Here is a 144179-nt window from a genome sequence, read left to right as displayed (position 1 = left end):
GACTGTATAATTAAATCTACAGGTAAAGGTGTCCTGTTCATTAAACAGCATTAATATTCAATACTGCAATATAGATAATGGGCTGACCAACTTCATTCATAAATTTCTTTCTTTTATCATAATTCATCTTTAACTATACTAATAATTTTCTGAGGTAATATCTAGTCATCTATAATTAATGTTTACATACTTTTTCTGTCACTTATGTCTTGTGTTTTTTCACGTCTAAAGATGTTACTATTACTACCACTGTAACTGTTACTATTTACTAAGTGCCTGCAATGTGTTAGGAGCTTTACATGTTTATATTACTAACTACTTTTAGCAATCTAGTGAAATAGGCATTATTATTGTTATCATCATTTTAGAGGAAGGAATTAAGATTTGTAAATATTAATTATTTTTCCCCTTATTACCTTAAGGAGAATTTGGCAAAGCAGCAATTCAAATAAAGATATGTGTGGTGCCCAAGATCATTCCTATATTTCACTTGCTCAATTCCTTTTTAACAATTCTGAATTTTATTAAGGAGTGTCCTAAGTTTACATTGTTGTCATAATCCTCAAGCCTCCCTTTCCCTCCTCAGTGATCAACAATCAAAAGGACAAATAACTAAGATAACGATGTTCTAGTCAATTTTAAGGAAAAGCTAAACGTTGAAGAGTTAAGGTTTTTGGAATTCTTTCTTCATTCCTTTAGTTTTATCTTTTGCAGTAAGTTTTCTTCATCTAAGTATCATTCTGTCACTTAAGGTATCCCTTATTGTCCAGCAGAAATTATAATTTTCATTGAGCATCTCAAGTTCACACAGATCGAAGTTTTTCAACTGATGGAACTTTAGCTGTAGGGACCATCTCTAGCTTTTAAATGAGAAATTCAAATTCCTCTGAATCTTATCTGAACCTATTCACTATGAAAAAGGGCATCTTATCTTCTAAAAAGCTGAAGAAATAAATAGTAAAGTCATGGCCCCCATCTTCTACTTTTATCCTATTTTAGAAAAGCCATAGCTCAATCAGGGAATAAGGAACATCCATATGCAACAAAACCATTAGCGCGCTATAGTATATGGATGATGATGGCCAAACGTAAAAGAGAAAATCCATTTCTTCAAACATTCTAGGGTTTTTGTTTTCTGAACAGAATTAGTGACTTTTTCAGTTGATCATTTAATTAGCATTTACTAACAGTCTCTGTGTTGTTAAATAACATATGATGCAGTTTTTAGAACTGTATCCTCATAATCATAATCTCTATAATTTCATGCATGATTAGTCATTTAAATAAGTGGTAGTGGCACTCAAACTTCCCTCAAACTGAAATCACAAGATTTTTTGTTGTGAAAACATATGTCTCCTCAGGACAGCTAAAGGAATAATTCTGACTACATTAATGTACACCATCATACATGATGCAGGGTCAAAGTTTACATAAAAAAGAGTAATCATGGTCAATAATTGTTCTGGAGAAGATGCAAGTTGATAGGTAATGTCAAATAAATGCGGTCTATATGCTCTTAGAAACAGATACTTTGGTATGTGGTTGGAACCCATTCCCAAGAAATTGCAAATGTTTTAGAGCCATAGAAATGCCCAAGGTTGAACTTATATTTAACAGTGAATCTCCAAAAGAAAAGGGTGGATAGCAAGGGCGATAATTTCTTTTCTCAGCTGAGTTCTGTGTGTTTGAATGGCTAAATTAAAACTGCAGTAAAGTGGCATAGCCTGTATATTCTGTAGCGCAAACACTGCTTTATAAACAGATGGTACCCACAAAATATGAAAAAAATAACCTGATCTGCTAATTATAAAAACTTCAACTGCTTAAGCTTCTAATCTCTTCATAATTCTAAAATTAATATAAATATCTCATCAAATATAAAGATTATTTTTATAGTTACATAAAGGTAGTGTTGACTGTTACCAGCTGTCTTATTTAGAACGCTATAAAATCGCTAATAGTCTTATGCATATCATATTTGTTCAATAGTTATTCTATTAACAGAAAGTTCTGACATTTTAAAAGGGCAAAATCAAAATTGCAATTTTGTTTGCATTTCCTTCTACCACTTTTTATTGACTGGCTTTATTTCTGTTTAATGTTAATAACAGATGTGACTTTCACTTCTCCCATCATAGTGGGAATTTCCTTTCATGTGTCAGGTTGTTGCCAGGTTTTCATCACTATTATCTCCCTCAGTATTCCCCGCAGATGGGTACTACCTACTCTATTCACTGAAAAGCATTCAATCTGATTGTTTTAACGTAGAAAACATTTTTTAACATTTTAATTTTAAAGTGAATTATGTTTTCAGATTTGCACTATGCCTGCTGGGTGAGTTAAGGTGTGTCAGGAAATTTTTGTGTCTGTCAGGATCCAGTGCTGTAAAATAGTCAGTGGTATTGATTTGTTCACTGGAAAATGTGGTACATCTGTGTAAAATATTACTCAATTGATTTGTTATGTGAAAAGGTGCATCTCTCCATGAAAAACTCTTCCTTAGAGAAATGGAAGCGGCCATGGTTGTGAGATATTTTCCTAGTACTGTCTTAAACACAACTTTAAGTGCATTCTCTTGTTCCCATTACATTCTGTGAATGTTTCTTAAATATTGTGATTATTAAAATATTTATTGTTTTGTTTAATAAGAAGAAAATAAGAAAATAAATTAAAACAAGATAGGTTTCAATTTTCAAGACAGTCATAAGAGAGAAGATGATAAAATGTGATGCAGATAGGAAATGATTATGAAAAGTATAAATTGTTTTGTTTATTGGATTGATTCTAGGGCAATGTACAGTCTGCTTCATTAAAACTCATTTAAGGTGATTGATAGAATTATATAGTGTTATGAAGATATAGTTAAAATGGTTTAGCTATTAAGGGTAGAATCATGTATTGAAGCCAGGATTAGAGTTGTATACTTGTCATAAACTGGATATGAGCTTCTTAGGAGACAAAACCAAGAAGGGAGTATAATAGGCATTAGAGTAAATATTAAAAGAGGTAAAATAGTGATATAACACAAATATAAAATGAACATGTATTAGGGAATTTTTTTCAACTTATTGCAAGAGGATATTAGTAAGATATTAAAATTAGCTCAAAGAGCTAAAGGTCATTTGAGAAGTATATATATATATATACACACACACACACACACACACATATAAAAATATAAATTGATATGATTTTATATAATTTAATATTGTAAGTCTCTTGTGTTAGAGATGAAACTGTTTGATATCCTATAGATATTAAACTTTTGATATTATCTGTGCTACCAGGCAGAAGTAATTTAATTTCTACTGAACAAAAATTAGCAAATTTTGCACAATATGCAATCTTTAATTTTGAACAAAGATTAGAAGTAATACATTTCCCTGGAAAAATCTCTTAGTGGCTTCAATACTACTTAGGATTGAAAGAATATACAGCTTATGATTGGACTTATTTTTCAGCTTTGTTAATTTTTTGTAATATAAGTTATAATAACTAATATTTATTGAATCCTAACTATGTGTCTGGCACTTGGTTAATTTATTTACAGATGTGGATTTACTTACTGTTAGTTTGTTATTTACAAGTGTTAATTTACTTACTCTTTAAAATTACCTTAATTGGCCGGGCGCGGTGACTCACGCCTGTAATCCCAGCACTTTGGGAGGCCGAGACGGGCGGATCACGAGGTCAGGAGATCGAGACCATCCTGACTAACACGGTGAAACCCCGTCTCTACTAAAAATACAAAACAACAAAAAAAATTAGCCGGGCGCGGTGGCGGGCGCCTGTAGTCCCAGCTACACGGGAGGCTGAGGCAGGAGTATGGCGTGAACCCGGGAGGCGGAGCTTGCAGTGAGTGGAGATCGCGCCACTGCACTCCAGCCTGGGCGACAGAGCAAGACTCCGTCTCAAAAAAAAAAAAAAAAAAAAAAAAATGACCTTACTTATCTTATTATAATTATTCACCTTCAGATTATTTTCTGATGAAGGTGAGGCAGTGAAAGGTTCAATAACTTCTAAAATTACAGAGTAGTAAGTGTTAAAGCAGGGATTCAGGTGCAGACAGTGTGTGTTTAGATTCAGGCCCCTTAATCCCTATGATTTACTGCAACTGCACAAAAAAGAATAGTGTTGTTGTTGTTTTGTTTTGTTTTTTGTTTCTTTGTTTTAACCTATTGTGTAGAGGGAAAAGGACACAGTGGATGATAGTTAATAATCAATTTTCACATCTTTCCATGTGGAATTATATGTAACTGATTTGCATAAGCAATACTTGGTGTAAAATACATGCATACCACCCAAGTATAGTTCAATAAAATCAATCTTTAGGGTATGAAAACAATGTTGATTAAGCATACAGTTCTCCAAAATATTAGTTCAGAACTTGTAAACCCACATGACCCTTAGAGGCCAGGCAGGCAGATTAGATAATGGGTCTTATGGGCTAAGAGGATAGGAGAAAACTGTAGAAAACTGGAGGGCCATTCTCAGCTTAATCTTGGCATTGTCTTGTAGAAATGTGATTGTCAGGTAGCCAGATTTTGTTTCCCAGAGAAGTCTTAATTTTAATGTGAAATCTTCCTCTTTTATGCACACACACATACATACATATACACATGGGAATAAAGAGAATTCATAAGAAAACTTAGGTTTATGAATAGGTTTCATATTTTTTACACAAACTTCTACAAATGTTTTATCTTACAAATATGCCTTTGATAAGAATTTGGTATCAAAAAAGATGGGCTATGTGCTCCAGTAAAACTTAGAGAGTAAATATTATGTTGCAGATCATTCTTGATCTGCTGGTAAAGTTGATAGATTCTTAAGTAAATGAAGGTGTTAAAACATAACTCAGATTAAAACAAAACAAAACAAACAAAAGAAAACAGGCAGTCAAAGGAGCACTTTACAAGGTATTACCAAGATCTTCCTCCAAATAAAGATCAAGAATTACATCAAAAATGAACAAATAAATAATACTTTTAAAACTTCTCACAGCATTTGGTTGAATTAATGATATTCTAATAATTGCAGAGAGCTTATTATTGGTATCTCAACATGCATAAAATGCATTGCATATATAAAATGCCTAATGTTTAGGAACTCAACTTTTAATATAAACAAATTTCAGCATGCATTACCAGAAAATAAGAACAAAAACAACAAAACGGCAAACTCACCTGCCACATTGTATTGTTTAATATAAACCACATTGAAAACTTATACCAAGAAAAGTTAGTTGTAGTTAAGTCTTTTCTTTTGGAGAATATACATTTACATATGTCATCCAAATATACCAATATTCTTTAAAATCGTTTATTTATAAAATGGCGGTAACAATACACATTTCATTGTATTTGTGAGAATTAAATGACATTTGATATGTAAAGTAAGAAAAGCAAGGGCAAGTTAGTAGGTGCTAAATTAAGGTATAGTATTTTCCTGCTCTACTGCTAACCACTCACTAGACCCCAACAAACATGCCTCATCAGATGTATCAGAAGAAACATTTATTTTACAGTGATTTGTTTTGTTTGTTCTTTTAATTTCTTATCTACTCTCTACCCTGCTAGCTTACTTTGATGTCTGACTTCTTTGAATTTGATTATTTGTGTGCTTTGATTTCTAGTACCTATAGACTCCTTTAATCCTCACTGCTCTTATTTCATCTTGAATCCAATTTCTCAATACAACCTTCATAATTATCAGGTAATAATAATGTTTCAATAAGTTAACAAGAAATAATTTTTTAAATACATAAACGTGTTAATGTACTGAGCACATTGCTAACTGAAACTTGAGAGAAGGTTGAAACACATATGTAGCACTCATTGCCTTCAAGAATCACAACGTTAGGATATGAAACTGGGAATATTCTAGGGGAGACTATAAACTTGACCACTTTGAAGGTAGCTGTATTTAAAAACAAAGATATGTACATAGATGAACAAAACTCAAACAAGTAAATAGCAATAATGGTTGCATATGGTGAGATACTAAATATTAATAGCATAGCACATGTTATGATGTGACAGGAATGCAAGAGAAGAAAGACTAAACCAGAGTAGAGCAAGAGAAAGGGATTTGCAGATGAACGTTTGACTTCAGACATAAAAGTAAATTTTTGACTATGAAGAAAAGGTGAAATGCACCAAGTGATAAAAGACACTGAACACCAAACCAAGGTTAAGAATAAATATGGTAAATGCACTAAAACTGGGTGATAATTTTGACTGATGAATAACATTCTTTTATTCATTGAGGTGGTTAACAAATATTTACTGCATGTGCACCATGTGAGACTTTTTTCTAAGGTCTAGATGCACATTAGGTAAAAGAAATAAACTTCCATTTTATTATAAATGAAAAGTAAGAAAAGGCAACTAGTGAGAAATATTTTTGGATATACAACACTAAGGCTTTAAGTAAGCCTGTTTTTTTTTTTTTTTCAAGCCCCTCTGCACATGCTGTTTGTTCCGTCTGTTTAGAATGCTAGCCTTCTTATCTTTACTGCCTACCTTGCTAGTTTATTGCTACTCATTTTTAGTACCTCCCTATGATAAGCCTTCTGTGGCATCCCAAATTCAGTTGGATTCTCCTGCCTTTTCAACACTATTTGATTGTTCTTTCTTAAGACATTTCACATTTGTAATTTTACGTAGTTAATGTGAATATTTTTATATTTTTCTCTTACTGAACTGTGGGTTTTGTGAGGATGAAGACAATGTCTGCTTTGCTTCCTGATGCCTACTAATGTGAGATACCATTGCATTAATCTCTATGCATTTTAAAAGCTCAGACGTTTTATAATGGGTAAAAAGTAGTTATCATGAGCTCTTTAAAAACACTCAACTATTCTAGGCCCAGAAAATTATATTTTAGGCTGAAAGTAATTGTAATTATGTTAGTAAAACCATTCCTGATAATTTATCAGAATTTATGATTAATGAGAAATAAGCAGAGAAGTAAATATCTCAATTTTCAAACAGAGGAGATGAGTAAAGCTCAAAACGACATAGCCCACCAAAGCATTTTTGACTGGTTTCTTAGCACATGACACAGACTTGGAATGTTGAGAATGCCGGCAGTCAGCATGAATTTACTAGAAGCTTGTCATGTCAAACAAGTGTCATTTCCTTTTTTTGTTTTATTAACTGTATTATTAGATTCCTAGATCAAATGATTGCTGAAGACATAGGCTATTGCAGTTGTCAAAAATCTCTCCTTGTACCTTATGAATAAGGGAAATAAATGCTTCTAGGTGATAGAAGAAGTGAATGGTTAGATAATCTTAAGAATATGTATGACTGGATTCCAAACTAAATGAAATGTAAGAAGTTCTTTAATAAAACGGATATAACTCCTATAATTCTAGCCACAAGAGAGCCCTTTGATCCTTGCAGGTCCTGAAACTAACATAGAAAGCCATCTAGAAACCATGCAGTGGTGTTGCTCCAGGAATGGGTGGGGGCAGGGGGGGGTCACACCATGTCCCACACACTTCAAGCGCTAAGCAGATACAACAAGGTACCATTTTGAGAGTCCAGTCCTCACCAGACTGCATCCAGTCCTGGGGCCAAGCCCAGCCCTGGAGCCCCACTGATATCCCACATATACACAGCCTGGTGGAACTGCTGGCTACTGCAAACAGGCCCAAGGTGTGAGCTATTGGCAATGACCTTGCTACCCCCAGGAGCAGAGCCACAGTGCACTGCTGTTGCCCCTCACCCCTACTCTAGTATTCTACTGAGGTCCTAGAGATCACCTTGTTCCTACCTACTACAGCCAACATCCCCACACACCACTAAAGGGCTGGAGAACTGGCCTGCTTGGTCCAGCTCCATACTTCATCCTACTGCCCAAACATGTCATCCAAGGACTTGGGGAGCCCCTGCCTTATCCACCACCATTGGCACCAGAGCCCTCCTTCTGGAGGCATGAAGATAGGTCCACTTAATCTGCCACTATCATCACAGCTGGAACTCACCCACCCATTCCATGAGTGGGCATGGGGATTGACCCATGCAGCTGATTGAAGCCACTGTCAAGACCAGTGCAGACCACTTGGGAAGCCAGAGGATTGTTTTGCCCCTGCTACTTCCATCATCCACGTCATGCTCAAGCCCAGGGACCCGAGTGCCCACCCACCTGGATGGCCTAGTGCTGCCATTGTTGGCACCCAAGAAAGCCACCTGGAGGCCCAAGAATTTGTCTTCCTGAACATGCTAACAATGGTGCCAGCATATGCCACTTTGGGGCTCAAGGACAAAAATGCTTGTCCTGCTGTTACCACCACTGGGGCCCAAGGACTGGCTTATTAGACATCCATGTCCCCATCAAAACTGTACTGTAGCATCCACGAACAAACACAACCTAAGCCACTGAGGAAATCACAGACACTAATGACACTGTTTACGACTGAAGAAATCATATAAAGTCTACACTACTACATACATCTAGAATCAAAGCTAAAGTGGCCTACCCAAACAACATCATAAGTACACCTTCAGGAGAAAGTCCACTGAATGAAAGCAAATTCAAAAAACTGGAAGAAATGACTGTTACATCAGATGGACACATATCATTAAGTACATAATAAACATGAAAAACCAAGAAAATATGACACCTTCAAAGGAAGACAATAATTCTCCAATAATAGATTCCAATGAAAAAGAAATTTATAAATCCCAGATAAAAAAAATTCAAAATAGGCATATTAAATAAACTCAGAAAGCTCTGAAAAGCTATACAAAGCAACCAGAAAAAACAATCTGGGATATGAATGAGTAATTTACCAAAGAGATAGATACCATTAAAAAAGAACCAAACAAAAATTCTGACACTGAATAATTCATTGAATAAATAAAAAATACATTCAAATGTTGAAACAATAGACTAGATCAAACAGAAGAAGGAATTTCCAAAGTTGAAGGCAGGTCATATGAAATAATCCAGTCAGACAAAAAAAAAAAAAAAAAAAAAAAAAAAAAAAAAAAAAAAAAAAATTAAACGAACTAAGCTTTTGTGACATATGGGACACCATAATGTAATCATGTATTCAAATATTGGGGGGCCCGGTGTGCTGGCTCATGCCTGTAATCCCAGCACTTTGGGAGACCAAGGCAGGCAGATCACATGAGGTCAGGAGTTCAAGACCAGCCTGGCCAACGTGGTGAAATTCCTTTTCTACACAAAAATACAAAAACTAGTTTGGGAGTGCTCGTGCACACCTGTTATCCCAGATACTCAGGAGGTTGAGGCAGGAGAATCACTTGAACCCAGGAGGTGAAGGTTTGCCATGAACCGAGATCACACCACTGTACTCCAGCCTGGGTGACAGAATGAGACTCCATTACAAAAAAAAGAAAAAGAAAAGCACCCAAGAAGGTCATAAGAAAATGAAAGTGATAAAAAACCTATTTAACAAAAAAGTAGCTGAAAACTTTTCAAGTCTTGCAAAAGATTGAGACTTCCACAGAAAAGAAGCTCAGTGATCCCTAAACAGATACAATGCAAAAATATCTTCTTCATGGCACATTATAGTTAAGCTCTCAAAATCAAAGACAAAGATTTCTGAAAATAACAAGAAAAAAGTGTCTAATCAGTTATAAGGCCACCCCCATCAGACTAACACCAGATTTCTCGGCAGAAACTTTAGAGGTCAGGAGAAAATTGAATGATGCATTTAAAGTGCTAGGGAAAAAAAAATTGTTAATCAGAGATGCTGTACCCAGAAATATTATGCTCATAAAGGAAGATAAATTAAGTCTCCCACAGACAAGCAAAAGCTGAGGGAATTCATCATGCCTAGACTAGCCCCCCCCCCCCCCCAGAAAATTCTTAAGGACATTCTACATTTATAAGTGTAAAAAACAATATCTACCATTATAAAAAGACACAAAAGTATAATATGCACTGGTAAAGCAAACACACAAATGAGAAACAAAGTGTTCAAATGTTCTCTCTGCTAAAAATTACCAAATCACAATGATAAACAATAAGAAAGATAGGAACAAAGGATATACAAAAAAATCAGTAATCAATTAATAAAATGGCAGGCGTAAGCCTCACATATCAATAATAATCTTGAATGTAAACAAATTAAATTTTCCACTTAAAAGATACAGTCCAGCTGGGGGATTTTTTTAAAGTCCCAAATATATGCTGCCTACAAGAAAATCATCTCCCCTAAAAAGATACATGTGGACCGAAAATAATAATACCTAAGAATAAATTTAACTAATGACGTAAAATACCTCTACCAAAAATAATAATAATAATACAAAACTCTGATGAAAGAAACTGAAGAGAAAACAAACAAATGGAAAAACATTCCATGTTTATGACTCAGATGATTTAACATAGTTACAATGACCATACTACCCAAAGCAATCTATACATTCAGTGCAATCTATAGATTTAGTACAATCTCTATCAAAATATCAATGTCATTTTTCACAAAAATAGAAAAAATAATCTTGAAATGCATATAAAATCCAAAAAGAGCCCACATAGCCAAAGCAGTCCTAGGCATAAAGAACAAATCTGAAGCCATCACACTAACTGACCTCAAAATATATTACAAGGTTATATTAACCCAAATGGCATGGTATTTCTATAAAAACAGACACAGGGACCAATAGAACAGAATAGAAAACTCAGACATAAATCCATGTATTTACACCAACTTCTTTTTGACAAAAGTGCCAAGAACATGTATCAGGGAAAGAATAACCTCGTCAATAAATGGTGCAGGGGAAATTGGATATTCATATGCAGAAGAATGAAACAGGATGCCTATCACTAAGCAAATAAAATACCTATTTCAAGATGGACTAAAGGCTTAAATAAAATACCTGTAACTATAAAAATGTTAGAAAATAATGTAGGGGAACACTTCAGTATATTTGCATAAGCTAACACATCAAAAGCATAGACAGTAAAGACAAAAATATAAAAATGTGACTATATTAAACTTAAAAGCTTTTGTGCAACAAATAAAATAACCAACAGAGTGAAGAGATGACCTGCAGAATGGCAGAAAATATTTTCAAACTATCTGACATGGGACTAATATCCAGAATATATAAGGAGCTTAAACAATTCAACAGTAAAAAACCAAAAAAAAAAAAAACATGAAAAATTGGCAAAGGACATGAATAGGTATTTTCCAAAAGAAGACATACAAATGGCCAAGTATATTAAACAAAAATTTCAACATCACTAATCATCATGAAAATGCAAATCAAAACCACAATGACAGATTATCTTACTCTAGTTAGAATGGCTATTACTAAATTGACCAAAAAAAAAAAAAAAAAAAAAAAATGCTGGTAAAAATGCAGAGAAAGGGGAACTCTTATACACTGTTGGTGAGAATGTGAATTATGCAGCCACTATGGAAAACAGTATAGAGATTTCTCAAAAAAGCTAAAAAAAAAATAGAACTACCATATGATCCAGCAATCCTGCTACTGGGTATTTATCCAGAGGATAAAAAGGCATTATATAAAAAATATACCTGCCTTTCTATGTCTATTGTGGCGCTATTCACAATAGCAAAGATATGAAGTCAACTTAAGTGTCCATCAATAGACAAATTAATGAAGATAATGTGGCATATATAAACAATGGAATGCAATTTGGCCATAAAATAGAATGAAATCATGTCACTTACAGCAGCATGGTTGCTGGAGGTCATTAAGGGAAAGTAGACCAGCACAAAGAGACAAATATTCCACATTCTCATTCATCATATGTGTGAGCCAAAAAGTTGGCATAATGATAGATACTAGAGGCTGGGAAGGGTTTGTGGGTTGAGATGGGCAGGATGAAGTGAGGTTGATTAATGTATACAAACGTGCAGTTAGGTAGAAGAAATAAGACCTAATGTTGAATAGCAGAGTGACTATAATTAGCAACAATGTATTTGATATTTAAAAATAGTTAGGAGAGGGGACTTGAAGTGTTCCCAACTGTATTAGTCCATTTTCATGTTGCTGATAAAGACATACCCAAGACTGAGCAATTTACAAGAGAAGTTTAATTGATTTGCAGTTCCACATGGTTGGAGAGGTCTCATAATCATGGTGGAAGTCAAAGGGGAGCAAGTCACTTCTTACATGGATGGCAGCAGGCAAAGAGAGAGAGCTTGTATAGTGAAACTCCCATTTTTGAAACCATCAGATCTCATGAGACTTACTCACTATCATGAGAACATCTGAGAACATCATGAGAAAGACTCACCCCCATGATTCAATTATGTCCCACCAGGTTCCTCTCACAACACCTGAGAATTATGGGGGCTACAAGATGAGATTTGGGTGGGGACAGAGAGTCAAACCAGATTATTCCACACCTGGCCCCTCCCAAATCTCATTTCTTCACATTTCAAAGCCAATCAATCAAGCCTTCCCAGCAGTCCCCCAAAGTCTCAACTCATTTCAGCATTAACTCAAAAGTCTACAGTCCAAAGTCTCATCTGAGAAAAGGCAAGTCCCTTCTGCCTATGAGCCTGTAAAATCAAAAGCAGATTAGTTACTTCTTAAATACACTGAGGGTACAGGCATTGGGTAAATACAGATGCTCCAAATGGGAAAATTTGGCCAAAACAAAGGGGCTACGGGACCCATGCAAGTCCAAAATCCAGCGGGGTAGTCAAATCTTAAAGCTCCAAGATGATCTCCTTTGATTCCATGTCTCACATCCAGGTCACACTGTTGCAAGAGGTGGGCTCCCATGGCCTTGGGTAGCACCTCCCCTGTGGCTTTGCAGGGTATAGCCCCCCTTTCTGGCTGCTTTCATGGGCTGGTGCTGAGTGTCTGCAGCTTTACCAGGTGCATGGTGCAGGTTGTCAGTGGATCTATCATTCTGGAGTCTGGAGGATGATTGCCCTCTTCTCACAGCTTCACTAGGCAGTGCCACAGTAGAGAGTCTGTGTAGGGGCTCACATTTCACATTTTCCTTCGGCACTGCCCTAGCAGAGATTCTCCATGAGTGCTCCTCCCCTGAAGCAAACTTTTTCCTGGGTATTCAGGCATTTCCATACATCCTCTGAAATCTAGACAGAGATTCCCAAACCTCAATTCTTGATTTCTGTGCACCCACAGGCTCAACACCATGTGGAAGCTGCCAAGGCTTGGGACTTGCACCGTCTAAAGCAACATCCTGAGCTGTACCTGCACCCATTTTAGTCATGGCTGTAGTGGCCAGGACTCTGGCACCAAGTCCCTGGAGTGCACACAGTACGGGGACCATGGGCCTGGCCTACTAAACCATTTGTTCCTCCTAGACCTCCAAGCCTGTAATAGGAGGGGATGCCATGAAGACTTTTGACATGACCTGGAGACGTTTTACCAATATCTTAGGGATTAACATTCATCTTCCTGTTACCTCTGCAAATTTCTGCAGCAGGCTTGAATTTCTTCTCAGAAAATGGAATTTTCTTTTCTATCACATTGTCAGGCTGCAAATTTTCCAAACTTTTATTTTCTGCTTGCCTTATAAAACTGAATACCTTTAATAGTAACCAAGTTATTTCTCAAATCCTTTGCTGCTTAGAAATTTCTTCTGTCAGATACCCTAAATCATCTCTCTAAAGTTCCACAACTCTCTAGGGCAGGGGCTAAATGCCACCAGTCTCCTTGCTAAAACATAGCAAGAGTCACTTTTGCTCCAGTTCCCATGTTTCTCATTTCCATCTGAGACCACCTCAACCTGGACCTTATTGTCCATATCGATATCAGGCTTTTGGGCAAAGGCATTCAACAAGTCTCTAGGAAGTTCCAAACATTTCCACATTTTTTCTATCTTCTTCTGAGCCCTCCCAGTTCCAAAATTGCTACCACATTTTTGGGTATCTTTTCAGCAATGCCCCACTCTACTGGTACCAATTTACTGTATTGGTCTATTTTCATGCTGCTGATAAAGACTTACCCAAGACTAGGCAATTTACAAAAGAAACAGGTTTAATGGACTTATAGTTCCACATGGCTGAGGAGGCCTCACAATCATGGTGGAAGGCAAGGAGGAGCAACTCACATCTTACGTGGATGGCAGCAGGCAAAGAGACAGCATGTGCAGGCAAACTCCTTTTTTAAAAATCATTGGAGCACGTGAGACTTATTCACTATCCCAAGAACAGCATGGGAAAGACCCACCCTCATGATTCAGTTGTCTCCCACTGGGTCCCTCCCACAACATGTGAGAATTATGAGAAGATGAAATTTGGATGGGGACACAAAGCCAAACCATATCACGAACACATAGAAATGAGAAATACTCAAGATGAGATATACCACAAATACCTAGTCTTGATCATTACATATCCTATGCATGTAATAAAATATCACATGTACCCCATAAACATGTACAAATATTATGTATGTGTGTATACATAATCTCTCTCTCTCTCTTTTGCTCCTGCTTTTACCATGTGAAGTACCTGCTCCTGCTTTGCCTTCCATCATAAACAAAAGCTCCCTGAGGCTACCCCAGAAGTGTAAGGATGATGGTATCATGCTTATATTCCCTGCACAACGTAAGCCAATTAATCTGCTTTTCTTACAAATTGCACAGTCTCAGGTAATGAGATTTAAGCAATGTAAAAATGGCCTAATACAATGAGATTAATATTTAAATCAGTAGACTTTGAGTAAAGCAGATTACCCTCCATAATGTGAATAAGCCTCATTCTGTCAGTTGAAAATGTGTATAGAAAAAGGCTGATCTCTCTCAAAAAAAGAGGAAATTCTTCCAGCAGATTGCCTTAAGACCTGAACTTTTGCATCAACACTTCCCTAGTTCAGCCCTTCCCTATGCCTTCAGTGTGCCGGACTACCCTACAGAATTTGAATTTGCCAGTCCTGCAATTGTATGAACCAATTCCTTAAAATAAGTCTCTCTGTATATAGATATAAATATGGATATAATTTTTATATATTTGTGTATATGTATGTGCATATATATGTACAGTCACATATTGCTTAACAATAGGGATATCTTTTGATAAATGTGTCATTAGGTGATTTTTGTCACTGTGTGAACATAATAGAGTATACTTACACAAACCTAGATGGTCTAGCATACTACACACATAGGCTATATTTTATAGCCTACTGGTCCTAGACTACAAACACGTACAATATGTTATTGCACTGAACAGTGTACGCAATTGTAAGACAATGTTAATATTTGTGTATCTAAACATATATAATATATATAAACATGGAAAAGTACAGTAAAAGTTAAAAAAATGGTACATCTCTATAGGACACTTACCATGAATGGAACTTGTAGGACTGGAAGTTGCTTTGGGTGAGTCAGTGAGTGGTGAGTGAACGTGAAGGCCTAGGAGATTACTGTATAGTACTGTATACTTTATAAACACTATAATCTTAGGCTATACTAAGTAAGTTCGAAATATTTTTTCTGTAATAATAAATTTTTTGGAGCTTTTTGTAACAGTTTAGCTTAGAAACTTAATTTTTTAACTTTTTGATTTTGTAGTAACACAAATTAAAATATAAACATACAGCTGTATAAAAATGGTTTTCTTTATATGCTTATTTTTGTAAGCTTTTTCCTATTTTATTTATTTATTTTTGCTTTTTAAACTTTTTTCTTAAAAAACTAAGATGCAAACACACACATTAGTCTAGGCCTACAAAAGGTCAGGATCATCAGTATTTCTTTCTCTTCCACATCTTGTCCTACTGGAAGGTCTTCAAGGGCAATGACACATATGGAGCTGTCAACTCCTATGAGAACAATGCCTTCTGGAATACCTCCTAAAGGACCTGCCTAAGGCTGTCTTACAGTTCATTTATTTTTGTGAGTAGAAGAAGTGCACTCTAAAATAATGACAAAAAGTATAATATAATAAATAAACCAGTAACAAGATGTTTATGATTATTATTTTATATTATGTACTGTCTATTACTGTATGTGACTGTATGTGCTATACTTTTATACAACCGGCAGGACAGTAGTTTACACATTACTCACATGTTTGTGGTGATGCAGGTCTAAACAAACCTACTGCCCTGCCAGTTATAGAAAGGTTATTGGTCAATTGATTTTCAGCAAGAGTCCTTTCAACAGTGCTGAATAAACTGGATAGCCATAAAAAAAAAAAAAAAAAAAAAAAAAAGCCTTTGATCCTTATATCAGATAAAAAGTTGACTTGAAGTGGTCGGGAGGTCTAAATGTATGGCTGAAGTTTTAAAATTTCTAGAAAATGGAGGGGGAGAAAAGCCATCACAATGTGGAATAGGCAAACATATCTTAGGACACAAAATGCACAAATCACAGGAGAAAAATCTTATATTTTATCAAAATTTAAAACTTCTGTTTTTGAGAGAACCATAAATTCACAAACTAGGAGAAAATAATGGGGAGAAACAAACACATTCACATGATATAAAATTCTGTAAAAAATATGGAACACTTGCAATTTAGTAGTAAAAAGAAAAACTACCCAATTAACATTTTGAGAAAAAAAAAGAAAAAGAATACAACTTTACCAAGGAAGAAACACAATACAGTTGGCCAAAAATTATGTGAAAAGATACTCAACATCATTTACCATTAGGAAAATGAGAATTACAAATTAGTGTTGTGTCTTATAAAGTTAGAAATGCAATTATTTAATGACCCCAAAAACTGTATACCTAGGTATTTTCGTCAGAAAAATAAATGAAACAAATGTTCATTGAAGTTGTATGCATCAGAGTCCAAACCTGGAAACACCTCAAATGTCTGTCTACTCATGAATGGCTAAGTAAATTTTGGTATCGATAGATAGATAGATAGATAGATAGATAGATAGATAGATAGATAGATAGATAGACAGATAGAAAGAAAGATAGGTAGATAGATAGATCAAGGAGTACTATCACTATAGAAAGAAATTTCACTGATTTATACAATAGCTGATATAAACAATTTACAATCTGTATAAAGTAGAATGATATACACAAAAACATAAATGAATATTTAAAACACTATGTTGAGGAATAGAAACAAACACAGAAATTTCGTAATTGGAGATTCCATTTTATGTAACCACAAAGCACCAAAGTATCATGATGAGAAGCAGATCAGTGGTTATTTGTGGCTCACAATAAGGGGGCAATTGACTGAAAAGGTATATACAATAATTTCTTGGAATAATGAACATTTTATCTTGATTTATGCTGGTGATTCTAAAGGTTTATGCTTTTAAAGAAGACATCAACATGTAAATTTCATATAGGTGTTTTTATATGTATACTTAAAGTTATCTCTCAAAAAGGGTTTTCTAAAACAAAAACAGACATATGTATAACAACCTCAACTAGAACTTTGAAGAAATACATTTAGAGTATGATTTTCTGCTTTACCATTAAGTTTGGGTAAGTTAATTATTGTCTAAACTTCAGTTTCTTCATATGCAAGGCAGAGAAAATGATGGACCCTGACTCTTAGAACTAATGGGAGGAATAAATGAAACTGCATGTAAAGTGCATAGCACAATGACTGATATTCAATATATAATAGCTTATACTATGGAAGGAATGAGACTTATCCCTAAGCTAACTTCCAACAAATTTATAGTAAGTTTAACATATCAAATTCATGGTTGGATAAAATTTGACTGTACTCTAGAGTTTTATTTGTGTGCATTTTGAGACATTTAATATTATTCAAGGGAAGTATCTGAGACGTTTTAGTGAGCCCCTCTCAGCAGATCCATAGAACTGCAAATTACTTTTGTGCACAAATAGGAACATGGCTGTGATGAGATGGGAAAAGTTTTCCCAATTGTAGCAAGGTAAGCCACAGAGGTTAATAACTTTGTCTGCTAGGAAGCTATAGTTCTAGGCTAGAGGAAAACTCTAGTAAGTGTAATGAAATAGATTGACCAGAAAACTTAAGGCACCGATATAAATGGATGGGCTGTTGTGAATTCAAAATCCAGAAATAGGCGGATACATTCTTACTGACTCTGATAAGAGTAAACCAATGACACAAGCTCTAATGTGCGTAATAATGTGTGTAATACACCAACAGAGAAACCTGTGGAATAAAGTGTAGTGAATATTATCCATTTTGCTGCTTTTCTGAATGTTGAATTTTGTTTTCACATATTTAAAAACATTTCTATTAACTATGCAAAAGAATGAACTAGCTAAATGATTGTGGGATGACACTCAGGGTTCATGTTTAAGTTGGATGGAATGGTCTCTTAATTATGTACATTTGTCATTTGTTTCAAATATTCCCTGGAATTTGTGATTAAGAAGCAGTCAGTCTTCTTCATACTTTAATGCCACTTTGGGTTATTGATTATTTAATCTACTTTTGTTTTTATTTAAAGTAAAAATCATAAAAAAGATATATTTCTGAATAAAAATAGAAAAATCTGATTTAATTTTGACATGCAAAAATTTGGTAGCTACTTAAGTTTTCAAAGAAAAACCAGAAGGAGGTTTTTTTCTCCAATGTAAGGGCGATAGGATAATTCTGAGACATTTTTACTTTTTGTATTGTCAATCAAATTGTAAATGTTGGGACAGATAATTCTGGAGCTCCCTTATGTGGAATGGTTGAATTCTATCTATTCAATGATTAAAAGGTTTAGTATTCTCCATGTTTCAGCTAATGTGCATACTAACATTTCCTTAAATTACAGGCTTATAGAGAGATGAGAATGTATTGTGAGACGGATTATTTTTTTAACTCGATACATGAGAGTTTAATCAATGAAAATCTGTTGCTGGTATAAAATTAGTATTGCAATTATGTCTCACTCTAATGAAACATACACAGGGAAGAAACTTTCTAGCTAATTTATCCATTTGCTTGCTTGAAACAACTTTTACATGTGTTATTTGTTTCCTCATATAATACTCTTTTTAATTATAGTAATAAAATTGTACCTATATGTAAGATGAAGATAAAACATTTTTATTTGTTTTCTAATTCTAAAACAATTTTAATAATAGAATATTAATTACAAAAATAGAATATGCTTTTCAACGTCAGAGTTATGTGCATGAAAATGTGTTAGCGAGATGTAAAAAGTAGTCAGAAAATAAAAGGAAAACTGCTTTAACAAAAGTGAGTGTCATTGATCAAGGAAATTGGGACAAGTAAAGACATGCTGAAATGAATCTGTCTGATATCCAAGAATAATTAGGCTCTAGTTTATGATTTTCATTAGATTTAAAATAGAATTTTGGTTCATTTTTTTCTATTTCTTGGGACTCTGACATCACTTGTATGATTCATTATCCAATTCATTTGTCTAATTCATTCTGCAAACTATAAAGACCAATGTCTCTTGGATTAAATGCATAATTTAGTGCCCTGCCTCCCCCAAAAAATTATTCTGTAGTTTTTTTATTATCTCAGAATTTATATGATGTTGTTTTTTCTTAGCTTTAAATAAAATATTGGGAGTATATGAGTATTCCTTTATATGAACCTGAAATTTTAAGAGATTTACATGTTAAAAAGTTTGAAGAATACTGAGATACTGCTTAGTTTCAAGATAGTAGTAACTTATTCATTCACCAAATAGCCATAAATGTGTAATAGGTACTGTGTTAGGTACCAAGAATACTATTTTGAGAACCAAAGACTCACTTATGTGGCAGATCTTATTAGGAGTGGCTTTCAGGAAAAAAAATAAATAAATAAGTGTGTTAAGGGAAACCAACATAAGATTTTTATCTCTGAAAAATTTCTGTATCATAAATATGAATAATAATTTTACAGAGGTTTGTTTTGATTTGGATCAAATAGTTGATAGAAATGCTAAAATACTCTGATTATGAATAAAAATAATCCACTAAAAAATCTAAATAACATTATACTAATTTCACAGTAAGTGATACTAAAATTGTATAAACATTTGCAGTTATAAAAAAATGTGCACAGACATTTGTTTTTATTCCACAATAGTTGCAATTATTATAGCTTCCTTTCTAATTCCTAATAATTAGAAAAATATCATTACAACTGAAAATACATGAGACATTGGGCTTTAGACTCTTTTAAGAAGAAGGTGATGCTTCTTATAGATCACTATATTGTTTTCCTCCTTCTTACATTGATTCTTTTCTTCTGAGAAATCTTGGATGCTTTCATCACAGCTCTTAGTCTTGCAAGGCTTTTCAGACATATAAAATAAGAGAACACACTTGGGGGAAAAAAGGAATTTCTCAAAACTCCCTAATGTTTCACATATTAGGTTACAGTGTATGTATATGTGCTCTTTAACTTCCTTTTCTGGAAAACAAGGTATGAAGTAAGCAGGATGATTTTACTCTAAATTTATGTTACAAGAATCTAATCATCATGGTAAATTCTTAATGACTAATAGCTCTCTAACCTGTCTTATGTCAATATAGCCACAGGATCAGGTTAAGTTCATTGAAAACTTCATGGTTTTAGCATTTAATATTAAAGTTGGCAGTGAAATATGAATATTTCTAATGCCATTTTTTATCGAAGAAAACACATCATAAGAAGTCTCCTTTCTTATATTGCTAATTTATTCCACATCACCAGAACATACTCATTTTTAATGTTTCTCAAAGTTTTTCTATTGAGAGAAGAAACACTGTTTAAAATTAATATAAAGATCTTTCCTAGTGAACCAGTGTGCTCAAAGGAAATCACTAGAGATTAGCTAGATGATTTTGACTCATGACAAAGGGTGATCTTGACAGGAATATGATGATCTACTCTCCCAAAACTTCTTTAATAAGAAAAACGTGTGCTTGATCTCTGGGGAGAAAATGGAGCGTTCGAACAGGAGATATAAATTCAAGCAACTCTGCTAACCCTTATCCTCCTTGGGACCGACTAAGACATCTTGACCACCATAATTTTTGAAGCACCCTAGCAGCTGATACACATATATTGAAACTGGCAAAAGCTCTAAATATAAAATTGCATCCTAGAGTGATTCTAACAATAGATTTTATTGTAAATTTTTGTTCCTTGAAATCTGTAGAATTCATGTCCTTGCATTTTTTTTGTTACTCAAACTTAGAGAGTCTGATCCATGCAGATAAAGGATTTTAGGGGACGGAATATCTGTTGAGGGAGATCAGCATCACTCAATAAGCTAAGAATCAGAAGTAGTGACTACCAATCCCATGGTAATTTTATTTATACTAAAGTCCACTGCAGGAAAGAGCATATATGTTTCTTACCAATTTTTAGAAAACATGTTAGCATATTATAGAGTTTTCCACAATGCTGATTGATTGTTCCATGAAATGTAAAATATCCTATCATTTTATAATTTATTATGCTAGAAATTTTCAATAATGACCTTTCAATTAATGAAAAGTTTTATATCTTTACAAGTCCACATGTCCTTTCTGTTTAAAAAAATTCTAAAGACATGCCATTGTGTATTATATCTTTTGTAATACTGTGGCTGTTTATTTAAATGTCATTGTTCAGATAGATTCCTTTGTTAGTCTTCTATTTTTGTTTGAATACTGAATCACATTACAGCATGTCTGTATAAGTAAATAGTAGTGCAGTAGGTTGAATGTAAGTCAGTTTGTAGATTGACTACAAAGATGCTGTTGCCTTAAATCAGAAGAATTTTAAAAGTGACAATTATTTTCTGACTTCTTTTGGATTCATTAAAGCTTCTGTGAATCCAGTCAAATGTTTCTTACTCAAAAGGACAATCAGTACTTAACATAAGATGACAAAAGGTGACTCGGTGAAGTAATTGCTTTGGGAAAACTCTGAAGTAGTTTTTCATCCTTTCACTTAGGTCTAGTCCAGCTATAACCCACTTTTTCCTAGCAATCAATACCCATTGTTCAAAATATTCAAACTAACATTTTTTGGACAGGAGTCAGATGATTGTGTACTCTTTATTTTTTCTTCAAAATATTTGTTAGATTACAACTTTGAAAAAAAATAGTTAAGATTACTATTCATAAAATAAAGTATAAACTTTGGTTATCTACTTGTTTATCAAATCGATGCATAGAGAATTTTTTAAAATAATCGAAATTACTTTAAAAAATTTCTGGCAATTATTATAGAAAGAAGACTGCACTCTTGGTTTCTCATTAGATTTTTGGAAAATTTATTGTAAATCTCAAGAGACTGCATGTAATAAATGCAGTAATTATTCCAATTACTGTTTGTCTCTACCAGAGCAATAAAACAGCAGTCAGAAGTACAATAATTGGGATTGTTAATTATGGAACTAGTCTCACAAGTAAAATTTCATAATATACAAAATATATAATATTAAGTGATTAAAAGATAGAAAGTCTTAAAGGACTTCACTGGTATTGTATACCAAACATCCACAAGCAATTCCCTCCCCAGAAGATACATGTATAACACATATATTTTATATATCTATGTATGCCTACATATGCATATTTAGCCCTCTATGTAATGTACTGGCCAATTAGTAGTATAGAAAACTTAGTTTGAGAAAAAAATATGTATATCTTAGTCTATAAAGTTAAAAATATCTAAATAAGAATACTGTTCATTACTATTTTCATGTAACATTGATGCTGTTGACCCTTGATAATGAGAATACGTTCTGAACTTGTTTTTTAATGCAAGTGATTAATCCCTTCACGAAAGATCCATGTTCTCTGGCTGGAGTAGGGCATCCTCGGACCAGAAATAACTATCGTTTTCAACAACTGAATTTACCAAATAACAGAAACAAGACATGTAAAATTTGGGCAGTTACTAGATTTTTTACTTTAAAGTTAAAGCTTTGCTAGCACTGTTGAAGGGAGATGGGGGACTACTTATTGCAATTAAGATTTACATTTAGGTGTCTTAGCCAACAATAATTTTATTAGTTCCTAGTGCTGAGAGTTCCTGCCTTTTTCTGTACCATGCTGTGGTGTTTCCAGTAATGCCAGTTGTCATTAAATTTTCAAAACCAAAGATATTTAACTATGAGAATGTAAACTTTCGTATATCTCTATGAGAATTAGGTAGAGAAATTAAGAATAAAGCAATCAAATATGTGACAACAAGTAGTCATAGGAGAAAATCACTTATCTACAAGATATATACCATAGTATCAGTTATAGTCTCACCACCCAAGACATTAAAATCTATTTGGGGAAGAAAGTGAAACACACAAGAAAAACACAAGAAAAATATGTTAGAACTCTAGAGATGTTACAAGTAAAAGTGGAAAGTAACTAACAAAGTAATATTTTTAAATAAGCTACTCATTTAGTCATTTCTTCATCCATCACTGGCTCTGACATTCATCATTAATCCATTCATTATTTCATTAAATATTTACTGAGTTCTGGAATTGTGCCAGAAGAGTGTGGATATCTAGGATACCTAGGCTGACAAAACACAATCCCTTACCATGAGAAGTACACAGTCAAAAAAGCGAGATAGACAAGTAAAAGCATAAATTTACAGTAGAGATTGAACAATGCAACTATAGAAGCATATACAAAGTAGATACACAGTGTAGAAAAAAGAGCTATTCAATATACTGGATGAGTCAGGAAAGAGTTTGTATGGTTATATATTGACAGAACAAATATGTACATGACAGAAGTTGTAGGTTGAATATTAACAATTTACTAGGACTCATTGATATTAGAAAGAATTCTTAAAATTAAATCTATTCAAACTCAAAGAGAATTCTCATGGTAAAAGAAATTTTTTTTGTTTTAAAAATATGTACAAATATTAATGAAAGTGACTGTGGTAAGTAAAAAAAAAAGTTGTAGATGAAGTACTTTGATCGTTTAGTGTATTAGTTATTTATAACTGTGTGGCACACTATCCCAATCTTTAGTGACTTAAAAGAATAATAAATATATTATTCCTCATAATTCTACGGATTGGTTGTTCAGGCATTTCTTCTGCTTGTGTCATCTAGGATTGCTCATGGAGCTGCAATTAACTGAAGTCTTCACTGGGTTGGATGCTCTGACATGGCCTCACATGTTAGCAGTTGGTGTTGGCTGTGAGCTGAGTTGTCCTAGGTCATATCCACATGACCTCCTATCCTCCAGTCTGTATTTTTTCACAGTGTTCCAAAGGAACAAGAGTGTAATCTGTAACACCTCTTGGTCTTAGAATCTGAAATTTGAACAATGTTAATTCTGTCATACTCTATGTGACAAATCACAAAAACAGCTTCAATTCAGGGGAGGGGGGTATAGATAAATAAGCCATGTGATTTCACAAGGATTCTGGCCAACATCATATAGAGATATTCTCCAATAACTCAGAATTTAAAAGTTGAGGATGACTCAGTGGGTCTAGTAGAATTAAGGAACCAAAATGTACCCAGAAGGTGGTTGCCAGAATGAATGAACTGAAAGATGACAAAAAAAGTCAAAGATATAGTTTGATAAAAGATGAGGAGTCACATACCCAAAAGAGTTGGAGAGAGTTCAGAAGTAAGGTGTTGGGGCTTGAAATTGAGTTAGATGAAATAGAAAATCCCCATTCTTTGTCCCACCAGCTCTCTGGTGACAGTAGTTTTGGACTAATAATGAGTATGCTATGAAATTCCCCAGAGGTATTTAAATTGGTGTTGGAAGTCTGTTTCTCCTTATAGTCACCATACTGCATTATAATTAAAAGCATAAGGTAATCTCTTCTTTATCAGCAAATAGTTCAAGTAGCATATCTAGTCTAAAATTTATGTTAGAAACATATAGACACTCAAAGAAAAACATTTGAGTAATCTTTTCAGAAGCTATTTAGGACAACAAAACATTAGTAAACCAAGTACAACAACATATAAAAATTTATACACTATTAATTCATGGGATGTATCCTAAGAATGTAAAGTGCTTACACACACACACACACACACACACACACGTGTGTATATATATATAGATGTTTTGTGTGTATATATGGATGTTTATATCAAAATAATCATCTCAATACGTAGAAAAAGAATTTGATGAAAACCAGCACCCATTTATAATAAAAACTCTCAGTATATTTAACCTAGTAAAGGCCACATACTAAACACCCTATAGCTAACATCATAATTAATAATAAAATTAAGCTTTCCTTCTAAGATCTGAACAGTTTCAAGGATGTTCACTGTCATCACATCATTTAACATTGTTTCAGACATTCTGGGGAATAAAACCGAAGAAGAAATAAAAGGTATGTAGACTAGAAAAAATAAGTAAAACTGTCTTTATGCATCATGATATGATCCTGTATACAAAAAATCCCTAAGAAATTATCTTCAAATGTATTAGAAAAAATAATCAACTTAAGCAAGATTATATGATACAAGATTGATATGTCTAAAATGAATTGCATTTTAATATATAAGCAATGAATAACCCAAAAATAAAATCAAAAAGAAAATTTTATTCACATTGCTATGAAAAACAATGAAATACTTAAGCTTGGGACAGTGCCTCACACTAATAGCCCCAGAGGTTTGGGAGGCCAAGGTGGAAGGATGACTTGAGGCCAGGAGTTCAAAACCAGCCTGAGCAACACAGAAAGGTCCCATCACTGCAAAAAGAGTCGAAAAACAAAGAGGAGGAGGAGGAAGAGGAAGAAGAGGAGGAGGAGGAGGAGGGGGGAAGAGGAGTGGGAAGAGGTAGAAGAAGAGAAAAACAATGAAAAATAATAATTAAAAAAAGGTAAAAAGTAGCTGGGTGTGGTGGCGTGTGCCTGCATTCTTAGCTAGTCAGGAGGTTGTGAGGTTGTGGTGGGAAGATTGTTTGAGCCCAGAACTTCAAGGTTATAGTGAGCTATGATTGCTCCACTGCACTCCAGCCTGGGCAACAGAGGAAGACTTTGTCTCTGAAGAAAATATAAATAAAATAAAATACCTTATTCAGAAATAAATTTAACAAAAGAAGTCCAAGGATAGTATACTGAAATTTATAAAACATTGTTGAAAGACATTAAAAGTGACCCAAATAAGTGGAAATATATTCTCTGTTCATGAATTGGAAAACTTAATATTGCTAAGATGATAATTCTCCCCAGAGTAATTAATAGATTTAATATAAATCTTAACAAAGTTCCAGCAGATTTTTTTTTTTTTTTTGGCAGAAATTGATGTTGATTCTAAATTGTAGAAAATCTAAAAGACCTAAAATCGCCAAAACAATTTTGAAAAAGATCAAAGCTAAAGAACTTTCATTTTCCAATTTCAAAACTTATTAAAAGTTGTATTTATCAAATCTGTGTGGTATTGGCATAAGAATACACAGGTAGATTAATAGACTAAAACTAAGAGTTCAGAAATAAATTCTAACATTTGTGGTCAATTGTTTTTCAAAAAAGGTACCAAAGTAATTCACACAAAAAAAATTAACTTAGACCCTTGTCTCATACCACACACAAAAAATAGACTATACATAGACCATAAAGCTACATCTAAGAACGAAAAAGATAAATTTTGTTAGTAGACAGCAGGAAAAAATCTTGGAGACCTTGAATTAGGCAAAGATTTGAATAGGCAGCTCACCAAAGAGAATACACACACACTGATGCACACACACACACAAACATACGTACACATACATACATATATTTAATGCACGTGTGTATATGTATATGTATGTATCTGTGTGTGTATTTATGTGTAAGAATGTAAGATGTTTAACATCATTAGTCATTAGGGAAGTGTAAATTAAAATCACAATAAGAAATTACTTAAATCCACCATTTTAGCTATAATAAAGACAGATAATAGCAAGTGTTCAGGATCAGAGAAACAGGAAGACTTCTATAATGCTGATGGACAGGTAAAATTGTACCGCCACTTTGCAAAGCAGTTGGCAGTTTCTTAAAAGTTAAACATAAATATACTATAAAACCTGTTCTATTCTGCTCTTAGGTATTTAAAACACATTTTTAGTGGAATCTAGAAGAACAGTTAAGATTAAAATATGTGAAAATGTGAGGAAAGTATATCCAGTGGGGAGATGTATGTGAAAAGGTAGATAAATTTAGATGAAATGTTATTATGGCTGTACCATATGAATGCAAAAGTGAAAGAAAGAGACATAAAGGTGGATAGTAAGGTGGATGTCCACCCAAAATACGCATAAATTATTCATAGAAGTATTATTCAAATAGACAAAATTAGAAACAACCTAAATGCTTATCAACAGATGAAGAAATAGATGAAGTGGTATATATCCATATAACAGAATACTAGTCAGCATTAAAAATGAGCAAGCTACTGATAAATGTTACAATATCAGTGAAACTCAAAAATATTATGGTAAGTGAACTAAGTCCATCATAAGAGACCACATATTGTATAATTTCATTCGTAATTCAATAAATTTACTGAAAATGTATTTAGTTGTATAAATTAAATTATAATATGTAAAATATATCTCAAAGTTGAAAAGAAATCAGCAGAAGTCATTTCACTAAACACCCAACTCTAGGTTGGAACACAAAGCAAACTAAGGCTGACAAATAGTGAAAAGTTTACTAGACTGCGTGTCAGAAAGTAAGATTCCAGGTTCCAGCTTCTTGCCAATAAAAATGTTGTGTTTGCAAGTTCCTTAACATTTCTAATCCTCAGAAGCTTCATCAGTTACAAGAGGAAGTTGGAATAGGTGATTCCTAAAATCTCTAATTAGCTGTAAAATTCCATCAGTCTACTCATTTCTTAAAAATTATAGGAGACATTCATAAAATCATAGAACAGAGTGTTAGAATCTGAAGTAATATTACCATACCTTTGCCAATTTTCTTTATCACTCTTGCAATTTTGGAAATACTTAAAAGAGTAATTTTTACTTAATTGGGCCAATTACATTTCATTGAGTATCCCCGCTATATAAACTCGGATGCTATGGAGACAGGAAAAAAATGCATAATTCCACTTCAAAAGTACTTCAATTCTTAAAATATGTAGAAATCATAAATGGATTCTATAACTCACAGACAAATGTAAAAAGCACTGACTCATAAGAAATGCAAATAAAACTCTAGAGGATTTCAGTGCCAGGAGAGATTGCGCATGATAGTAAGACAATAAAAGCCTACATTTTATGGGAAAAAAATGTATTTTTAGTGGAATCTAGAAGAATAGGTAAGATTAAAATATGTGAAAATGTAAGGAAAGTATATCCAGTGGGGAAAGATAGCGAGATTTTGAGAAAATATTATTATGGCTGTACCCTATGAATGAAAAAGTGAAGTAAAGGACCAAAAAGGTGGATAGTGAGTTTGAGCCAGATTGTGGAGGATGTTGAATGTCAGGTGGCCTCTCATTCATTGTTGATGAAGAATTGCCACCAACTTTTGAGCAGCAGCATAAGTGTATCAGAGGTTTGCTTTAAGAAAATTAATCCAGCCAGCCTGGTGACTCATGCCTGTAATCCCAGCTCTTTGGGAGGTTGAGGCAGTGGATCACCTGAGGTCAGGAGTTCGAGACCAGCCTGGCCAACATAGTGAATCCCTGTCTCTCCTAAAATTAGCTGGGCTTGGTGGCAGGTGCCTATAATCCCAGCTATTTGGGAGGCTGAGGGAGAAGACTCGCTTGAGCCTGGGAGGCGGAGGTTGCAGTGAGCTGAAATCATGCCATTACACTCCAGCCTGGGTGACAGAGTGACAGAGAGAGATTCTGTCTCAAAAAAAAAAAAAAAAAAAAAAATTAAATTTAAAAAGGGGAAATTGGAAGTTGTGAGACTGGTTGGAATGTAAGATAATAAAGTGATTATTGTGATTATGATTAATTATAGTGAGAGCAAAGAGTTTGAAATGCATATAATTAATACAGAGGTAGAAATAATAGGCCAATATATGACCAAAATAGAACGGGTAATAATGGACAATGTTCTAAATTCTTAACATGCCATCTCATTAAATTCTCCAAATCATATAATTAGACAAAAAAAATATTGCTTCCCATTTTATAGATTAGAAAACAGCACAAAAGATAATTCAAGTTTCTAAGTATCCATGGTTGAGTTGGATTCAACTCTAGCAGGTGGAGCACATTCCACTCGGATAGAGTCCTCTTCAAGGTTCTGACTTAAGTCGTGGTAGCTGAAAATATTGTGATTTCAATGGATACACATTATGAGAGAAGATAATTTGGGAAGCAATAAAAAGTTGAGTTATGATAATGTGTTTTGTTTTCCTTTGCTATGTGTATGTATATGTCTGTGTGTGTGTGTGTATCTGTTTTGAAAGTCTAGAGTTCATAAATAATATTGGAAAAACCAAAACAATAGAGAATGTATGAATTTTTAAATGAAAATCCCTATTGAAATTCTTGCATTATAATCTCACTAAGTCACTTAGTTCGTGATTATGATCTTCTTTACAACAGAACTTTATGATAAGCAATTATATCCTCCTATAAAGGAGCAATATATGTTCTGTTACTTTCAAATTGCCTATACTGTAACATTAAAATCATAAAAAAAAGTAGAAGGTTTTTAAATTTATTTTTTAATAAAGATAAAATAGGTAAAGAATTATGTTTATAAACTGTGTGTATCTGTAAATATAATACATAACTAAAAAATATACATATTAGTAAAAATCTTAACTTTAGTCCTTGCATTGAGATTATGATTATATTAAATATTTTTCCTTTCTGTTTGGAGCTTTCTTGGATTTTCTAAGGGTTTGACATGCATTACTTTGGTCACTTTTTTTTGGTAAAGAGAATTAAAATAAGAACTGTAATTATTACACCAAGTTCACGTTCTGAATAAGTTCTGAACTGTTTCCTGAGTTATTTTTTTTAAACGAGTGTTGAAACTTGTGATCTCCAAGAGTTATGCCTCTTTCCTTCTTTCCTTCTTGTGATTTCCCATGTTATAGAACTGATGTTTGCCTTAATCACATTTTGTCAACTATTGTGTACCCTATTGTGACAAAGAGTGATGGTCGTCTACCTAGTATTTAGTTTATCCTTTTTCCTTGAAAACAGGACTTCAGTTTGATTGGGAGTGGCGCACCACCCAGTGAAAAATAAACAAAACAAACCAATAACAGCAGCAATACCAATGAAAACTCTGCCTCTTAGGTCTTCCTTAAAAATAATGTGCATGTGTGACACAGTTCAGTTCATGTGCTATGTGGGGGCAGTTGGTAGAAACTTACCAAGTAAGCATCTTAAAGATGCCCTGAAGAATGCCTTTGTATTTCCTCATTTCTACATGAAACACATGTTGACTGGAGATGCAGTATACATCTCAAAAATTAGTATTAGAAACGAATGCCTCTATTTTTATTGTGCATTCTGATTAATTTGATATTACTTATAGAGGTCTTATATCTATTAGGCCATAATAATCTGCCTCCTGTTGATACATCATAATAAATTAAGCACAAAATATGCCCCCATGTGGCAGAATGGATTGAACACGTAGATGAAGTTCCCATTCTTTCCATTAAACAGTTACAGGGTGAAAGCAAATATTTCTTTTGGCCATAATTGATGTTGAGTGAGAATTTATTTTCAATGAGAATTAAGCATTGGTTTTGTTCCTTTACAGTACATTTTGTCTCAGAATGATAACTCCATGTAATTATCAGAGAGAATAAAAATAATAGTGTAATGATAATAAACAATATAATAATAACTAAGGCTTACTGAATTTGGTATATGTGAACTTTACACGGGAAACATGAGGTACATGATATTTAATTCTCACAATTATTACCAAGCAATCATCTCTATTTCCACATTTCACTAAGAAACAGAGACAAAAATAGGCCATTTAACTCCCTGAAGATCACATAGCTAGGTAACGGCAAAGTCATAACTTGAGCATTCTTCTATTTTACTTCAAAGATTCATGAAAGCAACGAATCCCTACACTTTTTTTTTTTTTTTTTTTTTTTTTTTTTTTTTACCATATTTTTACTTCCTTTGGCCAGGAGATATCTCCTACTTTATCTAAAATGATGCCTACTTACGTGCATATAATGTACAAAGAGTATAGCAAAAAAATTCTAACTTTGACCTATTCCCATAACAGTTTGAAGGGATCAGTCATTACTGCTTCAGGTCTAGCTGAGCATCCGTGCAGAGAGAATGCGTTTTTGTCTTCCTCTTAATAAGATTTGCACAGTGATAGTATTTATGACCTAAATAAGTTCAGAATTCTATTTATCATTAGAATTCTACATATGTAAAATAAAACCACCTGGCAATATATCACTGTAACTATTTTTGAACTGCAATCTTTTATTGATTTCTGAAATTTACCAGGTAGCTAATTGTTCATCCTGTCATTATCTTTTCGTAGCCTTTCTTATCAATAGTTAAAGAAAACAAAGTCTGGATTGGCAATAAACACTGTAAATCCTCTCAGCAGACATACATTCCATAAAAATTAGATAATTAAGCAGGAATAAAGAAGTGTATATACAGTTTATTTGGGGATAACTACATGATTATCTTTCTAATCAGTGTCTGATTTGCTTTAGTTCCACCTTGGTTAGTTATTAGACACTAGGCATACTATGACTTACTTTCCTGAGCTTCAGAGAAAACAGAAAAATCTGATGTAACCAATAACAATGAAATTAAGTTTCTTAAACATACAGTGCAACTACAGAAAACATATGCCATTACAGCTGCATCAATAAAAAATCAAATAAAATGATGAAACTTGCTGAATTATATTTGTACAGTTTGGGCACTTTTTTTGCTACCTAAATTTAATACTAAGAAGTTGCTTTTCGTAAGCGCTGTTTTGGAAGAATTTCATGGTCAGCAGTCTAGTGTTCCACATCTGTTAGAAAACCCTACCCAGGGAGTTGCTTTAGCACTAGACACATGATTAGGCACTGATAGATGCACAGCATTTAGTAATACCATTAAAATATTCTACACTGTACAATGGCAACAGATGTCTTACATTCTAACAACTAATCAAAAAGTAAATCAACCAACATAAAAAAACATCTGGAATCCTAGATATGGAAGAATTTAGTCATATATCATTCCGTGTTATATCAAATTTGTGTTAATTTGTAAAATGTTGTGCTGGATGTTTTTATGTAAATGAAGTCAAATATACATTTTACTCTTTGATCTCCAAAGCCATTTACTACAGAAACCCCTTTGTCAGGTTCTGAAGTGCTTCTTCCCGGGCCTGAGATAACTCAAGCTTTCTGAAATAATTCTCCTTATTAAAGCAATATGTTCAAAGTGAGCAATGTAAGTCCTCAGGGAACACTGCTGAGCAAGTAATGGTCTGATGGTGAGTTGATGGACTGTAATAATGGTCCCAGCCAATCCGGAAGGAGAACTGACAGCAGTTCAATTTGTAATGTATTTCATATGTAGAACATATTCAGAAAAGAGTCCTAAATATTATTATTTTACACCTGTCAATTAAACTATGCAAATCATGGTATTACAGCTTTGAATTAAACTTCAGCCATCAGCCTCTAATCATTGGGAATGTTCCTATCTACATATGAATTATAATCATCAGAAAAGATAGATTTACATAGAATATATTTTCAGTTTGTCTTTACTTACAATATTAACTTAATTTGACTTTCCAGAAATGTATTTCTTGGGAAGAGGGAGACTTCAATATTTTTTTAAATACTAAGAAGTGTTAAGTATTTATAAGTCTTTAAAGTCTTTCCAAATGTTCTGCAATTTCTTTACAACACCGTTGGGAATGAGTAAAATACTATATTTTAATAAAATCATAACTAAATTATTCTAAGTGTATGACTATAATAACACAATACAGATTTAGAAAAGCTTGCAGTCCTAATGAACTCTAGTGTTTAAACTGACTTATTTTTTCATCTCTTTGTCAATTCTACCTGAAAATATTGTTCATGCATATTTGTTTATCCATTGTGAATAAAAGAGAGTAAATAAATATGAGTGTTATTGCTCTATGTGATTTTCTTTTGTAAATACAACGAATATTTATTCAAGCATCTTAAATTGCTTATCTGGTGATATAATTCACTAGTAGGACAAAAATGAGGAGAAAATTATAATTATTATCAAACAATTTGCGAGTTATTTTAATCCTGGGCATTCTTAACATGTACTTTAAACTTTGAACTCAAATTTAACCCTGAATTGTTGTTGTGATTTTCATCTTTTGAATTTAAATGCAGCATAAAATAACTTTCAGGATGCACCTAACAAAACATAGCAGTAGGCCCTTATGTTCTTTGTGATGTTTAGAATTTCTCTTCATACTGTTATTTAACTTTACTTAGACAGGAAAGGTAGATAATTAGCCCTTCCCCGTTAGCATGCCATTTTCAGTTTATCTATTTTATTCCACTTCTCTCCTCTGGAACATCTAGCCATAAGAGTTCTAGAAGTACCACAAAATGCTCTGTAGCATCAAGTTTTAAATGTGCTGAAACATAAGTATTAACAAACTTTTGTTGTTTGAAACACAAAAATTAACTTATAAAGTCAATTTCCATGAAATTCTTATATTTAATAAATGCTTTTGTTTTTCCCAAATAATAAACAATTAAATTTTGTCTAAATACAGTTTACACAAGAGAAAGAAAGAATGCATTTTCAGTGGATATATGTACAACTAGTATTCTAAATGGTCATCTTCTGGGGAGCAAATATTTAGAAGAAAAAAAAAGAAAGCAAGAAACTGAGATAATCTCTAGCTATTAGGCACGGGAACGTTATAATCTTTGTACAATCATAGAGACCTTAATGATCCCTTGATACTATTAATCCTTCTTATAATTTTCATAAGCTTGTCAAGTCTTGCACTTTACCTCTCTTACAGAAGTGACCTTGAACCTGAATGATGCCCAGATTTTTATTTCACAGCAGTAATAAAAAGCGATGTCACAAAGGTACTTAATAAAAATGGATGTGAGATTTTACTAGAGATAGGGGACCTGCCAGATCAAAGCATATCCATTTATGAATGTTATAAACTCTTGATAAAATGAGTTGTCATGTGATGGCATGTTTATTTCAGGAGTAGGGATGAAAAGATAATTTTTTAATTAAAAATAAAAACTTTCTGCCAGCAGGTGGGTAACAGTGGTGGGGGAATCTGGCTAACAGCTGGACATTATTAAATATATATTAACTTGAGCACCTCATTGGTGATTCTTTAGTAAAGTTATCCGGATTTTTTCCCCTTTTATTGCTAGTCTGGAAGGATCATACATTTGCACTCACATGGACAATAAAGATGTAGAGTTTAAAAAACGTATTTTTTATAATTGTTCTAATTTTTCTCGTAAACCTCCCACATTTTATTAGAAATCCATAAACTTACCAATAGGAGTAACTTAGTCCGTCTCAGTTAAGCTTTCAGTCAATGTAAAGTTCCAGTCCCTAAGAGACTGTTTTCCCTTCCTCTCCTTCTGAAATGCATGTTTGTGAGGGGAAGAGTTCTAGTTCTCATGGCCCTGGGGAACGTAAAGGCTTGTCTGTGGCTGATTCTCTCCTCATCTCTGCTGTTTGTTCTCACTCTGAATGTCAAAACTGACTGTGGACTCTTATTTTCTTTCTATTCCTGCTATAATAACAGCAATGTTCTACAAAACAAATAATGCAGCTAAAACAGTATTATTATCCCCATCATATTTGATTATTCTGAGCTTTATGTGATTGTTTCCAAGTAACTTTTTCCCTTTCTTCAAACCACGCTAGATAAATGGCATGATTTTCCTGACATGATTTTTCTCCCTGGTTAGCTCCTTCTTATCTTTCATTTCCAAACTGAAATACCAACTTAGATCAACTCAATATCGATTTGAAAGAGACCACCTCCAGCCAATTTAATTATCATATGAATCAGCACAATTTCATTTCAAAAGGGTGAAACGAAAAATGGTTTAAACAAACAAAAAGATGAAAAGATGAAGTTATCAGCTCACATGGATAAACTTTGAGAAGGCCAGAAGTCTCATTGATGACTGTCCGCAAAGACTTGAAAATCCTAAGAACTCCCTTCATCTCCTGTCTCTCTGTGTTGCTCTCAGCATTAATTTCATTCTTCTGAAAAGCTTCTCCATGAGGTAGGCAATTATTTCCTTGGTTATCCCTGAAGATGTGGTACACTTAATGAAAAATAACAGGGAAGCACTTTAGTGTGTTCACTTTGGGTCATTCACCTGCCTTCTGGCAGGTAGGCAGTTTCCAGTGTAGGTCATACCAGATTCATATATTTTGAAAAACTTTTTCACAGAGAAGCTAGAACTAGGGGAAGGTGTTGAAATACACATCAGAAAAATTCATACTCCAAAGTAGGAGTAATTATTTCATTGTCAATTCTTTTAATAGAACATACACTTTTTTCCTAATTTATTACAAAATCTTTCAGTCTTCACAGATTTCTACCTCAGCATAAGTACTCTTCTAAATTTTTTTAGGAAAATGTCACAAGTTCATGTCTCTCCAAGCTTAAAACAAACATGACTTGGATGTGCTTACTTACCTCCCACATCATCACTTCAACTGTGTGGGTTCTATTCATGTTTCTGAAAATATGCCATCCTCTTTCCTGTCTGACACCTTTTAACCACACTTTTCCTCTTCCTGGCATGATTTTCTTCCTGGTTAGCTCCTTCTTATCCTAGCTTATCATTTCTAAGCTAAAATACTATTCAAATAAACTCAATATCAACTTGAAAGAGACCATCTCTTGCCACTTAAATCATAATCTTTGTCTGTTAATGTATTTATTATTTGTCTATGTCATTGGACAGTAACACTCACAAATATAAGGACTAGGCCTCTGAGCTACCATTCTGTCTGCAGAGGTTTGCATCAATCGAGTCAGCCAATAGTAAGCTCTAAAAAGCCATTTGTCAATTTCTTTAATTAATTATTAAATCTGTTTGACACTTTTTTATCTTTAATCAGTTGCAGGCCTTCCTCTTCTTTAGCACTCACTTTCTTTGACCACTGTGTCGATAATCTTTGGCTTTCTATTTTCAACCTGGCTCTAACTGCTTTTGTTTTCTTCCCCCTCGGAAAATATTAGTTTTCTGTCAATCCTTATTTTCTTCTCAAACTATGTGTTCTGATGAAATTTTATTCTTGTTTATGGTTTTGACTACTGCTTGTATGCTTTTGATTCACAAATGTCTTTGGCTCTCTTGATCTTCAGAATTAGTCTATTATATATCTATTCTATCTCTTGAATATTCATAGAAGGAATATAGCATAAACTGAGCCTGGTTTCTATCTCATTGAAAGCAAATGTTATAAGGCTAGTCACCCAAGACAGAAGCCTTGGAGTTTCATCTAGCAGTCTTACCCCATTCCATCATTTACTAGTTATGTTTATATTCACATATTTAATCACCAATACTAAGCTGTATTAATTTTGCCTTCTTTTTTTTTTTTTTTTTTTTTTTTTTTTTTGAGACGGAGTCTCGCTCTGTCGCCCGGGCTGGAGTGCAGTGGCCGGATCTCAGCTCACTGCAAGCTCCGCCTCCCGGGTTCACGCCATTCTCCTGCCTCAGCCTCCCGAGTAGCTGGGACTACAGGCGCCCGCCAGGTCGCCCGGCTAGTTTTTTGTATTTTTAGTAGAGACGGGGTTTCACCATGTTAGCCAGGATGGTCTCGATCTCCTGACCTCGTGATCCGCCCGTCTCGGCCTCCCAAAGTGCTGGGATTACAGGCTTGAGCCACCGCGCCCGGCCTAATTTTGCCTTCTATATGACTCTAAAACTTATCTTTTCTTCTATAAACAGTTCCAAACTTGTTTCCTTACCCCATAGTATCTATTGTCCAGATGATAAATACTGCATACTGCCACCAGAGTGGGTTTTCTTATCATAAACTTGCCTCTGACAGGATTGAAATATATCCATTTAATTTTTTTTTCCATTTGCCTTCAGAATCTTCCTTATTTAAGCTACATAAAATCAATTAGAAACACAATTGGTATTCAATCGAAACCAAATCATTTAATGTCTTATATTAAGTTATATAATACATAAAATACTTATATATTAAATATTTTAAGTTATTTTATATCTCTGTGTCATTTACTCATTTTTCACAGTCAGTTGTCTAATCTTAAAATTACCAATCCAGATTTAATTATGGATCCCCTTTTCTGTAACATTTCTGAACTACTGCATCTCAAAAGTACTCGACTGTGTCTTCTCTTTACTGTTATAATGTTGCATGCTTCTACTATTACAGCATTTACCACACTGTGTCATAATTATTAATCCAAATTCCTCATGTATCCTTTGCACTTGCCATCATCTGGTTAAAATCAGACCTAACACTTGTTACAATTCCAGGTGACCGCTCAAGTTCTTCAATGAAGTGGACTTGTCTGGTTTAAAAAAACAGAGCTCAGTCAGAAAACATTTCAGGTAAAAAGGAGGCTTAATATTAATGCAACCCAGATATAAACTCAAAAACTCTACATTTTCAAATTCAGGAAAAGGTACATCAAATTCCTCACTTCTAAGATCTGGAGATGTCTCAACTGTTCCCCCAAAGTTTCCAAGAGTTTCTTGGATGGAGAGGTGGGGGAAGGAAACAAATAACACTCTCAGGGCTCCAACTGACTGATTCCTTTAAGGAAGTTACCATATTAATATGAACCTGAAATCCCACCTCTTTTTCATTGCCTTCCCTCAGACACACACACAAACAAATATATAATCTCTCTCACACACACAAAAAAAGATAATCAGCTTAATAGATAGTGATGAATTGCTAGAGGAGAGAGGGGATATTATATTGTACTACAAAACAAATTTACAATTTCTTTTTGAAATTTATTTTATTGAAAATTTCTTTAAACTGCACCTCCATCAGCAATATCTTTTTTGGCTCTTTTAACTTTTCTGCAATCTTTAACCTCTACCTATTTGTTCCTCTTTGACAACCCTTTTTCATTGGGTTTTCCCTGGAGCTCCAAACTCCTCTTTTTCTATGAACAAGAATTGTGAGTTTAATACAGTTTGTGTTTTTAAACTTTTACCTCCCAAGCCCAGTTTATAGCACTGTGGTCTAGCAACCCAAATGGAATAAGACAAATAGAACGCAGAAACCAAAGCATTTTTCTTTCTTTCTAGTTTTTCAGTGGCTTTGGTCTCTGCTTCTCTTTTAAATATGTTTTATTAATCATTTTGCACATGATAAATGACACACATAATGATCACCCCAAAATGGTGATCTAGAATCCCAAATACATGGGTTGTGTCCATTCATTTTGAGTTTCTAGGAGAGAAAATGAAGTTAACCTATCTTGCTCAAGGGTCCACCCCAAGGACAATGACCTATATTTGAGATGAATAGGTTCTCTAAACGAAAAGAAAATTATTGACCTCTTTATAAACTATCCTTTTTATTATCGTGCACTTGGCCTCTGAGAAATGCTACTTGTTTATCTTTTGTCTAACAGCACAGTCTTGTAGTATTCTAGGGTTTATGTTACTTATTTACTGCACTATTCTTGCACATTTAAATGGTTTTCTGATGATTTAATAAAAAAAAATTATTGCGGAAAATACTGAAAAAGCAATGAAAGATGAAATTGTTAGTTAAACAGGACTAGAGAACGAGAGTATAATAAGGGGAAAGATAGAATATGCCAACAGAAATATATAGAAAATGAGTAACATTCCCATTAATCATACTTTATCTAAAGGATAGTGAGAATAAGTATTACAAACATTTCTTTCTATATGTACAACTTAGTGTTAGAAGTAGTTTTTAGATACTTCTCCAAAAGTCCTCAAAATGTATCTGTCTCTTACCTTATGCCAAACTTTTAAGAGTGTTTCATTTATTAATTTTTCTAAAGCTTTTTAATAATTTTATTTTTCCTAGCTTTTATAAATTTGATTTAATTTTGAAGCAATCTATGCAATGCAATCAGTATACATTTGGGAAAATCTGTTTGTAAAGACTGCACACTGAAACACATTTTATTGTGACTCAAGGTATTTAATTTTACAATTTCCTGAAGAACACTGAATAGAAGAATAACCAGAAGAAACAGGAAGAAGAAATTATTTAAGTATAGATATATATAATTTTTTAATCTTGATTCTCAGTCATGCTTGTTGCCAACCAAAAGTCTAGCCAGATCTTAATAATTTGAATGCATTGGTAAAGAAAAAATTAGACCAACCATACTTGAATGTGAGAAAAGTGATTGACAGCTTTCAGGGGAATTAAACCTTCACTACAGGAAATGAATGTCATTCCATTTTGATTTTACAAACAAAGAGCTTAATTGAAAAGATTCTTAGTGTGTTGGAAAAACTAAGCTACATTATATATTTATTGTTCCATAGACAATTCCTAAAGGAAGACTTGATAATGGAAAATCTAGCTAATAATCCTGAAATTAATCTGCATTCAAAATATTTATGTTTTCAGAAATTGGTTAGAATGTTAGTTTTTAAGTGCATGAATATATGTGTGTGCACACACTTGTTATACATATGACATCATTTTTCTTCAACTAAAAGTAATTTGTATTCTTTATTTTATATATATTATAAATATATTAACATATTACTGATATAAGATATATATAGGAATGGGTATGTGTTTATAAATATTTGTCTATTCACATATTTTATTTATTTATATGTTTATTTTTATTTTACATTTTATAAATGTAAGGTCTTGCTATATTGGCAGGCTGATCTTGAACTCTTGGCCTCATGCAATTCTCCTGCCACATCCTACCAAAGTACTAGCATTACAGGTGTGAGCCACTGCACCTGGCTATTCATGTATTTTACATAACTGCTTTTCTAAATATTTCTACATTTTGGGGAACCCTACTCTATTGTTTCTTACAATCTACTCTCAGAAACCTACTCTTAAGTGATGAATATTAAAATGAACAAATATTCTTCCACAGTTTTCTCTTCCAAAGGACTCCCAGAAATTTCCTAAGGAAATTGTTATGCCTTGCATTTAAAACTGTGAAAACCAAAGAACCGGTTAATATTTGTTTAATAAACTTTTGTTAAAATTTAAATTTTAAATAATTATTTGACATGACACTAAAACTGTTTATAGATAAGCATTGTTATAGGCGAGTTTGCCAAATGAGTTACATTTGACTTGTAGCGGTTGTCACACTAGCTGTTTGTTCTTCTGTCTCTCTGTGTGACAATTCTAAATTTCCTAGAGACCACATGGAGGACTTTCTGGAATTGTCCTATACTTGATATCTTATCCCTAACACATCTCCTCATCAAAATGTATCTTACCAATGCTTCCCAGTTTATTGATGCCAAGCTCTTTGTACTCCAAGTTTATTTTCTTGTTAAACATTTTGGTTTCACATATCTAGACAAACGGATTAAAATAACTTACCATAGAGTGGTACACACTCTAGAATCACTGTTCGGTCAAAAAGAAATACAAAGCATTTCCATTCTTTGTTTAGGGAATTTGAAAGACATGTCAAATACAACATAATTTACAGTCCCCTACTATTATTATATTTTTCTCCTACTCTGTGGGTTGTCTGTTTATTGATTATTTCTTTTGCTGTGTGGAATATTTTTAATTTAATTAGGTCACATTTATTATTTTTGTTTTTGTTGCATTTGCTTTGGGGGTCTTAGTCATAAATTATTAACCTAAGCCAATATCTAGAAGAGTTTTTCTGATATTATTGTCTAGAAATTTTATGATTTCAGGTCTTAGATTTAAGTCTTTGATCTATCTTGCATTGATTTTTGTATAAGGTAAGATATGAACATCCAGTTTCATTCTTCTAGATGTGGCTTGTCAGTTTTGCCAGCACCATTTATTGAACAGGGTATCCTTTCCCCAATTTACGTTTTTATATGTTTTGTTGAAGATCAGTTGGCTTATTTGCTGTTTTATCTGATATTTTTAAAAAGTCTACATGTGTCTTTATGGGTAAGGTGAGTTTCTTGTAGGCAGCAGATAGTTTGATCATGGCTGTATTCATTTTACCAATCTATATCTTTCAAGTAGAACATTTAATCTATTTATATTTAAAGTTAATATTGATATACAAGGTTTTGTTCCTGTCATATTATTGTTTTCAGGTTTTTAAAATAAATTCATTGTTTTATTATTTTTGTCTTTTTGTCTCTGTGATTTGATGAGATTCTGTTGTGTTGTCAATTTGATTCCTTTCTCTTTTGCCTTTGTGTGATAGGTTTATAAGAGCTCTAAGTTTTATATTACCATGGGTTTTTATGATGATGAATGTCTACCTTTAATTTCCATGTTTAGATCCTTTCCAGCACTTCCTGTAGGACTGGTCTTATGATAGATTCCCTCATTATTAGCTTCTTCAGGAAAAACATTTTTTCTCCTTCATTTATTAAGCTTCTTTGGCTGGATATAAAACTTTTGGGTGATGGGTTTTTTGTTTGTTTGTTTGCTTGCTTGCTTGTTTTCAGCACTTTAAAAATGTGTCTTCTGACCTGTAATGTTTCTGCTGAAAAGTCTTCTGTTAGCCTGAAGGTGTTTCCTTTATAGGTAGATGCTTTTCTCTTGCTAATTTTAAACTTATTTCTTTCACTCTGACTTTAGGCATTCTTAGCATAAAATGCCATAGTGAAGTCCTTTTTGCAACGTCTTTTCCCAGGGATTGCTGGGCCTCCTGTGTCTGAATGTGTGTCTCTCTTGTTAGACGTAGGAAGTTTTCACTGATTATTCTCTTTAACATGTTTTCTAAACTTCTTGATCTCTCTTCCTCTTTGGGAATACCAATAATCATAAGGACAGTTGCTTTATGTAGTCCCAGACATCTTGAAGGCATTGCTTATTCTTTTACATTCTTTTCTTTCTTATTTTTGTCTGACTGGATTATTTCAAAAATACCTGTTCAAGTTTTATAATTTTTGTGGGGGAGGGTGTGTATGTGTGTGTATGTGTTTGATATAGTCAATTATTGAGTATTTGAATGTGCCTTATATTTCCTTCAGTGAATTTGTTAGCTCCAGATTTTCTGCTTGGTTAGGATAGCCTGGTTCCCTGTCACTTCTTGTCCAGGTGGTAGCTAGTGCTACATCAGCCTTAACTTGGCCAGGAGGCAGTGGAGTGCAGTGCAGCTTTAAACTCTCAAAATGGCCTCAAACCAGAGAGGGCAGGGTCACTTCAAGGCAAGTAGCATAGGCAAGAAGCTCGGGGGAGTGCACTTCACTCACATCTCAGTCTTAATATCAGCCCACAGTAGGGTGATAGGGACCCTCCTGCAGTGCGTGGGAGCACCTGGTTTCTCCTCTCCATCCACAGTACAGTGGCAGCAGCCATGTTTGTAGATCCCCTGTGTCTATACTCTCAAAATGGCAGCCAACTGAGGATAGACTAGGCTCAGATGCCTGTAAGATTTTATTTTGGGTTCCCCTTCTGGAGTAAAGTCTCTCTGCAAACTTTAGGCATCTCTGTATGTCAGGCTGAAGTCCCTAGTGGATCAAAATTTTCTCTCATAGCCATGATTATAAAATCTGAGCCTAGAGGGTTTCTCTCTTACTGTTTTCGTATGTGTAGGAGCCTCTCATGGCAGCTGGGCAAGCTGCCTTGAACCCTCTACTTACTTCTGGTGCTTCCTGTTTCTTCTCTAGTGAACTCAGGAATTTTCTCCTAAACTATCTGAAATGTGAATATATACTCACTATCCTGGTTCCCCTCTGTAGAGGAGGCACATACTAACTGCATTTAGTCAACAATCTTTCATATTTTCAAGTTTATATTATTAAACACAATAGTAGCCCACTATAAGCAGATTTCTAAAAACAGAAGAAGGATGTATTTGTACACAATAATCCAATAAATTTGAATAATACCAGACTGTCTTCAGAATGTCATTCACTATTCCAATGCCAATAACCTCTGTTCTGTCAAACTGGTGTACTTATTATGCCAAGACATGCTCACACTCTGAATTTGGCTTTCTTTATAATATTGACATCATCTAGAATGCTCTCTCCATCTTTGTCTTCTAAAATCCTATTCTTTAGTATAAAACTATCAGAAATGGAACTTACATTACAGAGCTTTTTTTTGAACTTTAACCATACAGATATAAGCTTGTTCTTTCTCTTCCTAAATTTCAAAAGCACATTTCCCAAAATCATCTTCACAATTTTATTTTTACTTTGTGTAGTGCTTATTGAACTTCATTTCATAATTACATGTATACAATCTTGAAGAAATAATTCCATTAACAACGTATCTCACTTGGCTTGCTATTTTTCACTTTATTATCTCTAAACAGATGAATGAAAGAAAGGAAGTTTAGAATTAAACTGATGAGAGATAATCAAATAGTAGTTTCTACACCTTTAAAATTCTAGTTTACGCAAAGTTGACATACTTTATTTTAAATACAAATAATGCCTAAAAACCCTTATTTATACATTTTCTTATTGTAAAACTAAGTAGTTTCATAACTTTGGACATCTCTCTGCAGTTCTTATATTGTATATCATATATTTGGTAGGAAGCAATACTAAAATCTAGAAAATATTTTTCCAAGGTTGTATTTTAGCTGAAAGCATCATTTCTCAGTATTGTGTCTGCAATCTCTAAGAAGCCATAACTTGTAGAATGAGGAAGAAACAATATTTATTGTATTACTTGGTAGGACCAAAGTATGATACTTGGCATTTACAGAGATTACTTCATAATTTGGCACAACTTTGGAATGTAGATATCTTCATTTTTGTACTATCTCTGAGAAATAACAAATGACTTATTCAGTATAACACAGCCTCTTAGAGTTCCATGTGAGATTAGGATACAAGTCTGTGATTTTTACTATATATCTGTCTTATTTAGAGGAGCATCCGACTCATTTTAAAGATGAACACCTAAAATTAATGATGGATTTGGGTAGCAAAAATATCAGAAAATATTTCCATTTATTTACATGCTTGTTAGCTACTGTGTGGATATTTTCATACCAATGAAATAAATTGTTATTTATTTCTTGTTTGATTCTATTGTGGTCAGAAAAGAAACTTTGTATGATTTTAGTTCTTTAAATTGTTGAGATTGGTCTTAAGTTCCAGGATAGGGTCTATATCATTATATATTCTGTATATTCTGTGGATGCCTGAAAAGAATGGGTATTCTGATGTTGATGGGTGAATTGTCCCATTAAGGTCTATTTGATACTGTTGGGTAATGACATTGTTGAATTCTTCTGTATCCTTGTTGATCTTCTTTTTTGTTTTTCTGTCAATTGTTGAGAGGAGAGTATTGACTTCTCCAACTACGTTTGTGGAAGTGTCTGTGTCTCCTCTCATTTCTATCAGTTTTTGCTTCACATAATTTTCAGCTTTGTTATATGTTACATACACACAGCATTACTATGATTTCTTTATGGGTTGTCACTTTTATCATTATGTAATATCTCTCTTAGTCTCTGGCAGATTTCCTTATCCTTAAATCTATTTCATTTGGTATTAATGTAACCACTTTCCTTTTTTAAAATTGTACAACATAATGATATTTAATATAGTTACAGGGATGCATAATCATCACTGTAATCATAATTATCAATAAAATATTACAATAGTATAATATAGTACTACTAATTGTTACATTATATTTTACTATTATACATAGTGTATGTTATAATAGATTAGAATAATCATAATAATACAAGTAATAATTTAAATGGCATCCTGATCTTGATGTCAGTGTTGCTCAAGGGGGGGTAGCTGACTTGCTGGCCTTCTTTATTGCTTCATACACTGCTGCTGACACCAGAAAACTTCACAATTCCCAGACCCCCAGGGATATTGTAGATTCAACCATGGGGACTAGTGGTTAATTCAAAGGGACAAGGGTATACATACTTTATTCCTGGGGCCTGCAGAACACCAGCCAAAGTGACTCAATTACTAAGTGTCAAACACTCAGCTAGTATACTTGGGTCTTACTAAATTCTGCTTCATATCAACATGAGAAGGGACTAAATTTGGACAGGGAGTTAACTGCTAGAGCTGCTAGAGCTCTCTGACATACAAACCCAGATGCCTCCACAAGGGACTTACTGAGAAACTTTGAAAGAAGAGATGGCCACTGTATTAAGCCATTCTTGCTTTGCTATAAAGAAATATCCAAGGCTGGATAATTTATTAAGAAAATAAGTTAAATTGGCTAACAATTCTGCAGACTGCACAGGAAGCATGGCATCAGTATCTGCTCAGCTACTGCTGGGGCTTCAAGGAGCTTTCACTCATGGTGGAAGGCGATGCAGGATCAGGAATGTCACATGGCAAGAGCAGGAGCAAGAGAGAGAGTGGGAAGTGCCACACACTTTTAAACAAGTAGATTTCACATGATCTCACTGAGTGATTACTAACTTATCACCAAGAGGATGGTGTTAAACCATTCATGAGGGATCTGAACCCATGAACCACTCACCTCCCACCAGGTCCCACCTCCAACACTGGGAATTACATTTCAACATGAGATGTGGAGGGGACAAGTATCCAGGCCATATCAGCCACCTATAAGGCAAGTTACCAAGACTCCTGTCCTCTTCTGTAAACACCCGAAGGTCCACATTATAAATCACAGAAAGATGGCAAAAACAGAATGACAGCTTCACACAGCTAGAAACCCAAAACAAGGGAAATAAGTGGGGAGGTGATTAGGAATAGAGTGGACAGTGTGAAAAGAAAAAGCAGAGCCATATGTGATGGTTAATACCGAGTGTCAACTTGATTGAGTTGAAGGATGAAAAGTATCGATCCTGGGTGTGTCTGTAAGGGTATTGCCAAAGGAGATTAACATTTGAGTCAGTGGGCTGGGGAAGGCAGACCCACCCTTAATCTGGCGGGCACAATCTAATCAGCTGCCAGCAAATATAAACAGGCAGAAAAAAGTGACAAGGCAAGACTGGCCTACCCTACCAGCCTACATCTTTCTCCTGTGCTGGATGCTTCCTGCCCTAAAACATCGTACTCCAAGTTCTTCACTTTTCAGACTCGGAATGGCTCTCCTTGCTCCTCAAGCTTGAAGACAGCCTATTATGGGAACTTGTGATCATGTAAGTTAATATTTAATACACTCCCTTTTGTGTATATGTATCTATCCTTTTAGTTCAGTCCTCCTAGGGAACCCTAACTAATATACCATATCAAAGAGAAAATTCAGAGTTACATTACAGTGTGGTTTCAATCCAACCATCTCTGTGCTCTGAGACCTAGTGCTTTTCTGTTATACAGCTATCCTACTTATGGCTCTGTTGAAATAATAGCCTATTATCAGAGTTGCAAGGGAAAACACTCCTGTACCTTTTGCTACAACAAAAGGGTTAGTTCAATCAAAACGTAAGCCAGTCCCAGGGTCTTTAAAACACACAACCCTTACTGTGGAGGAGATTCCTAACCCTGACAATACTAACTGGAAATTCTCTAGAGAAAAAAATATTAAATATATTATATATGTATATTTTATATATAATATATAATTGTTATACTATTTTATGTGTATTATATATAAATATATAATAGTATATATGTAATATATGTATAGATATAATTTATATACATAACATATAATTTATATTATATAATATATATGTTATGACTACTGCAAAAAGATGACATCAAAATATATCCAGTGCAAAAAATCAACAATAACACCAAAGAAAGAAGGAAACCTAAATACAAGGAGGGAAAGGATATGTGGGGTGTGTCTGTTGTGTGTGTGTGTGTGTGTTCGTGTGTGTCAGAGAGAGAGAGCGATTTATTATCAAAGTGAAACAATGGTTGACAATTTGACCCATTTGGAAATACAAAGTTTAGAAAAAATAATTTATATAAGAAACATATTTAAAAGGGTGCTGGTTGGCTTTTATTTTTCTGTAACATCAGTTCTTAATTAACTTAACTTTTACTATAATTCACCAATTGGCAAAGATTTGTGGACTTCATTCTGGAGCTCAAATTACAATTATATCTGGGGTCCCTCTGAATATAAACATGTTATCTTCTATAATCTGAGGAAAATAACTAAATATAAAATGGAGGAAATATAAGTATACCTCACTTTAATTGTAGCCGTGCCTAAATTTCCCGAGATAATAGTACCCAATGTCCTAAAATATCTCATAGTGGGCATAGAATCACTGATACAATGACTAACAAATTAAAATTGAATTAAATCTTTGGAACTTTTACAAATTGGTGTGACAAAACATTACTTATGGATTCTGGTTAAAATAGTTAATATGACCTAATGTAAGTAAAACAGGAATTTAAAGAATCAAAAGTCACTCTATAAGTCTTAATTAGCTTCTCCATTTGACAGTTTTACCCATTCTTTATTCTTTATTCATTCATTTATTTATTTTTCAACTTTCATTTTAGATTCAAAGGGTACACATGCAGGTTAGTTACATGGGTATATTGTAAGATGCTGAGGTTTGGGGTAGAAAGTATCCTGTCACCTAGGTACTGAGCATAGTACCCAAAAGTTTTTCAATACTTACCTCCGTCCCTCCCTACGTCAACTTTTTAATAGTACCTAGTTTCTATTGTTGTCTTTCTGTCCCTGTTCACCTCCTGCTTATAAGAGATAACATGCAGTATTTGATTTTCTGTTCCTGCATTAATTCACTTTGGACAATGGCCTCCAGCTGCATCCACATTGCTGCAAAGGACATAATTTCATTCTTCTTTATGGCTGTATAACACTCCATGGTGTACATGTACCATATATTCTTTACTCAGTCCACTGGTGATGGGCACCTAGGTTGATTCCATGCTTTTGCTATTGTAAATAGTGCTACAATGAATATGTGAATGCAGATGTCTTTTGGTAGAATGATTTGTTTTCTTTGGGATATAAATCCAGTAATGGGATTGCTGGGTAGAATGGTGGTTCTTTTCTAAGTTCTTTAAGAAATCATCAGCTGCTTTTCACAATAGCCAGATTAATTTTTCCTTCCACGAACAGTGTATAAATGTTTGCTTTCACCTGCAGCCTCACCAATGTCTGTGTTTTTTGATGCTTTAATAATATCCATTCTGACTGTGTGAGATGGTATTTCACTGTGAATTTCATTTCCATTTCTCTGATAAATAGTGATGTTGACCAATTTTTCATGTCTGTTAGTTGCGTGTATGTCTTCTTTTCAGAAGTGTCCGTTCATGTCTTTTGTCAACTTTTTAATATGTTATTTGGTTTTTGCTTATTCGGTTGCTTAATTTCTTCATAGAGTCTGAATATTAGACCTTTGTCAGATGTATATTTGTGAATATTTTCTCCCTATTTGTAGGTTATATGTTTACTCTGTTGATTGTTTCTTTCACTGTGAAGAAGCTCTTTAGTTTAATTCGTTTCTACTTCTCACTTTTTCTTTTCATTGCAATTGCTTTTAAAGACTTAATAATAAATTATTTCTTAGGGCTGATGGCCAGATGGTGTTTCCTGGGATTTTGTCTAGAATTCTTATAGTTTGAATATTTACATATAACTCTTTAATCCATCTTGAGTTAATTTTGTATATAATGAAAAGTTGGGGTCCAGTTTCATTTCTTTTTGACATGGTTTGCTGGCTATCTCAGTACCATTTATTGAACAGGGAGTTCTTTCTGCATTGTTTATTTTTGTCAGATTTGTCAAAGATCAGATGGCTTTGGGAATAGTGTCTTATTTTTGGATTCTCTATTCTACTCCATTGGTGTATGTGTCTGTTTTTATACCAGTACCATTCTGCTTTGATTGCTGTAACCTTATAGTACACTTTGAAGTTAGATAATGTGATGCCTCCAGCTTTGTTCTTTTTCTTAGAATTGTTTTGGATATTTGGGCTATGTTTAGATTCCATAAAATTTTAGAATAGTTTTTTTTTTTTTTTTCTATTTCTGTGAAAAATGGTGTTTGTTGTTTGACAGGAATAGCTTTGAATCCGTAGATCCCTCTGGACAATATGACCATTTTGATGATATTGATTCTTCCAGTCCATGAGCATGGAAAGTTTTTTCCATTTATTTGTGTCCTCTATGATATCTTTCAGTAGTGTTTTATAATTTTCCTCATAAAGATTATTTGCCACCTTGGTTAGATGTTTTCCTAGGTATTTACTTTTTTGTGTGTCTATTGTAAATGGGATAGCATTCTTGATGTGGGTCTCAGCTTGAACATTACTGGCATATAAAAATGCTACTGATATTTGTATGTTGATTTTGTACCCTGAAACTTTCCCGAAGTGGTTTATCTGTTCCAAGGGCCTTTAGGCCATCTCTTTAGGGATTTTTAGATACTGATTTATGTCATCAGTGAAGAGAAATACTTTGACTTATTCTTTTTCTATTTGGATGCCTTTAACTTTTTTCTCTTGCCTTATTTCCCTGGCTAGAACTTCCACTACTGTGTTGAAGTTTTTCCAGTTCTCAAGGGAATGCTTCCAGTTTTTGACTATTTAGTGTGATGTTAGCTTTGGGATTGTCATAGATGGCTCTTATTATTTTGAGGTGTGTTCCTTTGATGCCTAATTTGTTGAGGGTTTTTATCGTCAAGGTGCATTATTAGTCTGTTATCACATTGCTGTGAAGAAATAACTAAGACTGAACAATTTATGAAGAAGACAAGTTTAATTGGTTCATGGTTCTGCAGGCTGTACAAGAAACATGGCAGCATCTGTTTGGCTTCAATCATGGCAGAAGGTGAAGAGGAAGCTGACATTTCATGTGGCCGAAGCAGGAGGAAGAGAGATAGAGCCAGGAGGTGCCACACACTTTTAAACAGCCAGATCTCATGAGAACTCTATCCCAAGAGTGCAATAGGGGAATGGTGCTAATCCATTAGAAACCACCCCACAATCCAATCACCTTTCACCAGACCCTACTTCCAACAATGAAAATTACAATTTGACATGAGATATGGTCAGGGACACAGATCCAAACCATATGAAAAGGATGTTGGATTGTATTGAAAGCTTTTTCTGCATCCATTAAGATGATCATATAGCTTTTGTTTTAATTACTTGTATGGTAAGTCACATTTACTGATTTGCATATGTTGAAACAACCTTGCATCCCAGGAATGAAGTGTGTTTGATCATGATGAATTAAATTTTTGATGTGCTATTGGATTCAGTTTGCTAGTACTTTGTTGAGGATGTTTACATTCATGTCCATCAGGATGATTGGCCTATAGTTTTCTTTCTTCATTGTATCTTTGCCAGGTTTTAGTATCAGGATGATACTGACTTCACGGAATGAAGTAGGAAGGAGTCCCTCCTCCTAAATTTTTTGGAATGGTTTCTGTAGAATCAGTACCATGTCTTCTTTGTATGTCTGGCAGAATTCAGCTGTGAATCCATCTGGCCAAGAACTTTTTTTTTTAGCTGGTAGGGTGTTTATACTTATTCAATTTTAGAATGTGAAATTGGTCTGTTCAGGGTTTCTATTTTTCCCTGATTGAACCATGGGGAATTCTGTGCTTCCAGGAATTTATCCATTTCATCTGTATTTTCTATTTTGCATGTGCAAGGGTGTTCATAGTAGACTTTGAGGATCTTTTGTACTTTTGTGTGGTCAGTGGTAATGTGTTCTTTGTCATTTCGGATTGTGCTTATTTTAATCTTTTCTCTTTTTCTGTTTGTAAATGTATATACCAGTGTACATCCTTTCAGAGAATGTACACTGATATGCAAAATAAAGTATATAAAAGATAAAATATCTTGATGTGCAAGATAAAAATCTTTGTTTATTCCTTCAAAGTTCCAATTTTTGGTTTTGTCGATTCTTTGTATGGATTTTTGGGACTGATTTCATTCAGTTTTGTGTTGATTTCAGTTATTTCTTTTTTTCTGGTAGTTTTGGTTTTTTTTTTTTTTTCTTCCTGTTTTTCTAGTACCTCTAAGATTGATGTTAGATTGTCAATCTGAGGTCTTTCTAACTTTTTAGGTAGATATAAAATGCTATAAACTTTCCTCTTAACAATGCTTTTGCTGCAACCCAGTTATTTTAGTATATTGTGTCTCCATTTTCATTTATTTCAAATAACTTTTTGATTTCTGCCTTATTATTCTTGTTTACTCAAAAGTCATTGAAAAGCAAGTTGATTAATGTCATATAATTCTGTGATTTGAGGAGATCATCTGCTATTTAGTTTTAAATTTGTTTCTCTGTGGCCCAAGGGTATGACAGGCATAATTTTGATTTTTTGGACTGTATTAAGACTTGATTTATAGTCAAGCAAATGTTTGAATTAATCATGGAGTATGTTCCATTTATAAAGAAGAAAAACATATATTCTGTCACTGGTCATTGTAGTTTTTTGATAGATATCTATTAGGTCTAATTGGTCAAGCGTCGAGTTTAAGTCCAGAATTGTATTTTCAGTTTTCTGCCTAGATTATTTGTCTTATGCTGACATTGGGGTTTCAAAGTTCCTCACTATTACTGTTTGTCTGTCAAAGTATTTCCATAGATCTAGCAGTACTTGTTTTTTTGTTGTTGTTTTTTTTTTTTAATAGTTCATTTTTTATTATACTTTAAGTTCTGGGATACATGTACAGAATGTGCATGTTTGTTACATAGGTATACATGTGCCATGGTGGTTTGCTGCACCCATTAACCCATCATCTACATTAGGTATTTCTCCCAATACTATTCCTCCCCTAGCCCCCCACCCCAGATAGGCCCTAGGGTGCAACGTTCCCTTCTCTGCGTCCATGTGTTCTCCTTGTTCAACTCCCACTTATGAGTGAGAACTTGTGATAATAGGTTTTCTGTTCCTGTGTTAGTTTGTTGAAAATGATGGTTTCCAACTTCATCCATGTTCATGCAAGGGACATGAACTCATGGTATTTCATGGCTGCATAGTATTCCATGGCGTATTTGTGCCACATTTTCTTTATCCAGTCTGTTACTGATGGGCATTTGGATTAGTTCCAAGTCTTTGGTATTGTGAATTGTGCTGCAATACACATACATGTGCATGTGTCTTTATCATAGAATGATTTATAATCCTTTGGGTATATGCCCAGTAATGGGATTGCTGCATCAAATGTTATTTCTGATTCTAGATCCTTGAGGAATCACCACACTGTCTTCCATAATGGTTGAACTAATTTACACTCCCACCAACAGTGTAAAAGCATTCCTATTTCTCCACATCCTCCCCAGCATCTGTTGTTTCCTGACTTTGTAGTAATAGCCATTTAACTGTAGTGAGATGGTATTTCATTGTGTTTTTGATATGCATTTCTCTGACGACCAGTGATGATGAGGTTTTTTTTCATGTGTTTACTGAATGCATAAATGTCTTCTTCAGAGAAGTGTCTGTTCATATACTTTGCCTGCTTTTTGATGGGTTGTTTGTTTTTCTTTTGTAAATTTGTCTAAGTTTCTTGTAGATTTTGGATATTAGCCCTTTTTCAGAGGGATAGATTGGAAAAATTGTCTCTCATTCTGTAGGTTGCCTGTTCACTCTGATGATAGTTTATTTTGCTGTGCAGAAACACTTCGATTAGATCCCATTTTTAAATTTTGACTCTGCCCCAAATCAACAGGATATAAATTCTTCTGAGCACCACATAGCCACTTATTCTAAACTTGACGACATAATTTGAAGTAAAATACTCCTCAGTAAATGCAAAGGAATGTAAATCATAACAGTCTCTCAGACTACAGTGCAGTCAAACTAGAACTCAGGGTTAAGCAATTCACTCAAAACCATACAACTATACGGAAACTGAACAACCTGCTCCAGAATGACTACTGGGTAAATAATGAAATTCAGGCAGAAAAAAATAAGTTATTTGAAACCAATGAGAACAAAGACATAACATACCAGAATATCTTTGACACAGCTAAAGCAGTGTTTAGAGGAAAATTTATGGCACTAAATGTCCACAGGAGAAAGCAAGAAAGATCTAAAATTGACACCCTAACATTGCAAGTAAAAGAACTAGAGAAGCAAGAGCAAACAAACCCAAAAGCTATCAGAAGACAAGAAATAACTAAAATCAGAACAGAACTAAAGGAGATAAAGAAACAAGAAACCCTTCAAAAAAATCAGTGAATCCAGGAGCTAGTTTTTTGAAAAGATTAACAAAATAGATAGTACTTTTTTAAAGAATCTGGGTGCTCCAATTTGGGGTGCATATATATTTAGTTGAATTGAACACTTTGTCATTATTTGACATAATTCTTTGTTCTTTTTTACTTTTGATTTAAAGTTTTCTTTTATCTAAGTATAGTCACCTCTGCTTTTTTGTTGTTTGCTTCCCATTTTCGTGATAAATTTTTCTTCAATCCTTTACTTAGAGCCTATGAGTTTCATTATATGTGAGATAGTTCTCTTGAATACAGCAGATTGATGGATGTTTTTATTTATTTATTTATTTATTTATTTATTTATTTATTTATTTATTTTTATTTAACTTGCCACTCTATGCCCTTTAAGTGGGGCATTTAGATCACTTTTATTCAAAGTTAATATTGTTATGAGAGTATTTGATTCCATCATGTAGTTGTTAGCTGTTTACTTTGTAATTTCCATTGTGTGGCTGCTTTACAGAGTCTGTGGGCTATGTGCTTCAGTTTGTTTTTGTGGCAGTGGGTATCATTATTTCATTTGAATGTTTAAAACTTCCTTAAGGATCTTAGGTAAGGCTGATCTAATGGTAACAAATTATCTCAGTAATTTGGAATTTATTTCTCCTTTGCTTATAAATCTTATTTTGGTTATTTGAAATTAGTGGTTGGAATTTCTTTGCTTCAAGAATGCTGAAAATAGGCCCATGATCTCTCCTGGTTTGTAATGTTTCTTGTGAGAAGTCTGCTGTAGGCCTGACGGGATTCCCTTCGTATATGATCCTAACTTTTTTTTTTTTTTTTTTAACTTGAAACACAAACGCTTTATTTAAAGGAGCATCTCAATTCCGCGTGGCGGGCAAAAAATAAAGGACCAGATTGTGACACACCAATCCCATCGGCCAAGTGGTCGAACCCAACATCCAAGACCCAGTGAGCAGGCAAGCTCAGCGCAACCTCCGGGCTTCTTGCTCCGACTCCAACAGGGTGAGCACGTCGCCCTCGCGCACTGGGCCTTTTACATTGCGGATGATGGAGCGGCTCGTGTCGTCCATGAATTCCACGCGCACCTGCGGGCACTGTCCCTGAGAGCCGGTCCTGCCCAGGACCTTAGTGACCCTGGCCAGCTTGATAGGCTGCACACGGCTGGTGTCCATGATGGCGGCGCGGTGGCGGTCTGGCGGAGAGCGATCCTAACTTTTTATCTAGCTGCCTTTAAGATTTTTTCTTTATTGTTGACCTTGGACACTCTGGTGACTATATGCCTTTGTGATGTTTGTTTGTGTACTATCTTGCAGGTGTTCTCTGGATTTCTAGTCTCTGGATTTCTAGTCTCTGGATGTTGACCACCTTAACAAGATTAGAAAATTTTTATTAAATGATTTCCTCAAATATTTTTTTAATTTTATTTTCTTTTTCTCTCTCAAGAATGTTGATAATTTGTAGGTTTGGTTGCTCTACATAATCTCACATTTGTCAAAGACTTTGTTTACTTTTTAAAATTATTCTTTTTTCTTTATTCTTGTATGACCAGGTTAACTCAAATATCAGTATTGAAGGTCTCAAATTATTTCTTCTGCATAGTCCAGTCTATTAACAAAGCTTTCAATTGTATTTTGAAGTTCCTTAAGTAAGCTTGCAATTTCAGAAGCTCTGAATAATTTCTTTTTAAGATGTTTATCTGTTACTTCATTTAATGCTTTAGAAGTTTACTTGTGTTGACTTTCAATTTTGTCTTGTATCTCCTTGAGTTTCCTGGCAAATCATGCTTTGAATTCTTTCTCTGTCATTTCTGAATTTCTGTTTTGGTTAGGAACCATTGCTGGAGAGCTAGTGTGATCCTTTTGTGATGTCACAACATTTAGATTTTTCACGGCGCCAGAAGTTTTGCACTGGTTCCTTGTCAGCTGGAAATGCTGTTACTTCTGATTTGTTAAATTGTTTTTGTGCGGGTATATATATATTTTTCCTTTTTCTCCCTTTTCCTGTAGTATTAATTTTTTTCTTTCTCTTTCCCTCTTTCCCACTCCCTAGAGGGTACAACTCTAGATAATGCTAAGTGGGGTATTTGGGTTTTGCTTCTATAGCCCTATGTAATTCTTTTAGCAGATTTTATATTGGCCTGTGCAGTTCAATGCATGAGCCAATAAGAAGCATGTACAGGTAAGAGCTGGCTGCACCTTATATGACTGAGTGTATGCTTGATCCCCGCTTATTGGAATAAGCTCTCTGTTGTCTCAGAGAATGGGTTTATTCATATAATGCACAGTGGTCTGAACCACCTGCCTATCAGGCCATGATGGGTAGAGCCAGACCTGGCAGGTCCTCCTAAAGGTCCCCCAGGTCAGGCACAAATACCTGTACAGAAGGAGAAGCCAGTGGGTGGCCACCAGGTGCCCAGAAGTATGTCTATGCGTGGAGCTGGGAAACCTCTTTGGGCTCAAGTTCTCTGCAAGAGGATGAGGATATACTAAATTTCTAATCCTGGAGAGTGGGCATTCCAGATGCCTGGAGATCTCCCTGTGCATGGAGCAGAGAGGGACGTACTGCACCCAGATGTCTACACAGGACTGGTGAGGCAACTCAGGCTCTTAAACCAGGCAAGCAGGTTTTCTGAATGTCTGGAGATCCGCCTGGGTGTGGAACAGATAGGGCCTTGCTATACCACAATCTATGTTCAGGAAGGGAGGAGTGGCTTAGACTGCTGAACCAGATGAGTGGGTGCTCTGAATGTCTGGAGATCTGCCAGGGTATTAAGCAGAGAAGGCCTTCTGCATCAGGATTTCTGCATGGGAAGGTTGGGACAGGTCAGCTTGCTGAACCAAGTGAGTGGGTGCTTGAAGATCTACCTGGGTTGGAGTGAAGGTTCCCCTGCAGCAAGATCTTTTCACAGGAGTGGAGGTGACTTAGGTTGGTGAACCAGAAAAGCAGATATTCTGAATGCATGGAGATCTTCCTGAGCATGTAGCAGAGAGCCCACTCCCCCGCTGCACCATGCCCTGCACCAGGATCTCTTCACAGGAAGGGTGGGACAGCTCAGGCTGCTAATCCAGGTGATCTTATGCTCTGAATACCTGGAGATCTGCCTGGGTGTGGAGTGGAGAGGGTCTCACTCCATCACGATTTATTTCCAGGAAGCGTGAGGTTCAGTTTTGCTATTCTTAAACCTATAAAAAATGAATAGTACATTACAATGTCTTGCTGCAGTCTTAATTCTCAGGTCCCATCCATTAAGGCCTCCCTAGCCAAAATTCAGTATTACTAAAATTAATAACTTTATCAAATTAGCAGCTGGTAAATATCTTTATATTGTACATTTGACGAATATGTTCTGTTTGGTGCTGACTTCAGCAGTCTCTCAGCTGCCGTCTGCCTTCACCTTTGAAGGGATTACAATATCTCCTAGCCTACTCATGGGATATCTCAACAGATTTGTCTTTGCATGTCATCTTTGCAGGTAAGATCTTAACTACATCCCACTTTCTCCAGTATGACACTTTCTTCTGAGTAGATTTGTTGGACATACATTTTGTGGAAATAGGAGTACATCTTTTTGTCTAAATTAAAATCAACAGACGTTCCTATTAGTATCCTCAGAGGCTTCTTCACTGTGGAAGCTTTAATAGTGTCCCCTCATGCCTCATGGTGTCTCTGAACCAGCTATGATGGGCATAAATTGCCCATGGGTTTCCAATGTTGGAAACTTTTCTTCTCAGACATCTACCATTATAGTGGCAATTTCTGGCCACATATTGGAATCTGTTGGAAATTGAAGCTCTTGAAAACCCTAAGCCTGTGGCCCTGCATACCATCCTGCCCATTATGACCTGGATCATGGTAACAACATCCTACAAGTTCAGCATGGCTAGTGAGTAATCCTTGGTGCAGGATGTACCTGAACCTGAGCCCTATAGCATATTCCTCTTGCAGGAGGGAATGGCCTTGTCTCTCTTCATTTCCTTGCCAGCTGTCATGTTGCTGGATGTCTAGCTCCTTGGCTACCTGTAAATTAAGTGAGATTAACTGAGTGAATAGCTGTGGAATTGCATAGACTGAACATATGGCATTGAAACCATTATAAGTAGTGAAGCTCAGTAGAATGTTGCTGCTTTCCATAGTTAACGAAGAATTCCTTAATAATGGGCAGGACAATTGGCCACGCTTCAGAAAGTCTTTTTGGAATGAATGCCCTAGTCAACAAATGACCCCATCTGCACATTTTTACAAACACTTGGGCCATTTCCTGATCTGTTCTCTTCAGGATAAAGAGTTCTGAGATATTTCACCTCACAGAAATCCAAACTAAATCAAGTCCTCGTGTATCTTCACATATCCTAAGACAACAACATAAAGCCTCATCAGGGTGTTTTCCATTCCCTTCAAAGTTCCAGACATTACTAGTGCATACATCTCACATCTCAGAATACCCAATAACAGCTCTTAGAAAAGACATTCAATGGAACTTTCATCTCCACTATAGGCCTCAGAGAGAGGGTTTAATTGAGAGGCCTAACGGGCTCCTCAGAGAACTATATTTAAGTTGTGAAATGACAAATAGACTTATAAATGGGTCCATATCATGCCCCAGACTTTCATCTATCTTAATTGAAGGCCCACTGGCCTACTTTACACCTTATACAACTTTTAAAATCCTACCTTTTGCCCATTCCTATATATAATGGGGGGTATGTTTCATCTCCGTATATATGGAGACTCTTTATTTATGAATTTCCTCAATAATATCTGCTCTTTCCTTTATAAATTTTCAGTTATAACGCTGGCTCATAAGGCCTGGAAGTCATATGGACAGCACATACTCTCCTGAGACCCATTAGCTATAGATTGTCTCGCAGGACAGATACCTGCCTCTGTAGTATGGGACCTAGTTGAACTTGAATTACCACCACCCTAAATACTTCCCTCAATATTTGTGTTATAAGGGGTGGATAATTAATCTGGGTTCTCCTTCTCATCCCTCCAGTAAAATTAAAATTAGTGGTCCAGGGCCAATCCTATAGACAGTGTAGACTACACAGAAGGAAGACAGAAAACTCAACTTAGTAAATTAAAATTATCTTCAGAGATAATAATGGAATTTACACCATATTTCATAAAGATTAAACCAGACAAACCCTTCTTGGTAATAACATACCAGAGGAAAAGCAACATCAAGCAGCAAAACCCTGTCAAATCTAACTGCACACCATTCTGCAGGCTATTAGTCGGTTACTCTCAATTTGGGTACTTTCACTGGTTTGTGATACACAGACTTAAACTTTCCAAGTCATTGTGTTAACCAAGCATGGCAAATATTGAATTTGACTAATGAAACCCAAAGGCCTCACCAGCTTGTCCTTCACCAAAAAAACAACAACTGATGTGGAAGGAAGAAAAATTAATTTCTTAAAAACAAAAACAAGCAAACAAACAAAAAACACTAATAAGAGAAAAGCATAAACATTTATTTAATATGCTTTATGTTACATGAAAGTCCTCAGAAAATGAATGCTCAGAAAAATGAGGTCAACTCTGTACATATTATGCTAAGTCTGAAGAAGAAGTAGATATTTGTGGTGAAAGGTAATTGGACAAAAAGTGGTCTGAGGTAATGGTAACAAATTGGGGAGGAAATTCATCAAGACCTGGTGTTCAGATTCTTCTCTGTGTCTTTGCATCTTCAGGATTAAGGATATCTTTCCCCTCTCTGGGTAGAAGGAAGACCCCTCTGGAATGAGGGTATTATAATCTATTTTAAGGGAAAGATGAGCTGGGTTTTATGGCCTGCTTCAGGATAGCTAGGAGGATTCTTTCTAGTTTCTAGGGCCTGCTTCTGCTCTTTCATCAATGCCAAGGTACCAGATTTTACAGTAGCATTTTCCAAACTCTGGCTGATGCAATGGATCCATAGTAATCGGTGAAATTGGAGGGCCTGCCTAAAGGCTAATGTTGCAGCTCTACTCATAGCCACAGGTATTTTAATTGGCAAGCAACTTCACACCGTATTAACCACATGAACCAAAATCAGGCCATATGATTTAAAACATATTTGTTTCAAAACACTCTCCTCATCCATCTGGGAAAAACATGGAGAGTTGGGGGCCTTTAGATTCAGTCACCAATAATTGGTGCTTTAATTGTGCCAGACAGGTTTTGGCACTGTGCTCCAGTTACTAACATATCTGAGATGCTGGCATCACCTGTACCCAAAGGCCCTTGGCTTAAAAGATATTTTCAGGTCAAGCTCCCAGGCCAAAATTTTCCTTCAAATTTCACAGGTGGTTCAGACTCGTTATACTATAGAACCACAAAAATGTGATCCACAAGGCCTGAGTGATTATCTACTCGAGAAAGATACCCTAATTCCACAGCCTAGATAACATCTTCTCGGACAGGAGCTTGCTGCCAGAGAAGATGGCATCCTGTACACTGAGAACACTGCCTCAGCAATTCCCGTGGACTGCCTCTCCTAAGATGCAGACAAATTGGAGATGGGGCATTTATTGCTTTTCTTCCTCTGCTATTTCAGATTCTATTATATTCTCTGAGTCCACTGTTTCCTCAGTCCATAATCCTTGCACTCTTCCAATACATGCATTCCTATGCTCTCAAGCCTAAAGGGAAATCTTGCAGCCATTACTACTATCTGTGCCATTCTAGAAGTTGATCAAGGTCCACTCCTCAGCCCCATGAAGGGAGAATTTCCCACGCCACAGCGCCTTCTCTTAAATCCCGGTCCAGCTTTCCACATGCCCCCGCATACTACGTCTCAGACCAGGAGCACCACAATTGTCCCTTTCACTTTGATTATTCCTAACTTTGCATGTATCTTACTGAATATGAGTTCATGCCCTTTACAACATAACTACTGGACTTGTTGCCTTGACTCAGGAATACACCAAGATATTATTGGCATACAAATTAATTCGTACTTCTAACATACTTTATAACACCACAAAGATACTCTTAGACACCCAGATATTTCATATTTGTTTTCCTAGGTAATACTCTATACATGGGAAACTTCCTTTAAGGGAAACCTATAAAGATGCCTTGTACTTTTACTTGTTTTCTTCCTTTTTACTGTCATCATAAAATATTTTCTACAGAGTTGGGGGTAATGTGTGGAATATCTACTGGGAGATTCTACTATTTAGACCATTCAGATACCCCAAATAATTTATGTTAAAACTGATGTCGAGACACAAAGGGGTCAATTGTAACATAGTTTGGTTTTTGTTTTAAATGCTGTCTACCCAGTTTTGAGGACTTCACTAGAGAATGACAGTTTATTTTCTTGAGCAGCGAAGTCCACACCTCCAACACTTCTTTTTTTAGAATTCTCAGACTCCATGACCATATAAACCTACCTTAATTGCCTGGGGCACAGGCACCAGCTAGCTGGGACAGCACCTATGCTCAGAGCCCATGAAGTTAGTCAAATTAACTAGTCCGCAGAGAGCTCCTGACATCTAGCTAGTGTCACCCCACTTTCCCCACATAAATTACTCCCCAAACTTCAGCTTGCTGCTCCCCTGGCCCTAGGTACAACTGCCTGTCTGGCCCTGTGTGTCAGCCTTCTCTTGTTTGGAGATATAAATAACAAAGAACTCTGTCTTTATTCTACTTGAATGCAATTGTGTTGTGTTCTGCCATCAAAAGAATCCTTAAATCTTATAAAACAATTGTATACACCTCAAGTCTCCTAATATCTTAATACTATGCTATCCCATTAGGCCTTCTTTGTTTAAAGAGTGAAAATAAATTAATAAAAGGTGAACTGGAAACACTGAAAAATTAATGCTTTTATTTCTCATGCAGTTATTATTCTTGTCACAAAAATTATGCTTTCAGATTTCTTCAGTAAGAGCAGATTACATATTTTTTGCATGCTTACTGCAAAGAGCATCAGTGGTATCTGGATTTTCATAAGAATAAAGATGTGGTACCTGAAAAAGAAAATTATGTTTCAGAAATCTTTCTCTTATAGCCATTTATAGATTATATATTTTTCTATACTCTTTCTACTCTAGCCATTAAATTATAGATTTATTCTAGAGAAAATTATTTAACTGAAATTGCCACCCAATTAACAATATAACAAATTATAAAAGATTATAGGAGTCCATATACCAGAATTTAACTTATAGATGATAGTAAAGTACATAAAAATTAGTATTTATTTTATTTGCAATTATTTGTTTGAAAATTACACACAATAATGAACAAAATTACTATATCTATATATATACACACAATATATATGTATGTGAGAATGAAATAGAATAAGCAAGAGAGAAAATATATAAGATGAAAAATACAAAGCTACAGAATTATGTCATCATTATTTAAAATCTTAAACATTCTGGTAAATTAAACTTTTAAAAATGTTAAATTCAGCACTTAAAATGGGGTTGGCATCTATTTTTAGAGAGATGAAATAAAACAGTTCAAACTCAGGAAAAAAAAAATCTGAGTTTATAGAGATACATCATTAAAACACTGCAAAGCCCTGAAAATTTTAGAGCTTTGGAGGGGATCAGTGTTCTGTGTAGTGGAGTTTTAATAGATACCAGTGAAGCATTCTGGCAGAATGACAATTCCATTGGAGTAGTGGGTAAATAACTCTCCACTTGCAGTAACATTAATATTTGTAAACTCCTGTCTTTCAGAGTTAGACAGATGCCTCTTTGTTTAAATTTGACAATAATAAACCAAAATTGGAATACAAAGATGTGGATTTTAACATGTACTCTGTTACTTACTGGAAACTTAAAAAAAAAAAAAAAAAAAAAAAAAAAAAAAAAAAAGTCTTTGACCAATACAGAATGTGTTTAAAAGCAACATTGGAGAGTTTAGAGGGAGCGTTTAACAGAAGCAAATGGAAAGAAGGCATCAACTATTATGTTTATATCTTAAAGTTACATACAAAAATGATTTTTCTTATGTCAATACAATTTATCTTATTACATCAGTATTTTATTAATCTTTTTCTTGGAAAATCTCTTCTACTTCATTAGCCGCATATGCCAGATATTTACTAATAATACATAACTTTGAGTAAATGGATTTTATTTATATATAAGTGATCCAATCCAGGAGTAAGCAAACTACAGCCAGGTACCATATCTGGCTTGCAACTTGTTCTTGTAAATAAAGTTTCATTGAAACACAGTCACAGCCATTTATTTACAAATTATCTATGGCTGCCCTCACACTACAACAACAGAGCTGAATACTTGAGTACTTGATGCAGAGACTATTTGATCTGTAAATCCTAAAATGTTTGTTCCCCGGTCCTTCTTCTTCAAGGTAAATTGTTCATAAAGAGGGTAGTTCTTTGAAAGCAATCAAATTAGTCTAAAAGTTATCTGTGTCATTGATACATATTAGCTTGCCTGAAAGATACTATTAAATAAGATTATTGTGGTTGAATGCTTTCAATTGACATTTTTTATCCCCCAAATTATCATTCCAATAAGCGTTGAAAAATAAATTTATATATTTCTAGTTCACTTGAATTGTTTAAACTAAATAATCTGGAGATGAGTGTTTGAAGCACTCTGTATTAATAGCTTAATAATAAAATTGATGCCAAATATGGAACAGTCAGAACAGAGAGTTTCCATTTCAGAAATTTAAGATTGTATCTGAGACTAGGAATTCGAACCAGAAATTCCAGGAGCTGAAAACTGAAGAAAAATACTAATACTCAGCTGGATACACTCCTTTCTTGTTAATACAGTGCAAAATAATGCCTTCTATAAATAACAATACCTGGAATACTTTTTCCATATAGATATGTATTAGGAAATAATGAAGGCTAAAACCGTAACCAATTCTACTTTAAAAATCACTCCTAGGAAATAAAATAACAGAAAATATCTAAATTTAAGAGCACATACTTGGAAAAACCACTATGTGATATACTATTATTTATATCTCTCTGAAATTTAAAGTTGCTTTAGAAAATACATTCCATCTTATTCCAGAGATTTTATATTGAAGTACCTCCCATAATTGCAAGAACTGTACAACAACTTGTATTTGTAAGAAACATGTTCAATAGTATTTCAAACCTCTTTGATTCAATGCCTGAACGCTGTTGAGTATACTACTAGATCCTTGTACTTATAATGGTTTTTTTAACATGGTAGAATTTTGCTAAATCAAGACTTCTTTTTAAATGAATATTAATTATGATAGACAATATTTTACTAAGTTTATGAGGCTATATATAAAGTGGTCTCGCGAGTCAAGTCCAATTAGGGTTCTCTGGTAAAATGCTTCTGTAAGATTGTGTATCATCCTTTAAGAGAGCTGCAATTGCACAAGCATCTTCAAGATTCAGAGAAATTTAGCCTCCTCACCTCCACCCTTCTAAAAAATTTTCAGCTAATTGCCCTTGGAAACTTTAAATCATTCTGGTCTAACAGTATAACCTTGTAGATACAGATAAATTTCAGTTATATTACTGAAATGATTATTGCTATCGAAATGATGAAAAGTGTAGGCATTGTAACTCTGCTTATGATTGCTAGATTTCTCTAGTGAATTTTCTTCATTTCTTTTTCTGAAGACTACTGTACAGTTTTCCTTTTTCTCAAGTCTCCAAATTTCTCTTCTTTCCTCCATCCTATTTTAGCTTCTAATCTCATCTTTCAATTCATTAAGACAACAAAAGGATGGAAATATTATCTTCCCACCAACAATTCTATAAGCCAACTTTCTACAGCGCTGAAATATTTATCTTCCCTCTTGTTTCACTTTATATTGGTCCATAGAGCTCATTCATTCATTTTTATCTCTCCAGAACACTCTAACTTATAACAATAACACAATTTACTGTCCTATTTTCCTACCAATATACATGTATTTTTTATTATAATTACCTGTGTACGTCTAATGAAGCTGACAAGAGTCTCTTTAATGTATATTTCCACATAAATTTGGGCACCTTAAACTTTCCTTGATATTGACAAAATAATCTGAAAGTTATTGGGTATAACTATGTTTCTACCAGCAGGGAATGTAATCTTTGTGAGACTTTATATTATGGTATTTTAATTTTTGGCAAATTTCAAAACATAAAATGGTATTTTATGGTTTTTGTAATTTGTATTTCCTTATTTACCAGTGAGATTAAATGGTTTTGTATCTATATGGCTATAGCTCTTTTTTTCCAGCATATTACAAATTGCAAAACTTTCTACCAACAAACTCCTATCAAGTCAAAAACATATTCCCTAATCTATGACCTAGACTATGCCCTGCAGCCCAATCTCAGTTGTTCACTTGATAGGATCAGGATCATGCCCTGTGGTTGCTGTCTAAACATATCATGCACCATCACACTCATTCTCCCGGCACGTTCTCTGATAGTGTAACCCTTCATGGGCTCCAGCATTGCTCTTCCAGTCTCCTGGACTACTTTACACCTTTTCTTCTCTCTTCAAATTGCCAACAACTTTCTCCAACCCTGGGTCTCACTAATGATCTTGTTTATTGTATCCCAGATGTGAAGGAAGAAATCTACAAAACCACTTGTGTCTATATTTGTACGTAAGATCTTCCTTCCTGAACTTATGGATGAAATGTCACTACTTGTATTGAAGACTAATTCCTCCACAGGTTTGCTAGATCCAATTCATCAAACTTCTCAAGGCTTTGTTCCCTAAAATATCCATCTTGTTTCCCCTATATAATCAGTTTTTCACTCTCTGCTGTATAATTCCCATCATGGTACGACCCATATTTTAAAAGTTTTGACTCATTCTCTAGTTGCCACCCTATTATTCTACTTCTCTTTAGAGCAACACTCTTTGAAGCAATTATTACTTCTCCCTTTATCTGTTTCCTCAACTTAGTTATTTCTTTATTTCAACAACATCATTGAAACTTGTCCTATTGAGGTTACTAATAATCACCGTCTTGCCAAGTTCTCAGTCCTCACCTTTTTGATTTCTTAGCAACTGTTAACTCAACTGCATCTATCTTGAAATCCTTTCTTTATTTGTCCTTATATTCCTACATCACTTTATTTATCTTTGTAACTGACTCCTGCTTTTTTCCATAGCTTTAAATTATCAAGCACCTCAAGGATATCATTGGCCCTTTCTTCTCTAATTTTTTCTCTCCCTACAGAATCTCATTTTGTCTGATGGCCTTGGTTAACATCTCTCCATTTTTTTACTTCCAAATGTTTGTCTGCAGGCTGAACTTCTTTCTTGAACAGGAACCTCTGTATCCAATTGTCTAATTCATGCTTTCATTTGGCATTATAACAGGCATGTCAAACTATGTCCAAAACAGAACTGCCCTCTCCCTGCATATCATCCCAATCTGCTTTTCCTCCCCATCTCACTGAATAGAATCACTATTCACACAATGTGTTAGGGCCAAAGGCCTGGAAGTCATTCTTGATTCTTTTTTCTCCTTATATCTTATACCCAAATTGTAATCGTTTAAACTCTTAATTTTGCAAAGTCTAAAGGTAGGTACTTTTCTCTATCTTCAAAATTGACAACAGTGATTGGCATGCCACAGGTGCTATCAAATAACTGTTGAATGATTAATGAATGCAGCAGCAAAATTTATTTTTATGTAAAATATGTAAATCTTTTCTTAAGCCATAGATGAGAAGCTTTCAGAAAAATGCAATTTAGCATTGCTTTCATATGCATATGTAAAAATGCTTTAGAAATAGTCAATCAAAATTATAATTATTTATGTTTTAAATTGATATTCCATTGGCATAACTGTTATACTCTTTACTTTTTCAGGTGTGTTATTTTTGGCTTTCCTTCCTGGGTGGATTTCCTGATATTTTATGCTATTTCCACATCTTTCAATCTAAATGTATAATTTTTTAAAATTAATCATTCATGGAGAAAAGATAGTCTCTAGTGACATTTAAGGGTATCAAGCAAAAGAAAAAGACACGTACAATTATCCAAGATAGATTTATAGTACTTCTGACAGCACAGGTTAAACAAATAGTTAACAAATTCAAAACAGAGCAATTCAAATCCTTCATTAGAAGTATTCATTTCTATGTATGTCTGGTGAAGAAACATTATAGTAATAGTTAATTATTTTGATTTGTACTATGAACTATTCTAAATCATAGTAAGAGTGAAAGAACACTATGTTTCCTTATATGAATAAAAAACATACTTTGATGGGTTACAATATTTTTCAAATACTGACTATTGATCCTTTTTACCTATAACATGCCTAGGTAGTGCAGTTGATATTTGTTGTTTTTATCTTCCTGGCATCCTGTCCTTTGCATCTTTTTCCTCTAAGGAGGACAGCTCTTTCTTTCACTTGGTAGAGTCTATAATCACCTGGCTTCACTTCCTGAATTTTATGGTGCATATGAAAGAAAAAGCTTCAGTGACTTTGTCTTCCAAAGATTGATATAAATCTTGGGAATGGGATGCTATGCACTTTTCTCTGGCATTGCAAGTTGTAAAGTACAATCCAAACTATATCTGATGATGGCCAGGAGACAAACTTCTTGAGCCTGAAACCATTAGAAAGTAAAATTGAACAGAGACAGAGCATAAAAAGAGGCAGGTTATCTGATATTTGATTATTTTATTGAGTTCTTGGATCCAGCTAAACCTAAATGACCCTGGATTTTTATGTTTCTGAACCAACATATTCTACTATTGATTGAGTTTTTGTGACTTGTAACCAAAAGGCATTCTTGTAAATACAACCAATGATAGAGCTTTTAAGTAAATATTTACATAATTGTTTTTACTAATTTATAATTAAAATGTGTCAATATGCTTTTCAGAGTACTCAAGTACTACCACAAGCAAAATATTAGCAGTTAGAGCGTTTGAATTTTACTTGGAATGACCAAATAACAATTCGTGTTAAAACATTATCTAAAAGTACGTAACTTAAATAGAATCTGACATTGTTGACTTATTGTCTAGGAACTGCAGGATTATATAATTGATTGAATTATTGAATACATGTGATTTGCCTTATCCTTCTGTTACTGTTGGTGCTTAATTTTATTTGTGAGTCCCTTTCTCCAAGTTAAATTTCTTTTTTGCTCTTTATACTCTCTTTGTGTTATTTTATCTGTGTTTATGATTTCGCCCCAACTCGTATGCTGATGATTTCCAAAATTTACCCTGATTTTGAGATTTCTGTATTCAACTGCCACTGGATATCTTTTATTAGAATAAAAGCATAATATTATCCCATTATTTCTTAGTCTCATGTGAAATCATAACTATCATCATTGAGTAAATACCAAGAGAGAGGAAATACAAGGAAGTAACAGCTTCAAAACCTATTAGTATATAAAATGATGTACACTAGGGGTTAGGAACCCCTACTATGTGCTTTTCTAATAACCTAAATAGCAACTCAGAGGAGATGGGGCATATAAATTAACTCTTCTCCCCTTGGTCCCTTACTGATCAAGTTATGCCAGGTAATTAAATTCAGCATTAATAGAATAGGCCTTGGGTGGTATGCTTAACTCATTTCCCATCTCCTAGTCTTGTAGGGTCCATTTAAATTAGTAGCCCTACATTTAAATTTTGGGAGTCATGATTGATTTGTCCATTTCCTTAAGTCCTGCTAGCTAATCAAAAAATTTCTCACCTGGATATTTCTCCAGTCATTTCTTTTGTTCATTCCTAATTCTGTTATGCTGCTCATATTTTGCCTGAAAACTGCAGCAACACACCATTTATCAAATAACACTTAATCACTGATGCCTTCACTGAATGTTCTCTGGGGTGAATTAGAAACCCCTGTTCTGTGGTTTTCTAGTAACATGTAGTAATTGATATCATTGCATCAAGTACATATTAATGTAATTTTATTTTAGTTTTATGTCTATGTTTCTAGGATAGGAGCAATTTGGTTTATTATCTTTTTTCAACGTGGAAGAGGTAGAGGGATATTGAGTCCCTTCAAAATATGACAGAGAATATTTATCCTGTTTCATTTCTTTTTTTTTATTTAAAAGTGTCATTGCTAATTACCTAAAAAAGGGAAATCTAGGAAACTTATCTAAGTTATCAGTTTATTTTTTGTGCATTTGGCATTGTTTGTAGGGTTAATAATTTGCTTCACGACCTTCAGCCTTTTATAAATGATGGCAACATCATATTATTCCTCTCATTCTGTGCCTTTGTAACATATTCAAAGTAATGTTTACTCCTCTGGATGATGAGATCTGTAATAAACCTAACAGAAGTTCTTTTAGAGCCTTATCTATCTTCAAATTTCAAAATTTGGGTGCAAGTTGAGACATTTCCTTTGACTGGAACATTTTTCTGCAAGAATCTTGTTGTTACAATTTTGCTCAGCTCCAATATAGCATCTTCAGAAAGACATTCTCAGACAGTAATTGCAAAATAGTTGCCACTTTCTGTAAATCACCCTGTGCCCTGCCCTTCCATCTTCTGTAAATGCCTGCCATTTTACCTCCTGTAAATCATTGTGTCTTCTTATGCTATTTTATTTTCCTCAACATACTAACAATTAACTGATATCACTTAATTTTATATTTGTTTATTTTTTATTGCCTTTATCACTCCTAAAATATAGACTTCATCTTATACACTCTTTTATTGCCAGAGTGTAGAATACAACTTGGAATATAGTAGGCCTACCATATATATTTTTAAATAAAGAACTGGTACATAAAATCATATTACTTTCCTGTCCCCTTCTATATTGTTTATGAATATGTATTGTTTAGCCATTAAAGTTATTCACCTCCCCCCACAATTTTAACTATATTATTGGCTTCATTCTTTTCCCATTTAGTAAAAATATAATACAAACATAATCATTTTGCCTTTTCCCCTTCCATTTTGCTTTCCTTGCTATTATTTGAAACTTCAAGCACCTTTGGTGGTTTACTTCGTCCATAGTTCATTAACTAAGTATTCTTCCTTTACTAATTTATCTTATTTTTGATATATATAATTTTGATATGTCATATTAAGTTATTTATTATTTTATTTCTTAGGATTTCAGATGATGTGAAATACTATTACTTTTTTAGGTCTAAGAATATCATGATACACAATATTCTAATGCCATATTACATTTGCATTAATATTACATTTGCATTAAGAGAACTGTGCACTCCTAGGCTCATCTCTTAAGATTAGCCTTAAGGGAAAAAAGTTAAAAAGAATACTAACTTCGTATCTTAAATTATACTCTCTAAGAATGACAACTAAAAATAGTGGCTGTGAATGATACCAATAATTTATTCATCTCTATACAAATGGAAACTGTGCAGTGACAAGAATTGAGCAGGGTACTTTCAAGTTCTTAGATAGCCACAATAAAGACAATGAACTGGAAAACGGTAGTTACAAACATAACACAGTTTATACGGCATGGACATTTTATATCAACCCTGGAGGTTAGCTATGCCCTGGGACACTCAGAATAAATAATTCATTTTCCATGCAACACGATTCTGACCAATGACCTACAAGTAGAAGTGCCTTGTGGAATATCCAGGAAGTGTCTTAAAGGAGAAATCTGTTACTACCATGTTTTTTCTTACTTCAGGCATTTACTTGAATAACTGCCTTGGAAAATGTTGTAGAAACTGTATATTGTGATCAACAGATCAGCGAAGGAGAAAGAGCTGGCATCCCTGATAATATGGGGCTTCAGACCAGTGTTAGACTGCTTACAATTAATTCGGAATTTTATAAATTTTTCTGTTGTTTAAGCCACACTTATTTTGGATTTTCTGTTAATTACAGATTAATTTATCTTCCAAAGCAGAAGTCAGTTGGCAGAGTTGAAGTTGTGTTTCAAGTTCGTTATACTGATGAACAATGTGTCATTGAAGGAATAAAATAAATGGGAAATAATGACTATCATAAGAATCTCTTGTCTCAAAAATTGGGCTGAGACGTTTTGTTGAGGTATACATTATGAGCTTTCTCATTCCACGTACGCAAACCTTTTCCCGATTGCACGGTTAGAGAAGGCTTTGCACTAGACAACTTAGCATTGCACAGAGATGAAAATGGAAGGGAAGGAAGAATGTAAAAGAAAGTCAAAGTGATTGTAATTTCCCCTTTTTGTTTAGAAAATTGCACCATTCTTCACCTGAGTGAATTTTAAATATTTCTTAAACAATATTACTTTGAACAAGGAGATGATCTAAGTTTTGTGGAGCCCGAAACCTAAAAAATGTTTTTATCCTCTTTAAGATAAAACAAAGATAAAATTATAAATACAACATTGGGTGTTAAAGGATTTTTTGAAGAGAAAAAAATGCCACAAACATACAAATATTTAACAACTATAAAGCCTATAAAGGTCACCTTTACCATCTTAGTAGAAGAGAATGATCATAATCGATTACAGTTGATTATAAACTGTCTTTAATTTTAAATTTTAAATATTTATTTCAACTTATATTTTTATTGGATCATGAGATACTTATGGTGGTCCTTATTTTGAGGTGTATTCTGAGTTGTGTAGTTTCTTTACGAATGCATTTTTTATCAAACTGCCATTTAAAAAATTTTTTAAATATGTTCTTATTTCATTACTGTTTATTAAATAGATTGTCAGAAATCCAAGAGCCTATTTATTACTTCTTTCTGAAATTTGTATCTCCTTAATTAATTACTTCACATGGTGTCATATGAAAAACAAACACATTTTACAAATACTCTACGTTATCTTTCATCTTTATCATTTTTATGTCACATTCCATTAATATTTGTCTAAATTTTTATTATTTAATAAATAAATTTTAAAATAACAAGAGAAAGCAACCTACAATAATAACATGACTAAAAAATTTAAGTTTTTTTTTTTTTTAAAGTGGCTAATTTCATAAAGTTAAGCTAGAGTCATTAAGGACTTCACAGAATCATCTATTTTGGTAAGATAATCTAAAAACACAATAATATGTGAAGTATGAAACCTATAATATAGTTATAAACTCATTCTCACTTTTTAGAATCTAAGTTCAAAATATTATCCGTATATTAAAGTTTAGAATAATTTATTTTACTTTATATTTATATTGGTTAAAAGAAATAGTAGTTATTTTATTAAACTACTTAATATTAAATATTTTCTTAATTTTACAAATAAATAATTATGACAAAAATATAATAACCCTCAAGTCGAAAATAGCACTACAACATTGAGATGAATATTTAACCAGTGAGTAAATTTTAAGTATAAATTCCATAAGAACGTAACAAAAACATTGTTCATTTACCATTAAAAAAAGCATTTCCCTCACCAAATCTTAAATTATGGTCTCACTTCAAAATCTAATAATGAAGTGCATTATAAAAACACTAGGTCCTCTAGTTCTCTTTATAAACACCTAGATAAACATAAAAAGATTGATTCTAATCTGAACAGGGAAGTGTTACTGTGAAATGAAGCTGAACATGTTGATAATTTCATTAAATTCTAATAATATAATTAACTTAAATTCGGAAAATTCAAAAGGCTGGTTATCCCAGGAGAATTTCTTCTTTTTTTTTTTTTAAATCCGACCTTTAACCTCTGTTTTACCATTTTGAATCCAAACCAGATTAAAAGTGACCGAAAATTGTTAACACATGATGTTACTTGATGGTTTATAGGAAATTGGTTGGTGGTCTCAATTCCACGGACAGGTATTCACATCATAAAAAAGACCATCAGGGTTTGTGGCAATTTATCTCCTTACATTTAGGCTTAAATGAAACAAAAACGTTATTTCAAAACAACAATAACAACAAATTTTCTCAAGGACAAAAATTGTTCAGATTCTGAAAAAAATATATTTCAAAATAAAACTCTTGAAATATATGTAAATGCAAATAAAAGTAAATGATGTTTAAATCACTATAGAAACTCTAAGATTAATAGTGCAATTTCTTTGATAAATAATCTATTCATTTCAAAGAAAATAAAATGTTTTGAATTTTTGTGATAATTCTGTTGTGTGTGTGTACATGTGTATAGATTCCTCAAGAAAGGTATTAAAATTTTCTCAAGTTAACCACCAAAGAATTAAACATAATATCAGCTCATACATCCCTGAATCCAAGTACAAGTTCTACACAAATTAAGTTTGAAAGAGTTATTTTATAGTACATATCCACTTGATAAAGAAGTTTTATATTTAGTAAACTTTGTTTCTATAAATGAATGTAGTCCTGAAATTCAAGTATAAAATAACTTGAATGAGAATTTAATTTAAGCCAATTCAATTAAACTAAAACCAGAGAATTGGAAAATCTCAGATTGGAAACATCCTTTGCTGCTTCCTCATGCAACCTCGCTTCTTTCCCATCTGATACATGCATTTCTTTCTTTAACTCATAGTCATATTTTCTCTACTAAAATATATTTAAGGATGGAGAAATTGTGTTTCATAAAACATTAAATTTCATTTTGAAGTTGCTTCAATGAAGATTCTTCAGTGTATTACATTGAAAATATACACTCCTATCATATCTATCGGGAAGTCCTAGTTTTGCCTTCTGTGGTGACATATAAAACCTATATACCTCTTTTCCCTAAAGTAATGTTTTTAATACCTGCCTTTCAAACATAGCTACTTCCTGTGACTACATAGTTGACAATGGAGAGCATCAATATAAACCCTGGCTTGTCACCTTCCCCAACTCTGTGTTCTTATGACCATCACATGCTGACTTCACAATGCTGTGAGAAAGAGGACAATGGTTTTATGAAAAAGAAAGAAATAGTTAAGCACATGTTGCAGAAATACCAGTTTGAAAATACCGTCACAGATTGTTAAGGGGGCAGGCCTTGGGCAAAGAGTTTGTTACAAAACCTCAGCAGTTTGGCTGGGGGGTGGATATAAGTAATGCACAAATTACATGACTAGTTGGGTTTTGCAGGATCACAGAGGGATAGGAAGTTAAACTCACTCAAAGATATATGGCTTATCATGCTGGGATGATGTAGCACAATCAGCCACAGGAGGGAGGACATGTGGCCCATTTTCATGGAGACAGCTCTTCTTTTCAGACTTCTAATACTCAGAGGAGAGGTAGAGCCTATTTTCAAGATGAAACAGAAAGTGGGGAGGTGTCAGAGAATTGAATTGCAATTTAATACATTCAAAACCTTTAGCAGTTGGAATAGATTCTAGGGTGAAATCCATCTGAAATTTAATATACTGTGATGAAAACATGAAGTTAACAAAAATAAATAAAAACTCTATACACTACCCATAGAACAACAATGAGTTCAGCAATTTTAGGTTAAATTGCAAAATGGTTTTACTGTAAAACATTTGAGTTGTGGCCATGAATTTCTAATGTGCTAATTAGAATGAGAACTTTTAAAATGCTATGGAGTCTTATTGAGGTTTTCTAAGGAATTCAGTGGGTTTTCAGTGATCATATTTGGAATCTTAGAAATAATGATAAGAACTTATAAACACAAATAAGGGAACAACAGACGCTGGAATCTACTTGAGGGGGGAGGATGGGAGGAGGGAGAGGAGCAGAAAAGATACCTATTGGGTACTGAGCTTAATACCTGAGTGATGTAATAATATGTACAACAGTCCCCCATGACATGTATGTAACAAACCTTCATATGTAAACCTTCACATGTATCCCCAAACCTAAAACAAAAATTTTAAAACATATATGAAAAAAAGAAATAATGTGACAAACTTAAAAATTCAGACACAGGAAGATTGGGATTTTTCCACGAATACATAACTAGTAAGTAGAAAAGCTAGAAATCAAATCCAGAAAGGTGAGGTGGATCAGATCTGAAACATTTTATACCCATGGTTTTATGCCAGTCAGTCACAGATGCTCAAGGTTTTCACATAAAGCCTCACGGCCTCATATCTGTCAGAAGGTTCTCACCCTGCTTTCCTTTGTAATAAATACCCTTAAAAAAGATCAAAGCATTTTTGGTACCAAACAACATAATGTAATTGATGGTTTTCCTTATTGAACAAAAAACCTATATCCACAAGGTCAAAGTTCTGCTCTTTAAGAAAGACTAACACTTGGGACATATGTATCTGTACTGAGTGGGTCAGTTTATGGGCAAGTTACACACAACAATAAACACAATTCTATTGAAAAACTTTTTTTTTTTTCAGTAAGATGTAGGATTCATCCTACTGAAATCACTTGCATAAAACATCAACATATCGGGCAATTTACAGGTTATTTAAATTAATACAGGAGCCAACAGCTATCTCTCATGAATGAAGTAAGTCTGGTAGGGATAAGAGGGAGAGGTGGGGAATCTGGCAAACTAACCATACCATATCAGAATCAATTTCAGTCATGTGGAAATGGAAATATTATGTTGCCAGATCTTTCATTTTTTTTTTTTTCAGCATCAGTTGGAGATTCAGAATTTAGTTTTGTTTTTGTTTTGCATGAAGGGAGGTGGGTGGAAATATACTGCCTTTAAATTTTATTGACAAATAACCTTAAAAACATTTTATCAGCCCAACAGACTACTTTAAACTTCATTTAATCTGGGGTCTTTCAACTTTCGATCTCCATTATAGTAGTATCAAATATTTTTAAATCTCCGTTGTATTTCTGTCAACTGTTTTTGAGAAGGAAAATAATGACAGTGAGAGAAAACTTACAATTTTTTTCTAAATAACTTAAATCTCGTGGAAGATTGTTGAAAATCAATAAGAATCTACAATAAAGAGTTTCAGTGCAAAGCAAACTTAATCAGCAATGCTGTATATATATACCCAATATGTTTTAAACTAATGAAATTGAGAAATAGTGTTTGTAAATGCTTTATTTCTTCCCCTTTGATTAAAATACAGGAGCCCACCAATAGTAGCTATAGCACAGTTACCTGGGGAACACATCTTTCAAGATCAAATGCAGGGCCACTTCACATACATCTGGGGACAGAGATCAAAAATACATGCTTCCACACTTGTGATTAACTGCTATGTCTTGGATATTTCTTAGTGGGTTAAGACACAGAGTCAGAAAAATAAAACTAAATTATCTATCAGGAACAGAAGTCAGATTTCCAGTCTATGCTTGGAAACACAATGATCTGGGTTATGCGGTAAAACAGATGCAGCAAAATGAAAGTGAGACAAAACCATGGTAGCTTGTGTCAGACTGTACAATACAGATGAGACACAGAGGAGGTCAGAGGGAGGAGGAGGAGAAGAAATATTGGGCTCAGTCTCTGAGACTGAAAGAATTTATAGGCAGATCATCAAAAGACGAAGAGTATCTGGAAGGCTTGAATACCTGGCAAGATACAGTGGTGAATCCCCCACCAAGTCTGGTTCACATTAAGATGTGTGTTTCAGCTTGCGTACTTCCATCCCTGGCCTAACAGGACAAGCTGTGTCTATGATACAGGTTAACACATGGCAATATTTTTATGCCTTCTCTTAATACTAAGTTCTGAGAAACAGACAACAACTACGAATCTACAAATAGAAATCTAGTTCAGAGGCCAGGGACTGCTTTCTGTCCCTTCACTCTTACTTTTCAGTCCACTATATCGTCAGTAAATTTGGTCTTTAAAACCCTTTTAAAAAACAATGTATCTCCTTTGTAGTAATCATGTTGAAAAAAGATACAATGAGAGTCCAGTCTTAACTGTTTTGTGTGTCTCGTTTATTACTATTTTGAGTAAAAATCTTAAAGAACAATCTGGTAAAAATTCTAAATATGATGGCAAAGATAGTCTCATCATTTTTGAAGACATTTAGTGAGCATGTATTATGTGTCACAGGATTCTGAGATGAAGAAGCTACACGTGGTCCCAGGCTTCTTCGATTTCGAGATAATGACAGACAGACCTGAAGATAAGTGATCATAACAGTGTGAAAAGCACTATTAATGTACATAGGAAACAAATGCTATGGGGGTTCTGAAGAGCAAGCTAATAATTACCCAGCAATTATAGAAAAAAATGTATACTTCAGGATTATATAAAAGAACAATCCTTCAAAATTATATTATAAATTTCTCTTTACTCTGCCCATCATTCGTTATTTGCCTGATTCATTATTTGATATTAACTATACTGAATTTTGCTAAAAAGGCCATAACAAAATATTACAAACTGGGTGGCTTAAACAACTGAGATGGAATTGTCTTACAGTTCTTGAGACCAAAAGTCTGATATCAAGGTTTTGACAGGGCTGTATTCTCTGTAAGGATATGCGAAGATCAGTTCCAACCCTTTTACCTAACTCCTGGTTGTTCATTGGCTTGTGACATTTTAATGCCAATATTCACATAGAATTCTCCCTGTGTGTGTATTTCTCTGTCCAAATATTTCGTTTTTATAAGGATACCTGTCATATAGTTTTGGGGCCTACTCTACTGTAGTATAACCTAAATTTAACTAGTTACCTCTGCAATGACCCTATTTCCAAATAAGACCACATTTCAAGGTACTTTTGGGGTTAGGACTTCAATATGTGAATCTGGGAGAGATACAATCCATCCATAACATTTGTCTGAAGCCTGGTTATCTTGTGAAAGTCCTGAGTTTCACAAGGATAGGATAGGATACTCTGAATCTGAATTTAAATGCAAATATTAACAAATGGATACAGAGCCAGGTGTGCTTTCTGTAAACTTTGGGCATTTGGGAAATATTGACAATGAGGTCTGCAAGTTACCTGGCAATCTGAATAATCCATATAAGAGAAATAGATGATTATAAAATAGTCTAAGATCTAAGTTCAGAACACATGTCCCTAGTAATGGCAAAGTATATACTGGCTTTATGAGTTTTTACAAAGTCACTTTAAGATTTTGCTGAAATATTTGTATGTTTTTCAGTTAATCCAGGAATTTGGCAGTTCTTTCATGGTTTCTTACAAAAGAGAATCTGTGGTAATATAAAACTATTTGATTAGATTTATTCAATCTGAAAGGAGTAAAAATAGGTTCACCACTGCTTAGTTTGGTTTGTCTGACACTAGGCATTACATTGAAATGATTAGAAAAGTGAGAGAGACACATTGTTTTATTTATACAAAGAAGGATAAACTATGGTTACTATACACAAGTGTTGGTGGAGTACCAAAGAGTGATTGACATATGTTAATAAGAAACCTATGTTTCATTGCGATTGATTTATCATATTAAAATACAAGACATAAGCTTTGCATTACAGCAAAGGCATGTTATATAGAGCATGGGACAGCAGTGGCAGGTCTGGTAGATGGGGAAACTTGTTGTTCTGGCTATTTGGGCATGAGTGGCACATTTCAAAAGGTGGCATAAAAATAACAAGATTTTTACATTGTTAGTTTAAGTCACGAACCTTGTATCACCGTGGGATGAATGCGTTTTTTTAAAAGCACACCATTTAGGAAATTAGAGTGTTGTTATAGCTTCTGTGACTTTTGACGCATTGGTCTGAAGGTGAAAGATGATAAATTTACAAAATTAGCAGTAGTGATGACACAATCACATTTGACATTTTCATAGAAATCTTTACATCAAAGGGACATATGTGGATACCCAAATTTTGATAAGTTTAAGAAAAACAACAATGAAGAGACTAGTTAGAAAGGTCCAAAAGCAAAAAGGTAGGAAACCTAAATACATAGAAATAGCACATACCCTGACTAAGGATACATTATCAGAGACTTGTGAACACCAACAAAAGTAAATATGAGGCTAAATGTTTTGAGTTTGGAAAAGATGGAGGAGATGTGATCAGAGACCACAATAGTGATCTTTAGGGATAATGTTTAAAAAAAAAAATCAAAAGTAATTCCCAAGTGCATAATAAAAGAATTCCCTTCAGACAGGTGACAAGTATATGAGAAATGCAAAATCCACTGAAGATTATATTGACCTATTAGACTATGTTGGGAATGAAACGTTCCAAAGGGATAGTAAAAAATACAAAGAGACTGAATGGATGCTTTGTGCCTGGCTTGCTTTCCAGGATGATGAAGAAGTATCTACTCTAGAATTACTTTGTGCAAAGAAAGAAGGTGGAGAACTGTCAGAGAAATCAAAACAAAGACCTGATTGAAAAAATATGAGAAATTAAGTGGCCATAAATCACCATGTTCAAATGGTCTTCATCTAAAACTTCTGAAAGAGTTAAAGAACGATGTAGCTAAGCTACCACCAAAAATGCATCAACACCTTCCATCAAAGAGGAGGGTGATGAATGCCCATCCATCTTTAAGAATAGTTCAGTGTTACTTGTAAGGTTAGATTTTAATAAAAAACATGGTGTTGTCTAGAATTATTCAAGTCTTTAAAAAATAGTGTATTTTTCCCCTTGTGGAAACTGTGTACTTTCACAATTAGTTGTTTCTGGAAAAGTATCTCCACACATAGCCTTTGTTTCTTGTTTTGTTTGTTTTGTTGTTGTTGTTTTTGTTTTAATTTCTAAGTGTTTCTACATGAGTTTACTACCCTGAACATTACTGAACACTGCTTATTAGACACACCCTGATGGGTAACCAAGGAGAGGATTGTAACCCAGCCTACAACAACTCATAGCAGCATTTGTTGGTTGTCAACTTGGTCTGATTGATAAGCAATAGCTTTATTGTTACAACATGTGGTGACACTTTAGATACTAAGAACCATGCTGAGAAGAGCACAACAAAACCTGCCTGGTAAACTTGATTTTCCAAAGCAATGAATGCAACTATTTTGCCTGAGAATTTTCGCATATCTTGAGAGGGTGGTTGTTTTCAAGGTAGGGCAATTCTATGGTACCCAAACTAACACAAATTAATAAATGGCTTATTGGCTTGTTAGAGTTTCAGGTGATAAATTCAGTTCTGCCCATTAAACACCAGGCATTGATTGCACAAGCTCTCTGTTGAACTCTTAGCAGGTGAGCACAAGCCAGGCCTTCCCATCTTGCATTGCCGGTGAACCTCAGATGTGACCTCTCCAAAGGAAGGAGGAGAATTCATTTGCCATGTTTACTTTATATTGAAAATCTTTGGCCGGGCGCGGTGGCTCAAGCCTGTAATCCCAGCACTTTGGGAGGCCGAGACGGGCGGATCATGAGGTCAGGAGATCGAGACCATCCTGGCTAATACGGTGAAACCCCGTCTCTACTAAAAAATACAAAAAACTAGCCGGGCGACGAGGCGGGCGCCTGTAGTCCCAGCTACTCGGGAGGCTGAGACAGGAGAATGGCGTGAACCCGGGAGGCGGAGCTTGCAGTGAGCTGAGAGCCGGCCACTGCACTCCAGCCTGGGCAGCAGAGCAAGACTCCGTCTCAAAAAAAAAAACAAAAAAAAAACAAAACAAAAAAAAAAAAAAAAAAAAGAAAATCTTTTTAGATGGAGACTCCTAACTGAGCTGAATGTTCTTAGTTAAGAGTGTGAGGTGTGCTGCATGATTGGTGTTTTTTACAGTCTCATGAACAATTATTTCTTTTATGTCTTTCAGCCATCACCATTCCTAAAGAATAAGTTAATGTGAAATACCCGTGCAAATGTGTTTCATGATCCATTTTCATAAAGGGTGTGATATATAAAAACCAGCTCACTATTTTTTTTTTTTTTTTTTTTTTTTTTTTGCTAAAAGATAAGAAGAGAGCTTAGTCAAGGAACATTTCTCTTCTGCCTCATTCTCAGGATTACCTGTGTGTTCTATGATGGCAACAAATACACTACTGCCTTCTCATTGCAACTATTTCATCCAAGCCATTCACATTTTGTGTTTTGTTTTTGTTTGTTTTACTGTTTTACTTAATGGGGCAATTGTCCCAGAGCAATTATGGACATCCTTTTTATCCCTTTATCTGGATTACGTCTCACTTTCCAAATTATGGCAGAAAAAAAAAAAAAAAAACAAGAGCAAATAATTGTGAATGAAGTGGTGAGAAAAAAAACGCTTCTAATACAAAAAACTAGCCGGGCGAGATGGCGGGCGCCTGTAGTCCCAGCTACTCGGGAGTCTGAGGCAGGAGAATGGCGGGAGTCCGGGAGGCGGAGCTTGCAGTGAGCCGAGATCGCGCCACTGCACTCCAGCCTGGGCGACAGAGTGAGACTCCGTCTCAAAAAAAAAAAAAAAAAAAAAAAACGCTTCAGCGGATAATCAGGACATTTGAAGTAGGCACGTCTCTCAATGTTTTTTAATTATTCGACACTTCGAATATCTAACAAAACTATGTACTCATTCCTCAGAACAATGTATGATTACATGTAAATATTTTACTATGCAATTTCAGTGGCTTATAAACCTACAAATAACCATCTCCAGACTAGAAACTTTTACCTGGCTGATACATTGAGTACAATAAACTACTATTACTTTCAAATAATATTATATCTACTATCAAATAATAGACACCTTGGCCAAGCATGGTGGCTCATGTCTATAATCCCAGTGTTCTGGGAAACTGTGGAAAGAGAATCACTGGGGCCAGGAGTTTGAGCCCAGTCTAGACAATATAGCAAGATCCCATCTCTATAAATAAAAATAAATAAATAAATAAATACATACATAAAATAATAGATACCATGAAACCCTCAATCTGTTCAGGGATATTTAGCCTGTAAATGTCTTAAGCAGTTTGCCTACTTTTCCATCAAATGGAGGCAGAAGATTCTTTTCATATATGAGATGTAGTGAAACTGTTACTAGATTTACAATCAGAACTAGATCTAAATACAATTCAAACTGTAATTAAGTTGCTATAACATGCCATCCTAATAAAGAAACTATTCTCTAATAGTTTCTTTATTGATAAATTAAACAGATTGAATTAGGATTTCTCTAAGTCTAATCCAGGCTGGAAATTATATGACCACCTATATTGTACAGGAAAAAGTTCCTACTCTCATTGCTGACTCAATAATAGGAGAAGTCACACATCAGTTGAAAACATACAGGAATGGTAGAGTCATATGAATTGGATGACTGTCTATTTAAAAGTAACTTTAAAAGTTGTTATTTAATTTATATTTTCAGAAGTTTATGTTTCTATATGCTGTTGATATTTCATCTTTTTCTATCTTAAGTTCACGAACCTGATTCCTAGAACGCATATATCTAAAATGTATTATTTTCAGATAGCTTTGTTTTTTGAAATGTATTGCAGTTTGCATGCTTACTGAAAAAGACAGAAAATACATTTCGAAAACTCAATGAATTTATTAATTTCGTCTTCATGATTTCAGAAAAAAAATAAATTGTTTTGTTTTTCTTAATTTGTATCTAGTTAGGGAAGGCAGAATATGCAAAACAGGAAGAGCCAGACACTAGATTTCAACGGCCTGGTTCAAATCCTGACATCTCTTCACTAACTCTTTGACCTTCAGCCTTCACCCCTGTGAACTGGAGCAGCTAATAATAAGGCCTACTTCATGGGATGCTGAGAGACTTAGATTAGATACATATACCTAGGTAAAGTGTTAGACCACCAGAGGTGATCTAAAAATGATAACTGTTATTCTAATTAATGTTGTCATTCATTTACAAAGTATTTTTTAAATGAGTGTTGTAAGAATAAAACTATATTCATTATGACCGCTTGGCTCTGAGTAATTGAAAACTCAGATATGCATATTTGTTTCTCTCTCCAATTAAAAAAAAAAAAAAAAAAAAAAAAGCCCAGAATAGCTAATCCATGGGTGGAGGTGGGATGCTGGTCCATGGGGTCAGCAGGGACTCGAGCTCTTCTATGTTTTTCTCTGTCATCTTCAACTTGCAATTATTACAGCATTGTCCAAAAAGACTGTTCCTCCTCCAGCCAACACGTCTGTATTCTCACCACCTGTGAGGAGGAAGGGATAGAGAAGGATATGTTACTGTTTGTTAAGGACATTACTCCTGTTTATATCCTATGGACCAGAACTTAATCATTAATTATAGACCAATCTTAGCTGCAAGCTTTATACTAGCCCCTGTACCTAACCAAATACTGAAGTTCCCTTACTGATAAGAAAGACAATGTATTTTGGGGGACAATAAGCAGCCCTGACACAAAAACTAAATAGATCATTTTTTAATGATCAAAATTAACAAAATTCACATAAAATATAATTACTTTATGACTTAGACTTAGTGATATATTAAGCACAGTATTTTCTCCCTCAATGGTTATTAATCCCCCTACTTAATAGCTTTATGAAGTTTTATATTATATCTTTCCCATTACTCTCTTGGTTTTTTATGTATAACTGAAACAGTTTATCTCTTCAAAAATTTTTTAATCCCTCACCTTATTTAGATACCCCTTCTATGTAATTCAATACTACCCATTCCATACTCTAATCATAGGCACTTATAACACTATAATTATGAATTACATGCCTATATCCCTTATTCAAATATTCCTTGTAGGCAAGCACTACATCTAACATGTTTTTGTAACCTCAGACTCTAATGTATTTCTGGAACATAGTACATTCAATCATTACTCTCCAAAAAAAAAAAAAAAAAAAAGAAAATAAATCAATAGACTGTATGAGGAAATTTATATGCAGTGGAATGTAGAACACTTTGACAATTATTTGGTGCATGTAAAACTAGAAATCAGCTATCATGCATACAGCACATACTTGTCTAAGCTCTCTAGTTATATAACAGGTCTTTGAATTATTGCTCTACTCTAATGTAACCAAAGGAATACTCCTCCTGATTTCCCACATATTGAGGAAGGTGAGAGCTTTGAGCCATGATTACAATTTAACCTGTATTAATAGTAATCCCCAAATTCTGTGACTCTGTTCTTTTCACAGAGAGTGGACAATGAATCTCTACATTTTCAATTACTTTTATATTCCAGACAAACTGAAAATGTTTACTCTGAACTCACTGATAAAGAATGGAACTGACACTCTCTGACCTGACTGACAAAATGAAGTATTGTCCCAGAGAGAGGATCCTTGCACATTGTAAGACAGTTAGAAAATAGTTATCTTACTCTTATTTATTTATTTATAGTTTTTATAGTGGTGAGAACACTTAACATGAGATCTACCCTCATAAGAAATTTTTAAGTGTCCAATAACAGTATTGTCAAGTACAGGCACAGTATTTTGCAACAGATCTCTAAAAAACTGACATATTTGCATTCCTGAAACTTCATGCCAATGGATTAGCAACTTCCCATGTCACTTTATCTCCCCAGACACTGGCAACAATTATGCCATTTTCTGTTACTAATAATTTGACTATTTCAGATAGTGCGTATTAGTGGAATCATGAAATATGTGCCTCTCTGTGTCTGGCTTATTTTACTTAGCATAATGTACTCAAGGTTCATTCACATTGTCATATATAGCAAAAATTCTTTCTTAAGGCTGAAAATTTTCCATTGTATTTATATATCACATTTGCTTTATCCACCTATCCTGCTGATAGACCTTAAGGTTGTTTCCACACCCTGACATTTGTGAATAATGGTACAATGAAGATGAGAATGCATTATCTTGTTGAGATCCTAACTTAAGTTATTTTGGACAAATACCTAGAAGTAGAATTGCTAGATCATATGGTATTTTTTTTTTTTTTGAAGAAAACTCATATGGTTTTCCATAACAGCTGCACCATTTTACATTTCCACCAACAGTTCATGGGACTTCAATTCCTTAACTGCCAAGATTTGTTATTATTATTATTATTATTTAATATTAATCATATCAACATGTGGAGTGATAACTTGTATTGTGGTTTTTATTTGCATTTCCCTGATGATTAGAGATGTTAAGCATCTTTTCATAGGCCTGCTGGACATTCGTATGACTTATGTGGAGAAATGTCTATTCAAATCCTTAGCCAATTTTTAAAATAGGATTAGGTTTGTTTTTGTTGATACAATTTTACTTTGAGTTGTATAAATCCCTTTTTTATTTCGTAAATTAATCTCACTGGATATCTGGTTTGCAATTTTTTTCTCCCATTTGATACGTTGCCTTTTCATTTTGTTGCTGATTTTCTTTGCTGCGCACAAGCTTTTAGTTAGATGTAATCCCACTTGTTAATTTTTGTTTTTGCCATCTGTACATATTTATGAAATCACTGCCAAGACCAATGTCATGAAGTTTATTCTTCATCTCTTCTTCTGTTACTATTACAGTTTCAGGTCTTAAATTTAAGACCTTAATTTATTTTGAGGATTTTTTGTGTGTGTGTATTATGTAAGATAAGGGTTCAAATTAATTGTTTTTACGTTTGGATGTTGTTTTCCCGATACTATTTGTTGAAGAAAGTATCATTTCCCATTTTATAGTTTTGTCACCCTTGTCAAAGATCAGTTGACCATAAATGTGTGGATATATTTCTGGGTTCTGTATTCGACTCTGTTGATCTATATGTCTATCTTTATGTTAGTATCATACTCTTTCAATTAGTGTAGCCTTGTACTATATTTTGGAATCAAGAACTATGATGCCTCCAGCTTTATTCTTTCTCAAGATTTTTTTGGCTATTTGGGGTCTTTGGGGTTTCCATATAAATTTTAAGCTATTTTTCTACTTCTCTGAAGACAACAATTGCAATTTTTATGAGGGTTGCATTGTATCTGTGGATTATTTTGGTTAACTATGGATATCTTAAAAACATTATGCTTGGCAACTGATGAGTGCAGGATGTATTTCAACTTGCGTTTTCTTCGTTTCATTGATGTTTTGTACTTTTCATTACACAGGATTGTTCACCTCCTTAGTTAAGGTTATTCCTAAGTATTTTCTAAATGCTTTTTTTTAGATGGGATTGTTTTGGTAATCTCCTTTTCAGATATTTCATCGCTAATGCACAGAAACACAAAAACTTACTATAAAAAACTTATTTTTGTATCTTGATTTTGTATCCTTCAATTTTATTGCTTTATTTGTTCATTCTAAAAGATTTTTTTCATTTTTGGTTTTTGGTGGAGTCTTTGGGATTTTCAATATGTGAGATCAGGTCATCCACAAACAGGGACAATTTTACTTCTTTTTTCTCTGATGACTTTTATTTCCTTCTCTTGTCTAATTGCTCTTGCTAGGACATTTATTATTATGGCAGAAGTGATAAGAATAGGCATATTTGCCTCACTGAATTTAGAGGGTAGGTTTTCAGTTTTTCACCATAGAATGTGATGTTAGCCAAGGACTTTCCATGTATATTCTTTGTTATATTAAAGTAATTTCTTTCTATTCCTAATTTGCTGAGATTTTATTGTGAAAGTGTGTTGAATTTTTCAAATGCTTTCTGTGCATCTATTAAGATGATCATGTAATTTATATTCTTCATTCTTTTAACGTGGTATATTATATTGATGTTTTTATGTTTAGTCATCTTTGTATCCTAGATATAACACCTACATTGTCATGGTGTATGAACATTTTAATGTGCTGTTGGATGCAGTTTGCTAGTATTTTGTTATGGATTTTAAATTCCATATCCATCAGAGATATTGAAAACCTACAGTTTTCTTTTCTTGTTGTGTCATTGTCTTGCTGTGTTATCAGGGTAACACTGGCCTCATAAAATGAATTTGGGAGTGTTCCTTCCTCTTCAATATTTTGGAAGAGTTTGGGAAGACCCAGCATTAATTTTTCTTTAAATCTAGTTGTATTTCATCAGGTATCTGTTTCTTCTTGACTTAATCTTGGTAAGCTATGTCTTTCTAGGGTTTGATTCATTTTTTTCTAAGTTATTCAGAAAGCATACAATGGTAATATTCTCTCATTATCCTTTTTATTCTCATGGCATCAGTTGCAATGTCTCCTTTTTTATTTCTGATTATTTATTCAAATCTTCCCTCTTTTCCTTAGTCTAGCTAAAGGTTTTGTTTAGTTTTGAAAAGATAAATACTTCATTAAAAAAAAAAACTCAGTTTTGTTGATTTTTTCCCATCATTTTTCTATTCTTTATTTTATATATTTTGTTCTAATCTTTATTATTTCTTTTTTATGCTAAATTTGGGCTTAGGCTGTTTTTTTTTTTTTTCTCCAATCATTTGAGGTTTAAATTTAATTTGATTATTTGTGATTTTTCTTCTTTTTGAATGTTAGTGTTTTATCACTATAAACTTTCCTTAGTACACACAGCCTTTGCTGCATCCCGTAAGTTTTGTATGTTGTGTCCTTATTTTCATTTATCTCAAGATATTTTCCATTTTCCATTTTGATTACTTATTTGACTCATTGGCTGTTCAAATTGTGTTTAGTTTTCACATGTTTGTGTGTTTTCCAATTGTCCTACTGCTGTTGATTTCTAGTTTTCTTCCATTGTCATTGGAAAACATAACTGGTAGGATTTCAATCTTCTTCGATTTGTTAAGATTCTTTTGTGACCTAAAATGTGATCTACCCTGAGAAATGCTTTATGTACACTTGAGAAGAATGTATCGTCTACTCAATATATATGCTACTGTTGGGTGGAATGCTCTGTATATGTTTGGTAGATCATATATGTTTGAAAATATGTTTTTCAAATATATGTATATGTTTGAAAATAAGAACACAACATACAAAACTTACGGGATGCAGCAAAGGCTGTGTGTGTATATATATATATATATATATATATATATATATATATATATATATAATTATATCTTTCAGACAATTTTATTCTTGTATCCTTATATAATGTGCTTCTTTATCTCTTGTGAAGGTCTTGTATTTAAAGTGTGTTTTGCCTGATCTAAGTCTAGCCACTTCTGCTATCTTTTGGCAACAATTTGCATGGAGTATTTTTTCCACTTCTTCACTTTCAGTCACTATGTATCATTAAACATAAAGTGAATTTCTTGTAGATAGCATATGGATTGATCGTATTTATTTTTGATTAATTCAACCCCTCAGTGCTTCTTGCTTGAGTACTTTAATCCATTTACATTTAAAGTAATTATTGATTAGAAAAAATATCCTCTTGCCATCTTGTTAATTGCTTTCTATGAGGTTTTGTTTTTTGTTCTGTCACTCTTCCACTTGTGTGGTGTTCCTTTGTCTTTAGTAGATTTTTTTATATGCTTTATTTACTTTCTCTTTTGTGTTGTTGGGTGATTTATATAAATATATTTTTTTCTTTGTGGTTACAATGAGATTTAAATAAAATTTCTTATCATTATATAAGTTATTTTAAGCTGATAACAGCTTAACTTCAACTGCATACAAAAACTCTACATATTTGTTTCTCCCTTTCCCACACTTCATATTATTTTTGTCACAATTTCAACCTATTTATATTGTGTATCTATTAACATATTTTTACTTAGTCATTTTTAATACGTTTTGTTTTTAGCTTTTATACTAGAATAAAAAGTTATTTATCCACTGCTATTACAGCATTTTATATATGTCTATATATTTACCCTTACCAATTAGTTTTATGGTTTCTTATACTATCATGTTATGGTTTAGCATCCTTTCATTTCAAATTGAAAAAAATCCCTTTAGTACTCCTTGTAAGGCAGATATAGTGGTAATAAAATTATTCAGATTTTGTTTACCTGGGAAAATCTTTGTTCCCTTCAATTTTGAAAGATAGTTTTAATGAGTATAATATTCTTGGTTGTCAGGTTTTTTTTTTTTTTTTTTTTTTTTTTTTTTTACCTTTCAGCACTTTGAATATATCATACTTCTAACTACTGGCCTGAAAAGTAAAAATCTGCTGTTAGTCTTATAGAGATTATTTGTATGTGAAAGTTTCCTTTTTGTCTGATTTTGGAATTTTCTTTGAATTTGACAATTTGATTTTAATGTGTCTTGGTGTGTTTCTTCTTTCTGTTTCTTTTCTGGTGCATCTTATTTAGAATCCTTTGGGCTTTCTGCATTTGGATTTCCAGTTTCTTCCCCAGATTTTGGAAGTTTTCAGCCATTATGCCTTGAGTAAACTTTATGGTTCTTTCTCTCTCTCTCTTGTCTTTCTGAACTGTCCATAATGCTTATATTGATCTGCTTAATGTTTTCCCCTAAGCCCCTTAAGCTTTTTTCACTATTTTTCATTTCTTTTCTTTTTGCAACTCTCACTGTATAATTTCAAATGACCTGTGTTTTAGTTTGTTGATTATTGCTTCTGATTGTTCTAGTCTGCTGCTGAAACTTCTCTATTACATTTTTATTTCAGTTATTATATTCTTCAGCTTCAAGATTTCAGTTTTGTTCTTCTAAAAATTTTCTATCTGCTTGTTGAACTTCTTCTCTTTTTCTTATATTGTTCACTTAAACTCATTAAACATTTTATAATGGTGACTGCATGTTTTCTGTCAGTTAATTTATATTTATCTGTTTTATTAGGATTGGTTTCTGGAGTTTCCTCTTGTTGCTTTATTTGGATTGTGTTTTCTTGTTTCTTCATTTCCTTTACTTTGTACATTGAAATGATCTACACATTAGAAAAAAATCACTTCACTCAGTCTTCACATATTTGCTTTGTGCAGTAAAAGACCTTCTTCAATCAGTTTGGCCAGATTATCTGTGGATCTCCCAAACCTTTGTGGTAGTCCATACTGCTATCGTAGTTCCCAACCACCCTCAAGTGTCTATAGTACAGCAGATCCTGACACTGCTCCAAGATATCAAAGACAGAAGCCATTCTCTCATATAAAAACCAGAGAGTTAGATCATTGGGTTCATTGTCCAACTCTTTACCTCCCCAGGGAGAAGACAGAAGATAAAGTTTTTTCACTCACTCACTCTTCACGAGGCAGGGGAGAGAGTTGAGGGTTGCATTTGTGCTTGTTTAAACCCCATAAATAGGGGGGCGGAGCAAGATGGCCGAATAGGAACAGCTCCAGTCTCCAACTCCTGGCGCGAGCAACACAGAAGACCGGTGATTTCTGCATTTTCAACTGAGGTACTGGGGTCATCTCACTGGGGAGTGCCGGACAGTCGGTGCTGGTCAGCTGCTGCAGCCCGACCAGCGAGAGCTGAAGCAGGGCGAGGCATTGCCTCACCTGGGAAGCGCAAGGGGGAAGGGAATCCCTTTTCCTAGCCAGGCAAACTGAGACACACAACACCTGGAAAATCGGGTAATTCCCACCCCAATACTGCGCTTTAAGCAAATGGGCATACCAGGAGATTATACCCACACCTGGCCAGGAGGGTCCGACGCCCACGGAGCCTCCCTCATTGCTAGCACAGCAGTCTGCAATCTAACCGCAAGGCAGCAGCGAGGCTGGGGGAGGGGTGCCCACCATTGCTGAGGCTTAAGTAGGTAAACAAAGCCGCTGGGAAGCTCGAACTGGGTGGAGCTCACAGCAGCTCAAGGAAACCTGCCTGTCTCTGTAGACTCCACCTCTGGGGACAGGGCACAGCTAAAAAAGAACATGGGAAGCACCAGAGGCCTGTGCAGATGCGAACAACTCTGTCTGACAGCTTTGAAGAGAGCAGTGGATCTCCCAACACTGAGGTTGAGATCTGAGAACGGACAGACTGCCTGCTCAAGTGGGTCCCTGACCCCTGAGTAGCCTAACTGGAAGACATCCCCCAGTAGGGGCAGTCTGACACCCCACACCTCACAGGGTGGAGTACACCCCTGAGAGGAAGCTTCCAAAGCAAGAATCAGACAGGTACACTCGCTGTTCAGCATGTTCTATCTTCTGCAACCTCTGCTGCTGATACCCAGGCAAACAGGGTCTGGAGTGGACCTCAAGCAATCTCCAACAGACCTATAGCTGAGGGTCCTGACTATTAGAAGGAAAACTATCAAACAGGAAGGACACCTATACCAAAACCCCATCAGTACATCACCATCATCAAAGACCAGTGGCAGATAAAACCACAAAGATGGGGAAGAAGCAGGGCAGAAAAGCTGGAAATTCAAAAAATAAGAGCGCATCTCCACCTGCAAAGGAGTGCAGCTCATCACCAGCAACGGCTCAAAGCTGGTCAGAGAATGACTTTGACGAGATGAGAGAAGAAGGCTTCAGTCCATCAAACTTCTCAGAGCTAAAGGAGGAATTACGTACCCAGCGCAAAGAAACTAAAAATCTTGAAAAAAGAGTGGAAGAATTGATAGCTAGAATAATTAATGCAGAGAAGGTCATAAATGAAATGACAGAGATGAAAACTATGACACGAGAAATACGTGACAAATCCATAAGCTTCAGTAACCGACTTAATCAACTGGAAGAAAGAGTATCAGCGATTGAGGATCAAATGAATGAAATGAAGTGAGAAGAGAAACCAAAAGAAAAAAGAAGAAAAAGAAATGAACAAAGCCTGCAAGAAGTATGGGATTATGTAAAAAGATCAAATCTACGTCTGATTGGGGTGCCTGAAAGTGAGGGGGAAAATGGAACCAAGTTGGAAAACACTCTTCAGGATATCATCCAGGAGAACTTCCCCAACCTAGTAGGGCAGGCCAACATTCAAATTCAGGAAATACAGAGAACACCACAAAGATACTCCTTGAGAAGAGCAACTCCAAGGCACATAATTGCCAGATTCACCAAAGTTGAAATGAAGGAAAAAATCTTAAGGGCAGCCAGAGAGAAAGGTCGGGTTACCCACAAAGGGAAGCCCATCAGACTAACAGCAGACCTCTCGGCAGAAACTCTCCAAGCCAGAAGAGAGTGGGGGCCAATATTCAATGTTCTTTTTTTTTTTTTTTTTTTTTTTTTTTTTTGTGAGGCGGAGTCTCACTCTGTCGCTCAGGCTGGAGTGCAGTGGCCGGATCTCAGCTCACTGCAAGCTCTGCCTCCCGGGCCCACGCCATTCTCCTGCCTCAGCCTCTGGAGTAGCTGGGACCACAGGCGCCCGCCACAGCGCCCAGCTAATTTTTTTGTATTTTTAGTAGAGACGGGGTTTCACCATGTTAGCCAGGATGGTCTCGATCTCCTGACCTTGTGATCCGCCCGCCTCAGCCTCCCAAAGTGCTGGGATTACAGGCGTGAGCCACCGCGCCCGGCTAACGTTCTTAAAGAAAAGAATTTTCAACCCAGAATTTCATATGCAGCCAAACTAAGTTTCATCAGTGAAGGAGAAATAAAATCCTTTACAGATAAGCAAATGCTTAGAGATTTTGTCACCACCAGGCCTGCCTTACAAGAGACCCTGAAGGAAGCCCTAAACATGGAAAGGAACAACCGGTACCAGCCATTGCAAAAACATGCCAAAATGTAAAGACCATCGAGGCTAGGAAGAAACTGCATCAACTAAAGAGCAAAATAACCAGTTAATATCATAATGGCAGGATCAAGTTCACACATAACAATATTAACCTTAAATGTAAATGAACTAAATGCTCCAATTAAAAGACACAGACTGGCAAACTGGATAAAGAGTCAAGACCGATCAGTCTGCTGTATTCAGGAGACCCATCTCACATGCAGAGACATACATAGGCTCAAAATAAAGGGATGGAGGAAGATCTACCAAGCAAATGGAGAACAAAAAAAAAGCAGGGATTGCAATCCTAGTCTCTGATAAAACAGACTTTAAACCATCAAAGATCAAAAGAGACAAAGAAGGCCATTACATAATGGTAAAGGGATCAATTCAACAGGAAGAGCTAACTATCCTAAATATATATGCACCCAATACAGGAGCACCCAGATTCATAAAGCAAGTCCTTAGAGACTTACAAAGAGACTTAGACTCCCATACAATAATAATGGGAGACTTCAACACTCCACTGTCAACATTAGACAGATCAACGAGACAGAAAGTTAACAAGGATATCCAGGAATTGAACTCATCTCTGCACCAAGCGGACCTAATAGACATCTATAGAACTCTCCATCCCAAATCAACAGAATATACATTCTTCTCAGCGCCACATCGCACTTATTCCAAAATTGACCACATAATTGGAAGTAAAGCACTCCTTAGCAAATGTAAAAGAACAGAAATTATAACAAACTGTCTCTCAGACCACAGTGCAATCAAACTAGAACTCAGGACTAAGAAACTCAATCAAAACCACTCAACTACATGGAAACTGAACAACCTGCTCCTGAATGACTACTGGGTACATAATGAAATGAAGGCAGAAATAAAGGTGTTCTTTGAAACCAATGAGAACAAAGATACAACATACCAAAATCTCTGGGACACATTTAAAGCAGTGTGTAGAGGGAATTTTATAGCACTAAATGCCCACAAGAGAAAGCAGGAAAGATCTAAAATTGACACTCTAACATCACAATTAAAAGAACTAGAGAAGCAAGAGTAAACACATTCAAAAGCTAGCAGAAGGCAAGAAATAACTAAGATCAGAGCAGAACTGGAGGAGATTGAGACACAAAAAACCCTCCAAAAAATCAATGAATCCAGGAGTTGGTTTTTTGAAAAGATCAACAAAATTGACAGACCGCTAGCAAGACTAATAAAGAAGAAAAGAGAGAGGAATCAAATAGACGCAATAAAAAATGATAAAGGGGATATCACCATGGACCCCACAAAAATACAAACTACCATCAGAGAATACTATAAACACCTCTACGCAAATCAACTAGAAAATCTAGAAGAAATGGATAATTTCCTGGACACTTACACTCTCCCAAGACTAAACCAGGAAGAAGTTGAATCCCTGAATAGACCAATAGCAGGCTCTGAAATTGAGGTAATAATTAATAGCCTACCAACCAAAAAAAGTCCAGGACCAGATGGATTCACAGCTGAATTCTACCACAGGTACAAAGAGGAGCTGGTACCATTCCTTCTGAAACTATTCCAATCAATAGAAAAAGAGGGAATCCTCCCTAACTCATTTTATGAGGCCAACATCATCCTGATACCAAAGCCTGGCAGAGACACAACAAAAAAAGAGAATTTTAGACCAATATCCCTGATGAACATCAAAGCAAAAATCCTCAATAAAATACTGGCAAACCAGATTCAGCAGCACATCAAAAAGCTTATCCACCATGATCAAGTGGGCTTGCTTCATCCCTGGGATGCAAGGCTTGTTCAACATTCGCAAATCAATAAATGTAATCCAGCATATAAACAGAACCAAAGACAAGAACCACATGATTATCTCAATAGATGCAGAAAAGGCTTTTGACAAAATTCAACAGCCCTTCATGCTAAAAACGCTCAATAAATTTGGTATTGATGGAACGTACCTCAAAATAATAAGAGCTATTTATGACAAACCCACAGCTAATATCATACTGAATGGGCAAAAACTGGAAAAATTCAAAATAATAAGAGCTATTTATGACAAACCCACAGCTAATATCATACTGAATGGGCAAAAACTGGAAAAATTCCCTTTGAAAACTGGCACAAGACAGGGATGCCCTCTCTCACCACTCCTATTCAACATAGTCTTGGAAGTTCTGGCTAGGGCAATCAGGCAAGAGAAAGAAATAAAGGGTATGCAGTTAGGAAAAGAAGAAGTCAAATTGTCCCTGTTTGCAGATGACATGATTGTATATTTAGAAAACCCCATTGTCTCAGCCCAAAATCTCCTTAAGCTGATAAGCAACTTCAGCAAAGTCTCAGGATACAAAATCAATGTGCAAAAATCACAAGCATTCTTATACACCAGTAACAGACAAGCAGAGAGCCAAATCAGGAATGAACCTTCCATCCACAATTGCTTCAAAGAGAATAAAATACCTAGGAATCCAACTTAAAAGGGATGTCAAGGACCTCTTCAAGGAGAACTACAAACCACTGCTCAGTGAAATCAAAGAGGACACTAACAAATGGAAGAACATACCATGCTCACGGACAGGAAGAATCAATATCGTGAAAATGGCCATATTGCCCAAGGTTATTTATAGAATCAATGCCATCCCCATCAAGCTACCAATGAGTTTCTCCACAGAACTGGAAAAAACGGCTTTAAAGTTCATATGGAACCAAAAAAGAGCCCGCATTGCCAAGACAATCCTAAGCCAAAAGAACAAAGCTGGAGGCATCACGCTACCTGACTTCAAACTATACTACAAGGCTACAGTAAGCAAAACAGCATGGTACTGGTACCAAAGTAGAGATATAGACCAATGGAACAGAACAGAGTCCTCAGAAATAATACCACACATCTACAGCCATCTTATCTTTGACAAACCTGAGAGAAACAAGAAATGGGGAAAGGATTCCCTGTTTAATAAATGGTACTGTGAAAATTGGCTAGCCATAAGTAGAAAGCTGAAACTGGATCCTTTCCTTACTCCTTATACGAAAATTAATTCAAGATGGATTAGAGACTTAAATGTTAGACCTAATACCATAAAAACCCTAGAAGAAAATCTAGGTAGTACCATTCAGGACATAGGCATGGGCAAGGACTTCATGTCTAAAACACCAAAAGCAACGGCAGCAAAAGCCACAATTGACAAATGGGATATGATTAAACTAAAGAGCTTCTGCACAGCAAAAGAAACTACCATCAGAGTGAACAGGCAACCTACAGAATGGGAGAAAATTTTTGCAACCTACTCATCTGACAAAGGGCTAATATCCAGAATCTACAAAGAACTCAAACAAATTTACAAGAAAAAAACAAACAACCCCATCAAAAAGTGGGCAAAGGATATGAACAGACATTTCTCAAAAGAAGACATTCATACAGCCAACAGACACATGAAAAAATGCTCATCATCACTGGCCATCAGAGAAATGCAAATCAAAACCACAATGAGGTACCATCTCACACCAGTTACAATGGCAATCATTAAAAAGTCAGGAAACAACAGGTGCTGGAGAGGATGTGGAGAAATAGGAACACTTTTACACTGTTGGTGGGATTGTAAACTAGTTCAACCATTATGGAAAACAGTATGGTGATTCCTCAAGGATCTAGAACTAGATGTACCATATGACCCAGCCATCCCACTACTGGGTATATACCCAAAGGATTATAAATCATGCTGCTATAAAGACACATGCACACGTATGTTTATTGCAGCACTATTCACAATAGCAAAGACTTGGAATCAACCCAAATATCCATCTGTGACAGACTGGATTAAGAAAATGTGGCACATATACAACATGGAATATTATGCAGCCATAAAAAAGGATGAGTTTGCATCCTTTGTAGGGACATGGATGCAGCTGGAAACCATCATTCTTAGCAAACTATCACAAGAACAGAAAACCAAACACCTCATGTTCTCACTCATAGATGGGAACTGAACAATGAGATCACTTGGACTCGGGAAGGGGAACATCACACATCGGTCCCTATCACCGGGAGGGGGGACGGGGGAGGGATTGCATTGGGAGTTATACCTGATATAAATGAGGAATTGATGGGTGCTGACGAGTTGATGGGTGCAGCACACCAACATGGCACAAGTATACATATGTAACAAACCTGCACTTTATGCACATGTACCCTAGAACTTAAAGTATAATAAAAATAAATAAATAAATAAATAAACCCCCAAAATAGGTACAATTATGTGTCATTTAAAAAGTAAACATAATCTATGAAAAGGTAAAAATAAAAAATTTTTCAACAATGAAGAGAAGTTTCAGAGATGACATAATGTTAAAAGTAAAATAATTTTTAATTTTTAAATAAAAACTACTAGACGTTATTTAGCACAGATTATTCAAAAATACAGGGGTGAACATATAATTTAAATTTATGAAAGAAACAGCCAGAAGGACTAAAAACAAAACAGTAAAAAGTAGTTGCTATTAAGAAATAGAACCCATGAGTAAGATGCTAGAGATGTTGGAAGGGAAATTTTCTGTCTGTATTTTGTAACTGTATGCATTGATTTTTATCTGTATTTCAATATAAATGGATTTTTTAACAATAAAATACTCAAATTAAACAAAAATGAAATTTTAAAAAATAATATTTATTTTCAGTGACCATCAGGCTTCTAGACTGTGATTGGTTCTGTCAGCACTCTGAGAAAAGCAAGACAGAAGTCAGACCCTTGAGCAGCTCCTGAAAAATTTGGAACCTTGGATTTGTGGTCCAACCATTTTCTTTCCAGTGAAAAGCTGTGAGCTGAGGTTCTTCTTTATCCACTTACTGTATGCAGAGTTAGTGAAATGATTTGTGGTGAGTGCCCACATACTAGGTCAAACCACTGCCTTTGTTCACAGTAGCCCTGAGATGTTTAGTGTATGTTGCGTTCTGTCAGTGCTCCTAGACAGGTGATACCAGAAAGCTAGTTCCTCAACAAATAGCTGAAAAAGGTGGAATGTTTAATGCATAGTCCAGCTTCCTCCCTAGGGAGAACTTGGGAACTGAGGGGTTTTCTCACAACTGAGTGGAACTGTGCCATGAATGGGGAATTATAGTGAAAGCATGTCTGATCTATGGTATGCAAAATAACTGAGGCACGACAAGGACTTCATTCATATGTAGGTCATACTCACCAGACATTAACTGGGTGCATGACATTGATCATCCAGTCTTGAGAAAACAGCAAGCACAGAATGATCTATTGGGACTCATATTGCATGCACACTTTTCTCTGCCCATTTTCCTTGTTCTCTTCACTCATTTGGGGGCCTTGAGCTCATATTAAAAACATTTTCCTCAAACTTGTCTCCAGTTCTGGGTTAGCCCTGAAAAATCATCACTTAATTCTTCTAGCACTATCTCCTAGATCTCAATACCCACCCTATACTCTTTTCATACTCCTTCCCTAAACTACCGCAACGCTAATGAAGTTGCAGCCTTAGAACTCCACAGGTTGCTACACTCTCTCAGTTTGTGCCTCTTTTCTTCCTCCTTGAGCTTCTCCTTCCTCTCAATCCCATGGGTCCTTCCTGTGTTGCAGCTTCACATTACCCATAGTCCTGCATCTTCATATTTGAACTTCAGATTTAGAAGTCCTAAAAGCTATTTTTCATTCCTTTCTACCCCTAAGTGTGACCCAGTCCTTCTTTGTAATGTTTAAATGTCATAATTTAAAAAATGATAATTGTATTACACTACAATGAATTATCCCTGTGTAACTAAAGACACTGTAAAACAAAAAAGTAAATTGAATTAAACACACACACACACTAGGAGCAAATATTTGCAACATATATTATAAACAAATGATAAGATGCTGTACATCTAAAAATCTCCCATAAGCTGATAATGGTGGTGTGAGAGGGTGGTACAACTCAAGAATAAAATAGATAAATATTATGAAGGCAAGTCACAAAAGAAGAGTAAAGATATTTAAGCAGTAGACAGGGAGAAAGTCCCCTAAGAAAACAGCAATCAGTAAACAATTTAAAACTAGGAGACTTCATTTACTACTCATGAGTGTTGCTAGTGTTAACAAGGATTAGGAGAGTATAACAGCTCCATACATTGCCATAAAGGGTGAAAATAAACATGCCCTCTAGAAATGCTGATGTTGGTAACGTTTTATTGCAACGTATTTAAGAAAATTGGGCAGTGTATGTAAGATTAAATCTCAGTGGTAGGAACACTATTGTGTACTTCTTTACAGCCTTTACTTTTCTGTTTGATCAATTTCATAGACAAACAAATAGGAAAAAAAAAAAAAAAAAAAAAAAAAAAAAAAAAAACAGTAAATAGGTCCTAAGAAAAAATAAGTACATTGAGTCTACCAGGCAAAATAACAGTGAGTCTGTAAAGCAGAGTAACAGAAAGAACATAACTTACTTACATTGTTCGATTAGGACAGTTCTCTCTGACACCTTAACTTTTAAAACTCATACTTTGTATTTAGATATTTCCTGAGGCACAATTGGGAAAAGAGCATTCGAGGCAAAGAAAGGACAGATATTAAAGCTCTGAGAAAAGTAAGAGTTTGAACATTTCTAGAAATAGAAAAAAAAAAAAAAGCCGCTTTGGCTTGAGTACAGTGAAAGATGATATAGACCTGAGAGAAGGTCACCACAGTAAGGAATATTCATTTTATTCACACACAATAAGAAACCAGTCAAATGATTTTAAGAAGGGAAATGCAGAAAACAAGTTTACATTTTAAGACTGCATTAGATTATGGGAAGACTAAAGGAAGACTCTAGGAGACACTAAATCGAAGGTGGTTGTTGTTCTTCAGGAAAGAAACGATGGTAGTGTAGACAGAAGAACGTGAACCAATCTAAGATATTGTTTGAAGTGGAATCATTGAAATGGGAAAGGTTCCCTTGTCCCCCTCGCAGGGCATACGATGGGGGTGTGTGGCTCGCTTCTTCAGTGGCCTGCTGCTTAAACCTTTAGGGGAGTATACAGATGGCAGACTGTGGGACTCCGAAGTCACGGCAGTGTCTAGGGGTGAATGTTTACAACTCCTGAAGCCCCAGTGGGTGTGTAACAGGGTGCTCTCTTAGTTGCCATCTATAGGCAGCTTGTGTTAACCAGCTCAATTAGACTCCCTTCCTTATCACAAGGACAGAGGGATTCCTATATACAGGGCTTTCTTCTCTTAGTGTACTGGCAGAATCGGATCACATGTTGGCTTAGAGAATGAGTGCAACGTTTTGTTGTAGAAGTAGCTCTCAGGAGATCCGGGAGCCAGAAGGGAGATGCTATTCCCCTGGAGTCAGACTTGGCCTGACTCTTCTCCAACCACCCCAGCCAAACTCTGTGTCATTCCACTGGTGAATGGCCTGCCTGAGTTCTGGTATCTGTTGGTGTGCTCCTCCCCTGGTGTGCTCCTCTCCTGGTGTGCCCCTCTCCACAACCAGCCGCTTGCATCTTCTTCCACTGATGTGCTTCTCTCAACATCTGGCCACCTCTGTGCATGCTAGGGTCTCGGGTTTTTATATACCCAGGATGAGGGAGTGGCAGGGTCTTGGAAAATGCAACATTTGGGCAGGAAATACCTGTCCTCACTGAAGTCCGTGGGGGTGGAACCCTAGCCAAGGACCCGCCTTTCTCTATCCAGCACTTCTCTTCCCACCTTCCATATCATTTAAAGTGGCAATGCTCTTTCCTTCCCAGCACTGCCATATCTTTGTGTCAGACTGCATAGAGAAAGTGGAGAGGAGGGTTTTGAAGGGTGACAATAAGCCTTCTCACTTAGGAAAATGTAGAGAGACAAAGAAAACTGAAAAGGTAAAGATTCAAGTAAAGGGTAGAAGAATAAAGAAAGTCAAGTCACCAACATAGAGAGATATGTGTAAACACCCCAAACAGATACAAAACCAATAAATGATCAAAATATATCTAGCAGTACAATGTAATGTATAGCTTACTTTCTCTTTCAGCATTTTTTAACATAAAAGTGTTTACTTCTTTCAAAATCATTCATTTATAAAATTTGAGTGTTTTTTATGTTGTTTCAATTAATTTTGATTCTTTCAAATATATATTAATTCATTTATCAGAATTTTTTAAATGTGCATATTCTATTAGAGATTGAATAGGCTATTAGCTACTGTAAGCTTCTATTGATTCTTTTGAAGAATATTAATGATTTTTTTCTTTTTTTTTGAGACAGAGTCTTGCTCTGCAGCCCTGCTGCAATATGCAGGGGCTTGATCTCAGCTCACTGCAACCTCTGCCTCCTGGGTTCAAGCAATTCTCCTGCCTTAGCCTCCTGAGTAGCTAAGACTACAGGCATGCACCACCATGCCTGACTAATTTTTGCGTTTTTAGTAGAGATGGAGTTTCACCATGTTGGCAAAGCTGGTCTCGAACTCCTGACCTCAGATGATCCACCAGCCTCGGCCTCCCAAAGTGCTGGGATTATAGGAGTGAGCCACCGCGCCCAGCCGAGATTTGAAATTTTTTTGTTTTTTTGTTTTTTTGTTTTGCTTTGTTTTTTGTTTTTGTGTGTGTGTTTATTTTTAGAGAAAAGAGAAAGACTTGCAATTAGGTGATGTCCAAGAAGATAAATGTCATTTAAGATATTTTTAAATCAACATATGTTTCATAAGCTGTCCACAGAAGATTCATTGATTTTTAAATCACTCATTTGCTCTTTTAATGATATGATAAAGACTCTGTACCCTAAAAGTAGGTAAAAACAATTACAGTTATACAATTAGCTAAGTTTTTGAGCACTTACCATATGTCAGACAGTGCACAAAGCAATTTAAGAGCCTTGTAACAACTCTTGTGCTAAGTATTGTTATCCTCCATTAACGGATATAGAAATAGAAGTAAAGTGGAAAAAATGGTGTACTTTGGAAAATAAGCCAAATGAGAATGCAGTTGTCTACTTGTAGTTCTACATGCCAGACAGCCAGACCTTTCATAAACCCAAAATTTGGAGGAAGAGTGTCCATTAAGGCAATTTTTCAGACATGGAATAGGAAGTGATTCTTATTTGGTTCCATATTATTGTAAAGTAAGTCATCTCTCTCACCTATGCAGGTTATTTAATAGTAATTTTGGATCCATGGAATCCAAAAAAGACTATATTTTTTGTTGTCATCATGGCAGTTGTACAATAATCATATTTTCATTTCCAATAGCCAGATTATTGGTCTTAACTGACGAGCATAGCAAACACATTAAAATAGACTGAAGTTGTTTCAGAAATCTTGTAAGAGACAATGCAAGGGAAAATATTTAGTATATGGATTTGTTAAGTAAGGCAGGTTTGCATTTATACAAGATGCCTATATTTGAAAACAACATAACATGATAAAACTATGCTCTTTTAACTATTGTGTTAATATGTGTTACATTGTTATAATGAATACCTGAGTCTGGGTAATTTATAAATGTCAGAGATTCGGCTCATTATTCTACAGGCTGCACTAACATGACACCAGCATTTGCTCAGCTTCTGGTGAGCCCTCAGGAAACTTCTCCTCATGGTAGAAGGTTTAGGGGGAGCAGACCTGCCACATGGTGAGAGAGGGAGAAAGAGAGCAAGAGAACAGGGTAAGAGGTGCCAGACTCTTAAACAACTAGCTCTTGCATGAACTGATAGAGTGATAACTCACTTGTTACCACAAGGATGGCAAAGTCATTTATGAGAAGTCCACTTTCATGATCCAAATACCTTCCACCAGGTCCACCTCCAACACTGGAGGTCACATTTCGACATGAGATTTTGAGGGTACACACATCCAAATCATGTCAGTTTTCATACTATAGTCAACCTAAATATGTTATGTTTAATACATCAGTTTCTACTTTATACTTACAGATACTGATGAAAATACCCAGAGGAAAAATGATTCTAATATTCATGCAGTTAAAAACAAAACAAAAATTAAGTTATATATTAGTAGTTTGACAAATTATCAAATCCATAGACTTTTCATAAGGAGTAATATTCTCACTTTACCACAGTAAAAGATTGTAAGGTTGCATTTGTCTTAGGACATCAAAAACTTTTACTTTCTTAAAATTGAACTCATAGGTTACTATTTCCTTCCAGTTTTTGAAAATCTCAGAGCACAGAACACTCCACACACAAAAAAAGTTAGCATTTTTATCTTCTCTCTGTAAGATTCCCTTCAGAATCTATGTAAGGTTCTTTTCTGCCAAAGGAAGATACGCTTGCCTATAAAAATGTTTAAGTTGATTTTTCTTATAATATCAGGATCTACGAAATACTAAATTTGCCATAGTTCCTGTCTCTTTTTCTATTCCAAGCAATGTTTTCAAACTAACGAACTATGGATTTAGCTTATTCTCAGCAATGCCCAAATAATATGAACAATCTTTTTATCTTATTGTTTGACAGCATTCATTGACCCATATGCCTAGTCAGTTTAAATGCACTATTGCACCATAATACATAAGATATAACTGCTCCCGTAACACTACACTGCTAGAAATAAAAACAGCACATTTCCAAATATGAAAATTATTTTTAAACCTCCCTTACTAATAGCATCAATTGAAAGATATTTGTTATCTTTAAATGGAACTTTTGAATTCTTTATAATGGTATGAAGTCTTTACTATTCGTAAAGGGATTTTTCACCATTCAGATGACCTTTGTTAGAATCCTAAAAAGTTTGGCTATTTTTGGTTTTCTTTTGTTAGTTTTTACATCTAAACAACTTTTCATTTGCACAAGAAGGGACTAGAGACCACACAGGCCTAGCATATTTTTGGGCATTGGTATTCCTTTTAATCTTTACCTTGTAGCTATATCAAAGCCGTAATTGTTTGCTAGCCAGCAAAATCTAATGGCTCCCTCTGGTCAAAAACTGTCAACAGCAATCTATCCAGCAGTGGGGGCATTGCCTGAAATAGAAAAAGCATCACATATGGTCATATTCCTTGGTGAACTACAAACAAGGTAAGGCTTAACATTTTCAAACACAAAACCATTACTAACTCCACATAGTAAGACTGGGGCACTAACATATCATTGCTAGAGAATTTTGCTTTTTGGTTCATCATTTCTCTCCTGTAGGTCAAAGAATACAGCAAGATAGTACAAGTAACTACACTGTTTTTTTTTTTTTTTTCTTCCCTTGATTTCACAGTATAGCAATAAGTCTCTCTTAGATGTTAGATCATGATTTATTAGGTGTCCAAAAGCAAACCCGTACTCCAAAACGTATAAAGAAAACAGGCTTCAAATGATCAGTCCAGATTTCCTGCTAAGTGTAAAGACTGCTAAATTCATTAGGAAATCTAACAAAGAAAAATACTACGATTTTTTTTATTTGCTCCACAAACTGTAAAGTTCTGTTTAGAAATTTCTGAGGTAGGTGGTTTATTTAACATTTGTATTATCACAATAGTATTGTATAATCCTACTGACACAGTTCAGTGTAATGACTCTAAACATCAAACCAGCTATCGAACGTCATGCTGAGTTTCCCATCCAGGCTAATTAGAATTCTTGTCTTCTTAAAACATTTGCACTCTTGGCATTCCAGTGGTTTTTCCACTTGTGGCTGGGCCTTTGGATATTTCTAAGTCAGAATGAGCTGCATGCTGCTAGCTTTACATGCCTCTTGGTTCCTTCTGCCCTCTCACCTGAATGTCAGAAATCTTTTAGTAATTCCTCAGAATGAAATCAAAGAGTTTCTCTTAGCTCAGTTTAGAGGCATCCAAATGGAAGCAGCAAACTAAAAACAGAATATTCACCAAGTAGTTTTTATACATTCTAGAATCTCCTCTTTGTTAACCCACTTTATATAATATATAATATAGGATGGATTGTGGATTGTTCTCTTATTAGAAGCAAAATAATTCATATATAAATAAGCAATGCTGCACTTGATGTAGTGCATAAAATATGTGTTCAATTTCAATTCATCTAAAAGAATGATAACATAGGAGTAGACTTCAGGTAATAAAAGGAAGAAGAAAATAGTCTTGGATCAGTAGAAGAGGAACTCATTTTGTACACATTTGACATGAAGAATAGACAGTGTACAATGTAAAAGTAAGAATTTGTACTGCTCTCTGTCTATTATGAGACATAATAAGGCTCTGAAAGTTCCTGCAACAGAAGCATATGGTGTGTGTTTTTACTAACATTTTTCTAATGCAAAAATTTCCATATACCACTGGTAGGAAATTCATTCCTCAATATATAGTTTAGGCAATTCATTAAATGCTGTTGTGTCCTTTTGTGAAAGTCTTCAAAGCATACGTGCCCAATTCCATTTCAGAGATTAATAAAAGCAACTGATGAAAAGTTTTATTGGAATCTGCCATTGGTTTAATCACACTAGTTCATCTCAGAGCTGAACTAAAAATGGGATAAGTCTTTAGTAAAATTCAAATGCAAAAGGGTGGCTTTGGTTCAGTGAAAGCGTGATAACATATTTGGTATTTTGTCTGCTTTCCTGACACATTTCGCCAAGGTTCAGTGAACTGGTAGTATGTTTTGCTCATTATAACATCTTCAAGTATTTCTAAGATGTCTGGGGTTTGGCATGCTCCAAAGATACCTTGCCAAGCTCATTTTCCACTATTATTTACACCCATATATTTTTTCAAGGAAACGGTTTGAATGTTTCTGATTAAATAGAGCTATTGAATGTACAAATGGCCCCATTTAATACACTATAAGTAACTTAATTCAGCTTTTGAGGGAAAAATAAAAAATAGTTTACATTTGCTAATAATCTAAAATTTGAGAGATTTGGATTGTATCTAACCTTAAATCAAAATATCATTAAATCCTATAATTGAATAAGACACATTATTATCATGCTTAGCCTCCATGCCATTTTCCATTCATTTTGTCATCTCTGTCCGATTTACCGTATCTCATCCTATACAACATTTTAAGTACTTTAACATATGTATGCCATTTCACTACCAATGCTTTCCTGATTACCCTTTAAGTAATATAAGTTGGTAATAAGAGTAATTGTTTACAGAGAAGGCTACAATTCCTCTTGCCAAAAACCATACCAAATAATAGGTGGAATTGTTTATGTACTTTCCTTAGGCACTGTATGTTAAATAGTATATTAAATATAATGTCTAACTGTGTATAAGTATATATCACATAATACTGCAACGGGCAGAGAAGTGCTGCATCGAGAAGGGTGGTTCCCTGGCCAAAGCTCCACCCTCGAGTCTGTGCCCACCGACCTAGGTGAGGACAAGCACTCTTGTTTTCATGCCTAAATGTTGCTTTTCCAAGACCACCCTGGCCTACCACGCCCCCATGCCTATAAAAACCCTGAGATCCTAGTGGGCACAGACACAAGTGGCTAGATGTCTAGAGGAACACCCTGACAGAACCCATCGTCAGATCCTGGAAGGCCATCCACAGAGGAATGACGCAGACGTCAAGGCAGAAGGAGAGTCTGGCCGCTGGGCTGCTCAATTCCAACTTCCCACTCCATTCCCTGCTGTCCTCCCCATTCAACTCAGTGAGAGCTACTGAGAGCTACTTCCACTCAACAGAACTTTGCACTCATTCTCCAAGCTCATGTGTGATCCAATTTTTTCAGTACACTAAGGCAAGAACTCAGGATACAGAAAGCCCTCTGTCCTTGCGAATAGGCAGAGGTTCTAATTGAGCTGATTAACGCAAGCTGATTAATGCAAAGGAGAAACAGATTCCAGTTGACTATTTTTAGAGTCTTCTAAGGAAAGAGACAACACAGGCTCCCAGAATATATATTTTTTAAAACCCACGATAATCTAAACAAATTTGAAGTGCTGGTTCCTGAATTATTTTATTGAAACTTATCAGCATCTCCTCTATCAACATTTCTTTCTTTTTGAAAGGCACTCTACATGATTTTGTGGGAACCTATCGACAGTGTTCTTCAAACTGAGAGACATGTGTACCCAGGAATACATACTTACCAAGGGAGAAGCTGACATGGACACTTTTTAGGCAGTCACTTTCCAGATCATACTCTCACTTTCATAGATACTATTTGCTAAAATCTATTTGCCTGAGAAGACACTTGCTGTAAAGATGTTCTGTCAGTTCCCACGCTTTCTGACCAACTCCCTGTCATCATTCATTGTCACTTATTTTGTACTACTAAACAAAAAACAATTAAATTTACTGTTGCCTAAGAAGCATCCTTTAACTTCTAACATGTGTACGAAAACTAAGACATTTGACAGATCTTGGTCATGTCAATTTTTAGACTTCCCCAAAATTGAAAATGTGCATGACTTTGCTGATTGGGTAACAAACGCTTTTACAATTCAAGTGCTTTCCAATATTTGCTTTCAACAAAATTGAAAGATGGTCAAATACGGTTGTCGGTTAATAAATCATTAAAAGTAATGTTTGGTAAATGATCACAATACAGTTTCCACATACAATACAAAATGGATTTAGATAATTAAGTGATACAACTATGTTAGAATTCCTTGTATTTCCATCTATTTATTTATTTGAAATATGAAAATGTTAGTAACTACTGACATTTCTGAAAATAAAAAAGGGAAAACAATTAAGGCTGCATCTTGGATGATTTTAGAAACAAGTCATATTTACCCATGCATGCATAAAATAATTAGAGGGGAAATATCCATACTCTCATTAAAAGGTGAAAAAAAAGTTTAAAAATTATTTATCAAAACAAGTACTATATATACTCAGTTATTCTAGCAAAACTGAATACAAAAATATTTTTGAAACTCATAGTTTACAATTATCAATTTAAAAACTTGTTCACATATTTTTGTTGAATGTGTTTTTTTTTTTTTTTCAATTTGCTTTGTCTGCCTAGAATAAGGGAACAAGTAAAAAGAAAAATTGTTTAAATCATTCATTTGTCAAGTAAAAAAAAATTGTTTAAATCATTCATTTGTCATTAAAATGTCTACTGATTATATGATGGTTTGATATGATTTGATATAATAAGTATTAATACTGATATCACTATTAAGGCAAGTTTAGACCCTTACCTTAGTAATGATATTAAGTATTAATAGAATTATAAAAATAAAAGTAGAGGAAAACAGAAAACTAGAGATAACTTTTTAAAAATTAGGCAACTATAATTCTAGCTGCCCTAACACATTTTCAATGTTTTTCTTATAGTTTGATTACTATTTTTATAAAATATAGCAATCTATATTAAATCATTGATAAATTTTATTTTAAAATTATAAATAAATTAAGTTTAATTAAAATTAATTAAATTTTGATGTATTCTAAATTTTATTTCTACAAATTTCAAGGAAAAATATATGACAGAGGGATCATCAGTGTTAACTTGTTTAGTGACAAATTATAGTACAATTAATGGTGGGTCAAACTGATATTGCATAAATTCTGCTATGATGTACTATGAAGGATATAATTTCATCAGTTTTTATTCTAGTCAAAAATGCTTCGTTTGATTTTATAAAGCTTTTAAATTTAACTTCTAGCAAAATGAAAAATAAAGTAAAATACCTCAAAAGGAATCAAGCAGACAAACCCAAGAGGCAGGACATTCTTCTGGACAGCTGCTTCATTAATTTCAACAAGTTCATATGACTAAAACTGATACCTTATAATAGATATTCCAGAAATAGCCCAGATTGTGAATATAAATTTGGTATAAGACAAAGGTGAGACTTCAAGTCAGTGAGTAAAATATACTAGTTTTTAATAATCAAGATCTTGTGATGAAATAGCCATGTAAGAAAAAATAAACAAATTTTGTTCCAGTCTTTTTTTTTTTTTGAGACGGAGTCTCGCTCTGTCACCCAGGCTGGAGTGCAGTGGCCGGACCTCAGCTCACTGCAAGCTCCGCCTCCCGGGTTCACGCCATTCTCCTGCCTCAGCCTCCCGAGTAGCTGGGACTACAGGCGCCCGCCACCTCGCCCGGCTAATTTTTTTTGTATTTTTTAGTAGAGACGGGGTTTCACCGTGTTAGCCAGGATGGTCTCGATCTCCTGACCTCGTGATCCGCCCGTCTCGGCCTCCCAAAGTGCTGGGATTACAGGCTTGAGCCACCGCGCCCGGCCATTCCAGTCTTACCTATTACACCAGAATAAATTTTAAATGGATTAAAAATCTAAAATGAAAAAACTGTATACCAGTGCTAGGTAAAAACAGAGGTTAATTTCACTGTTGAGAAAATTGTTCAAACTATGACAATTTATAGACAAAATAGTAGACAATATTGATAAATTTGTTCATATAAAAATTTGTAAATGCAAAAAAATTCAGTGTAAATGGCAAATGAGAAACTGGAAATATGTAATGCACACAAAAATAGTTAGTATGTGAAACATATTAATATCTTCTAAAAATAAAGAAAAGCCTTAACACTATAGAAAATAGGCAAAATATACAGATAGCTCAAAAAGTATGAAAATTTAAATGCTTTTAAAATATGAAAAAATGTTCTGCTTTGTTCATAATATGAAAACTGCAAATTAAAATACTCTGCGATCCAATTTCTCACATATTGAATTGGCTAAAATCCAGAAGATTGACAATGTCCTCTGTGGGTAAGGATGAACAAAACAGTCTCATACATTGATGACAAAAATGCAAAATGTTCAAAACCACTATGAAGGGAAATTTAATAAAGTCTAGCAACATTTATGCCTTTGTCTTGTGACCCAGCAATCCCACTTTGAAGAACATATCCCAAAGATATACTGACAAAAATATGAAAAAGAGAACAACATGTACAATGCCATTTATGCTGCAATATCTGAATTGTAAAAACTGGGAAAAAAACAAATGTACGTAAGTATGATACTGCAGTTGGTTGAATAAACACAGTATAGTAACACAATAGAAATCCTGATAATATTAAAATGACAAATGGAATACCTCAACAAACTACTAAGAAGTTTTCTCTAATATATAGTTAGATATAGAAAGCAAGTTCAAGAAAAGTGGGTATAATATGTGATCGTTTATCTAAGAAAGAGACAACATAAGCAGGATATTATGTGTAAATAGCAAAATGTTAGGATATAGGCAACATGTATTGGCTAGGTTAATATATGCATATGTATATCGGTATGTTAAAAGCTGGAAAGTAATTTTAAATTTAGAAAATATAGAGATAACGACCGGGCATGGTGGCTCACACCTGTAATCCCAGCACTTTGGGAGGCCGAGACAGGTGGATCACCTGAGGTCAGGAGTTCGAAACAAGTCCGGTCAACATGGTGAAACACCGTCTGTACCAAAAATGCAAAAATTAGCTGGGTGTGTTGGCGTACGCCTGTAATCCCAGCTACTCGGGAGGCTGAGGCAGGAGAATTGCTTGAGTCCGGGAAGCAGAGGTTGCAGTGAGGCAAGATCGGCTACTGCATACCAGTCTGGGTGACGGAGCGAGATTCCGTTTCAAAAAAAAAAAAAAAAATATATATATATATATATATATATATATATATATATATACATATATATATATACACACATATACAGATACATATGGGAAAAGGAGAGACAAGGCTTAGAGGGAAAGAAATAAGAGTTGGCCTTCTCCGACTATACTGTGTTTTGTAGATTTGTATTCTATATCCATGAAAATGTTTTGCATAATTCTAAAAAATATTTTAAGTGGAGAAAAAATAGTAATTCTTAAAACCTGAAACAAAGTGAAGCAAATTAGACTATATATTGATTTGATGATAAAACCACACATAGTGAAATTATTCCAAATGCCTTTAAAATACAATAATTTGACTGTACACCCCTACACATACAGCACAAGGAAAAAAATTTTTAAAATATTAATAGACTGTATTCAATAGATTTTTTAGTCTACTACATGTGATTCATTATATTATTACTTTTATTCTGACACATGTAACTACATATGCAAACACATGTACAGGAAATGTGTGTGTATATGTACATGTCTTTTTAGATACTTAAAAAACCCATATCCACATGTTTACATATACATAGTATGTATATTGATGTTATTGTGTTATATTTTTAAAAGAGCACTTTTTTGCTTTTTTGTTTATAATTTTTTTAATTTTCATTTTTATGAATAAATAATTGTACATATTTATGGCATACATGTGAAAATTTGATATTAGCATACAAGGTGTAGATCAAATCAAGATAATTCGGGTATTGATCACCTCAAGCATTTGCCATTTCTTTGTGTTAGGAACATTCTAATTCTACTGTTTTAGTTATTTTGAAATATACATACATTATTTTTAACTGTAGTTATCCTACTGTGATACCAAACACTATTTCTTATTCCTTCTATCTAAGTCCATTTTGTTTCCACTAACCATATGCCTTCATCCCTCAAACCCCTGCGCTACCTGTCCCAGCCTCTAGTGACCATCATTCTATTCCCTGAAAGAGCACCTGTCTTACAGATATATAACTGTAGTTTTACAGATAAAGTGATATGAGGCCAGGCGTGGTGGCTCACGCCTGTAATCCCTGAACTTTGGGAGGCCGAGGCGGGCAGATCACCTGAGGTCAGGAGTTTGAGACCAGCCTGACCAACATGGAGAAACGTCGTCTCTACTAAAAATACAAAATTAGCTGGGTGTGGCAGCTCATGCCTGTAATCCTAGCTACTCAGGAGGCTGAGAAAGGAGAATTGCTTGAACCCGGGAGGCAGAGGTTGTGGTAAGCCAAGACTGCACCATTGCACTCAACAAGAGCAAAACTCCATCTCAAAAAAAAAAAAAAAGAGGAAAATGATATGATAATATTAAGACTAGGATTTACTGCAAATAATTTAGTTTTGTTTTATGCAGGGACAGGAAGTATGGGGATAAAGGATTGACTTGAGTTAACATATGTTGAAATTAGCTGATGAGTACACAGGAAGTCATCCTATTCTGTTTTATAAATGTTAGAAGTTCTCAGTGATAAAACATTTTTAAGAAGAGACAGTAGAAAAACATCCTAAATTAAGAGGTTTAAGAAATGTCTAATAAAGGGAAAGAAGATTAAGAAACATTAAAAGCAGAAAAAGCCAGGCGCGGTGGCTCATGCCTGTAATCCCAGCACTTTGGGAGGCTGAAGTGGGCGGATCACAAGGTCAGGAGATGGAGACCATCCTGGCTACCAAAATGAAACCCCATCTCTACTGAAAATACAAAAAAATTAGCTGGGCGTGGTGGCAAGCGCCTGTAGTCCCAGCTACTCAGGAGGCTGAGGTAGGAGAAAGACGTGAACCTGGGAGGAGGAGCTTGCAGTGAGCCGAGATCATGCCACTGCACTCCAGCCTGGTCCATAGAGTGAGACTCTGTCTCAAAAAAAATAAAAAATAAAAAAGTAAAAAGCAGAAACAGTATTTTGTCTGGAACTAGCCACGGATTTGAACATTTTGGAGTCCATTAAGATAATTTAAATGTAAATTATGTATTTAAAAGTTATAATTTTACAGAAATAGAGAAATGAAAATAGATGCTGGTGAAAAAAAAAAAACAGGTCACAAGAGAATGTAAGATAAGATCAGAAAAAGAATAAAATATAAATACTTACACATAAAAAGATCCAAAATTCAATATACTAGTTATGTTTTAGATTGGGAAAATATTAATTTTGTTGCTTCATTTTTTTCTACAATGTATATTTACTATCAGTAATAATAGAAATTTGTTTTATTTAAAAAATAAAACATAGATTCAGTTTTTCTCAATTTTTTCTATACTAGAGTCAATGATATTTTTCTTTTACATAAATGTAAAACATTATTATAATCATTAAAATGATTCCCCTTATCTTTCATTATATCTGAGAATATAAATTGTCCCGACCTGCAGGACAGTTGAACAGACCCTGAAAGGGGGAGTGGGAATGGAGGAGACAAGAAAACACGAGAAATGGAGACAAGACAAATAGCCTGATCAAGTCTCGTTTAATGGTGGCGGTGCAATGCCTTATATAGGCTGGCAGAGGAAGAGGTTGGGCCAGGGCGGTGACAGGAGGCTAGGCTTACTCAAATTACAATTGCGCATGCGCCGTGGGTTTGTAATTTTCCCGGGCGCGGGATCGCGCCTGCGCCCTAGGCTGCATATCTTCCTGGGCGGGAAAAATGTTTGCGCGCGCGCGGGAAAAGTTAGCGCGCGCGCAGGAAAGGTTTAGGCGCGCGCGGGAAGGGTTTAGGCGCGCGCGGGAAGCGTTTAGGTGCGCGCGGGAAAGGTTTTGTAATAAAGAACCCGGAAATGTGCTGTCTTGTCTCTGCTTTGCGGAGATCAAGCAACAGAGGTCGGCTAATTCTGGGCCTCATGGCTCCGGACAATAAATCCTTTGTATTAAACAAAAAGAACATTTAAGAGAAATAGTATCAATCAAATTGAGTGAAAACTGAAGTCTTAATTATTTATTATTTTATAATTTTAAATATGTAAAATATCTCAAACCACTCTTTGTTGAAAGACTGTGATTTTCTTGAAGTTGGTTTATCTTCTACCAAATGCCACTTAATGCTACACTTATTTTTAGTCATGCAAATAATATTTTCCATGGGGCATAACTGGTGATGTACATGGAATTTTATATCTGCTTGTCCTTTTCTGTATAAAATAGAAAATACATTTTGCATTTTTATATAAATGGTGAAAAGAACTTCATCATTGGTAAGTGATTTTTTTTTTTTTTTTTTTTTTTTTTTTTTTTTTTTTTTTTTTTTTTTTTTTTTTTTGAGGCAGAGTCTCGCTCTGTCGCCCAGGCTGGAGTGCAGTGGCCGGATCTCAGCTCACTGCAAGCTCCGCCTCCCGGGTTCCCGCCATTCTCCTGCCTCAGCCTCCCGAGTAGCTGGGACTACAGGCGCCCGCCACCTCGCCCGGCTCGTTTTTTTGTATTTTTTTAGTAGAGACGGGGTTTCACTGTTAGCCAGGATGGTCTCGATCTCCTGACCTCGTGATCCGCCCTTCTCGGCCTCCCAAAGTGCTGGGATTACAGGCTTGAGCCACCGCGCCCGGCCGGTAAGTGATTTTTAAAAGTACTTTTTGTATACTTGTTACTATAAAGACATACTCAGCAATCCAGCTCACATATTACCTTATCAGACCAACACAATTTATTACCATAGTCTATCCTGTATATTGTAAGCTAAACTGCAAAGCATGAGGATAGTTGACAGGAATTTTACATGGTCCAGTGACATACATGCTAAGAAAGAAATGACATATTCTGGAAGATGGAGGTGTGCTTCCCTTTCTAGCAATTTCCTTCTTTCAATACATTTTTCTTTATTAAAATTACTCATTAATTTGTTTTATGCCTATCATGTCTTGCCCTTCACTTTCATGGCCTGCTTCTTGCATATCTCTTTCAAATTAAAATTAGAATTAGAAACATATAAAGGGTGTGTGTGTGTGTGTGTGTGTGTGTGTGTGTGTTATCAGTAATGGTTACTAATATCCCTGTAGTTGTAAGTCTAAAACGAATTTTAAGTACCAGTCCGTTGGCAGACTGACTGACAATGTCTTTTCAATCAAAAAGAGTAATAAGTCTTTTTTCATCTTGTTTCTCACCCTGGTAAGCAATAGCTCTTGGTAAGCAATTGGCTGCATTCATTGTCATCAGTTGTAGCATGTGTTACTGGAATTTCGTTCTGCTTAAGGTTTCTGCATGTTTGAAAAATTATTAGGTTTCTGTATTGTGATTTAGATGAAGGTCAGTTTGGCCATAACTTTTTTATAGAGACTTTCAGGGTCCAGGTTTACTACTTACTAAACACTTCTAAATAAAGTATCCTTTATAAACATTACATCTTAGAGAAAAGTGTGAACCTTATAAAAATGATGCAAGTGATTTTAATAAAGGGGGCTACAAAAAAGGGAAGCTATAAGCTGCCCCTCTTTTCACTCTGACCCCATCTGTTGTAAATGAATAAAAGCACAAATTGGGTTTTATGCTGAACACTTTAAAGTCAGTAGTGGTTTAAAGTTATAAACAAATGAAAACCAGAAGGAGACTCAGAAGTTATGTGAACCTATGTGCTTGAAGATGCAAGTTTCTTCCAGGTAATTATAGTGAGAAAAGTGGTGACAGAAAGAAAAAACAAAAAGAGCTATTCCAATATACCCAAACACTTGCTTGCACTTTGGAGTCAGTCTGTGAATAATTCGCCTTGGGTCTGGGCCAAATGAAAACTAGAACATAATATTTAAAAGTTTTTACAAAGCTACATTTATTTTCTTTAAGGACTTTTTCATTATTTGTCTAAGAAGCTTTTTTACTCTTTCTGGTGTTAAAATACTCTTTCTTTTGTGAAATAATTATATGTAGAGGTCATTTTGTTTTTTGTTTTTTGGTTTTTAACTTTTCACTTACCCAAATTACAAAACTTAGTAGCTATAGTGAATTAATATTTATTTTTGAAATGTACTAAGTAAAATTTAAAAGTCAGAGAACCACAGAATTGGTCTATTTACTGATATATAAGTTGTTTACCCAATGTTAAACTTGTGTCTAACCTCTCTAACATTCCCAGTTGAGGTCAATAGACTAACGTGTGAAATATAAGGCATGGAGGATTGAGTATCTCTACCACTGAGAAACTCAAGAACGGAAAAGGAAAGGCATTTAAGGATGTGGTTTCCTCCACTTGGAAAACCACCCTACAAATTCCCATATTTTTTAAAGGCCCTACTCATTTGATATTTGTATTCTTAAGTATTCCAGGCCAACCCCCTTTAGGCTAGGATTCACCTCTCTGTACCACTATTTTTTTTTTTTTTTTTTTTTTTTGAGACAGAGCTTTGTTCTGTCACCCAGGCTGGAGTGCAGTGGCAAGATCTCGACTCACTGCAAACTCTGTCTCCCACCACCCAGATAGTTTTATAAGGAATATATGCTCTTTAAAAACAGCTTGGCTTGAAGTGGACATTTATCAATTCAACTGTTGGCTGAGCCAAAGTGTATTTATCTTACCGCCCAATTTGGTTCTTGATTCCAGTTGCTATAGAGTTTTCCTATGTCTCATCTCAATGGGAAAGAAGAAACTATTCCAGAGCAGTCACACTGGGCTCTGTTTGTTGGCCTTGTTTTCTTCCAATGTATAAACAGGGCCTCTAGGTTTTAAATGTTAACTAGGACCTGGTTACTAAATTCAGACCTAATCCTTTTTCCTACTGATTTCAGATATGAAAAAAAAAACCACCTTTTTTATATTATGAAGACTTATGTAGCATTACAGCTTTTACAAGATCTGCTATCAAATGTATTAAATAATTACAAATCTTAGAGGGCAGAAAAAGTTTAATTTTTAAGAATTGATTGAACGATTACCTTGATGGGTCTTCAATTTGTGAAAAAGCAGTTTTATGTAAGTGCCTAGACTAGAGAAGCCAGCTGAAAATGAAAATGTAAAGAGGAGGCCTGGCATGGTGGCTCATGCCTGAATCCCAGAACTTTGGGAGGCCGAGGTGGGCAGATCACCTGAGGTCGGGAGTTTGAGACCAGACTGACCAACATGGAGAAGCCTGGTCTTTACTAAAAGTACAAAATCAGCCAGGCATGGTGGTGCATGCCTGTAATCCCAGCTACTCGGGAGGCTAAGGCAGGAGAATCACTTGAACCCGGGAGGCGGAGGTTGCGGTGAGCCCAGATCGCGCCATCGCATTCCAGCCTGGGCAACAAGAGTGAAACTCCATCTCCAAAAAAAAAAAAAGAAAAAGAAAAAAAATGTAATAAAAATAATACTAAAGAAAATGTAAAGAAATGTATAATTTGTAATTTTCTATGAAGAAATATACAGGTGTCTGGGATATTGTGAATTTAGAGATGGCCCCAGAAGTGAAAAGAATATTTTTTCAGTTGTGGAACTGACCTAACCTTTATATTCAAGAAGGCTGTATAATGTACCAATTTAAATTATGTGCTGCTCATTGATGCAGCACTATTTCTTGTACATCAACTGTGTTTCCCTTACTCCTCAATCTTCAGTAGAAGTCTCTTACTCAATAGATGGGTGGAAGAGGGACTGATTTGGGTGACATGAGAGGAAAGACAGAAGCAGTCATATGTAGAAAGACTTGAGGGAGATGAAGAGTTTGCTGAGAAGCAATAAATAGGGACCACATATGATCAGGCACAAAGTTCAAGCTACTTACTAAACCCAAGGCATGTTGATGGGAGCTAGGATGTGAAATGGTGTTTCAACCTAATTGATACTTAGAACAAAAAGGATAAGGTACCTTTAACATCCTGGGCAACCTAAAAGAATCTGTGTCACTAATATATATGTTTCTGACATGACATACAGAAAAAATAAATGCCACTTATAATTTGTTTTAAACTGTGTTTTGTTTTTGTTTTTGCTTATATTTTTGTTTTGCTTGTTTTAAAATGTCCTGTATGTTTTCCTTTATCAAATGGAGTTTACTGACTCTTCTGTTTGGTGTCATCAACCTCAAACCAATAAATTTATATATTTTTATTTATAAAAATTCACTATTAATGCCAACAACAATATTCAAAGACTATATAAATTGTAGCAGACACTGTACCATTATTGCAATTTTTGTTAAACATGATGACAACTTCTATTTAGTTTACCCAAAGTCCAGGACTTTGAGGAGTGCTGTGGTCTGAAAGTGTGTGTTGTCTCCAAATTGATATGTAAAAATCCTATCCACTAAGGAGATGATATTGGTAGGTGGGGCCTTTGGGAAGTATTTGGGTCATGAAGACAGAACCCTCATAAATGTGATAAGATCCCTCAGCTTGTTTGCAAGCTGACTTCATGTGAGGACTAAGTAAGAAGGCATCAACAATAAACCAGGAAACAAACCCTCACCAGACACCAGACCTGCTGGCTCTTTGATCTTAGACTTAGAAAAGTGAGAAATGTATTTCTGTTGTTTATAAGCTATCTGGTCCATGATATTCTGTTTCAGCAACACGAATGGACCGAGGCAAGGGTCAGGAGAGCACTGGAGCATGTCTTCTGTACCAGGAAAGGCATAGGTATTTATGAAGGGCACAGCAAGGATTTAGTCGTGTCTGTGCAGCACTTCTCAACATTCCTTAAATGTCATGGCAACTCAGAAAATGATTCATTTGTTGTTTACACTGCATACTTGGGTAAACACAAGAGGATTGTCATAACATCCTCCTGAGACATCCTAGATCTCACACAACAGACTCCAAAAAAAGATAAATATTTGGGCATCCTAAAACCCATTTTTGATGTACCAGTTAAATCCCTGGTACAATTTCAGCAGACTCTCAATATTGACACACCTTAGGATTTGATATTCTAAAGAAACCACATATCTACTTGCAGTGTGGCCTTGTGCCTAAGTTTTGTCCTTAAGAAATGCCTTAGTCCAGCAGTATAAACAGACTGATGAGTTGGTGTTTAAAACCAGGACATAAAGAATTCTCTTCTTAAAAGCAAATTTGCAAGTGAAACTATTCTCATCCCTATAAACAGAGCAGTAACTGTTTTGTGGTGCTTACCAACTATAAGCAAGTGAATAAATAAGATCAATTCTTAGGATGATGATCCCCTGAAAAAAAATAAAGCAGAGTAAAGCATTCACAAGTGACAGGGGTTCAAAGTCTGCTTTAGATTGGAACGACATGACAGGGCTGTCTCAAGATCAGCTGAGACTGGCATGATTCCCAACAGTGGTGTATTTTCTGGGGGAATTAATTACCTTCCAGCTCAGGACACAGCAAGCTCTGAAAGTGGAGATAAGCTCAGCACAGTTAATGATGAACAGAAGGAGGTCTAATGTGGCTAGTGAGAGTGGGAAGGAGTGGTAGGAAATGAGGCAAGCTGGAGGCACATCAGCCAGGATCACAGTACAAATCTGGATTAGATCCCAAAATTAGAGGGCTTGCAACTGGTAAACTGAAATAATCTGACTTACATGTTTAAATGATCACTGTGTGGGAAATGAATTGTAGAGAAGCAAGAGTGGAATAAAGAAGACTGGTTAAAAGACTATTAGAGCAATTGACGCAAAAGGTGATAGCTTAGACCAGAGTGGTAGTAGTAGAAACGAAGTAAATTGAAAAATTTTAGATGTATTTTGGATAATGTATCTTCCAGAATCAGAAATTAAAATTGTTAGAGTCCTAGAGTAAAAAACAAACCGAATCAAAGCACAGCACAACACACACACACACACACACACACACACACACACACACACACACAATTGAGAAGTGTTATTTGGGTTGAGTGAAAGGAAGATCCGTTTTAGGATTGACTCTCCCAATGTTGGACTTTATTTATTTATTTATTTATTTCTTAATGATGTAAAGACTCACAAATACATCTTGGTGGATGTAAAACCTACAATCTTGTCACATTGATCATCTGTTCATTCTTTTTCTCTAAGGAGAAACTGTTTCTGTCCCATGATCCATTTCTCATATGGGTCATTATGACCCATCTATAGGCAATTCTCGGAAAACAACATTCTCATTTTAGGCACGCCCCACAGAATATATTCCTGGTTTGTACTCTCCTAGTAGAGTATAAGCACACAAACACAAACAATAAAACTCTATTTTAATATCCATATTCATCAGGTAATGGTCAGGAAGTAGCATTTTAAGTATGTATTTTATATATTTACATAGTAGTATATTTCTTACATGAAAGTGTTTTACCATGTTTCAGTTACATGGTATCGCTTGAGAGTCTTGGGTTAACATGTAGCCCATTATCATTTTTCCAACTTAACAGAAAATACATTCTGTGTTAGGCTGAATACTATTCTCTAGATACTATAATAAATCTGAATTTCTGTAACTTTTAAATGTTTCACTATTTGGAAAAAAAGGTCTTTGTAGATATGATTAAGTTAACGGTCTAGAGATGAGGAGGTTATTCTGAATTATCTGAGTGGACCCTAAAGGCAATTACATGTATCTTTATACAAGTGAGACAGAAGTAAATTAGACATGCATAGAGAGGAGAACACTCTGCACAGGGAGACAGAGGTTGGATTATATGGTCACAAGCCAAGGAATGCTGATAGCAACCAGAAACTGGAAAAGACAATAAATGGATTATCCTGTAGAGCCTCCAGAGAGTGCAATGATGCTAACACCTTGTTTTGGGTCCAGCAATACTGATTTCAGATTTCTGGCCTGCAGAACTGTGGGAGAATAAATTTCTGTTGTTTTAAGTCACCCGGTTTGTGGTAATTTGTTACAGCAGCCACATGAAACTAATATAGGCCCCCAGTTAGTATTTTCATGCAGAACCTATGAATTTTCAAAAATGAATTCCTAATGTTCAGGAAATGATGTGATGTATATATTTCTGTTTCTTGGATGAAAGTCTACTTTTATAATGTATATGTTTTTATGGACCCTCTAGTTGATAAACTTCAATCACAACTTCTTACTCTGCATTCAAAAATGAACCCGTATTACCAGGTTCTGTTGTGAACATAAACCTTTGATCCAGAATTTTTTGAGACTTTGCTTCTGTCTATCCCATTATCATCTATTACCTGAAACTACCTGGCTGAAGGTGGAGAGTGTTTTATATTGAAGGTGAGAGTTTTGGGCTATTTTTCAATAGAAACCCAAACTCTAATTGAATCAGATAACCCATAGAGGGTCAATTAAGCATCACACCGCACTTCATGGAAAGAACACTCAGTAATCTCTTTGGAAAATAGTCTCAAGCAGAATTGATTTGTTATATTGCCACCTCTCATTAAATATTGAATCTTGGTATTACTGTTCACTCCTATTGCCACTCCTGGTCTATTTGTTTCTCACTAGTTATGCTGGTGCACTCCATTATTGGCAGAGATCCAGAACTCTCCATACCTCAGAGTGTAAGCTCAGCCTCCCATTGGATTTAGATAGAGTATATTCCTCCTCACCTCAAGTCAGATACTTATAGTATTCCTGGCTGTAATTAATGACTTCCCAAGGAAAATCTGACTCCCATGCATGATATATGGTCTTTCTCCATGAACCTGACAAAGCAATCAACAACAGCACAGCATTCTGAAGTAGAAGCAGCAGTAGTAGCACTACGTAAAGGCAGCCCACTCTGGGGCCAGGCAGCATGTGATGCATTCATTGTAGAATGCTCCATTATCAAGCAAGCCCTGCTGAGTTCCAGCTCCATTAGGAGGTGACAAAAGAAGTAGAAGCTGATATTTTGGATGACAGGAAAGCAGAGTTAAACTCCCCTCTTGTGTAGTACTACAAAATTTTCATACGCAAGAAAAAAAAAAAGATGATTTTTGTGTCATAGTCATGATCTAATGAGGGCCAGGACCTATGAATAAACAACTAAATATAAAATATTCAAAAACAGTTTTCAAGAGACTGTTCTTTTTTCAATAAAGGAAATAATTATCTTAACTAAATTATAAACTTAATAAGAAAAAAATAGTTTATATATCTTAATGGGTAAAAGTATTAACATCCAATCTGACTTTGTCACTTACTTGCTAGGTGACATTGGGCAAATTATATAATGTCATGCACGTCTGTGTGAAAAGACCACCAAACAGGCTTTATGTGGGCAACATGGCTGTTTATTTCACCTGGGTGCAGGCGGGCTGAGTCCGAAAAGAGAGTCAGTGAAGGGAGATAAGGGTGGGGCCGTTTTATAGGATTTGGGTAGGTAAAGGAAAATTACAGTCAAAGGGGGGTTGTTCTCTGGCAGGCAGGAGTGGGGGTCACAAGGTGCTCAGTGGGGGAGTTTTTTGAGCCAGGATGAGCCAGGAAAAGGAATTTCACAAGATTATGTCATCGCTTAAGGCAAGGACCCGCCATTTTCACTTCTTTTGTGGTGAAATGTCATCAGTTAAGGCAAGGCAGGGCATTTGCACTTCTTTTGTGATTCTTCAGTTACTTCAGGCCATCTGGGTGTATACGTGCAAGTCACAGGGGATGCCATGGCTTGGCTTGGGCTCAGAGGCCTGACACATAAGGTTTTAAAACTTCTGTTATTTCATCTTTAAAATGGGCATTTACTCAGGATTAGATGATACATATGGAGTAGATAGAACAAAATCCGGAATTGGAAAACAAATGTTAGTCACTGACGCTATTACTCCTCCTGCTCCCACTCCTACTACTGTAACAAATACTATTGGATATTTTCATGGTGTTTAGTATTAATTATGCATGTTTAGGTCATGGAATTATTCGCAAGCTAAAACCAAATTAAGACAAGCGAAGGAATTAAAGCATATTTGTCTTATCAGAAATAAGGTGTCAGAGCCATTAAAAAGTACCAAGAGTTTGTTTTACCTAAGCAAGTAATGAAATAAAATTCTTACCAGGAAATTTAGATTACAATATTGGAGCTATCAAATCCATGCTCTGAAGGCAAGGCACAACCAGTAATGTTAAGAAGTCCGTTGACAACTATACTTGATGTTCTTCTACCATAAACATTTAAAAAGAAAGTACTCCTCTTGCTTGAGGCACTGTAAATAAAAGATAGCTGTTAACGAGTTATCTGAATTCCTAGAATACCACAGAAGGAGGGATTACTAAATAACAAGAGGGTTATTTTGTTTGGTTTTGATTACCGCCCCTCCACCCCATGTCTTCAATTTATGTCCTAGCAATGTCATGGAGGACAGGAAAAATGTAGCAAGAGAAAAAAAAAAAAAGATATAAACATATTAAGGGAGTTAAACCTTGTCCTAGTTTAAAGGCACAATTATGTTGCATTTGGAATATTCATCATCTGGTTCCCAACCCAAAAGCAATGGCCTAGCTTTGTTACTCTCCCTTGTTCTTCCGTTTTATTCTTTTTTTTTCACACATGGGCTTACCCTTATAACACTGGCAAATTACTTTCTTCTCCTGTGTTTCATTCCACCCATGTGGAAAATTTTCCTGAATTTGAAAACTGGTATATTTACATCTTGACAGTAAGTACCATGTCTTACCATCTAACATTTTTAAGATTTCCTTTTTTTGTTAGTCTTATTTAACTTTTTTGACTCCCTCGGCTTCCTCTGACTTGCACATTTAAATTTGTCATTGATGCTGTTATACTAGATTCAGAATTTTAACTTTAATCTAATGCATTGGAAGAGGAAAAAACAAGAATGAAAACACAAATATGATGTTTTTATATTCATTTATCCTTTTCATATTTACTTTGTATTGAATTTCAGTTTTAGTAACTATTTTGCTATTTAAAATTATTTGGACTCACTGTTTTTTTTTTTTTTTTTAACCAGCTTACCAGGGATAAGTAATACTGTGTGCACCATGACAAAATTATACCCTTTGAGAGCCGAAAGACGACAGATGATGATTGTTTTCTAGGAGATATTTTACTAGTAGTTTACCTAATGAGGGGATCTAATTTATAATACTCACATTGGTAGCTGCTTTATATTCATTAATTCTGTATTTTTCAAAGTCATTACCCAAGTAATACAATTATTCTTATATTAGAAATGAGGCGCCAGGTGCGGTGGCTCAAGCCTGTAATCCCAGCACTTTGGGAGGCCGAGACAGGCGGATCACGAGGTCAGGAGATCGAGACCATCCTGGCTAATACGGTGAAACCCTGTCTCTACTTAAAAATACAAAAAACTAGCCGGGCAACGAGGCGGGTCCCAGCTACTCAGGAGGCTGAGGCAGGAGAATGGCGTAAACTCGGGAGGCGGAGCTTGCAGTGAGCTGAGATCCGGCCACTGCACTCCAGCCTGGGTGGCAGAGCAAGACTCCGTCTCAAAAAAAAAAAAAAATGAGGCAACTTATTGCTATTGCCAAATCTGACTTCAGAGCCTATTGTTTTCAGTCTCTCAAGATTCTCTCTGTCATGGAGTCTGTCATGGAGTAACAAGGAACTGCAAATGGAACAAATACATCATGTATCTGAAGACCCAAAAAAGATAAGAAATATGTGGGTACAGCACAATGCCTAAAAAATAATGACTAGCATTACCTATTGGGTAGTAATGATCCAGAGCTTAAATAAAGTGTAAACTTAAATGGAATTATAAATTCCAAATCCCAACAATGGTTCCTCCCAAGCCAACAGGCCAACAGAACAATTCAAGAACAATAATCTTACTTAAATCCGAACTACATAGTAATGGTTCAGTATAGCTAATTAACAAATGCATTACCTCCTATGGATTTATACATAAAAACATCATGTTGTATATGGTAAATGCACAAAATTGTACCTGACAATTTAAAAAATAAAAGAAATAGTTTATGGTAGAAAACGACTACTTTGGAAATAGTTGTATGTTTATCGTTTGTTCTTTTGTTTGGAGGCTTTCATAAGCTAATTCATTCAGTCATTCATTTGATATATATTTTTTGTATCCTTACTACGTGTAAGTTATTGATTGTTCTAAGTGCTAACGCAAAGCGTTAGTTTGTATATAAAATGTATTTATCTTACTCAAACTAGGAATGGGTTTCTTTAAAAGATGTTTTACTCTAAATGTAAAATCACCTTTATCAAAAACAGTAGAAGAGTACCAGAGCCCATATCTTAACTGCAATCATATAAAAAGAAAACTGCCGGACAAAAAGCTTTGGATTGCATCATTAGATAATGTCTGAGTGTGCGGTGGCAAATATAAAATAAACAATAGTAATCACATATTCAAGCAAGCATCATTGAAAGACAGAAATGACAGACCTGGAAAAGTGCGTAAGGGTAAGAGCAATATAGTAGTATATATTAGTTTACATCAAGGGGTGGAAATGTTTATACACAGTTGTGTGTGTATGTGTGTATGTTAATGTGTATAGCATCCTTAGAAAAGTCTATAAACAGATTCCATGGGTGAAGTTTCCTTAATGATGTTCAGGAGGGTATTTTCTGAATTTTCAAAGAATATGATTTAAATAATTTGGTCAAATAGCAAGAAAGTTACAGCATCTGGTTTAAACTCATCTATCATGCACAGTAACATGAATAAATGGAGACATTCAGCACTATACACACAACAGAAATTGTGTTCTCCTATTGATATAATTAAATACTCATAGAAGCCTAAACGCATAATAGCTTCCAGACCCTTTGCTTAATGCCAAAAATCAATGGCTCCGCTTCCAATGAACTTGATAGGCATATGTTCCTAGTCAGAACCATTGTGAACCCTCTCCAGTTTCTAAACATTTATTGCTGGTACTGTAATAATAAACATCTTGCATTTATAAGATGTAATGTTGCCTAGAATTTTTCATTTTTCAAGAATGCAGAGCACACTTTCTAATGGCTCTCATATGTCCAGTGTGCCCACGAACAATTTGTCTTCTGAGTGGAGTGTTAATCTGACACCTCAAGGACAGACCTGTTTTCAGAAGGACTTAAAGAAAAGCTACACACATTCATAGGCTTCAATAACTACTGAAAATCCTAGTAAACTGTGGCTGGGATTACTCAGAGTTCTGGATCACATCACTTCATGCCACATTTGGCTTACATAAGAGTTATTAAAGATGATAGTAGAATATTTTTCGACTCATTGTCAAATAGGTACATACCAAGCACACATTTAATATATATGCATACATATGAGATCAAACTAATGATGACATTTACGGTCCCGTTCTCTTGTTTTATCTGGACTCAGAGGTGGGTGTGTGATAGGAATGTATTTTTCATTTGTTTAACCCAGTTGCACGTGATAACCCCACAGCAGTGACAAAGGAAGCAAATATGTGCTTTGGTCATAAACACTGTGGGGCATAGCAAAATCCCTCCTCTAAAGACAAATCCAAGATTTTCTTCTCAGGTCAAGGGCAGCACATTAAACCTGTGGCTTAAAAAAAAAAATTATATCTCAAAAAAAAAAAGAAAGTTAAGTTTCTTAATGGTACTATTCTGCATGGAGTAAAACATTAGAAACACACCTCACCCATGGAATAAAAGATTACTTCCTATAAAAAAAAAAAGTTAATTGGCAGAGAGAAGAAAAAAAGTACTCAGCAAAGCTAGAAACACGACAAATAACATTTACACCTGGATCCATAATGTTTGCTTTTCTTATTTGACATGCATTATTAATCTTAACATTCTGGGGTGGCTTGAGTGGGACTTGAATATTCACACCAATACCTTGAACTAAAACAATATTTTATACAGGTGTGAGAAAAACATAAAATGAAAGTTGCATCCATCTGGCTCACCTACATCTTTGGCTCATTTCTTTAACTCACACTTTATATTTAAGAAAAAGATGCTAGCCCACAAACAATTGTCAACTTTTTGCCTTGTCAGTGAATTTTCATGCTCTCTCTGCATTTCTTACCACCATGGAAATCCTTAATTCAATGCTTTGAAAAAATGACAACTTCTTAAAAGGAAAAAGCAACCACTCTTTTCTAGCTGGAACCAAGAAGGATGTCAAAGGGAAGAAGAAGGTTCTGCTGTTCCAGAAACCCTTAAGAAACTGTGATGGAATTTTGCAGACCTGAAGATCAAATGCCTGAGAAAGGAGTTTAGTCCAAAAGATGCTTCTAAAGGCAAGGAGGAAGCTGATCTATGAAAAAGGGAAGCACTACTACAAAGAATATAGGCAAATGTATAGAACTGATATGCGATTGGATAAGATGGCAAGAAAAACTGACAAGTTATATGTACCTGCAGAACCCAAATTGGCATTTGTCATCAGGATCTGAGGTATTAATGGTGTGAGTCCAAAGGTCCAAAAGGTATTCCAGTTTCTTTGCCTTCATCAGATCTTGGAAGGAACTTTTTTTAACCTCAACGAGGCTTCAATTAACAATGTGAGAATTGTGGAACCATATTTTGCACAGGAGTACCCAAACCTGAAGTCAGTAAATGAACTAATCTATAAGCATGGTTATGGCCAAATCAGTAACAAGTGAATTGCCTTGACAGATAACGCTTTGGTCCATCTCTTGGTAAATACGGCATCATCAGCAAGGAGTACCTCATTCATGAGATCTATACCATTAGAAAATGCTTCAAAGAAGCAGATAACTCCCTGTGGCCCTTCAAATCATCCTCTCCAGGATGTTCAATAAAGAAAAAGACCACTCATTTTGTAGAAGGTGGAGATGCTGACAACAGGAAAGGCCAGATCAAAAGCATTAGAAGAATCAAAAGACTTAGAAGGATGAACTAAGACGTTTGCTGTGTTTATTTTTGTAACCTGGTCAGTTAATAAACATGTCTACTTTTGAAAAGATAAAGCAACTATACCCATCATATATGTTGATTACAATTATAGTTTACAGTGCTGACATCCTTGGTTGTTATTTTTTTAATCTACAAGTATGTAGGCAACGAATATGACCTGTATGTGATAGTACAACAAGCCAAAAAGATGTTTAAAGTGAAAACAAATTTTCACGTGAGTGTAGTATTTCAGACCACTAATTGTTTTTACTAAGATTTCAGCTACTGACATTTCCACGTGGGCTGAAATGAGTCACTGAACTTCCAAAGTTGATCTATTCAAGCTCTAAGAGTGCCCAAAATTCACTGCTCACACACTGTGGGCTAGACGTACCTCTGGAACAGGTCTGCAGAGTTTGGCATAAGCTCTGTGGTATTATCAGGAGGATAGCACACAGTGCATGAAGAGGAGACTCTAAGGTTTTCCTTCCATTTATGTTAGTATTTCAAAACATTTTCCTCCTAAACTCAATTTGATTGGCATGATACAATTTAAGGCAACTCCAAGCACAACTTCCTATGTTTAATAAGGAAACTATGATCAATGGAGCAAAACCAAGAAAGAGGTATTCTTTGACCTACATTTGGTTTCAACATCCTTTTCATTGTTGTATACAATCTGTTGATTTTAAAAAGTAATGATCAGACATCTAATTACTAAAAATAACTCTCTTTTATAAAACTTAGTTGTAACATATTGCACATTTACTTCACTCTTTTTCTGAATTATTATTATTATTATTATTATTATTGCTGGAAATGAGAAATGCTTAATAATGAAATGCAAAATACTTTAATATCTACTGAGTGTTAATGTAGAATTAACAAAACATTTATGTGAGTTAATGAGCTACATCCTTTATCATATCACTGATATTTTTTCTTTTTGATTGCCTGATGCCGGCAGAAAGACTGCCAATAAATTTGGCTTTATGTAAGCAGTAAATGTTTTGTTAATTCTACCTTAACACTCAGTAGATGTTAAAGTATTTTGCATTTGATTATCAAGCATTTTTCAGTCCCAGCAAAATAATAACAATCTTAATAATTCAGAAAAAGAGTGAAGTAAATGTGCAATATGTTACAACTAAGTTTTATAACAGAGAGTTATTTCTAGTATTAGATGTCTGATCATTACTTTTTAAAATCGACACATTGTATATCTTCCTAGAAATTTTTATGTTTATGTTCATTTCATAAAAAGTAAGCTGATATTCCACACATTGTTTTTAAGCTTAAATTTGCCTGATACTACATGAATATCTTTCCACATACATAATGAAATATGTATGATATCATTTTAGTGACCAAATAATCCTTTACTCATTATTTAACTTATTTACCTTTAGGCTATTATCAACATTTTCATATCAAAAATAATATTGTGATGAAATCCTTATTGCTAATTCCTTAAATCCTGATCACTTACTTCATTCACTTAGTTCCTTTATATTCATTCTTAGGTATAAAAATTCGGGGCCAACCAAAAAAACATATTTTGCCAGTATTGGAAACCACTGTTCTTTGTAAACAGCCTACCAAGTTACATGCATACAAGCAATGTGACTCATTTTTGGGGTGTTCATAGTGTTATAAAAAAGGCAAGAGGAGTATATAAAAATCTATTATTATAAGTTAAATAATCATATTAATAGCTGCTAGCTATGTATTGAATTAAGTGTATGATTACTTTCTATAATAAACATTTAAATATGACTTTCTGTTTAGATTTTCTTAACCATGCTCATAATTAGTTTATAGACTTTTATACCTAGAAAAGAATGGAATAACTTAGAGGATCTGAAACACATTAAACATGGTAGAGATTCAGTTGTTTGTGGAGAGGTTGTCTGCCCTATTTTCAGCCATCCTTATGAAAGTGACAACTCAGCGACTCTAACCACTTAGACTTAATTTCCACAAAGACTCTAAAGTCTACCCTAATTTTGTATTGCTTGAAAAATTATGATGCTTGTTTTCCAGACCTAATATATAACTAAAATCAATAACTACTGGGATTTTAATAATTCTAATATAAGGCAATACCTCAAATATAACGGAAAAAAATCCCAATCTGTTTTTATAGCAGACTACCTTGTTGATAAAAAAAGAAAAAATATTGTCACATAAAACAATGTTTTGTTTTGTTTTTTTCTTGGTCCTCATTGTGTGTAATTTTTTTTTAATTGAGTAAGTTTAAGGTGAAAACTTGTTACGTTTCTCCCTACCCCAATCATACTTGCAAATTTTGTTAGAGTAAACCTGAGGGCAATGTAAATTTCCTTTTGGATAAGAAAGAATCTGTAAGATGAAAGCTCTAAATAGAAGGTCCTAGAATGTTTTCATATGATTGTAGAAACTGGAAAGTAAAAGACATGAAAGTAGTTAAGTAATATGCATAGCAAATTAAAGTATACATTATTATTCATGACTTTTGGGAAGAAATAGGAAAAAATGAATAAATGACAAATTTTCAGTATTTCTTAGTTCTCTGGTAACATAGACATTGCTTGCATTACCTACATGAAGAATTACCATCTCAAATTCCACAAAACTTCTCCAAAGAGCATGCCAGCCAGTACTGCAGCCCTATTGACCTGAGAGAGGGATCCAAGAACAGCATATCTGTGATAGTGCCTAGGGTCTGTAATAGATTTTTCATTAACTTTAACAAAAATTGCTAGCATAACTACATGTGGTGAAAAGTATTTCAAAAGTCTAATGTCCCTACTCCTGCATATTTTATTCTAGTAAAAGAGGGAGATGGATTGCTGTAAAGAATTCTTGGCATCTGAATGTTTGGCAAACTGTCTAGCTGTTTCTTGTTGTTTCTTTCTAAGTTTTGTTGATTTGTTTTTAAGACATCACTGTGCATGATCTTCCATTTGGCTCAACAGGATGCCAACACTGACGCTGAAAATGACACAGCAAAAGAGCATGTTTGTATAAACGATGATGCTAATTTATTAATATTATTAATAATCAAATGCAGTGTTTGATGACATAAGGAAAGAACTAAGAATTATTGTTTATTTATAGTTACCCAATACACTAGGCAGTGTTTGATTATATAAGCATGTTTCTAACTGTAGCCTTAAAGCAAGTTAAAAAAAAAAAAAAAAAGATCATGTTAACCACGAATGAAATAAGAACTTTGAGGGAAGAGGCACATGATTCAGTTTATATTTCACAATGTGTTGATTCAACTGGTGATTTAACCATGTAAAAAGTAATAAATAATGTGGATCCTGTTTTGTCCAATTAATAATTATTATTAACACTGGTGATGTAGTTTATGAAAAATAAAATGAATTCAGAATATTAAAATATTTTACTGCAGTTTCAATGGTTGATGATATATCACTATTTTCAATATTGTGATTAGGCTGGGTTATTTAAAAGTAAGTATTTCATTTTCGTATTATGCATTCAAAGCCTGTGCTTGCATGCTTATACTATTTATGGTTAGAATGAAAAGTTGCCTAAATGGAAATTATTTGAAACCTATTCAATTTATTTTTAACTGCTTTATTCTCAGAGTAGCTTATTTTTTGAAATATTGTGCTGAAAAAATTAGAATTTGTTATTATAGTAATATAATATTGTTCACGTTCATTTTGTTTTAATTCTATAATGATGCCCTGTTACAAAGTAATTTAAAATAACACAATGTGTGAGATCATTGAGATCCACACTTGTTTTTTTTTTTTTTTTTTTTTTTTTTTTTTTGAGACGGAGTCTCGCTCTGTCCCCCAGGCTGGAGTGCAGTGGCGCGATCTCGGCTCACTGCAACCTCCGCCTCCCGGGTTCACGCCATTCTCCTGCCTCAGCTTCCTGAGTGGCTGGGACTACAGGCGCCCGCCACCGCGCGGCTAATTTTTTGTATTTTTCAGTAGAGACGGGGTTTCACCGTGTTAGCCAGGATGGTCTGGATCACCTGACTTCGTGATCCGCCCACTTCGGCCTCCCAAAGTGCTGGGTATACAGGCGTGAGCCACTGCGCCCAGCACATACTTGTTTTTTTTGTAACTTTTGTGTTAACTATCAGAGGGAAAAATATTAAATATCTCAAAGCAACTCCCAAGATAAACCAGTGTTGTAATGAATTTTTAAAAATGTATTAGTATCTACATCTACAATGAAAAGAACATATGAAAATTGTGCATTTTTGCTTTAATACTTGAGATAAATATCATTATCCTTTTTCATAGAATTACCTTATGGACAAAGACTGGTGTATATGAGAGGGAATAATGACAAAAAACACCAAAGTTCTCAATTTTATTTATGCCATCTGTTATGAACCTAACATGTAACTAGTATATACTAGGTGGGATGGACCAGTTATAAAACATGCGTGATATGATCCTGAAGAGTTTCATAGTTTTTGTGAGGGAAACTATAAACACAAAAAAGTGTAAAATAAAATTAAAAGTGATAGAAAATGTAGTCACCATACCATATAGCTAATATTCCCAGCCAAGTAGCCAAAATAAAGATACAAAGAGTTAGTATGTTTAGAGATTATAACAAACTTAGAACTCTACATGCTTAATGTTTTTGATGACTGAATTTTTTTTTTTTTTTTTTTTTTTTTGAGACGGAGTCTTGCTCTGTCGCCCAGGCTGGAGTGCAGTGGCCGGATCTCAGCTCACTGCAAGCTCCGCCTCCCGGGTTCACGCCATTCCCCTGCCTCAGCCTCCCGAGTAGCTGGGACTACAGGCGCCCGCCACCTCTCCCGGCTAGTTTTTTGTATTTTTTAGTAGAGACGGAGTTTCACCATGTTAGCCAGGATGGTCTCGATCTCCTGACCTCGTGATCTGCCCGTCTCAGCCTCCCAAAGTGCTGGGATTACAGGCTTGAGCCACCGCGCCCGGCCCCGATGACTGAATTTTTAAATTCTTACTTTCTTAACAAAAAAGCAAAATATTTACAAATCTTTGATGTTTTTGCACAAAAATTTCAATGTATTAAATTACTTCTGTAATAGTAAGGGTAAGCTAAACTGCAGTAACAACCAGAACCCAAAATGCTTAATGACATGAACACAGCAGTAATTTATTTATTGTTCCGTAATGAACCAAAATAGACATTCCCTGTTGGTAGGCACCTATCTTTCATATGGTAATACAAGGAGTTTTCTGTGACATTGTCACCTGCCACTTCCAGAGAGACAAAGCAGAAAGTCAGAGTGGAATGGGCACATACGCCCTTATCAGAAGCCTCGACTTTTGTAACATTGGATAAACTTAGTAATATGGTCATATTCACCTTCAGGGAGGATGAATGGAGTCCAGTCATATTCACCTTCAGGGGAATGGAGTCCAGTCATGTGCTTGGCTCTAATTCTATTGCACAGAAAAAAAAAAAAATGGAATTTAGTGGACAGGTAGAGGTATTTGCCACGGTTTCTGTTAAAATACTTGATTGACAAAAAGAAGAAACATAGTCTGATTTTTTTGACTTTCAGTCTCTGATATTACCGGCACAATTAAGTGCATTTATACATAGGTTTTTCCTTCTATGTGTAATAAAGGACATGTCTATTTAACAATTTTTTAAAGATTATTTTAGAGAGTGCAACAAATGTTAATATCTAATGAAGTGAAAGTAATGTATCTAAAATAAAGTAAGGTAAAGGTTATATATAATTTAGTAAATTATTTGTCATTTTTTCATAAACATTTCCTTTGTTAACAAAACTTACGTAGGCATGTAATAAATCTTGCTGAAATACCATCTAATTTTTAATATCAAAATTTCTTAGGACATAGCTCAGTAATAGGTTTTTCAACTGATGCTTGTTGAATAAAAAATTATATATACATACATGTATATACTTGTACATATATGTTTAAATACATATGTAAACATGTGGGCACATGTTTATATACAATTTTTAAAGTTGACATATAAATATTAGCTTAATTTAAGTTTGAAGTTTATACATACAGATATTAAACATGGATGTATGTATAAAATATGTGTATATTAAGTTTGGAGGGTCATTTTGGGGTGTGTGTGTGCATGTGTGTGGGTGTATAAATCTCCAAACTGAAATATTTTTACAAAATTATGTGGAAGTAATGTCTCATGTTACTTTTGAAATCTAACAGTGAAATAGCAAAATCACGTGATATTTTAAAAGGTATTTTGAGTGCTAATAAAAGGGATGTGAATATCAATTGTTGCTAGCACCAAGATGGTCATCACAGGATCACACTTAGTGTAATTATTTTTCCTCAGCTATACAATGTCCTAAATTTATTTTTACAATGTATACTTATATGTAACCTTTATTTTTGTCTCATGTTATAAAATGTCTTCATAAGTTTGGAAAAATTTTGAAAAAAAAAGTATGAAAAAGTTTGGAAAGAGTATGAGGGATGATTGCAATAGAAGAGAAAAAGAAGTTAATAGTGTTTTGACAATGGACAGCCAGCCCACCAAAGACATCATGTGCATACTGCACTATTTAATCATCATCTTGTGTACTATCATAATAAGGAGTGGAAAAAAAAAAAAAGCCATAAAGTACTTTGGTAGCAATACGTGCAGTGAGGGAAATAATACACTGTTCTATGTTAGGAAAGCTTAGAATAAACCTGGAAAAGTAGATGTTAAACCAAAGTGATCAAGACACTTTTTCTGTACTGTGTTGATCTGGGAGACTGCGAATATGTTTGAGAAGCTTAAGAGGAAGAATGCAGTAGAGAAGGATAAATTAATAAAGGAGAAAGCCCTGAGTTTTGCTGTATATTTAAGCCATATTCCACAATATCAAGACAACAGGGGAGGCAGCTGTAGCTGACAGTGAGGTGAACATCACATTACCATCTAATTTTTAAAAAGTATTGATGAAGGAGTCTATACAAGTGAGCAATCATTCAATGTAAAAAATTATAGGCAAAACAAATTTTAGTTTTGAAAATGTATGTCTTTCTCAGTATTTATTTTACTAGAGGAGAAGAAAGCATTGGATCACAAAGCCTCCAGAAGAGATCAACTTCATTGCTGTGAGTTAAGTTTCAACCTTTTCTAATGATCATTTTGTGAATCTCCATGTACTTAAAAAATATTCAAAAAAAGATCAAGTTTCTGGAGTTTAAATATCTACACTAGTTAATGAGAATGTGTTTGCAAATTACGTACAATTCTAATAACTGTTCTTCCTGAAGGAGAAAACAGTCAAATAAAACCTCACAAAGAAGGCTTTACACATTATTGACAATATTCCTAGACAACAACACAATGTTGTAATATGTAGTGACAACATTCAGGTGGCTTTCCTTCTCCCAAACGGACCTCTCTAATGCATCCTGTGAACTAGTATGGTATTGCCTCCTTTATAGCTTCTCGTGCTTATTTCCCTATGCAAACAATATGTGATCCACAGTGTGAATGCCAATCAAGAAGATTCACTGAAAGGCCTTTGAAAATGCTTTTACATAAAAACAGTTTTAGAAATCATTGATAAGGCATGACAAAGAGTTTCTCTATGAATGATTAACAGAATATTGAAGAAACAGATCCTGCAATTGTTGTTAATTTCAAAAGCTTTGAAAAGATAATCAATGCCAAAAGGAAAAGTTTTCCTCTTGCAATAGTAACTAGCTTAGAAGAAATCAAAGACATAACTTTGAAAAGCCTTTAAGTTTCACCTAGTGTGAAGAAGACCATGGTGTAAAAAACCTAAAAGAGCAGTCAATCAAAACACAAGACACCATTAACTTGAAGAAATGTGGATTATGCAACAATAAGCATTGTCCTTGAATGTATCATGAGTGTCCTTTCTTTTAAAATGGTCTGATGTCCTTCATAACACTCCATTCACATAATTCCAAACACACACATACACATACACATACACATACACATACACATACACATACACATACACACAAATAAGAACGTGAGTAAAGCTGCATTTTGCATTGGTTTTAATATTCAAAAGACTTTGTTAAATCCACTAAAAATATTTTAAGATCTTTTTCTTAGGAATATCAATAGGAACACCAAAACAATGAAAAATCTAAGGTAGAGGCTGTGAGTCTTAATAGTTTACCTAAAACTCTCCCTTTTTCACTTGGCTCATCCACACCATCATTTTTCACACCCAGTGACAATGATCTACTTCTCTTTCCCACCTTATTTCTGACCTTTTCTTAAAGCTTCAAGTCCCTACTCAGCTAATAACTGTTTGCTCCAGAAAATTGCTGTTAAAGAAGGGTTCAGCAACCTTTGCCTAATAGCACCTTAGACTTTGTGGGACATATGTTCTCTGTCACAATTACTCAACTCTGCCCTTATATAGTGAACACAGATATAGACAACATGTAAACTAATAAGTGTGGCACTGTTACGATAAAGCTGTATTTAAAAACCCAGGTAGTAAGATAGATTTTGCCTGGAAGTTGTAGTTTGATAATTTCTGTGGTGGACAATCTCCAAATATGCTCACTATAAATTATTTTCTTTCCTTATATGCACATGCTTATGCTGCATCTGACACCAAGAGGTAGAATCTAAATCTCCTTCTCTTTAAATCTGAGCTGATCTTAAAATAAACTTGTCACTAAGAGAATGAAACAGAAATAATGTTCTGGGACTTCTGAAGCTAAATAAGAAAGCTTGCAGATTCTGCTTGGAAGTCTTGAAATGCTTTTTCTTGGAATGTTTCCTATATGAAGTTAGTCACCATACCATGAGAAGATCAGGTGTAGGTGCTCTGCTTGACGGCTCCAGGTCCTGGGCAACAGCTAGTATTAACTGCCAGCTGTGTGCATGAACAATCTTGGACATTCAATCCAGCTGCACCTTTAGATAACTACAATGCCAGCTTCCATCTGTCACCACATGAAAAACCCTAAGCTAGAAGGATCCTGCAGAGTCCAGTCAACCCACAGAACTGTAAGTGTTGATAATATTAGGCATTAAGAGATAATCAGAGCAATCCCCTAGTTTTCATTTGTCATTCTATATTTTTAGATAATTTCATTATATTTTATATAACTATGTTTTTCTAAATATGTTTATTATATTGCATTTGACATGCCTTATCAAAACTAAATGCTTATGGTAAGGAGTGCAAACCACACAGTGTACTGCACCTACTGCTTCTTTTAAACAGCACATATTATTCTTTTGATCATCAAGAATTAATGTTTTAAAACATTTAACATTCTAACATGGTACTTTGTTACTTACACACACTCATATTAGATAATTGGTTGAAGATTAGAGGTTGGCACGCAATGCATTATAATTTCTCCCATTGATACAATATGAAATGGACTTCCAGTAGTTATTTTCAAACAGAACTTCTGTTTCAGAAATGAATTACTGACATTAATGGGGAATGCCAAGATAACCTATTTTAGACTGTAACTATAAAGCAAAGAATATTGGATATGCCATTACTCAGTTTATAGATGTAGCTCTTTTTTTTTTGTTTGTTTGTTTTTGTTTTTTTGTTTGTTTGTTTTTTGTTTGTTTGTTTGTTTGTTTTTTGAGACGGAGTCTAGCTCTGTCACCCAGGCTGGAGTGCAGTGGCCGGATCTCAGCTCACTGCAAGCTCCGCCTCCCGGGTTTACGCCATTCTCCCGCCTCAGCCTCCCGAGTAGCTGGGACTACAGGCGCCCGCCACCTCACCCGGCTAGTTTTTTTTTTTTTTTTTTTTTTTTTTTTTTTGTATTTTTTTTTTAGTAGAGACGGGGTTTCACCGTGTTAGCCAGGATGGTCTCGATCTCCTGACCTCGTGATCCGCCCGTCTCGGCCTCCCAAAGTGCTGGGATTACAGGCTTGAGCCACCGCGCCCGGCCGTAGCTCTGTTTAAATACTGTCTTATTTGATCTATATGAATAATTGTGTTAGTTTGCAATAAAATTACATCCAATATATTTGAATTAAAATATTTCAATACTATTAGATTTGAACTGAGAAGCTAAATGTTTTGTAAATAAAAACAATCTTTGTTTCATCTGGCTTATTTAAGCTTTTAATAAGAAGTGACAAGTTTGGGGAATATGATTTTAAGTGACTGTTTACCTAGCTTAAGCCCAGAAGTAAACTAAAGGCATCATGGAAAAATACTGCAAAGACATTTGTAGTGGTTTTGCTGTCCTTCCTTTTGATTACACGGCAGTGAGAAGAAAAAAAACAAACCCTGTACATAGTTTGCATTTTAACGGGAGCTGTGTTAACCTAGGCTGCTTCTCTGCTCACAATCATTCAAGGTTTAAAGACAAATAATGTGATATACTTGTAGTAATAATTAACACTCTAATCTAGAGAAAACACAAAATAAAGCCTTGGCACAGAGGCCAGAGCATTAAGTGTAATACAGACTTAGTGAGCACACTTGTTCTTCCCCAAGGCATTGTTGTGACCTAAATATGAACAATTTTCTTAACTCCATTCTAGAGTTCTGTAAAAAACATATGTCAGGCTTGGCTTGTAAAATCAGTGGACACCTTTCTATGCTTGGGCCCAAAACGCTGAAACAGATCCAGAAAAAGCAACAGTTCTGATGGGACATTACAACGTGTTTGGACATTCCATATTTCACTTTGTAAAAAAAGCATTTGAGTTACAAAAAAAAATGTGTACCTGTGTTTGAAAAAGTTCAAGCACCTAACAGATGTCACTTGTATTTGGTTGCACTGTAAACAAAAGAAAAATACACCAAAATAGTAAAGACATAATTCTATTAGTAAAAGTAAACAGACATTGACTTACCACATCAGAGTTCGGGCTTAAGCATAGAATAAAGTAACAAATACTACTTACATATATTTTACTATGCATATGTATAAAATATGTAGAAAAATTAAGCCATCTATAAGCTGGAAAGCTTGGAAGTGTGCTGTCCTCAGACTCTATTATCACTGAACTTAGAAGAGTATATTTTGGCAGCATTATTGGATTGAAGTCCCAAGGGCTGAATTAAAATAAGACTTGTACCATATGTAGACATACAAAATGTTGCTTGTGGATACTGCCATAAACAATGTGTTACAGGCCATCCCAACTTTGTGCTTCTTTCTCTGGGGCTCCCAAGGGTAGAAGAAAAGTATTTTTCATAAAATATGTTTTCTTCCTAAGTGGCAAGGCATACAGAAGAAATAAATAGAACTATGACAGATCCCGGATATCAGAGAAGCTATAAAAATACTGGTAGGCCCCCAGCACTGATAGAATATTTAATTGGAGGAAACCTTGTAGGCAACAGAGAAAGGCTCTGCAGGGCTACAACGACGTCTCCAGAAATTTCTTTGAACTGTATGTTTCCAGGAGAATTCCTACTGTATGCTTCATTTATTCTGACTAAATTTTAAACAGGAAAAATAAATTCCCAAAGTCTGAAATGACCACTTTATAAACTTAAAAAGAAGCCTAAAAGTGTGTTCAGAGAAAACATAAATTTATTTTGAAATATACAATTAGCTATCTGAATGTTTGCCATAAAATGATAAATATCTAGATTAGTTTAATTGTTAGTTCAATTTATAGTGAGTTGAATTGCCAAAATTGAATAGCTGGTATATTACAGAGCTTCAGTGTGTTATAGGGGGAAAGTAAGGTTTGCTAAAATGAAATTTGTATTATCAGGGTCTTATTTACAGTTATTAACATGTTCTTGAACAGAAGATAAAAGAAAATAAATTATAAACAATTCTTACTGCATATTATTCCCCTGAAACTTGTATCTGACTGGTAACTAATGTTCTAAATTAAAGAAACATCATAACAAAACTGCATTATTTCATTGCTCACAAGGCAGACTGTATCATATAGGTTAATTTCTTAGTTTGAGGTTAGCTTGTATTTGTGGTAGTTTCAAGACTCTGAAGAAGAAATCTTTGATGTTAGTAGAAAGCATTTCTTTCCACCATTCCTACTATTTTCCTCCTTCAAAGCACATGTTTGAAACATAGGAACACACGAATATTCTGGATAAGATTATATCATTTATTTTTTATTTTTTATTTTTATTTTATTTATTTTATTTTTTTGAGGTGGAGTCTCTCTGTGGCCCAGGCTGGAGTGCAGTGGCCGGATCTCAGCTCACTGCAAGCTCCGCCTCCTGGGTTTACGCCATTCTCCTGCCTCAGCCTCCCGAGTAGCTGGGACTACAGGCGCCCGCCACCTCGCCCGGCTAGTTTTTTGTATTTTTTTTAGTAGAGACGGGGTTTCACCATGTTAGCCAGGATGGTCTCGATCTCTTGACCTCGTGATCCGCCCGTCTCGGCCACCCAAAGTGCTGGGATTACAGGCTTGAGCCACCGCGCCCGGCCCCCAATTATATCATTTTTATGAGAAATTCCTGGAATTTATGTTATCACATCTTCCCATTTTTCCATTTAAAAGACTGTTCAACTGATGTTTTGCTTTAGACAAACATATTATTGAAAGATTTTGTGTTTAAAATTACTTTTAAAAAACAGATTAATTTAACCCAGTTTGGAATGACATTTTTTAAAACAGAAAAAGAATCTCAGAATTTTGAGCATCACTGGTGAAATACATTAACCATTTTTTTTTCTTTTAATGGGAAAGATATACTAATGATGTATTGTCCATCGAAGTTCACTTTTGAAGACTCTCAAACAGCTTATATACACTTACATGTGGAAAGCTATAGCAACAGAGCAGTAAAATGTTACTGCAGATCACTTGAGATTTAGCAAAAGCCTTTTATGATATTAGGTAACCTCCTGGAAATGTGATTCTATTCTACCTTCGCGGAGTCCAAGATATACTGTAAAGATTCAGATCCCTAGAGATCCTCATGCTGCCATAAACAAAAACCACAGTTGTTTTTAAAACGTATTCCATCATTGTGGAAGGAAGAGGGAAGATGGCTTTTTTTTTTTTTTTTCCTTGTCTTCCATATATATGTAGTTCATACAATGGACTAACACTCCACGAGTAATACTGGGAAATGCAATGTTAAGGTATGATAAGAAGTGTGAATCTTCCTAGTTAAAATGGCAATCAAAAAGAGTTACTTGAATTTTAATGTGTTCCTTTAATTTATAACTCAAGTATTGATTACAATCTTTATAGAAAAATATATAAAATATTAACAGAATATTGTATTTATTTAAAACATTTGACTTTGGAAATGGAAAAAAATTCAATTCCCATTATCCCACTTTCCTGGGCAATCCAACTTCCCAGAAATGCAGTTTATCTATTTCTAAGGTGGAAATCATGCATCATAGGATTGTTTAATATTTTCAACAGCAATTATTTATTCAGTACTTACTATGTGTCCAAAAACTCAGGCTCACCACCTGTTGGGAAAAGAGATACTGTAAACAAAGTGACTTTGTTCTGGTCCTCATGGTAAATATATTTCAACAGATGAGAGAGATGATACTAAACAAATGAATGTAAAATTGAATACATAATAATGCACTTTATGAGGAGTGAGAAGTGCTCCTTTAGACTACTTTTGCTCTGCCTCAGTATGGCCTCAACCCAGCTGCCAGAGTAATGTGGTTCAAATGTAATACAGAGCATGTCACTCTGCTTAAAGTGTCCATGGCTTCTCATCTCAATCAGGGTTAGAACTTAAGGTCATCCCAGCCTGGTGCCCAGTTGCCTGCCTGGTCTCATCTTCTGCTGCACTTGTCCTTGCTCAGCAGGCTCCAACTATTTGCATTTCCTAGCTTTTTCCTCCTCATTGCCTTTGGACTTCACATTTCTTCAGCCTGCCATACTCTTATGCATATTTCCATGTGGCACATGCCTTCACATTCTTGAGTCTTTAGTAAAGAACTAATTTTTCACAGAGGCCTTCCCTGAAGAACATTTCGAAACATATAACCTCCAAACACACCGGTCTTTCTCATTCCCTTTCCTTCCTTATGTTTCCTATGACTCAGACCATCTGTCACAACACGATTTTACTTCTTGCTTTCTTGTCTGTCTTCCCACTACCTTTTAAACTCCATGAGGGCAGAGGTTTTTGTCTGATATACTTACCACTGTATTCGCATTGTCAAGGACAAATTCTGCTGTGTAGTAAGTAATTGTATTAGTTAGGTTTCTCTAGAGGGACATGACTAATAGGATAGGTGTATATATAAACAGGGAGTTTAGTAAAGACTCACACAATCACAAGGTGAAATCTCATTGTAGGCTGTCTGCAAGCTGAAAAACAAGGAAGCCAGTCTGAGTCCCAAAATCTCAAAAGTAGAGAAGCCGACAGTCCAGGCTTCAGTATGTGGTTGAAGGTCTGAGGGCCCCTGGTGAACCAATGGTATAAGTCCAAGAGTGCAAAATCTGAAAAACTTGAAGTTTGATGTCCAAAGGCAGGAAGCATCCAGCATGGAGAAAGACGAATGCAGAAGGCTCAGGTCAATCTAGCCCATCCACCTTCCTCTGCCTGATTTTATCCTAGCTGTGCTGGCGGCTGATTGGATGGTGCCCACCCAGATTGAGAGTGGGTCTGCTTCTCCCAGTTCACTGATTCAAATGTTAATCTTCTTTGACAACACCCTCACAGACACATGCAGGAACAATATTCTACATCCAATCAGGTTGACACACAATATTAATGATCACAGTAATCAGTGATTGTCTATTGATTGGTCTGGTCAGGGCCGACCTATTTGAGGAAGTGACGTTTAAACTAAGAAATTACTAAGAGTAATGAAGACTATGAAAAGATATTCAAAGAAGAGGGAATTATGATTTGACAAACCTTGAAATTAGCAGGAGCTTGCTCTAGGGAGAAACTGAAAGAAGGCTCTGGATTGGGTACAGGTTAGGAAATAGTGGCTTTAGATGCAGCAGGAGAGTTGGACAGGAGTGAGAACACACACACAGCAAGTCTTCTTAGTAAATAATAATATTATAGTAAACTTTATTTTTTGAAGAAAACAAACAATTCACTTAAAATTTGGAACATAAGAATAAAAGAAGGAACATTAAAATTATACTTTATTGACCAATTGAAACAAAGAAAAAGGAAAGAAAAAACAGGAAATGAAAAAGAAAACTAACATAGAAGAGAACAGAGAATAAAAGCTGACTGAGAGTGAAAACAGGGTTACAGAAAGATAAAGAGATTAGTACAATATTCAACAGATAGATATAAAGACGAAAGAGAAAAGTAAAACAAATTTTTAGAAAATCTTTAATTTACTTTTTAAAAATGTCTATAAAGTATGACTTTAGAGATAATCAGTGATGAGGCAAAGAATTGAGGGTGGCTGACATAGTTCAGGCAAGAGTGTGAGCAGGAGGGATTAGGGAAAAATAAGACATTGAGAAGGAAGAACTTGAGTGACCAAAGGGACTAGATGTGTGATGCAAGGAGGATGGAATGGATCACTGTGAGCTTAGGTATTAAATAATGGATTTCTAAAATAATTTAGGTCATGAAGGAAAAGTAGAGAATGACAGGAAATAAAGAGAATTGAAGAAATAAAGTCAAGAATGAAATCAACATTTTATGTTTACATTTATGTAATCCTTTCTGTTTTCATTATATATCTATGACTATGTTTTTTTCATATTTTAAAAAATTTGCTTTTTCCGTTTTGTAATTTGCTAACTCTCTCCAAATTCAACTTTCTGCAGCATTCCTGTTACTTCCTTTTCCCCATGGTGCTGTTGTAAACATATTTTCTGCTCCATCACTGCCAAAATCCTTCTCTGAAAATTTCCTGCTCTTCTGACTTTTAGCTCCAACATCTCTCTTTGACTCTAAGACAGCCACCTCCCATTCTGTTCCTGATTAGAACACACTGGCCTAGAACACTCCTCAATCCCTAGCCCCTTGTCTAACTGATTCTGAGGCTAAGTGGCAACTGCTCCACTACTAAATCCATATTTCATAATTTTATATTTGAAACATCTCTGCATAGCACGAGCAAATAATTTTTTGTACCAACAAAGGGACCCCCAACAGAATGGGATACTGGCTAAAACAACAGGCATGAGCAGAGACTGTCTCAGCCATAACTACCTTTAGGGAACATATCTTGGTTAATCTGCTGGGGTTGCCACCTTTGTTCCTCAGGAATGCCATCTCAGGGTAGAAATAGGACATTCCTGTATAAGGCATTGGAAACAGCAGCAGCAGCAGCAGTAGCAGCAGCTAACACTTCCTGAAGGAAAGAGTATTCGTCATGCACTGTGCTAAGCCCTTGGCTTTAGTTTCACACATGTATATAATTCTATTTCTTGATTTCAAGACCAGGACAGGAAAAGCCAACTAAAACTGCACTTTACATTTTATTTAATGACAGATAAAATAATCCAACAGGTATGCATAATCTGTGTGCTAAAATTTCTCCATTACTGGTTGATTTTTTTAAAACACAGCCATTTGAAAAAGAAATTACTTTTCTTTCTTGTTCCCTAAAGAAGTTCTGCCAATGTTATACACAACTACAGGAAAAGCTTCCTTATAATAAACCCAACTGTTTCATTATGTAATTCAGTGTAGCCTTTTTGAGATATTCAGTCAGTCCTCTTTATTAAAGGTAGTTATGTCTTAGGAAGTTGCTGCAAACGTTGCTGCAAACACAGAATTAGCGAATATGGAACCAATTGCTCCTTGGGGAAACACAAGGTTAGGTTCCTGCAGATTTTCTGGCTGCAAAATTTTTATCAACCAGTCAATACATAATCTTGTTTTAAGTATGTTTCTGTTAAAGACACTTTATTTAATATATAGCATTGATTCATTAACTTTGAACCTCAGGACCAACAGCGCCATAATTCATGCTTGTATAAAGCTTATCTAACACAGGTATCTGTCCCTTAAGGCACATCACAGACATCTTGCACTTAGGAACACTAGACAGCACATCAGCACTATGGCTGGACGCCATTTTAAACCACAAAATCAGCAACAAAAAGCATAAGCATGAGGTAAATGTGGCACTAAGTAGATCACAAAAAGAAAACTTACATCGTATGAGAACCGAAGCAAGAAAGCAGAACATGACCTTGTTCAGCCTCACCTGGGCACACGGGCATCTGGAGACTCAAATTTTCACTACCTGTGTATGTCTGTGAGTGACCATACAAATGCTGTGAGTATAGATTTCGTGGGTATGGGTAGACAAATTCACAAATAGGAAATCCACAAATAGTGACAATCTCCTAGAAACTGAATCACATCACTCCCCTGTTTAAACATCATTCAATTTCTTCTCAGTACTTTTGGAATAAAATATAATACAGTTAACATATGGCATGCAAGGCCCTACATGATATGACTCTGCTTACCTTTCTAATTTCTTGTGCCAGAGTCTTCATAACTCACTATGCTCAAAGACATTGACTTTCCGCATTTAAAACATCTTCCCAAATTTACACTTCCAGCCCTAGCCTTTTTCTTAGCTCTGGGCCCTGGACTCATGTGTCCAACTGCATATTGTAGATTTTGGTTTAGATGTTTATGAAGCAATGAAAACTCGCCAAAACCAAAACAGAATTTATGACATTTCTTTCTTTCCTCCCTCAATCTTGTATATCACAGTAAATGTCACCACTTCCAAAAGACGCTGTGTCCACCTCAGCCATTGTTCTGACCCTATATCATGCCAAGCTTCCTTTTATCTTTGAGCCTTGTCATTTACTGTTTCCTCAGGCTGGAATTCCCTCCCTTCATGTGTTTTCAAAGCTGTATTCTTCTTTATATTCAGGTCAAATGTGTCATGCTCACACATCCCTTGCTACCAAATCATACTATCATATGAATTGTTTTATTTTCTCTATAGCACTTTTCATGATCTGAAATTTTCTGCCTCATTTATGTGTGTGCAGTTATTTTTTAAACTGCCTCATTCCATCAGAACGTAATACCCTGTCTGGATGGTGGCAACCTTTTCTTTTTAACCATCTCCTTCCCCTTACTTGGAACAGGCCCTATTATCTGTTGCCGCCTGGCCTGTTTTAGGGCATCACCTACACAAATGTCATTCTGCTGCAGAGCCTTTGTCGCAGTGTGGATTGGCAAACCATGAACATTCTTCATGTCTCATCTGAAATGTCACTTCCTCAGTAAAACCTTTCCGAACCACCCACTCTAAGATAGTCTTCTTGACCATCTCTCAGTATTTTACCACATGACACAATATTTTTGTTTATATCAAGTTTTTACTTGTTTAATGCCTATCTTATCCCCTGGAACATGGGTTGGCAAACTAAGACCCATGGGCCAGATTTGCGCTACTGCCTATTTTTTTTTTTTTTTTTTTTTTTTTATAGAAATGTCTATGGTAACACAGTCATACCTCTTTGTTTGTGTATTGCATGTGGCTGGTTTTGTGCTACAACAGCAGAGTTGAGTCATTGCAACAAATACCATATGGTCAATAAAAGTCTAAAGTATTTACTGTCTGCTCTTTCACAGTTTGCTGACTTCTATTCTAGATATGGGCTCATTGAAGTCAGAGATTCTATTGCTTATTCCACAGCCACATACCAGTACTTAACTGAGTACCACACACGGTTATTACTTAACTATTATTTATTCACTGGTTGTTGAATGACTTAATACTGTAAACAATGTGATTAAGAAAAAATATTCAAAATACGCAAAATACACAAAACCTTTTTTTCATGAGCATAAGTTGTTCTTTAACTACTTGAGCCTAATTTTTTGAACTAGACTTATGTATACTTATTAGCTACATTAAATATAGTTTTAATGCTACATAACACATGTATGTAGTAAATGTTTGTGATGTAGCATTAAAGCAACAAAAACAACACAGATAAATCCATCTAGTAAATATCTATCGCTGAACTGTGCATAGAAAATCTTTGTGAGGATTTGAGCCCCTAGGTAATTTCCAAAGAAAGCTTTAGAATGTGGCGAATTTGGTTTTTCTGTGCCAGGCTGCCATTACAGGTAACCATTCTCCACTCTTTTTTGGCCTGGCATCACTAAAGAGAGTATTTCAAACACTATTCTAAATCACCTTTACCCCATTAGTACAAAGATATTGTTGTGTATCCTTTGACATTGTATCTTTGT

The 144179-nt window shown here is 35.0% G+C and overlaps 1 protein-coding gene, 1 long non-coding RNA gene and 1 pseudogene across 2 annotated transcripts; 1 reads left to right on the top strand and 2 right to left on the bottom strand.

Moving 5' to 3' along the window:
* Window positions 1-53771: 53771 nt before the first annotated feature.
* LOC104675369 (40S ribosomal protein S28) lies at window positions 53772-54177 on the bottom strand. The gene has a single exon (XM_010379908.2). The coding sequence runs from the start codon at window positions 54138-54140 to the stop codon at window positions 53931-53933; it is 210 nt and encodes a 69-aa protein (XP_010378210.1). The 5' UTR covers window positions 54141-54177; the 3' UTR covers window positions 53772-53930.
* A 6584-nt stretch (window positions 54178-60761) lies between these two features.
* LOC104675368 lies at window positions 60762-120445 on the bottom strand. The gene is made up of 4 exons (XR_749768.1): window positions 120315-120445; window positions 101843-101948; window positions 72912-73040; window positions 60762-60929 (listed from the first exon to the last, which is right to left on the bottom strand). It is a non-coding gene; the product is annotated as an uncharacterized LOC104675368 (long non-coding RNA).
* Window positions 120446-123557: 3112 nt separating this feature from the next.
* On the top strand, window positions 123558-125117 carry LOC115898158 (annotated as a pseudogene).
* Window positions 125118-144179: the final 19062 nt, after the last annotated feature.

The sequence above is a fragment of the Rhinopithecus roxellana genome, chromosome 6, assembly GCF_007565055.1.
Source record: "Rhinopithecus roxellana isolate Shanxi Qingling chromosome 6, ASM756505v1, whole genome shotgun sequence".
Taxonomy (NCBI): Eukaryota; Metazoa; Chordata; class Mammalia; order Primates; family Cercopithecidae; genus Rhinopithecus; species Rhinopithecus roxellana.
This window is presented reverse-complemented; position numbering and strand designations above follow the sequence as displayed.

Bases quoted from the DNA above. Each gene is read 5' to 3' on its own strand.
- LOC104675369 (XM_010379908.2), bottom strand. From the start codon at position 54,140: ATGGACACCAGCCGTGTGCAGCCTATCAAGCTGGCCAGGGTCACTAAG.